Here is a 144,179-nt window from a genome sequence, read left to right as displayed (position 1 = left end):
TTTCTCTGGATTCTGGGAAAATGTGACCGTATGCCAGCACTGCCTGCTGCCACTGACAGTGTGCGTGAGAGGTTGGATGGGGCGGAGAGTGTGCAGCATGCTCCTGCTTCCATTGACAGAGCAGGGAGGTTGGGGTAAAAGGGGAAGGTGGTTCAGGGGAAGCACAGCAAAGGCAGCATTGGCGGTGCATGGCATCTCTGTTGTCTTCTTTGATATAATATGGTATGAAATTATATGATATGGCATTTATACCATGCCTGTACACGAGTATTTCTAGGCGTGACAAGACAAGGAGGGGGGACAGAGGGAGGACAAAACACTGATCTTACTAGGCCTTGTGTCATACAGATCACGCAAGCGCAGGGAAGTGGAAGGGGAGAAGTGCCGAGGGGGGGTGGGGAGAAGTGCAGGTAACTCAAATGTGCAGCCATTGGGTGGCTCAGTGCAGGTAATCAGAAGTGCAGCCAATGGGTAGCTCATAAGTGCAGAGAGAAGGGACTGTAGGGTTGCAGATACAGACCACAAGTGCTGGGGGAGCCAAAAGGCAGTGAGACAGACCACAAGTTCAGAGGGTGGCCATGTGACCAGTGCTTGGAGCAGTGGGGACATCAGCAGGGGAGAGGAAGAGAGAAAGCAGGAGTGAAAAGGAAAGTCCTGAGTTGCTTCCGGAACCGGAGGTGGTTATGCTCAAGTTTGAAAGAGGCAGGGAGGCTGTTCCAGAAGGAGGCCCTAGCCGAAGATAGAGATCTTCCCCCAACTTGGAGGTGGATGAGCAGAGAGCTCGATAAGGGGGATTTTTAGGAAGAGAAAGTTGGAGGTAGTGCATTCCCAGGCCCAAGAAAGCCTTGTGGGCGATGCAAAGGGTCTTTAACTTGATCAGGGGTTGAAGCCAAGGCCAAGTCTTGCAGTCCTGATCAGGATAAGTTGTAGAGGACGGAGAGTAGAGGCAGGAAGATTTAGGAAGAGGCTGTTGCAGTAGTCCAGCCTAGAGAAGACCATAGCTCTGGAGACAGTGAGGAAAGGAAGAATACCTCTGAGGAGGTGCAGCTGATAGTTTGACTTCTTAGGGATGTCAGAGATGTGAGGAGAGAAGGAAAAGGTGGAGTTGAAGATGACCCCAAGGTTCTTAGCCTCACAGGTAGGAGCAGGAAAAGTGCCCAGAGTGGGAGGCCAGAGAGAGAGAGAGAGGAAAGGAGGGATATGGTGTTCCGATGAGGAGGATCTCAGTCTTACTGGCATTAAGGCAGAGATCATTGGTGGCACACCATTCCTGAATTGCAGCCAGGCAGTCTGGAATGAGAGAAGGAGAAGAGGCAGCCGAGGGGAGCCTGAAAGAGTGCTATGGTTGTCTTCCGTATAACACTGAAAGTTGGAGAAGAAAGAAGCGATGCAGTGGGCAAGAGGTGCCAGGTATTAGTTGAACAGCCAGGGAGAAAGGTTAGACCACTGGGGAACACTACAAGTAGAGAGAGAGATAGAAGAGAGGAAAGACCCTAGTTGTACCTGAGAGGGTTGATCAGTGAGAAACGAGTTCAGCCAGGCCAATGCCTAATCAGTGATACCCAGGTTATCACAGAGGCGATTGAGCAGGATGGCATGGTTGACTGTGTCAAATGCAGAAGAAAGATCAAGGAGAATGAGGACAGAAGGTAGGTTAGCATCAATGTTGGAGAGAAGGTGTTCACAGGTTTTCAGGAGAGCAGCTTCCATGTTTCTGGCAGCTCTGAAGCCAGACTGGTGGTTGTGGAGACAACCAACAGATTCAGTTTGCAGATTAAGCTGGATGATGGCCAGCTTTTACAAGAGTTTGCCCAGGAAAGGAGTGCTGGAGATCGGGTGATAGTTAGCCGCTGAGAAAGGATCGGCAGAAGGCTTCTTCAGGAGGGGGTGCAAAAGGGAGTTCTTAACGGGGAGTGGAAGTTTCCAGTGGAAAAGGAGTGATTGCAGAAGTTGGCCAAGGCTGGAGCAAATATGTCAATGTGGTCCTTGATGGTTGTAGATGAACAGGGGTGAACCTGTTTTGACTAGACTTTCATAGATCAGACTTGTCTAGAAACATCGTCTTAGGTGAACAAGCGACAGGAAGAGAAGGGAGGAGGAGAGACAGCCACAGGTGGCCCAGGAGTGGAGGGGAAGGAGTAAGAGGAAGGGGAAGAGAGGGTAGACAGGATGTCCTGAGTTTTAGAGGTCAAACGAGAGGCCACAGCCGTACAGAGGGCCTGGGGGGAACAGGAGAGGTAGTGACTGCAGCAGGATTGGCCAGCTGCTTGCAGATTTGAAGAATGGGGCGGATTTGTTAGATGCCACAGGGACACGGCCTTGGATGTCGGTTCTCTTCTTGGTGAGGACAGAGAGTCTGTATTGCCTTTGGAGGAGGTAGCAGGCCAGTTTGTCAGACGGTGCCCCTGATGCCCCCCACTTCCTCTCAGCCACCCTGCACTTGCGTTTGAGGGTGACGAGGTCAGAGTCATACCAAGCGTTGCACTTGGATTTGGGCTTCAAGCGGATCCTCATGACAGGACAAGTACATCAACAGTGTTAGAGATAGAAAGATGAAGGTTAGATAGGGCTGTGTCGGGATGTGAGTCAACCAAAGGTGCAGAAGGAGGAGAGAAAATAGGTGCGAAAGCCTCAACTGACACACGCTTCATGGGTTGAATGACCTAGTAGTTAGGTGGCAGTGCTGGAGTTGGCTTTGCAATGAGGGGTAGAGAGAGGGAGGTGGGAGGTAATGAGAAAGGGATCACTCCAGGAGTGATCATACGCCCATTTCCCCACAGGTCAGAAAGGTTGTCGGAAAAGGGGAACCGAACAATACAGACACCAAGTGTCCGTGCCAGTGTGGGGCCTTGAAAACCATGTAAGCCACCCTTGAGTGAGACGCGGGCAATGGGATTACATTGGCTTGATCTCCTGATGGCAACCTGTGTGGTCTTTCATGCTTTCGCTGCTCAGAGTGCTGTTGTGTAGTTGGCACAAGGCGAATGCACTTCACTGTTGGTGCGTGATCTGTGGGATTGTAGACAACCACAAAACATAAAGTGTGCTTTGCTTTTGGATCTGTGTCACTTTGCTGGCATAACAAATATGGCTCCACTTCATGCCTTCATCTTTATGCCAGTCACTCTCCTGCTGCCTTCTGATTTCACCCCCAAAGCCCAGGATATTACACCGGAAGTTCTATGTATCCCTGTTGCTGTTCTTCACTTTTTATCTTTTCCGGGTGTAACTTCTAATCCCCTGCTTCTCACTCCGTTCTGCTCAGATCCCCTGTGACTCATCCTTTCAATACCCTGTGCCCCTTCGTGTCCACACGCACTTGAGTATGAGCAGTACGTTTTCACACACTACATTGTTTATTGCATTCCACACATGCAGGTTTTCTACGCAAATTACCTATTTTTCCTTCTATGTGGCACTAAACATGTTTGAGCAGAGAGTGTGTGACTGGAATTCAGCTAGGACGAAAAGGGGACAACACAATATTATTTCAAGATGATTTTCCAGGAAAAAAAGAACAACACGCCTAATACACAAGCATTCACGTGGTCGCACCGCACTGACCAGTCCTGTCCTCACCTGAAATCAATGTCAAGCAACAAAATCAATGGTTTGGCACTAACAGCGCAGACTCAAGCGCTGGACTGAGCTTGCTTTGCTGCCTTCCTGCTCCACTTGCCTCCGCAACGCACAGTGTCACCCAGCTCAACACACTCGTCACCCCCCCCCATTCCCCAGGCTGTACTGTAGTGCACTCTGCATCATATGATGTGAGAACAGGGGATGAGGCATGCAGTCACTCAGCAGAGGGCATGTGCGGTTTACTTCCCATCCCGGTTGGTGCTGGGTGTGCCCCACAAATGCATACATGCAGAAAAGAAATATCACTGTTTGGCAGCGCCAACCACAAGCGAAGCCTTCACTTTAGTTGGAAAAATAACACCTGCCTTTCCCTCGCCTCGCTTCTGATTGTGGAGATTGTGGGGGGGATAAATGACATTATATCACCCCTGCTTAAAATTGTGAAAGGGATTTGTCCCCTCTGTCCCATTCATTTCCTACACCCATAGCAAGAAGGCTGTGGTAAATTAGACAAAATAGTATTACAATCCTCCCATTTTCTGTCTCTCTGCTTCCTTTACCCCTCTCTTCTCTCTCTTAATTTCTATCTCCTTTCTCACTTGCCCCAATCCTTCTCCCTACCTCGCCTCCCTCTTCCGTGTTAACTGTAAGTGATTTCAACCCGGAACTTCACCTAAGTCAATGCCTAGCGTGTGATGCACAGCTGAAACCCTTCATTATTTATTTGTGTCTATAAATTGTTTTATTCTGAACGATGTACCACTAATATCACACCCCTCTCTTTTAACCCACCCCCCCCAGTCACACTGAACCAGGAATCAGGCTGGTTTGCAAAGTTACAAATATTTATTTATGTACTGCACAATATATCACACTATTTTAATGGGTATACAATGATCACCAATGGGGTGATGTCACACTAGACAATCTCTGTAATCACGAGGAGTAATGATGGGAAAAATAATGCAGCACAATACTTTTGTGGGTTTGTTCAAATCAATAGCAATGTGGTTACTCTTTCCCCCTGCCCACCCCTCAATTGCCTCAAGATGCAATATAAAGAGATAGAAGGAGAGATAACAGGTTTCAGGAATACAGAATTCAATACAATATATCAATCCCAATTTCCCCCAGCAAACACAAGAGAGAAACAGGAGTGATTTCACATTTGTCAAAAATGGTTTTAAAGTTGGCTTTGAATGAATGGGTAAAACACAGAATCTGGATTTAATTCACTGAAATGGTTTAAATACTAATGGGAGCCACTTTGTATGGTTTCAGACACACACTAGCAATGAGTTGGGAGTAATAAGCAATGATAAAACTGAATTTTGAGGACGGGTGCAATAATAAGATATTTTACACGTTATAGATTTTGGCCAAACAAAACATTTGTGTCAAAATTTTCCGCGTGCGGGAATTGCGATCGCGGAAAAACTATAAGGAGTTGAGATGTTTGAAGAAGTTATGGACGTTTCGTTGAGGTTGTTTCTTTCAGATAGAGGCAAATTGTAAAACAAGGATGCGCTTTTAAAATACAAACAAGTTTTCTTTACACTAGGGATGGACTATGAAGAAACAAACTACACGACAGCACAGCCACCAGACCAGGACGTCGCCGATCAGGGTTCTGCCCGCCGAGACGCTTGCCTTCGTCAGATGAAATATATCAGCGCAAAGATGATTTTAGCAATATTATTACAGAAGGACTATAGGATAAGAGAGAGAGTTCAGGCAAGACAAAAAGGATTTCTAACAATACAGTTCTGGATATAAGATAGATTTGATTTGGATAGGGATGACTATGGACAGTACATAGGCTAGTGACAATCCTATACTATGGATACTCACTACCAATGTTTGAATGGAATCGTCAGGGATTCTGGTCAAAGATTTCTGGGAGAGACTGCTGGGCACACCGGACTGGACGGGTCAGCGATGAGCAAGGCCCTCTTGACACCGCACGGCAGGACTGGACAGCAAGGCGCTCTGGTCTACCCTGCACAGCACGATTGGACTGGATATGCAATGGCTGTCTGGTCTGCACAGCACGGCAGGGCACCAGATTGGGATTTAATCTGCCCTCCTGGTTATGAAGATCATTCTTTGGCAGGCAAGCAGTGACAGCACAGCCTGGCTGCTTCTTTTTGGTTTCCCCTTTAAGTTTAAGGGATGGGTTCTGGAAGATAAGCCCAGGTGAAAGTGGTGCAGCTATGCTCTGAGCCTTTCTGCTTGCAGAGTTTCTGTAGTCTGGAACAGTATGAATGGAGTGCTTTGCCAAATTCAGGATGGTGGGTGGATCAGTGTGTTGATGGTGGGTGGACTGTCCTCAGCTGTCTCTATTTATGTGTTTGCTAAAGGGGTGGGTATGCTGAATTATCCTAGGTGCACCCCCTAGGTAGTCTATTGGCTAGAGTCTGTTCTCTCCCTTGATTGGAGGGGAAAACCGAGTGTCATCAAGATGAAGTGGTTTATGAGGCAGGGAACACCTCCCCTTTGCTTTTTACACATAAAATCTATTTTTGATATAATACATCTTTACATGTGTACAATCTTTATACCAATGACATACATAGATCACATATGTTGTGGAACACACCCTCTTCCAAGCCTCATTGCTGTGAGATCTTGGGTCTGGATTTGGCAAAATGTCACACTTTTTGTCCGGGAAACAATGTCTAATTTGTCCACAATTTTATACATATGTGTGCATTGTATATGGGCATAATGGTATGATGTTTCATGCTTCGGACATGAATACAATTGCTACAAAACCAGAATTTTCACTACGCCTTCTCAGAACATCGGACAGAGTTCTGGGTCCTTTTAAAAAGTGCTAAAAAAAAAAAAAATTAACAATACTGTAATTTTACAATTTTTACAAATTTGCACAGTCATTTGTCAGTCTTTTTCAAAAATGTGTTTTCTGTGCTATGTGAATCCACAAATGGTCGTATGACCCCGCCTCCAACGTTTCTGGCAGGTCTGAAGCAAACCGCCCCTTCCTTCTGGGAGAGGCCTCTTTTGACACTTAAAATCTGCATATGCTTTCAGCCAAGGAAGGTCCTTTGTCTCTCCCAGGAGCAGCAGCCCAAATCTCCTCACCTCTTCATCAACACCTGAATGTGAGTTCCTGGCCTTTGGTGGGAAGCAGGAGAGATGCCTTTTGTTGGGGAAAGCTGGGGAAAACTGGTTTGGTGACTCTGAATTCAGCTAAATTCACTGTCACTGTATAACCTTTTCTTAATTTAAAATAAAACTTGCAATTTTTAATCACAGTTAGAACTCTGATTCCAGTCTCTAAATCGTGGAGATTAAATAGTTACAACCTATATTACTTTTGATAACAGGTTGCTTAATTCCAACGATTTGATTTCAATTGCACAAGTTTAAGCTCCTGATGCCACTAATGACAGCTGTCAAACAGGCGGCCGATGGTACTGTGTCCATGTTTTGACACATTTTCACAGGCAAGCACACTTTCTACTGTGGATATTTTCATGACAGAGTCTGCTTTTCCTGACATTGTGTGTTCATAATGATTCCTTAAATGAAGTGGCTGGTAACACCCAGTAATATTGGATGTTTTGCAGTGTTTTGGTCTGGTATTTTGTATTATAAGCAACCAAGAAAAAGGGTTTTAAGAGCAATTTGTGGGTTTCTTGCAATAAAGCACTGCCTTTCCTGCAGTGTTCATTTTTACTTGGTGGGCAGCCCAGTAACATGTTTTAGCAGTGAGATCTCCTTTCCACTACTGACAACAGGCAAAGTAGATTTGGCAGCCATCTTTCCATATTTCAAAGCACAATTTTCATAGGTTATGGCGCGCATGGGGTTTTCGCGGCCATTTTTTAGGATTCTTTCAGCAGCACACAGGGATGTCGCAGGGCAGAGCCTAGTTGGTTAAAACATGCCACATAACCTTGGTCCTCTCCTCTCTCCCTCTGCATCACTAACCTGTCTCCCATTCACTACCCTCATCTCCTGTTCATCTCTTCCTTCTTGCACCCTCCTCCCTCTGCCTAACCTCCACTCTTCCTCACTTTCTGCTCTCTATAGCCCTCTTTCCTCCATATATATATCTTTCTCCCCTTCCTTACCCTCCTCTGCGTCTCTGTCCCTGCCTCTCTGTACCGTTTTTTGTTTCTCTTTTTCTACCTCACACTCTATCTCCCCTCTTCACCAGTGAGCCCTTCCTATTTCTTTCTTTACTCCCCTCTCTCTATTCCTCTGACTTTCTCTCCCTCCTCCCTCTTCAACCCTTTCTTCAGCCACTATCTCTAATCCATGTCACCTCCTGGCTACCACACTGCCCGTTCCCCTAGACCCCTAGACCCCTCTCTCGTTCCCTCGACCCCATATTCAATGGAAAATGATTTTAGTGCATTGGTAAAATCTAGCAATAGTTGGATATCTGGCAAATTAATTTCCAAAAATGACTTTAGAAAAGCCCACATTATCGTCTTTGTCAATGTTTGCTTTAACCATAGTATTAAAATGTGAGAGAGCTGACATTCACAACTAGATTTTCCGGATCCTCTATCACTAAAACCCAGCATCTCGTGGCAAGTGTTCTGTTGCAGTGGCTGCCCGTTACTGATGACTACATAACCTGTAAAAGTCCAACAGGTGCAGGTCGTCATACTGTACAAACTGTTTTTTTTTTTGGTCAAAGAACAAGAACACTTGCGCACCTGCTTACCTTCCTGGGGTGAGCAGCTCCTTTATCTGTATCAATCAAGCCAGGTTTGTCAGGTGCGTGTGTTGTTCCGAGTTCTTTTTGCACAGCTCAGCAAAGGACATTGTGTACTAAACAGCTGTAAACATGCCGCTAAATTGCAGCCTCTAAATAGGAGAATTTATATGTGTATTTTAAATATATGGTACCTCAGGACGTCTTTTTGCAGCTGTGGCCTAGTAACTGATTGTTTTATTCGTCATTTCTGCAGGATAAGGACTCTGCCCTGTACCTTGAGATGCAAGGATCACAGTGGAAGGCACTAGGACCCGGGAGGTGGATTGAGTGGAAGAATGTATGCAGATAGAGGGTGGACTGTACTGCTGCATGCCCTCCATTGAACTTAATTCAAGCTTGCATTTCTGAAATAACAACTTGTTTAAAGCCTTTAGACTGATGACGAGAGACCTGTAAGGTGAATGTGGAGAACATCCCTCCACTCGATCAGAATGCAGATACCGAGTGGCAAAGATATGCTCTGTGCAAATGGTGTGTCTTCCAAACCATTTCTGCTGTACAACCTCAATAGATTGTGTTTATTTCTACATATAGGTTGGGTTTTTTTTCTAAGCGCTAGACGTCTTCTGGGGAGTTTCTGCCAGGTGAATGAGGACAAGCTGGAAGCCGGGCTCTCCTGTTCATTAGCTGCCCTGATGTTCTGATCAGCCAGAGGGTTTCTAAGAGCGCGAGCAGTGTGCAATAATCTCAAATTCCGGGGCTGACGATTCATCAGGGTCGGGATTCGGGGCTCATGGGTCAGGGAGGGAAGTTTATGCGCAAGTTCCCCTGTTTGTAAAATCTAGGGGCACTTAAGCGATAGGACATCTTCCAGTGTTATGGCGGCATATCTTTCCGTAGCCATGTCTAACGTTATGCTATCTTATTTGTATATTTATTTATTAAGATTAATTTATATCGGCCATTTATTCCAAAGCACTGCACATGAGCCAGACAGCGATCCAATTCAAAGTTTGCATCGATCATTTGAACAAATTACATGTCAATCAACATGTTTGGTATTTACATTAGCGGGCACTAGTGATTTGGATAGGGTAAATTCAGTAGTTGTTTGTTTTTTAGACATTTTTAACAGTATAAGAGTAGCCCAGGAGCATATATCTAAAGGTAAGGCGCAATGAGCTTAAATGGCAGGAAGTGAGAGGATGCGCAAGGGGGTTGCTGAGAAGATAGCAAAAACTCAGTAGAAGGACACAACTGCATAGACGCAGGGGTCTGCAACCTGCGGCTCCCCAGATGTGTTTGACTACAGCTCCCATGATCCCTCAGAATTGACTAAACTGGCCTGTGCTGATGGGTGTTGTAGTCCAAAAACATCTGGGGAGCCAAGTGTTGCAGACCTCTGGCCTAGAAGGTTGATATAGTAACACAAGATGTGCGAGATAGGAAGGGGCAAGGCCATGAGTACATTTAAATGTGATGCATAGCAAATGAAAGTGAAATCTGAGAATGATAGGAAGGCAATTTAAACAGGTGAAATAAGGAGACACATGAGCAGAATAATCTCAAGAAGAAGGATATGAACTGATGAGTGTGGTATAGTTTAGAATCACAAATTTGGAAAGGACAGCATTGAAGGAACAACAATTTAAGCGAGAAAGAACTATGGAGTGAATCATCAATAATTTAGAAGATAAGAAAGTAAACAACTAACACATTTTACGAATATTTAACAACTGATATTAGCAGACAAGTGCAGCCAGTAAAATGTGTTATATAAAAAAGGTTACGATTTTAGCTGCGATGCGTTGGTGTTGGCAGCCATCTTGGGAGTGTACATTCACACCAGTGATCTGTGGATCTTATTTACCAGATATATTAAGTATCTCTAAAAATAAAACCCCAAAATAACAGGTTTTATATCAAATGTAAACAGAAACTCATGAAGAGTACAGAGGTGCGACTACCTCTCGTCTTGTTTCGTGAAATCATCTGAATTTTGAGAAAACATGAGAAGAATGGTCCTGTCCTAAAGTAACAAACAGTAAGTTAGCCTTATATGCGCAGCTCACATGAACAATGTAGGAATAACTGTAATCAGAATAACATCCTCTTGAAAAGGCGGGAGGCACTATACTAGAATGAAAGAAGGTGAGAATACTTTCACTCAATTATTTGTCTGTGAATGATGCTGGGTGCATATTACAAGCCACTAGACGATGCCAATTAATACAGTCTGCCAATTCAATGTGAACAACAGCCAAAACATTAGAGAAAACAGTTGCAGTCTTGATCTCAATTCAACCCCTTAGGCATAAGGGCATGTATTTTGTAGATCTAAAAGGATTTTCTTGGAGCGTAAATAACCCTGACGCTGTCACCTAAACTCTTGAAGTGTTACATTTTCCCTAAAGCACTAGGTAAATTAGTTTAGTAAAATCTTTCATACAAATTAAAGAAGGGTTCTCTGTAGAAGGCGTGTTACATGCTTACAAAATCAACATTGTACCTGGTATTATTTATGGGTTAGAGATTGGGCTTGTGTCAAAATAAAAAGTAGGATGTTGTTACTAAAAATACACAGACATATTAGCCATGAGAATGGTGAATCCATTTTGCGCTGCTTGGTGAGGTTAAGTTAAATCTATGTGCCTTGTCTACCTCATGGGAGGCATGGAGGGCCTGTGAGAAGCTTTCACAGACAGATTAGCTGGAATTGTGAAGAACTTCCCAATATGAATTTAGCCAAAATGATATTGATACAAAAGCATATAACTGGAATAGAGTCAATAATGTTGAATGTTTGTCGGGTAAAAGTTCCTTGAATGAATATGCTAAACAGGCCTTTCCTGACCTGGTGCCTAAGGGGTATATAATCCAAACTATAGACTAGAACTTGCAACGATGTATGATGCTGCTTTGTTTCAATTTGCTACCGACTCATGGGGTGATGGGTGCAAGAGCTGCAATCCCTAAGGATAATTGAATCTACAGACTATGTACGTGTTCTCTTGAAATGGCAAGGTACTTTCTCACTCAATGCCCTAGCACGGTCTATACCTATGCCCTACATTATCAATAGTATGAAGGTCATTTGCAGGATATTCCTGATGATCATTTCTAGGCTTCAGTGATCTGGGCAGAGTCTAGAGTTATTTTAAATGCAGTGAATCTAGTATGGAAGTATTCTGAGAAAATAATAAATGAATATGCATATGATGAATAATGTTATTTGAGGAGTTGTATAACCTTTTATTGTACATAGTTCATTTATTATGCAACTTAAATCTTTAATCCTAAACTAATACCCGAATTGATGAAGAATATTTATTTATTAGGCACAAAGAAATTCAATAATTAGTCTTTGTATCTCGTTTTAATATTTTGTAATTGAATGTAGTGTGAAGGTTTATTTTCATGAAACCAAAGCACTTTTGATCAAAAATAACACATTAAAAAAATATTATCTTTTGGACCCGTTGTCTGTTCAGGTTGCATACTCTCCATGCACATTTCCTTTGTGCTTTTTGTGCAACAAAATGAGTAGCTACTGGAGATTTAAGATTTTTTGGTCTGACAATTCATTTGTGTTCTGTCCAATGGTTTTTTGCCTTCCGTGTAGTCATGCCCATGTAGAAAATAACACAGGGGCATTGTTCAAAATGTTGGATGAGTCACACAAGCATAATTCTTTAAGGCAATTTGTTGGCCTGTGTATGGATGTTGAAAAGTCACTCCTTTCATGGGATTATTGCAGTGCTTGCAATTTAGGCAGAGGTAAGTTCCTTTTCTATGAGGTCTAGTCGCAACACACTTGTGAGAATCTGCTTTTATTAACCATTTCCTTAATGAGTTGTTGATGCGATACGCAAACATACATGGATTATGGAATAGTTGAGCTGATAAAACGCCAATTTATTCTAATGATTTTCCTAACATTATAGCTCTGCTGTGAATAGGTTTAAACCACTCCTTATATTTCAAATAATGCTTAACTTTACAAAAGCAATTCCACCTTGAAATGGCACCAACATGTATACAATTTTAAATTTCATTTTTCAATGCAAATTGAATTCAGATTTAAAGGACAATCTCTTACTTTGTATTCCATATAGAGGTGAGAAACGCAGAACATGCATTTATCAACACCTGTGTTCCGGTTTTCAAACTGCACTTCCCTGATCTTTGTCCTCCCAGATTTACCCTGATTAATTTGGACAATTCAGACTAAAGTGGGGTTAATTTACCTTTCCAGGTGTCATTTCTGGTTTTGGAAGTACCATCAATAGACCATGTCAGCCGGACCACATTTCTTCAGTAAAACCTCAGTTCAGGTGGCTCATTTGGAAATCAATTACCAAGCATAGACTGTTCTTCCTTCTATGAGCTGTTCACCTCTCTGCTTAGGTCACTAGTCTCTTATGGTGTCAAATCCTCAAGTTCCACAATCATCTCCTTTTTCTCCCTTCTCTTTCCTTCTAATTATTTTACTACTCTATCTCCAGTGTGTATGCAAATTGTATAGCCCATATTTTTCACCCCTGCCTTGTCACAAAAGTGTAGTTTATTAGCCAAATGGTGGGAGGGAAAAACATCTCGTAATGAAGTGATGCTCATTTAGTTTTTGGGCATGAATATTTACTAACATGTGGCAGAATAATAAAACATATATTTTCAGATTTCAAATGTACACATGTTTACCATGTATGGGCAATTTAAAATATGGTGACACCTATTTCTTATTGCATAATCTGATAGAGATTACTCTTATCTACAAACAGTCCATAAATGCATTTAATCAGAGTTACCATTTTGATGCACTCCAATCAAATCAGTGATTACAAGTTTTAAAGTGAGTTTTTCTCACGTACATTCATTCAATTTTCCATCATACAATTCTGGACATTTTCCATTATGTGGCAGGAGTGGTACATATCCTAAATGTTCCAGCTCGTATGCCATCCATGTTTCCTCCCAAGCAGATTCTTCTGTCTGCATATAGAAATTGCATATATTTACTTTTAGGTTTTGTTCAAAGCAATATCTGTGTGCCATGCATCTGGTTTTCAGTCAATTTTTCACTTAATTCTTGGATGCTGATGCAACTGTATAAGCCTATGGTAACTGAATTATGTGAAAAGTTTACTTTGAAGCGAAATCGTCTTTTCATTATTGATTCAGTAAGTCTGTAGGGCTTATCTCATTTAGAAACTAGCCTTCAATACAACAGATCAACACTTTGGAGTGGACACAAGACCATCTGGCCTGGCTATTAAATGCTCTAATCTTCTAAACAGGTCCCAACTGACTGAAGTCTGTTGTACTCTTTATGTGTTGTGATTCTGAATTCCAGAGCAAAGCTTGGAAGTATAAAGATACAATTAGCTTGAGTTCCCTGTTCAACATCCCAGACAAAGCAGAAATTAAACCTATATGCTTCTTTAGTTTTGTTCATGTAATTCAGATTCTGTGCACTTTTAATAGGAGAAATTCTAAATAAGTTTTCCCACATTTTTATAAATTCGTTTTACACTCTAATTGAAGACAGTCAATTGAAGCATATGCAGGTTTCTATACTTAAAGCTGCATAAGGCTTTGGATGTTCTTACCATTTCATTAAACTCAAAATACATAACAAAAACAAATCTTTAAAATTACTACAAAGTTGCAAACATAGATCATGGTAACTTCAATACATTCTGGCCTGCTGTATTCCTTGGGCATGAATAGACTCCAGTAGAGTTGGCATAGTTCTTAGTTGAACATAACTTTATAATAATAATTTACCATTTATGTAGCGCTACAAACCCTCAGGTATCTGAGCGCTGCTTATCATTACCCAAGGTGTGTGGTGTTCATTTATCGATCTCGGAAGGATGAAAGGCTGAGTTTACCCTGCTGGGATTCGAACCTTCGTCAGCAGGCTCTGCACAGATGTCAAAGCAAGAGCTCTACTCGCTTGTCTATTGTACCGTGAAATGTATTCGTTTGGATTCTCACACGGCCTGAACAAAAATATATATATATATAAGCATAGTAGCATTCATGTGAAGTCCGGCTTCAAAAATAAAGGGAGTCCAAAAGTCACTTTCTTATATTTACAAAATTCAGGGGCTCTCAGATTTCTTATTACTTTTTAAAGACGTTCTATCTAAATATGGCAACAAGCAAAATGAACAGTCTGACAGGCATCCCTTTAATTGTGACAAAGCAAGAGGTAGAAATAAATGAGAGCATCGATGCATGATCCTCCTCTTGTTCAGCCAGGAAAGCCTTTCTCATTTTCTTTATTCTAGGCCTCATTTGTGCTATAATATCTTACACATCACTGACAAGGTAAACATCAGCTTTGAACTTACTGCCAAATGCATACACATGTCCAGATCGCTTGTTCCCTTTTCAAAGACTATGAAAATTCCCTATTTTGAGGAGAGATTACCTCTAATGAGAAATGCAAACCATCTGTTAAATTAGTAATACTACTACAACTTATGGTTTTTAAAATGTAAATCGTGGGTATAACAAAACCACTTACTCTTACAACGTGTTTGTCTATCCTCATATTACAGTTCCAAGGAAAGTTTTCCATGTATATTCATTAATGCGTATTAAACAATTCAAGTTTTGTAACACACTAATCACCAGAGACGGGTCTCTAAAGAGCGGGAGCGGGATTCAAAACTGTGTTGTGATGCATTGAGCCTCATTACGACCCTGGAGGTAACCATGCCGCTTTTTACGGCATGGCTACCCCCATTCCGGTTACCGGGTCCGGGTTCCCTGAATGGGGAAATAGCGGGCCATTCCGACCTTGGAGGGCGCTGTATTTCCCCATTCAGGGAACCCAGACCCGGTACATCCCCATTCCCATTTGAGCCCTCATAGGGCACAATGGGAATGGGGAGCATGCTAACAACGGGCCCGTTAATGACGGGCCCGTAGTTAGCATGCTGGGCCGATCGCGGGACCCGCTAAGGACGTCTGGTAAAACCAGGCATCCTTAGCGGGTCCCGAGAGTGGACCTCGTAATGAGGCAGTAGGGGGTTACCGGGGCCAGCATCTCTACCGGCCCCATTAACCCCCTACCGCCTTCCGTGTAATGAGGCCCATTTACGTGTTTACAAGCCAAACGTGTTGCCCCTGAGCTATCTTCCCGGCCCTAATGTGTGATGTTAAAGAACTAATGGTGACACCTTTCATTATAAAACTTGTATTCTTTTCAAAAATATTTCCCAGAGAGTTAATCAAATTATTTCTGAATACTAAACACGCCAGTAATTTTGTGAATGACCTAATGTTCATGTGATTAAATGCTTTTAAATAATTTCATTATTGAAAAGACATTCCAGCTCCTCTAGGAAAAGTTGCTGCAAATTTCTTTCAACACTGATCTTATAAACACTTATTATGATGCATTAATTCCAGTATTGTGTACATGAATGTTGCCAAGATGCCAAAAAGAATGATAACATTATGCACTTGAGACTGTCAAAAGATGGAGCAAATAATAAATAAACTGCATCTCTTATGACGTGAGATACAGAAGATTAAACATACATACATTATTGAAAGACATTCCAGCTCCTTTAGGAAAATGTCCCGGAAATGACTTGCAACACTGATCTTGTACACTTGTTATTACGATGCATTGTTTACAGTATTAAGAACATGTATGTTGCCAACATCCCAAGAAGAATGAAAACATTATGCCCTGGAGACTGTCCAGAGATGGAGCAGACAATAAACCACATCTCTTCCAACGTGAGTAGTAGATGGGTCCTCCTTTTTAAAGCAATGACATTTTGACAAATGGGAACGCCTCATGCGTCCGCTATTAATCCTGCCCTTTTGATAGGATTTTAACATGAGTTTGATATAAATTTAATATAAATGTGATATTAAAGTTGATATCAATGTATATCAAATGGATTTTTTCTTTTATATAAAGTGTTTGTGTACTTTGATATGATGTTGAGATGATTTGCTATAAAGTTTATATAAACTTTATATTAAATCTATATAAAAATGAGAGCAGCATGGGTGTGCTGTTGCCTGGTGGAGAGTGAAGTGAGCTGTGAGGAGATAGAAGCAAGTGTTAGGTGGTGATGCTTTGATGACACAGGAGTGGGTTGGGTTTTTAAGGCTTGATAGTAGATTTAATAGAGCTGTAATATAAAACTGGGTGACGTCATCATTTTATAAAGCTTTTATAGAAAATTGGAGTACATTTGATAAGAACTTTAATTATTTTATATACATTTTCAATATATTTTATATTATTTTTATATAAAGCTTGCAGACATTTAATAAGAATTTTGAATAATGTTTCTATGAACTTTATATTATTTTTATATAAAGTTGGCAGACATTTGATAAGACCTTGAATACATTTTATCATGTTGATCTAAATTTGATTGAAAGGCCCGGGTTAAGACTGAGACGGCATCGGGGTGGGCTTTACAACCCGGATATAGACAGGCCGATTCATGGAATTAATGTGCGCTGAAAATTTCGGCGCAAGCGTGCAAAAAGGTGCGATTCGCAGTGAAAGTGCGAAAATCGCAGTGCAAGTGCGAATATCACAGGGAAACCAGCGCACATCTATTCATGGAAGTCCGTGCGCGAGTAAAATCTGGGATGTGCGCTGAAAAAGTGCACGGCGCACGCCGGCGCACAGGTCATCTAACGGCATGCGCTAAAGCCACAGCGAAAGCGCACATAGCGCAGCGCACATAACAAATGTAGGCGGAACACGGGGCGTGACACGCGGAATGGGGAACAACTCATGAAAATGTGGGCGTCACGGGGGAAGCACAGGAGGCAAGTGCGCGAACGCCCACACGCTCGCCTACAACACGTATTCATGGAATCGAATAGGGCAAAACAGCGCACGGGCAAAGTCGAGCACGGGCCTAAACACGTCTGCCACACGAAGGCAGGCGGTTGCGTCCCTGCACATAAAAAAAATGTGCGCCCACAAAAAGCAGGTATATACAGCTATGTAGAATGTCCCATACTGTGGGCCTCTAGGACAAATGACGTGCAAAGGGGTACGCGACAAACTCGGACACCCGCTGTGTGAAAAATAGCATGTGCGTGTATTTCGGGGGTGCACGGGAAGTTCTACACGCTATTTGCCCTGGGGGAGCGGGGCACGTGTATTACAGGGGTTCGCGTGCAGGGGTTCGCGTGAAGTTTCACACGCAATAGGCCTTGGTCGAGCGGGGTACGTGTAAATCTGGGGTTCGTGTGAAGTCTCACATGCGATTGGTCTAGTTACGTGTATTTCAGGGGTGCGCGTGAAGTTTCACACGCGATTGTCCTGGGTACGTGTATTTCAGGGGTGTGCGTGAAGTTTCACATGCGATTGGTCTGGGTACGTGTATTTCAGGGGTGCGTGTGAAGTTTCACACGCGATTGGCCTGGGTACGTGTATTTCAGGGTTGCGCGTGAAGTTTCACACGCAATTGTTCTGGGTACGTGTATTTCAGGGGTGCACGTGAAGTTTCGCACACGATTGGTCTGGGTACGTGTATTTCAGGGGTGCGCGTGAAGTTTCACACACGATTGGCCTGGGTACGTGTATTTCAGGGGTGCGCGTGAAGTTTCACACGCGATAGGCTTTGGTCGAGCGGGGAACGTGTAAATCTGGGGTTCGCGTGAAGTCTCACACGCGATTGGTCTGGGTACGTGTATTTCAGGGGTGCGCGTGAAGTTTCACATGCGATAGTCCTGGGTACGTGTATTTCAGGGGTGTGCGTGAAGTTTCACACGCAATATGCCTTGGTCGAGCAGGGTACGTGTAAATCTGGGGTTCACGTGAAGTCTCACACGCGATTGGTCTGGGTACGTGTATTTCTGGGTTGCGCAATGAAGTTTCACACGCGATTGTCCTGGGTACGTGTATTTCAGGGGTGCACGTGAAGTTTCACACGTGATTGGTCTGGGTACGTGTATTTCAGGGGTGCGCGTGAAGTTTCACACACGATTGGCCTGGGTACGTGTATTTCAGGGGTGCGCGTGAAGTTTCACACGCGATAGGCCTTGGTCGAGCGGGGTATGTGTAAATCTGGGGTTCGAGTGAAGTCTCACACACGATTGGTCTGGGTACATGTATTTCAGGGGTGCGCATGAAGTTTCACACGTGATTGTCCTGGGTACGTGTATTTCAGGGGTGCGCGTGAATTTTCACACGCGATTGGTCTGGGTACGTGTATTTCAGGGGTGCGCGTGAAGTTTCACACGCGATAGGCCTAAGTCGAGCGGGGTACGTGTAAATCTGGGGTTCGCGTGAAGTCTCACACGCAATTGGTCTGGGTACGTGTATTTCAGGGGTGCGGGTGAAGTTTCACACGCAATTGTCTTGGGTACGTGTATTTCAGGGGTGCTCATGAAGTTTCACACGCGATTGGTCTGGGTACGTGTATTTCAGGGGTGCGCGTGAAGTTTCACACGCGATTGGGCCTGGGCGAGCGGGGTACCACTCACCGTCTGCCTTGCGTGTAGAAGAACGCGTAACCAACACCCACCCGCTGTGAAGTAATAGCGTGTGAACCTCAACGCCTGAAAAACACACGCACCACACCCCACGAAAAGCACGTACAGGCCCGTGCGCGATACATCACAGATGCGCTTACGCGTTGAGGGCCTTTGGTCCAATGAAATCACGTATGCGTGCTGACGCACTTACGCGCTAAGGGCCTTTCCTCGAATTACACGCTGACGTGCAAGAATTTCACGTGCCAAATCACTCCATATCAAGCTGGCCACGCGAAAACCCACGGAAGACCACGCTCCTGCCCAAAAGGCCGAATTACTGCCCCCCCAGAGCCCCGAGCAGCCTCCCACGAGCCATCTGCTGCTGCCTGCCTGCCTGCTGCCATCGTGCCCTGCCATTTTGTGCCTGCACATCTGCCATCTGCAGGGGTCCAGTTGTTGTGTCCACCCCTGCTGGAACAGAAGAATCCCGACTGGTATACCATCGCTCCACAGCCCAGCCCCAGGACCCAGTTGCCCAACCACGCCTGCCTCGGGGGTCGCCATGTCGGGGCAAACACCATCTGAACCACTGGCGACCCCCAGCCAGAGGGGCAGATGGCCACCATCTTCAGTCAGAAGGAAGTTGGTGTCCTGGTGGAGCTTGTCCTGGGGCATTATGATGCCCTCTTCGGATCATCACGCGCCAACAAGGAAGGACGGGACAGGATCTGGGACGACTTTGTGGTTGCCATCAATGCGGAGGGGGTGGCAACCCGCAACATCAAGCAAGTCAAGAAGCGCTGGGAGGACTTGAGGTCCAGGACCCTCTTAAAGGCCCGGCGCCTCGTGGAGGGGGGCCGGGGCCGCTTGAGTACCATCCAGCTGAGGGTCCTGGAACGCGTATGCCCAGCGCTCCACGCCCAGATCCTTGAGAGGCAGACCCGTCTGGAGTTGAGCGGTAAGTGGCCAAGCATTGCTGTGTGAGACAGGGCATGTTGCAGTGTGCTGGTTGTCTGATACTTGCCTGGATGTGTGACATAGGCCATGTACGTATGTGTGTGTGCAGGGACATCATGGTCATGCATGTGAGACCAGTAATGTGTGAACCACATGGTTGGTGCATGTGTTTAAATGCAACATGGGGAGCTCTATGCGGAATGGACACAGGAGAGCATGCCAGTCTCTGTTCCTGGACATGGGTGGAGGTGAGGGATGGGTGCTGATGCCATGTGCATGTATGGTATCCATGTCTGTGTGTCTGACCTGCGTGCCTGTGACTTATGAATGCCATGGATGCATGACACATGTCTGACAATGTTCAGATTCACTGATGCAGCCTAGTCATCCTTGTATCCACTGTGTCTGGGGTGTACGAGGCCAGATGGATGAAACTACAGTGAAGTGTGTGCATGTCATAGGCATGACCCATGATGCACGTGAGTCTCAAACCAACATTGGATGTTTCAAGAGTCCCTTGGACATGTTTGCTAATGTCCATAGCATGTGCCATGCCTGTTACTGCATGTGTTTTGCCTGCACTGACCCATGTGTTGTGGAGGGACATGATGAAAGTGATGTTTGACAGTGCCACTCATCTGCTATTACTTCCTGCCTAGGGGACCATTGTACAGTACCCTGATGCTTGTGTTCTATGTCTCCCTCTACACAGTGGCAAGTGAAGAAGAGGGCGTAGACGGCTCTGTGGAGCAAAGCGGCGGGGATGCCCCCATGGCTGCAGCGGAAGGGGTGGGTGAGCCCCCACAGGGGCTTGCAACTGCGGGAGATGGTGTGGAGCCATCCAGGTTGGTGGTTTCCACAGAGGAGGAGGAGGCCGCTACTGAGCTGCACATGGGGCCTGGTGGGGGTGGTACCACTGGTGCAAGTGGTGCAGTCCGGGGGCAGGAGGCAGCACAGTTCACTGTGGAGGGGCCTGTGCATGTCACTGTCCCTGACACTGTGACTGCACCACCATGCACCAGCAGGGATGCCCCATCCCAGGCCCGTCCGCAGGTAGGGGGGATGTCCATCATCGGTCAGGGCACGTACACGACGGCGTCGGTGGATTCCATCAGCCTGGATGCCGTCGTGCTGGCAGAGCAGTTGCGTCGGAGGCAGCGGCAGGCTCGACGTGGGAGGTATCATGGCTCGGGGCCATCTACATCAGAGGGGCAGGCATCGGCCGGAGGGCAGGAGAACTCTGGAATGGGAGTGTCTTCCGTATGGCAGCGGTTGGGCCAGCAGATAGGTGCGGAGCGGCGGCGGGCGGAGGAGGAACGGCTCACAATGGTCAGGGCAGAGAACTCCATGCGCAGGGCGCTGAGGCGGGCTGAGTGCCTCGAGGGTATTCGCAGGGAGTTGGAGCTGGACACCGCATTATCCCTGCGAGACCTCAGGGCCAGTGAACATGCCCGCCTCCAAGCCATTGAACAGGAGTTCGATGATGCCCTGGCCCATGACATCAACCAGTGATCCGTTGGACTTGCCCGCCGCCATTGTATATAGTTCATTAGTGTTAAGTTTCCTTTCTTTTTTTCTTTCCTTTGGGGCGCATGGACTATGCCCCACATTTTTGTATATAGTTGTTTATTCTGTAGGCTTTTTGGAGGTTTCCTTTGGACAGTTGGGCTCATGGACCCAGGATTTCATCCTTGTAAATAGTTGGAGAGTGCATTTGTCGGCTTTTTCTTTTTTGATTGTTCCATGGAGCAATGGATTTAACTTTTTCATTTCTGTTTGGATTTGCTTTGTTGGAAGGAGACTTTGGAGACATTTTTTATTTCATATATTTTGGATTCTGGTTTCCTTTTTTTATCATTATGTGACATTCTGCATTGTTTTCCTTATGTCCATTGTTTGCTATTTGATTTTCTTTCACCACATTTTTTGTTCAATACATTTGTTCCCGTACTTCAATGTGTGGTATTCTCTCATTGGTTTCATGCATGTCACGATGTGGGTGTTCACATTCACTGGCACCCATTGTGTTTTTGTGACAGACATGTGCTGATGTACATACATGCCATTTGGGTTGTTTCATGTAATGGCCATGTCAATGTGGGGTGTATGTTATGCTTGGTTGGTTATTTGGGCAGGGGTGGCATGCCGTGGGCTTTTGGTGGACATGAGGACCATGATTGTGGGTCATGTTGACATGTTGGGGGGGGACATGAGTGGGACATGAGTGGGGGCCTGCTGGCAGGTGTCGCTCACTGCTGGCTGGGGGGTGGGGGTGCTGGGGTACATGAGTGGGACATGAGTGGGGGCCTGCTGGCAGGTGCCCCGCACTGCTGGGGGGTGGGGGTGCTGGGGGACATGAGTGGGACATGAGTGGGGGCCTGCTGGCAGGTGCCCCGCACTGCTGGGGGGTGGGGGTGCTGGGGGACATGAGTGGGACATGAGTGGGGGCCTGCTGGCAGGTGCCCCTGACTGCTGGGGGGTGGGGGTGCTGGGGGACATGAGTGGGACATGAGTGGGGGCCTGCTAGCATGTGCCCCGCACTGCTGGGGGGTGGGGGTGCAGGGGACATGTGTGGCTGCCTGCTGGCAGGTGCCCCGCACTGCTGGGGGGTGGGGGTGCAAGGGGACATGAGTGGGGGCCTGCTGGCAGGTTCCCCTGACTGCTGGGGGGTGGGGGTGCTGGGGGACATGAGTGGGACATGAGTGGGGGCCTGCAGGCAGGTGCCCTGCACTGCTGGGGGGTGGGGATGCAAGGGGGTAATACGTTGGTGATCACTAGTGCAAGGTGACATGTGGCTTGGCTGGGGGGGCATGCCCATGGTGGATGGGCTGCCTGCGGGACATGACCAGGGGTGCAGGGTAGTCCCCTGTGGTGTGGTCTGCCTGCAGGGACCGTGGAGGGTGTAGAGGGAACACCTGGGAGGAACCACACTGCCAATTCACGTGTAGGACTCCCCTGCACCCCTGAAATACACGTACCCAGGCGAATCGTGTGTGAAACTTCCCGCGCACCCCTGAAATCCACGTACCCAGCCCATTCGCGTGTGAAACTACCCGCGCACCCCTGAAATACACGTACCCAGGCCAATCGTGTGTGAAACTTCCCGCGCACCCCTGAAATACACTTACCCAGCCCATTCGCGTGTGAAACTTTCCGTGCACCCCTGAAATACACATACACAGCCCATTCGCGTGTGAAACTTCCCGGGCACCCCTGAAATACATGTACCCAGCCCATTCACGTGTGGAACTTCCCGCGCACCCCAGAAATACATGTAAACAGGCCGATCGCGTGTGAAACTTCCTGCGCACCCCTGAAATACACTCACCCAGGCCAATCGCGTGTGAAACTTCCCGCGCACCCCTGAAATACACGTACCCAGCCCATTCGCGTGTGGAACTTCCCGCGCACCCCTGAAATACACGTACCCAGCCCATTCGCGTGTGAAACTTCCCGCGCACCCCTGAAATACACGTACCCAGCCCATTCGCGTGTGAAACTACCTGCGCACCCCTGAAATACACATACCCAGGCCAATCGCGTGTGAAACTTCCCACGCACCCCTGATATACACGTACCCAGGCCAATCGCGTGTGAAACTTCCTGTGCACCCATGAAATACACGTACCCAGCCCATTCGCGTGTGGAACTTCCCGCGCACCCCTGAAATACACGTACCCAGCCCATTCGCGTGTAAAACTTCCTGCGCACCCCTGAAATACACGTACCAGCCCATTCGAGTGTGGAACTTCCCGCGCACCTCTGAAATACACATACACAGGCCGATCGCGTGTGAAACTTCCCGCGAACAACAGTTATACACGTACCCCACTCGCACAGGCCCTTTCGCACGTGGAAGTTACCGCGAAACCCGTAATACACGTTCCCCGCTTGGCATTTGCTGTTTGGCAGTCTGGTAAGGTGGTGCAGGGTTGGCGCAGCCCTTTGCGCTGGAACGGCGATTTTGATGGCTTTTCCTTGCGCGAAGGTGTTCTTGGGGGTGTAACTGGCGCTGCTGCAGGGTCGCTGCACCACTCTGCGCCACGGCTGCTTTTGGAGGCTAACATCCATGAATATGCTGTGCGCGGAAATCGATTTTAGCGCACGCGGCTGGCGCAGACATTCGCACGGGGACACTGTGCGCCAGTCGCGTGCGCCACTTTTGTGCGAATTTCTATGAATTACCCTGATAGCTTTTTGCGGTGAGCTGGAAAACAGCACTTTTTTTTAGCTTTACAGGGGCTTTTCAGGAAACAGCTATTATGCACAGCTACAGTTACAATGAGGAAAAAACACCCCAAGGAAGCCCTGTGGATTTTATGGTGTGTGATGGGATGGAAGATGCTCAGGATTTATTGGCTGACTATGAACCTGAAGAGTTTTGGGACAATGACGAGGCGGATGTGGAGCCGCCATCTGTGGCCGATGCGTGCGCTGAAGATAAGGACTGTGAAGCTATGCAGAGACTGATTCCACCACCCATAGCCTTGATAAAAAACAGGTGCATGTGTGCAGGAGTGAGGAGAACCAGCCTGCTGCAGAGACTATTAATACTTACTGTGCTTGATGTTCCAACCAACTTGAAAACCCTTGGCATTTTGAAAGTAGCCTAAGTAAGTCCTGCCATTCGCTGATGGAGATCGATAGCCTTAAAGACAAGGCTATTATGTACTGTGTGTGTTGTTCAAAAAAATTGTTTGTGTAAGGAATGCGTTGCGCTAATGGAGAACGATATGGACACGACAGCTCCTGTTCGCGCCAATATATTTGCCACCCAGGGGATTACGGCCATCGTGACTGGGGTGTGTCTAAAACTTTTACAGATGGTGCTACGGACAAAAAATGCATGATCCCCGTCAGGATGCTCATGAATGTTTGGAAATATCCTACGCGGATAATTCCGTGCGTAAAATATATTTCATGTTGAGCCCTAAGCTCATTGTAGAAATTATGTGTCTGACACAGCTAAGGATTGGTGCAGGAACTGACAAATGTGTAGCTAAAACATTATGGGCAATAGAACCAGCAATTAACCCACTTTTGAAAAGGAAGCAGTTTAGACACGTGTCCAATTGGTGTTAGAACATCATTGAAAAACAGTTCCAAAAAGGGTGGGTATAAAGTATATATAAATGAGCATCTAATGGAGTGTAACATGCTTGCTTAACGAAGCGGCGGCATGCAATGTGTTTGTGCGGTATTCGCATGTATTATGAAATATATAACAGGACCAATTGTTATAGTGTTTTAATGTGAATATATTTTTAATACAAAATCTAATTTTTTATGTGAGGAAAAAAATCTGTTGTTTATAAACACCGCCTGTGTCTTTATGTTGAGCTGTATGGGAAAACATGTCTGACCTGAAGCTTTCAAAAATATATTATGATGCAGGAGGTGTTGGTAGTTATGGAGGGCTTCACAGCCTGTACTGTAAACTGCCAAGCAATTAGAATGTGTCACGGGGAGCCGTTAAGATGTGGCTTGATGGGGGGGAGGCTTATATGCTGAATAAGCCGGCCCATAAACATTTTAAACTGTGAATGATCGTAGTAAGTGACATCGATCAACAATGGCAGGGAGCTATCGATCAACAATGGCAGGCAGATATTCTCGATTTGAGTCCGTTTAATGAAGAAAATTATGGTGTTGCTATATTCTAGCCGTATCCCTGTTCTATCAAAATGCGCCTATGTTGAGGCTTTAAAGAACAAGGTGGGCCATAGCGTGGCGACAGCCTTTAAGCGCATATTTAACAAAGGCAAAGTTCCTGCTAAACTACAGACGGAAGCTGGTAAAGAGTTTTTAAGCCGATGCAGAATCCTCTAAAGCAATACGAGTTGCATCACTTAGTTACACACTCTGAAGTTAAAGCCTCTATTGTAGAGTGTTTTATACACACCTTTAAAACACAACTATGGTGATTTAATACAGCTAAAAACACCTACAGATATGTGGTGGTGCTACCATCATTTACAAAAAATGTGTATAACAACAAGCATCACAGATCTATTAAAACCATCCCATCCACTGTAACGCCGCTGAATTCTCTGAAGGTCTGAAAACAACTGTACAGTGAAAGACTTTTTAAAAAGACAACATTTATACCCCTTAAAAAGGGGGATCATGTGTGGATTTCCAAACACAAGGCCGTCTTTACAAAGGGGGATGAGCAGAACTACAGCAACAAGATCTTTATTATAGATGGAGTGGCTCATCAGAAGGGTCTTTATATATACAGACTAATGTATTGTTCCGGGGAAGATGTTCAAGGTGTTTTTTACAGGGAGGAGATCCAGAAAGTCAGTAAAGACCAGCAGCGTATTTACAGAATTGAAAAAGTCGTAAAAAGTAAAGGGTGTGGATCCAGAAAACAATATTTAGTTAAATGGCACGGGTCGTCTGACGAATTCAACTGTTGGGTGTTCGCTGGATCCCTAGAGACCACCGGTGTGTAACAGTGTTTTTAAATGCAGTCTGCATCTTTTTATATTATACTAACCAGCAACGCTTTAGCCCAGACATTTCCAGGTAACATAATATCCAACTTTATTGTGAAGCTGGCCAAACTCGTGAATCTGGAGGGTCAGTGGCACTCACTGAGGTTCAGTATGTCCGATCGTGGTCACTCTATTCCCAGGGAAAGTTACGTTTATCATAAAACAAACAAACTCTCTGAGGCTCTGGCCGGGTGGATTTCCCGAGGGGCATTATTCAAATATACAGGAACTTGTTAGAGTCATCAACAAGGCTTTATCAACAAGGTTTTATCAAATATACTAGAATATGAGGACACACCTCTACATCTAGAGCCCCACAGCATAACGTTTAGGCCCAGACCCATCCGTTAGCATTTCAACAGCAGGGAGACTATGCAACACATTGGAAACTGTGCAACACATTGGAAGTAAAGAACCGTGGGACAATACCTGCATCGACATTAGCTGAGTTTTTTTTTTATAGCTTATTGCTTTATATCGATATTGTGGAATATCAATGGGTGGGGATAGCTATGCCCCGCTGCTTAGAACCATGGAGATTAAATGGAAAAATAATGATATTTTGAACATTCAATAAAACAGACCTGATTAACTCTGTGTTTGCAAAAACCACTTTGACACCATCAACATACAGATAAGGGACAGTTTGTATCATTTAAATATGGAAAAATCTGGCTGCGGTTGTACTTCAGACCGCTCCGGCTAAAAGACTAATACAAGCATCATTATAATGGCAGTGGTGAAGAACTATGGAGACTCAGGCGCTTACATGGAATATTACATGAATCAGGCCGGTTACAGCTATCAGCCATATTTCAGAAGAACCTTAGTAATGTATAGGGTGGGCCTCGGGGGTATCTTTAAAAGTCTTTTTAGACGCGCTATGTCCTATTTACATCATGGCTTCGAATGAGCTAATCCACATGTGAAACAGCAGCCAGCAATATTGCAAAATATGTCCTAGTAACTGTTGTTACTAAGCAGCTCGCCAAACAGAAAAAGAAGGGTCAGGACAGATTGGGCCTCATTTATAAACCATGTAGGAGCGTTAAGAGGAAGATGTCAGCATCCCTGCTTTGTGGTTCCCCAAAACCCACCAGGAAAAGCAGATCAAAACCTTGTCACACACAGGCGAACAGGAAGAAGAAGCGTGTTATTTCTAAAAGATACAAGGGCAGTGAAATATTTTAAAGAACAATGGGCCTCATTACAAGTTTGGCGGTAGCCTTGCCGGTAATACAGGCATGCTGCCGCCACACTTGCAAATTTTACCCGCGTCTGGCAATGGGGAAATACAGGGCTATTACAGCCTTGGTGAACCCTATATTTCCCCCTTGCCAGGCACCGGTATTTTTTACTCCCCATTCCCTTTTGAGTCCCATGGGACTCAATGGGAATGGGGAGGCCAGTAGCACCGGCACCATTCATAACGGTGCCTGTGCTACAAGCAAGATCTGTGAGCGAGTGCCTTTCAGTCCGCCAGGTCAGACCTGGTGGACTGAAAGGCAACCACTTGCAGAACTCATAGTTTGCCGGTCTGGTAACAACGGTACCGGCAAGCTTACCGGTACCGTTGTTACCGGACCGGCAAACTTGTAATGAGGCCCAATGGCTTTCTTACATGGAGCCTCGGGGGAATGTGTGAAATTGGAGCTCAATCTCTTTACCATACCCATGACCCAGACCAGCATCGATAACAGTTTCTTTTTGAAACTAGAATTTTTTGTATCCGGCTCGACCGACATGTATCTGGATTTGAATGATACATTGCTAAATCTAACTTGTAAAATAACAAAGGTGGATGGAAATGACATTGGGCCTGATCACGACTTTGGCGGTAACCCTTAAATCCGGCGGTAGCGCTATTACCGCCGGATTTAAGGGTCCGCCAAATCAGGACTTCGGCGGATTTCACCCCAGCTCTGAGCTGGGGGGAAATCCGCCGAAAATTCGCACTATTACCGCCAGTGCTATTACCGCCGGTGGTAAGAACGCAAATTTTCCCCATTGAGCCCAATGGGGAATGGGGCATTCCCGAATGGGCTCAATGGGGAATTGCATTACCACCAAACTTGTGATCCGGCGCTATTAGCGCCGGGGAGTTCAGCGGTAGGGCTAATACCGCCAGCGGAAATACCACCGGCGTTACCGCCAAAGTCGTGATCAGGCCCTTTGTGTCCACAGCCTGAGTGGGCAACATCACTTACCCGATCGCTTCCATGTTTAACCAGGTGGACGTGATGCTAGGCAATAAAATGATAATGCTGAGCGATAATATGTCCGACTACAGGACCTATATAGAGAGCTTGTTAAATTTATGGCCAAAATGTCCTTGATAAGCAGCTCTTGGCGGGTCTCTTTTATCGCGATAAGGCAGGACATTTTAACAACGCTGCTCTGGATAGCGTTATCAAGGGGTTCGCAAAGAGTGCCCTTCATGCCAGAACCAGTAGAGTACTCGATTTTCTAGGCCACCTACACGCTGACCTTTTCTTTCAGGATAAACGTCTGATCGACAGCGTTGATCTTAAAGTGAAACTATCAAGAAACACTGATGCTTTTTGCCTCTTGAGCGGGGATGCCGAGCAATACAAACTAGTCATCATATTGGCCAGTTTATTCGTTATGCAAGTAAGCATCTCTCCGACTATTAGATTGGCGCATACAGAGTTGCTGCAGCTATCTAACGTAAAATGTCCTGTGGAGAGGGTGGCTCTAAAAGTCTTACGCATTCATACCAGTAGCAGTGCTACCATTCAAGACAACCTACGATAAAAACCCATTTGAGGTTAAACTATGCAACGCTGCTCAAGGTCAGTGTTCTGATTCCTGCCAAAGCATTTACGCCAAATTTTGGACTTCCGAACATAATCAGAGAATGTTTGGGGGTGGTGGCTGTCAAGGGAAAACACATGCCTGATTTACCAGTTTCATTCACATGCAACGAGTATGCTCTCGGTTATACGCTACTGGCCTTTGATATAAGACCCAAACTCTTGAGGACCAGAAACGTACGCGATGTAATAAAGTTTGAAAGAAACCCAACAGCTACACACTCCCTGCACTCCCTGCTAGTATGGAGCGTTTTCAATGGCGTTCTCGAGATCAGGGCACAAAGAAACATACTTTTTGATATTTAATGGATACTCTATAGATAAATGGATCTCTGTGCATAGGAACGTTCGAAAAACATTTTACTGTGTGTATGCCAGCGATACATGTTCCAGACGACTACCCAGAAATCACCTGATTAGCCTGATGGTGAACACTGATCCGCAGGTCAGGGTGGGAACCCATTGGATTGCTCTGTGGCTGGAGGGAGATGTGCTGACAGTGTTTTGACAGTTTGGCGCAGTGACCGCAGCACCCCATATATACCAGACTTCTAACAAACTATGTAAGAAGCATAGCAAGTATTTACGCTATATTACTGTACCAGTTCAAGACTCTAAAGCCATGACCTGTGGTCAACACTTTATATTATTTATCAGTCAAATGTATGAATGGAAATCGCTGTAGGCTGATTTGAAAATGTATTCAAGCAATCACATGCAAAATGAACAAATGGTAACCAGGTTTGTTAACAAGACTTTACACAATGTGCATAGATCTCGCAAAATGTTTACAGTTTGCCAAACATTTAAATGTGGAGTGTCTATACAGTGATACTTGTATTAAGAAAATAGTTTTTTTTTAAACAAGCATTGTGCATTATTATGCATACTAAATAATATAACCTAATAAGCAACCAGTCAGTTTTATGAATTGAAAACATTTATTATTAAAAAAACATATTTAATACAAAAAGAACATGTTTTATATCACAATATAGCAAAGAAGAAACATATACATAAAAAATGGGCACATGTGCATAACTCTGATAATCATGTAGGCCTGTCGTATCTTTGCCATGGCCTAGACGTTTCAGAGTCATGCATGAGGGGGTTGGATAACCAATCCTTGATCCAGCTGATATTCCATTCCTTTTCTGGGCTCTGGGAGTGGGCACTGTTTATAGGGGTGATTAGAGGCTGGGTTGTTGGCAAGGAGTTGAGGGAACCCCAGATTTAAGCTGCTCCAGATGGCGTCATTGGGCGACATTACCCAAAACTGAAGTCGGAATATTTAAATCAGTGACTGCCTGCATAAACTCGTTTGAGCTGATGGGGCATTTATTGTAGCAGTGGGGTGTCAGTTTGTAACACTCGGTACTAGATTGTGCAGGTTCGAATCCCTTAAAACCCTGCCTTTGTAAATAAACTCTCTCCTTTCGGGCCAAGTGGCCACATCCTTTGCAAGTTTCATCTTATGTAGCAATAGTTCCGCATTAGGTTTATAGCACTGGCTGAGCGTGTTTACCACATCGGCCATAACCGGATCTGTCGCAGGTAGCGCATTCACACTGCTAGATTCTTCAGGCGACATGTATACTGATCTTGTACACTCTTATTACGATGCATTAATTCCAGTAGTGTGTGCATGCATGTTGCCAACATCCCAAGAAGGATGTAAACAACCTGTTATGGAGACTGTCCAAAGAAGGAGCAGACAAATAATGAATAAACCACAAACCACAGAAGACGAAACATACATGTATTGAATGAAAGAATGATAGGGGTACTACATAAGCATTCAAATGTCTGAATCAAGTTAGAATTGCACACAATTGGGATTTCTAATAAAGTTGCCTCGGGACTAGCAGTAAAGGTTGTAAGGAACGGGAAGAATAACTGATCTTTAAGCAGGTGCATGGGTTAGACAAATCAGAGCAGCAGTAACAGAAACCAGGTGATGGGCTGTAGACCAACTGGACGAGTTGTGGTGGCACACATTCATGGATAGACCCCTGGAGCAATAGACAATTTCTCTTTGTTAATTTTAGCACTAAGAAAATCTGTTGTTTGCTTTAAGAATCATCCAGCCATTACTCGCTGACAAGGGATGCATGTGCCTTTATTGTTTTTGTTTCGCTTTTAAAAATAAAATTAAAAATGTGCTTGTTTAATGCAGACACACACTCGCTCTAGTCACTCATGAACACTCTTGGTTAAGTGAATATTGGGAGCTGCAGGTGTGGTGATTGTCGGTTACCTAAGCAGGGGGAATGGCAAGGCATGTTGTTTGTTTCATATCAATGGAATGGCACCTCCTGGTTACTTAGAGCTCACCCAAGGAAAGGGTGCAGCAGCAGTTAAGTGTCCCTCCATGTGCCTATACAAAGATAGTGCTGTGATATTGTACCCTCCTTCAGATCAGTCAGGGAGATCCCACAATAGAGTACTACCATGCATGAACAATGATCCACAATGCTATGTTTACGGCAGAGGGAGGAGGTTGGGTGTTTCTCTGCTTTTTTTAGGAGCGGAGCATTTTTAGGAGGGATAGGACCATTGCCGGTTCCCTGCGATGGACTGAGAGCCTCATAAATGTTAATAGTAAAAGACTCACAATCCAACATTGCCACCATTATGAAAATGCTGCCTAAGTAAAATTGTCTGCAGCTCATTAGAGCCACTACAGGCTAGGAACCTTGGCATATGCTTTCACCACATGAACAGTGCTCATCAGAGACAACAATAATATGAATAACAAAAACAAACACAATATAATGCTGCACAAAAGTGTTACATGTGTATGTGTAGAAAATAGCATGGAAACAACAGTTGTTAAAAGCAATATTTAAAAAATCTCTCCCAAAATTAAATCATCCCTCTTGCTCCTACAAAATGGCTGATACTATAACAGAGATTTCATTTTGATATTCTTTTTTTCAGCATCATGGAGCAGATGATTGACATAAGGGTCGCGTCCTGCTAATATGTATCTTCAAGCGCTCTGGCAGAGAGCAAAATATCTCTATATTTATTTATTTTGTATTTATTTTGTTGATTATATAGCGCGCCATGCCCAGAGGCATCTAGGTGCTTTTCTTACAGAATAAAGGTTGCAGATAACGTTACATAAGTTTACAATTTGCAAAAATACAGTCGTTCTCAACAGTGCTCTACAGTTTGTTAAGGAGGTTGGACATTTGCGAAGATTCAATTTGTTACAAAGCCATGTGTGAGGTAAGTTAGTTACTCAGGCTTTGTGTGAAGAGGTAAGTTTTCAATTGTTTGAGGAAAATCCAAAAGGACTCTTGAGCTCTGAGCTGGACAGGTAGGGTGTTCCATTGATTACTAGCGATTGTCGGAAAGCTGCTTCCGCCCACTTTCTGGCGCTTGTATCTCGGCGTCGCGAGGAGGTGCAGATAGGCTGCTCTTGTAGGTCTAGTGGAATGAGGTTTTAAAATGTTATCTGCCAGGTATGCAGTGGATGCCCGGTGGGGTGATTGTTTTGAATGTGATCCGTTCTTGTACTGGAAGCCAATGAAGGTTTTGTCTGGTTGAGGAGATATGTGTGGATCTGGGGATGTCAAGTGCCTCTCTGAGGGCATTGCAGAACCTGAAGTTTTTGGATTGTGGTACCGGCATATCAAGTTGGTTTAGGGCTAGGGCACTGGCCAGCGTAATGCAGCTGTCCGGTGACAAGAATGGTCTACAGGCATTGATCAGTTTGTAGGTGTAGGTTGTAGCTGAGGTAGTCGCATTTACTTGTTTAGTCAGTGTTTGTGACGAACCCAGGTAGAAACTAAGGCTTTTGAACTCGTTAGATACTTTGATGGTGTTGCCATCGATGTTGAAGGATTTGAAGGCATCATTTAGTTTGGCTAGCTTGAGTTGCGAACCTATGAGTAGCAACTCTGTCTATTCATTGCTCAAGCACAACCCATGATGCGCCATCCATGCTTGAATGGTTAGGTAGATGGCAATGAGTGTGGCAGTGTCCCTGACATTGTTTCCAGTGATAGTTATGAGGATTTGGGTGTCATCGCAGTAATTCATGCAGGTGACACCCAAATTATCAAGACGGTCAAAAACGGGCTTTGTAAAGATGTTGTACAATGCTGGAGATACACACGATCCTTGTGGTACTCCACATGAGACAATGGTAGGTGGTGATTCGGCCCTAGGGGAGAAGACCCTCATTTTTCTATTGGTTAATAATGATTTCATCCATTGAGTGACTTTGGGGGAGAAGTGTGCTGCTGAAGCAAAGCGTTTACACAAGATATTGTGGTCCATGAGATCAAATGCAGCCGATAGGTCGAGGAGGAGAAGTAAGGCTATCTGCCCTCTATCTTTTAAGTCAACCATTTGGATTTTTAAATCCCGGAGTGCTGTTTTCATCCCATGTCTTGGGCGGAAACCTGACTGTTCGTAGGCAAAGGATATTATTTGCTTTCGAGATATCTCTGTATTTGGAGGTAGGCTACCCTGTCTAGAATTTTCAGAAGAAAGGGTACTGTTGGTATTGGGAGGTAATTGGTGAGTATGTTAGGGTCGATGGTAGGTTTTTTTAGAAGTGGTAATACCCATGCGTTCTTTAGGTCCGTAGGAACGCAGTTGTTTTTAAATGAGTTATTGATCAGATTTGTGATGAAAGTGAAGAGTTGAGGAGTGCAGTCCTCAATGACTGCTGCTGGGCAAGTGCCACCCTGGCATTTTGAGTGCTTTAGATTTGGAAGACTTCTGAGTTAGAGACCTGTTTAAATTTAAATTGTGGCACTTCTTTGTTAGTTCGGATGTTCGTATGGTTGCGGAATGGTCAGTTAAGTTTTTTTTTTGCTTCAGTTTAAGACTGTAGCAGTGGGATTCTGTCTTGGAGAGCATTCTGGATGTTCAGGAACCAGTTTGCATCCTTGTTGCAACTTTCCACTGGAGGAACCGGAGATTCTAATTCTCTAAGGATTGCGAATAGTTTCTTAGTTTTTGAATTAGCCTTAGTGATTCTGTCATTGTTCAGGGAACTTTTGTTAAGGAGGATGTGTTGCTTGTATTCACGAGCAGCTCTGTCAAATTCTCATTTGTTTAGTTCAGTAGGTGATTTTTTTCCAATTGGATTCTGCTTTTCTCTTAGTATTTCTTAGTACTTTTAAGGTGGGAGTGAACCATCCATTTATGTGGGCAGGTTGTTTGGCTTTGCGTATGGCAAGGGGGGCTAATTTGTCTATGGCTGCCAATATAGTTTTGTTGTATTGTTTAGTCATTTTTGTCAGATCAGAGTTGTCCGGGATTTGTAGTGTTATAATAGGTTGCATCAAAGGAAGCAGGCTAGTCACTGTTATATTGCGTTTGTTCCTTGACGATACAGCCGGGGCTTGTTGTAGGCGGTTAGTGCGGCTGATCGTAGCATTGATATTGAAAGTTATAAGATGGTGGTCAGACCATGGGCAAGGAGTGTTTGAGATGATGGTCGAGTTGCAATTGATATCCGCTAGCCAGTCAAGGATGCAGCCTTTGACATGTGTGGGATTGTCGATCCGGTGCGAGAGTTGGAGTGCAAACATACTGTTGGCCCAGGGATAGAGCATTTTTGTCTAGTGGGTCATTAAGACCTAAATTGAAATCACCCATCGTGATGGTTTGTGATTTTGGTTTGGTGTTGGACGATGGGATTTGAGTTACATCATTCTCAAAGGTGAGTACTGGTCCTGGAGGTCTATGGATGAGGTGGATATTCAGTGTGTTAGTGGCAGACAGTACCATTTTTACTGAGAGTAGTGCTTCTGCTGTGATAGGAGTAATAGGTGTTTCTCTCATCTTTAGGGAGTTTTTGGCAATGATGGCCATGCCTCTGCCTTTGACTGAAGGTCTGTCCCTCCTGCAGATGGTGTAGTTATCAGGCACAGCAAAGGCAAGAGCTGGGTCTGCTGCTGTATGGAGCCAAGATTATGTGATGCCTAAAAAGTCAAGAATATGTGTTGTAATGATGTCAGCGATGTTTAGTGAGTGGGGTGATAGAAATCTAGCGTTAATTAGGGCACCTAGAATGCTGTTGATCATTTGGTGGTTATTTGGTTGGTGAGAGCAAATGCGGACAGTTCTGAGAGTAAGGAGTGAATTTCTTTTTGAGATAGTAGGGGCAATGGTGAAAGTGATAGGTACTGGGTCGGAGCAACGGCGGGCAGATTTTCAGAATATTAGGCGAGCTAGGGCAGTGTACTTTCAGGATGATTAGCTATGAGCAACTGGCGACACAGTATAAGGATCCTGACCGAAGAATAGACGGACACTTTTTTTTAACAAAATACTGGCTAAGGCAACTGCAGGCACCTTTAAGAGGACTGCACAGCATTTAAGGCGTTGTAATTTTCAGAATGTACGCTATGACCAGCTGCTGACACTTATGAAAAATACTGGCTGATGCAGATACGGTCACCTTTTTTAAGAAATAGTGGCTACAACAATCACAGCCACATTTTAAGTATACACAGCAATCAAGGCGGTGTGAGTTTGGCGCTGCTGGCTATGACCCGCTGCTGACACGTTTAAAGATTTTGGCTGATGCAGCTACAGGCACCTTTAAAAAATAATGGCTAAAACAATAATAACATAACATAAATCATTAACTGAGAGGTTAAAAACTGTTTCTGATGGATACTCCCTGTTTCAGACCTCTACACTACCAATGCTGTGCTTATGTAGTACATACTGGCACATATAAGCTTGAGCTCAGCTACATGCATCACTAATCCACCGTCCCCATCTTGGGGATGGGATTTAGAGCCCACACTGGTATGTAGATAATGTGATATTTTGGGTATGAGTACAACCTTATTCATGGGCAGTGGAGTTGGTGTCAAGCCGCACACTAGAGTAAAAGAGGAGAGATGTAGTTAGCTTGCCTATGGGTCAATCAACGATGGAAAAGAAGGGATACATGTATGGGTGGCTGCTTGCGAAGATATAGAGTAGGGTATTGCATCACAGTTAAGGATGAATTGCATGTCAGTTGATATAACACATTTTGGTGGCAAGTACTTGTTACACTGGATGTGTGATCTGAAACAATTTCTCAACTTCTGGAACTGACTCCGAAATTGTCTGGCTAAGTGAAACAAGAGCATGCAAAGTGAGGTGTGGGATCCACAGACTACAAAAAACTAAATCTGGTGTGACCTCATTCATTGTTCATGGCTTTATCTGGTCTAAACATAAGTCAAAGGCAGAATATACTTTTTTAATTATGCAGTCGTCTTCCACTACAGACATTCCTGGTGCCATCTGGTAGCCATAAAAACCCCTGACTAACACATTTTAACATGCAGCTTTTAAATCCAGCACGACCTATCAAGCATATTGAACTAATTGGTGGAGGGAGAAGGTATGCAAGCTAAATGCATTGCCCACAGACATTGTACTGCCCTATATCCAACTCTACATTGAAAGTGAATTGCGGTGTCTGATCCAGCCCTTTAGGATGAGGTAGCAATATTTTGAGATGGACGGAGATGCACAATATACTCAAACATCAATAGTCAAACGAACCCCGGAAGTTGGAAAAGTGTAACTGTTTTAATATCAATTATCTAAAACAGTGAGTTACAATGAACATCAACGAATTTGCTCGATCTTCAAACTCAATGCATGTCATGAAAAAAAAAACTTTTATACTAAAAACTTGTCATCATTGATGTCAACCTACATTGCAAACTACAACAACCTATTTGTGTTAAGGATTTCAATCAGGCAACGCACACCTTTGTCTGGCATAGTATGCAGCGTGTGATTGAAATGCTTATGTTTTTATATTAGATTCAATATTTAGATGGTGCACCACTCATATCAGCCCCCCTTTTCAAATACCCCGGGTCACAATGGACCATGAACCAGGCTGGTTGATAAAATGTAATATTTATTTATTTATTTTAAAATTCAAAACAAATCATACAATTTTTAATATAGGTCCGCAATCACCAATGGGGTGATAAGAACAATAGGCATGTAAGCAATGCACTTAGTGTAGCCTTCTATTGACACATCTAAAAAACACCAGGAAATAGGAGCCCTTTTTGATTTTAGGTAAGATAGCACTTGAGTTAGAATTTCCCCCTGCAATGTTCTCTCAATCCACAGATAATCAATTTTGGATAAACAGAAGCAGCAGGTAATCAGGAATGACAAATGGAAAACAGAATTGAAATCCGACCTTCCCTCCCCAAACAAGAGAGAAAAACGGATTTTAAACCCTGACAATGCTAAAAATGACACTCAGAAATGGATGACTGAATTAATGAATGTGTGTAAAAACCTAGAAACAAATATTATTCTTCACTACAGCAACAATGTACAAGTACTAACAATCACAGGCAATGGATAACCAAGAGCATACAGTTGAAATTGAGTGTCAGGTTTAAAACAGATTGCAGCAAATGACACGTTGGAAATTTAGCAAACTTTGCAATTCCCGCCTGAAATTATCCATGTGGTTTTTAATAAGGTGAAATACACTGGTTTAGAGTGCAGTTTTTGTGTTGGGGTTTAGCTATAGATCATAGGTACAATATGGAAGTGATATTAAGTCTCTAGCAGAGACTAGTTACCGGGTAGCACTTCTGGACTGGAAATTCTGGTCACTGGATAATATAGGTCATCAGGGTAACAGGATAGCAGGATGGCAGCATTCAGTGAGTGGTAGCAAGCCAAACTGGATCAGGATGGCAAAAGTACCACAGTTTTCTCCTTGTTAATGGGAGATTAGTGTTTTTTTTAATATTGGAGGCCTTGCTGGAATGGGGTCAGCACTGCTTGGGTACTGCAGTGGACCCTGGAGTAGGATCAGCAATGCTTGGCCTTGTAGTTGGGATCTGGAGTCTGGAAGATGAAACAGGAACAGGAACGTAGCGCAGGCAATTAGGAAGAGTGTGTTTCCAGGGTCTTGTCAGGGACCCTTATTTATAATGCCTAGTAACACCATCCAAGTATATGACTGGGGCAAGCTTCACTAAACACACCATTAACAAAGGGATAGGACAAGGGTGCTAGACTCCGCCTCGCTCTCAATGGTTGGATTTCCAAGGGAATGATGTCAAGTTTATGAGGTGAGTTTTACAATGTCCAAAAACTCCCACATTTACTTTACAGAAAATCTAATTTTGCCAAAAACATACATTTCTACAATTGCAATCTCTTGGCAAATTATACACACAGGTTACATATTATGTGCAGCACAGATCAGTTCAATCCTCAGGTCGGTGGGACCTTGTTTCGCCTTTCGGATACATTTTGGTAATTTTACACATGAAAGATTAGGCCTAAAATTCCGTAACTTTATACACAGATGCACTTTATCCCCAGGGATGTGTGTACAAAATGTTATGTTCGTACTATTAATACGTTAATTGTAATCTGTCCTATTTTGTAACTTCTGTTCCCCATGTGGCAATGAGTTTAACCAAGACTTAAAAGAAAGCTCATGAAATTAGATTTGAAACTGCAAACATTTTACATTTTTACTAATTCTTGCTGCAAAAATAAAAGTCTTTAAAGTTTCTTTATAAAATAGTCTTTGGCACCAAAAGGCAGTTCCTTTGTTGGGTCATTTATTTTTGTCTTTCCTCCCACTGCTGCCAACTGTCATTTCCTTCAAGGCAAAGTGGGGCTTTCTAGTTTTATTGAAGGTTGTATTGCCCCTTCACACTTGACAGGTGAGTGTGCCAGGACTGCTATTGTCCCGGCCTGGAGCACAGACGAATGTCTGACGAGCATGTGAACTTTCTTTGTCCTGTCCCAATCAAAGTTTTTCAAGCTGCCAATTTTCACATACGTGTTTCTGGATTTATGGTTTGACTGGACCTGTCACTCAGGAACTATGCCTGGTTTTGGTGAAGCACAGTGAAATATCCTGGGCATGACAGGGCCCTTTTAATCACAGTGGTTTCAAAATGAACAGATGGAATTAGCATCAAAGCAGCATTTTTAAAGGGAGACAAGGTTTCATTTTGAAAGGGATTTTTGGCTTTTGCAACAAAGCAGTGCTACCTTTCCACTTGATTCCATATATGTGTCTCAGAACACACTGGCATACTTTTTCAGTGTATCCTCGTGTTCCATTTTGCCTGAAGTGTGCTAGGCAGGATGGTGCAGCCATCTTTTGTTGCTGCCAAAATGCAGTTTTTTTGGTCCTAGTGCGCACAGGAGCATGCGCAGCCAGTTTGCTGTTTCTTGCACAAATGCAGCTTGGTGAGGTGGTGAAATGCCGTTGAGTGGATCAATATATCCGACCACCCCCCCACGACATCTCCTAGGCTCCCAAGTCGAGAGAGAGAGTCAGGCAAGTGGGATTTCTCCATGGGCCTCCACAGGATCAGGCAGGTATGAGTCCTTCCATCAGAGAGTGGTGCATCCTGCTCCTCTTGTTGTCTCTGGCCAGAACGTAGAATGACACCCCCTGCTTTTTCTTGGCTCTTCCTTTCATAGTGTGGAGTGACACATCTGGATCCCCTTTGGTTTCTACCTTCCAGGTTGCCAGGCGATCCTCCTTGGTTGTTAGATAGGGACAACCAGTACGAATCTATGAAAGAGAACACAGACCGGTTACGACAATTTCCCACTAACTGCCCCCCAATTGGGTTGACAGCAGTGGGATACACATACATTCAATAATAACAATTGAGAACGAAGAAAATACCCCCTGTTACATAATCATATTTATAATTCCTAATAATTTCCCTTCTGGTTCTTCTTTTCCTTATTCTCAGGTTTCCAATGTCTCCTCTGTTTGATTCTCTCTGGACACCTCCATTTGTTGCAAACTATGCCTAGGGTGACAACTCTTTAGCTGATTAATAGGGACCCATTTCTCTTCTGTCAGTTCGCCTTTGGGGATGGGGATGCGGATTCTGTAGGCGACAGGTGAGATTGTGTCTACAGTTTCAAAAGGTCCTCGCAAGCTGGCCAAAAATATGCACTCTTTGGTCTGGTTCCTTTGCAAATTGTACAAGTAGACCCTGTCTCCTACGTGGTATTCCTTTTTGGTTGTTTTTAAATCATACTGAGTCTTCATCCCCTCTGCCGATCTTTCTAGGTTTCTCGTGAGCGTACGCAAAAGCATGTTGAAGGTGTTTTCTTAGGTTCTCAACATACTCATGAGTTGTGGAGGCGTTAATCAGTGTCTGCTCCTGTGTTCTATAGAGCAGATGCTGAGGTAGCACCATCCTTTCTCGAGTCATCAGCTCAAATGGAGACATATTAGTTTCAGAAGAAGGGGTAGATCTGATGGCCATCAGGAAAAGCGGTAATCGGATGTCTCAACTTGGCCCAGAATCTGCCACAATCTTTTTTTAAATGCTCGCAATGGTTTTATTGTACCTCTCAACTCCACCACTAGAGGACTGGCGGTATGTAATGTGAAGTTTCCTTTTAACCCCAAGTATCTCCCACATCTTTGTCATCACTTCGCTGGTGAAGTGGCTACCTCGGTCTGACTCAATCCTTTGGGGTAGGCCAAAATGCGATAAGATGTGATTGATCATCAGGGAAGCTGCTGTTTCTGCCTTGCAATTTGGGGACGGGAGACATTCCACCCATATGGTAAACAAGCATGTTACGGTTAACATGTACTTGTTCCCCTTAGAGGAGCGAATCATGGGCCCAATGAAATCTACTTGTAAATCTGACCAAGGCAGTGTCATCTGCCTCTTCTGGAGGGGAGCTTGGTGTGTGAGGGAAGTTGGCTGAAATTGTGCGAACACAAGACACCCCTTCAAGTATTGGTCGAGATACTGCCCCATGTGTGGCCAGTACGCAACCTCTCGCAAGATTTCTCAAGTAGTGTGACACACCCGATGACTGGCTGTGGCCGCATCATGGGCATGACTTAGCATCAGGCTTTAGAATGAGGTTGGGACCATCCACTGGTCACAGCCAGATATGGATCTCCTTACCAACAAACAGTCTTGGATTCAGAACATTTTTGGAGATTTCATCAAAACCCTGAGGTCCTCTTTCTCAATGTAATTGGTATCCATCAAGGGAAAGTTCTAAGGGTCCTCAATGTGTTGATAAAACTTACCAATAATCGGATCCCCTTTTTATGCCGTAATTAAATCAGCATCTGGGGTCTCCTTAATCCATTGGGCAGTTGAGAGTTAACTGTGAGCATTTGTCTGGGACCTAGTGATGGAAGTGACCTGCATTTCCCTAAACAGGGACTCGATCTCGAGGAGCTCTCCCTGGGTGGCTCCGCTTTTGGCCAGCTGATCAGCTAGGTCGTTTCCAGTTTTGTCTGGCCCCTCTATTCTGGAATGACCCTTGATCTTCTTCCAATAGATGGTCATCCCACTAAAAGTGACCAGATCATCAATATTTTGAATGAGTTTGCCATGTTTGAGTGGTTTATTATTCACACATAGCATGCCTCTGGTTTTCCAATTAACCAGGTGCTCCACAAACCTGTTCCGGGCATAATCTGAATCAGTAATTATGACCAGTCGTGGAGTTGGTGTTGGACGGCAATTAGGATGGCCTGATGAACAGCCATCAACTCTGCCATCTGACTACTGCGGGAACCGAATTTGTACCCAGCGGAAGGTTCCGGGGCATCATTCACCCAGGCATTCCCAACGCCGGCCACCAGTTCCTTTTCCCCCTTGTTGTCAGCATGGTTGGAGCACCCATCCACATAAACGGTGGGCATTCCGTCAAACTTGTCTTCTTCATAGACTTTGTGTGGGGAATTCAGGTACACCTCCATGTTGTCCTGGATTTTAAGACCTTCGTCCTCGAGACAATTTTCTCTGGCACAATCATGCAAGTCAGCCAGACCTTGCATGAGGGGACTCTTCTTGTTTTTGCCATATCCGACCTCCACAGGAAAGTCTTGCATTGACAGAATTCAGGAAGTAATTATGGAATTACTCACATTTACGGCCCGGACTATGTCACTTTGGAGATATTGTAAAGGCTGGTGGGGAGTCTCCACTATGATGTGTTACTCCTGGATGAATCGGCAGTAATTTATAAATGCCCACACCATTGCCAGGAGTGCCTTCTCACAATCGTTGAATTTTTCCTCCACAGAGGATAAAGTCTTGCTTGCATAGGAGATTACTTTATTGACCTTGTCATGCTTTTGATATAATACTGGTGTCAAGCATGTATTTGAGAACCCTGTCTCCAAGAAGAACTCCTTGTTTTTGACAGGGTAAGCTAGACAAGGCACTTGTGAGAGGCTTCTTTTGAGTTGCTTTACTGCCTCGGCTTGTTCTGGACCCCACTCCCACTTGACCCCCCCTTCAACAGATGGATCAGGGGTCTTGTGATCTCTGCGTAATCCTCGATGAACTTCCTACTGTAGTTAGTCAGTCCATGGAGGCTTCTTAGCTCACGCAGAGTTGTGGGGTCTTTCAGTTTTAGAAGTGCTTCCACTTTGTTTTTCTGGGGACAAAGACCTTCCGGAGTTATCTCATGCCCCAAGAACTTGACACGGGTCCTGCACCACTGCGCCTTTTGGAAGGAGAGATTTGCTCCGGCAACCCTCAACTGTGTCAGAACATAACGGATTTCCGCTATGCGTTTCTCCACAGATGAGCTTTTTATCAAGACATCATCCACAAAGGCCAAGTTATCCCTTTCACCCAAGTTGGGCATGGCCCTATGTAGGAAGATGTTGAATTTTGAAGGTAAAGGCCAGCTTGTATTGGTCCTCCCTATTGACAGACACAGTCCAGTACCCATTGTTCAGGTCAATGGCAGTGTATACCTTTGACCCCTGCATCTGGGCCAGCCCCTGGTCAATGTAGTGGAGAGGCCATCAGGACACGTGGACCCGTTTATTCAACTCCCTAAGGTCAGCACAGAGTCTCCACTGGCCGTTCGGTTTTCAAATTCCCAGCACCAGATTATTAAAGGTGCTGTGGACTGAACAAATTATCCCACGGGACTCAAGGTTTTTGATTATTTCTGTGAGGGACTCCATGAATGCGAGAGGCAAGTGGTATTGCTTCACAAAGAATGGAGTCATTCCAGGGTCTGTGGGAATTGTCGTTGTATGGATTTCGGTGCGACAACAGTCATACGAGTCCACTGCAAAGAGATCTTGAAAATCTAAGAAAACTTGTTTCAATTTTTGCTTTTGCTCCTGAATCTCACAGGCATCAGCTAGGTTGACTCGCTCTTCAACCATTTGCCTGAAGCCTGGAAAGACCTCCGGTTTTGCTATCTCAGCGGCCTCCTCCAGCTGGGTGGAGAGGTCCTTGGTGAGAGTATTGACCTGGACAGAGGGTTTCAGGTAGGCAAGGCTGTCATTGGGGACCTGGAAAATCACCTCATCCTTCCTGATGTCACAAGCCACCTCGCCATAAGGGCAGAAAGAGTACACTAGGAAATTCCCCCCTTGCCGGGTGAAGATCCTGTCTGGTGGTAAGTCATTGTCATTATCGTAGTCCAAACTGTCTTTGGGGATTGGTCATATCAGTTCATTACCTAGATCCATGGAAAAATGTCGGTCATCAACCGCCATTCCAATAATGGTGCCTGCACCCAGAGTGATACTCCTAAGGTCGCTGTTCCATCAATATTGGAATGGTGTTGTGTTCTACATTGACTAATGGTGTTGGGTTTAACCCAACCCCTGCTGTTGAAGATGGGCATTGAGGTGTAGATATGTGTCCGCATTTTGCAGTTTCTGTTCTTTTAATTTTTAATTCAAGTGAGAATAGTCGGGTATGTCCTGGGATGGTGACCTCCTCTCCAATTGGAACTTCAACTGCATACGGCAGCAATTGGACTGACCAAAATGCTTTTTCTGAATCATCAAAGTACATGGGATTTCCCCATAGTCGGGAACAGGCTTTGTAATTGATCAGGTCCAAATTAATGCAGCAGGGACATCTCTCACGACCCAACAATTATGTACTATGCTTTTGTTTCCGATAGAAATTTTGTTCATACATCTGCTAGGCAGGAGATGTCTGGAATTGGGAGTTTCCAGGCCCATTTCACACTTATTGACCAATTTAAATGTGGGAATGGCTGGATCTTTTGGGAGCTTTGGAACGTGGTTTCGCTGATGAATCTCTTACCGTTGTTCACGCACACTTGGCCAAGAACCGATTCCTTCCCCTGATTGAACTGAATAGGGATCAATAATTGTTTTCTGAATGTCAGCTAAACTTTGAGCTGGTTTCTCATCACTTTTAGCTATGGACTTGGGATTTTCAGATTGTGAATTGGTATAAAATGTCAAAGTATTCCCTTCCAGTGTGGAATGCCACTTGAGACTGGAATGAAGGTTGATTTTCAGGAATAGAATGGAGTTCCCATCACCAGTTTGTTGTCCTACAGCAATTACTATCACGTCAGGTATTTGGTTATTCTGAAGATGAAACTTAATTTGATCTGGTTTTTGTTCAACCATGTGGCATGTGCCATTTAGACCAACATGGCTGACACTCTATTTTAATTTTATTGGCCTGTGAGTCTGGGTCCAGAGTACCTTATTCACACAGTATATTAGGGGAGACAACCTCCGAAGGATGTCATTCCCTAATAGACAGGGGCTTCCCTCTGGAGCCACGACTATGACCAGGTGCTTCATCTTGTGTCATCCTATTTTTATTTCCAGCTCTGCAGACCCCTCGACAGGAATTTCCTTCCCGTCAAAGTTCTGGAGTTGTCCAGGAAGAGAGGTGAGAGGGATCCCCCCTTGCTGAATTTATCTGCTCAAAGGTCCTTTTTGACAGAAGAGTGGTTTGGGATCCAGTGTCCACCAGTGCTGGAATTGCACATTGCCTCGGCACCTGGACGGATGCGTAGAACCTACCTTCCTTCTCCTCCAATGGGCAAAGGTAATGGGCATTCTGGGCAAGCTGGGTAGTCAATTTCTTTATTTTGGACTTCGACACAGGGGTAGTCTGGACATAATTCTGTGTTGGAGTTTGGGGATCTGAAAGAAAATGTTTACACTCTGCTATTTGGGGAGTTGGTTGGTGAGGTTTGAGGTTCCTTTTGTGCTGGTTCTGGGCTGCCCCCCCCCTTGTAGGAGGCAGTTTCCAGAATGGAGTTGGGTAGTTTGGGAATCGTCTTTTAATATTATGTCTCCTTGATGCTCATTCTGGCGTTCTAGGATGGGCGATTCAGAGTCAGTCCCCACCCCCACCCAGTCTTCATTTCAATCACTTGGGACCCATTTTTCTTTGGGAGGTGTCCCCCCTTCCCTGAAGGAGAAGATCTTTTTCTCAGGATCCTCTAAGGATTCATCTCCTTCAAATTGGAGGACACTAGCTTCCTCCACAAAATGGGTCTTTTTGGGTTCTTTATTTCTCCTATCTACCCTCTGTACCTTGGGTGGCAGGTTTTCAGGGGAAGGAGATTTTGGTTCTGGTTGCTGGGTGTTCAGGGCCTTTTCACGAGTGAGGAAGGAAGCTTTCTCTAGGGCTTTACAACATCCTTGCCCCCGTGCCTCCTCCTCTGGAACAGGTGAGTTGTCAGGGTTCTCGCGCCGCCATTGTTCTGGGGTGCCAGCTCCTTGCTTTGTGGGGTTCTGAGCGGCCATGTTTCTCTGAGAGTTCTGTTGAGCCCTCAACATGCAACCCAGATGCTGGGTTAGGTTCTGGACCTGGCGCTCCAGTTGTGATACCCGTTCCGGCTGGTATGGGGGTCTCTGGTCAACCCTAGGTGGATCACGGGAAGGGTAACTATCCCTTCTCCCATAGTACCCTGGATATGGCGAATTTTGGTAACCCTCCAACCTTGGCCTCCCCTCTCCCGGATTGGGTTGTCTGGGTTCCTGAAAGCAGGGAATGAAGGGAGGGTTGTCCTGCAGGTTGGGGTTTTGTGGGTTTCAGGGAAAGAAGCTTAACCCAGCATTTGGGGAATTCCTGTCCTCCTGAGGGAAGTTAGGAGGGAAGTTTCCCGGGGCAGCACTTACCTGGTTGGAACCCCCCCCCCTTTGAGCCAGTGGAGTCCAGGCATACCACAGGATTGGTCTGTTGCCCTTGTATCGGGGGCTGATATAATCAGGGGACTTAGGGGTCCCATTAGTGGGATTACCTCCCTGATCGTCACCTGTTTGTGACTGGCCAGAATGCCTTATGGATCTTTCATTATGCTGACTTTGTGCAGGTGTATTTTTAGGCTCCCACATCTCTAGGTCTAAAATGGGGGCAACCTTCACCTCCGCCACCTTAGCAGCAGTAGGGGTGTTGGCTGGTTTTGGGGTTTTTATTCTGATTTTTATTTTCTGCAGTTTTTTGGACCTCATAAATGCAGGTCGCCTGCACTATGACCCAGTCCAGAGTTCTTTTCTCATGGAAATCCCTCACCAGCTGGGTCACAATCTACTTGGGGAGGGCATGAGAAAAGGTGGTTACAGACTCCCTGCTATCTGTGCGCACCCACCTAGTTGTCTGGGCAAAGGAGCGTTTCAGCTCCTGCACAAACTCTCATGGGGCCTGCTTTTCTCCGCACTGCAGATTGTATGGCGCTTTGCGAGCCTCCTGGGGGTTCTGGCGGGCGGAGAAGTGTTTCAAGATGGCCGCCCTATAGGTGAACCATCTTGAATGGTTCTGGTCCTCCAGTCCCATAAAGAAACTGGAGTATTCAGGGGAGAATGTCCACTTTACATACTTGATACAGTTTTGGTTGTCTTTCATATGAAAAGTGTCCATCATCTGATCATAGAGCTCCAGGTGTTCCCAAACAGAATATTTCGCATTTCTATGGTAGGGGGTTATGACACTCCTAAGGGCCTTAATCTGCCTGATGGGGTCTTTAGTCATAACTCACTTGAGTTTGTTTGCCTTCTTTGGCTTAGTCACCCGAGTCCACTCGCTCTCAGACGCAGAGGTGCTACTAGCTCAGGTCCCCTCATGATCATCTAGGCCCTCCCGGATTCTGCGAGCTTGAGAGGGGCTCGCAGAATGGTGGGTCTAGTTTCTCCACTCCTGTGGGGCACAGGAGAGTAGTCTTCTGACTCCTCCCTACTCCCAGGGTTGGCAGAGTATTCACCCCAATGCCCTAATTGGGTAGAGGTCTTCAGGATACACTTTTTGGGTCTCATCTCATTGGGTTTTTCATTAAATTGGACCAACGGGTCCCTCGGAAAGTAATATTTTGGTGGATCTAATTCCCTGTCAGAGACATCAGCCTGAATGTTTGGGTATCTATACAGGGTCGCCCTTCCATCATTTTCTGTGGGGCGCTGACCTGTTATTTCCATAGTGTTGTCTCTATTGAATTCTGCCGGCCTCATGGTTTCGGGCTCACGTGACCCGGTAGACATGAAGCTGGCAGTGTTAACAGTATTAAATGAGTTGGAGTCCCTTAGGATAGAGGTCCTTATACTATGATCTGTGGTGACCCTGACCCTCTCTACCTGTTCAGGGTCTCTCCAGTTAAGATTAAATCTATCAACCTCTTTCTCAAATCTTGCTAGCTTCTCCTTTTAAGCCCATGCTTATAGATAAGAAGCAAAGATCGGAGCATTTTGTTCAGCTATCAAGGCCTTACTGGCCTCTATGACCCGCTCTTGCATTGCCACTTGTTTGTTGAGCCCATCATTCTTTTCACAGAGAGCCTCATTGTCTCTCTGCTCTTCCTCTGTGGTCTGGGAATTCTGAGACAATTTCTGCTGCAGGAGACTCACCTCCTGAGTTTTAACATCTTTGGTCAGGGTGTTCTCTTCCGGAGCACCCTCTACCCATCTGGCATGTTCCAGCAGCTTCCCATACTCCGTTGTCAGTTCATTTAGCTCCTGGAGGGCTAATTCACTCCCCTGCAACTCGGTTTTTAACTTGCTTATTTCCTGGCCTAGGCCGTCTTTCTCTTGATTTAGGGAGCCCCTCTCTTCAGCCAGGTCATCCCTTTGTTTTTTGATGGCATTGGATTTCTGGCACTCCTGATCAAATTCTGCTTGAGAGTGGAGGTCTCTCATGATTAATTTATTATTTTCCTCTTTCAATTTGTCTATCTGGTCTTGTAGGGTAACCATCGGCTCTGTGCAGGCTCTATTCAAATGTATTTGTTGATTTAATTTCTGTTGACTCTCTTGCAGAGAGTCAACCTTTTCCTTACACTCCTCTTTCAATGCCTCTAATTGGGTATCTTGATCTGCATTATTGTGCATTAGTGTGCTGTTGGAGAGCCAGATCCTCTTTTAATTTTATGCACTCCTGATCAAATTCTGCTTGAGAGTGGAGGTCTCTCATGATTAATTTATTATTTTCCTCTTTCAATTTGTCTATCTGGTCTTGTAGGGTAACCATCGGCTCTGTGCAGGCTCTATTCAAATGTATTTGTTGATTTAATTTCTGTTGACTCTCTTGCAGAGAGTCAACCTTTTCCTTACACTCCTCTTTCAATGCCTCTAATTGGGTATCTTGATCTGCATTATTGTGCATTAGTGTGCTGTTGGAGAGCCAGATCCTCTTTTAATTTTATGCTGTAGTTTGCAAATACTACCTCCAGGTAGGCCATGATTCTGGCAATTTTGCTTTGCTCCTCTTTGATTTTTGGGGTCATATATAGCTCACTCAGAGCTTGGTGTAGTAGGCCACCATCCTGCCATGTATCCAGTTCCATGATGGTGACCTGTTGCGTTATGTCTTGTAGCCAGACTTTCTTATCCTGTTCTGGCCACTCACCTCTGACAAACAGCTTGTGCAGAAGGTGCTCCCCAGCCATATTTATCTGTACTGGAACAGCCATTTTGGAAATGTTCTTTCTTTATTAATTATTTCGGGGGTTGATTTTATTTTACTTTTATAGACACAGGCCTGGTGCTTAGAGTATTTGTTTTGGGGGCGGGGGTGCTTGTACAGTGTAAAACAATATTCACACCACGCAAAGTATTACTACCCTGCAGGTTAGTCTACTGTTTTAGACTGTCACGGGTGGCAACCAAATCAATCCCCGGACCCAAGCCCCCAAATTTGTTAAGGATTTCAATCAGGCGACGCACACCTTAGTCTCAGCCTAGTAGGAAGCGTGCAATTGAAATGCTTATGTTTTTATATTAGATTCAATATTGAGATGGTACACCACTCATATCACACCCCCTTTTCAAATACCCCGGGTCACAATGGACCATGAACCAGGCTGGTTGATAAAATGTAATATTTATTTATTTATTTTGAAATTCAAAAGAAATCATGCAATTTTTGATATGGGGCACCAATGGGGTGATAAGAACTAGAGGAATGTAAGCAATGCACTCAGTGTAGCCTTCTATTGACACATATACAAAACACCAGGAAATAGAAGCCCTTTTTGATTTTAGGTAAGATAATACTTGAGTTAGAATTTCCCCCTGCAATGTTCCCTCAACCTACAAATAATCAATTTTGTATAAACAGAAGCAGCAGGTAATCAGGAATGACAAATGGAATACAGAATTGAAATCTGACCTTCCCTCCCCAAACAAGAGATAAAAACGGATTTTAACCCTGGCAATGCTAAAAATTACACACATAAATGGATGAATGAATTAATTAATGTATGTAAAAAAACCTGGAAACAAATATTATTCTTCACTACAGCAACAATGTACAAGTACTAACAATCACAGGCAATGGATAACCAAGTTTGCATCAAATGACACATTGGAAATTTAGCAAACTTTGCAATTCCGGCCTGAAATTACCCATGCGGTTTTTAATATAAATGGGTGAAATACACTGATTTAGAATTTTTTGTTGGGGTGTAGCTATAGACCATAGGTACAATATGGACGTGAAATTAGGTCTCTAGCTGGTAAATTGAAAGAGCTATGTAAGATCTAAGAAGATGCACTTGGAGAAAATAAAGGCGCAAAAAAGGAAAAGAAATCAGTTTTGACAAGAACAGTTTTACTCTACACTAGACTGACCACAAAAGTGATGGGTGGAAGGTTTCAAATGAATCTAAACCACTGGCAATTGCTCTGGGCAACCTTCCACACCACCGTTTTTTAGCCTGTCTGTGCCGTTGCAAAAGGGCACCAGCCATGTGCAAATCAGTCAGCAGCTGCCGCCACCGAAGGTAGCAGCCCAGCCCGAACTGCTAGGCCAGGTCCCCTCTGCACAGAAAACCAAGCAATCCCAGACATGTTTCAGCCTTGTTGGACCTCCTCAGTGAGGTGCAGCCTGGTTCCCTGTGGCGCAGCAAGCAAGGGACCCACGTCTGGGCATACCCTCTCTCACAAGGAGAAACAAACTGACCACAAAAGTGATGGGTGGAAAGTTTCAAATGAACTAAACCACTGGCAATTGCTCTGGGCATCCTTCCACACCACTGTTTTTTAGCCCGTCTGCGCCATTGCAAAAGGGGATCAGCCATGTGCAAATCAGTCAGCAGCTGCCGCCACCGAAGGTAGCAGCCCAGCGCGAACTGCTAGGCCAGGTCTCCTCTGCACAGAAAACCAAGCAACCCCAGACATGTTTTGGCCTTGTTGGACCTCCTCAGTGAGGTGCAGCTGGTTCCCTGTGGCGCAGCAAGAAAGGGACCCACGTCTGGGCATACCCTCTCTCACAAGGAGAAACCAACTGACCACAAAAGTGATGGGTGGAAGGTTTCAAATGAATCTAAACCACTGGCAATTGCTCTGGGCAACCTTCCACACCACTGTTTTTTAGCCCGTCTGCACAGTTGCAAAAGGGCACCAGCCATGTGCAAATCAGTCAGCAGCTACCGCCACCGAAGGTAGCAGCCCTGACCGAGCTGCTAGGCCAGGTCCCCTCTGCACAGAAAACCAAGCAACCCCAGACATGTTTCGGCCTTGTTGGACCTCCTCAGTGAGGTGAAGCCTGGTTCCCTGCGGCGCAGCGAGCAAGGGACCCACGTCTGGGCATACCCTCTCTCACAAGGAGAAACAAACTGACCACAAAAGTGATGGGTGGAAGGTTTCGAATGAATCTAAACCACTGATAATTGCTCTGGGCAACCTTCCACACCACCGTTTTTTAGCCCGTCTGCGCCGTTGCAAAAGGGGACCAGCCATGTGCAAATCAGTCAGCAGCTGCCACCACCGAAGGTAGCAGCCAAGCGCGAACTGCTAGGCCAGGTCTCCTCTGCACAGAAAACCAAGCAACCCCAGACATGTTTCGGCCTTGTTGGACACCCTCAGTGAGGTGCAGCCTGGTTCCCTGTGGCGCAGCGAGAAAGGGACCCACGTCTGGGCATACCCTCTCTCACAAGGAGAAACAAACTGACCACAAAAGTGATGGGTGGAAGGTTTCGAATGAATCTAAACCACTGGCAATTGCTCTGGGCAACCTTCCACATCACCGTTTTTTAGCCCGTCTGCGCCGTTGCAAAAGGGGACCAGCCATGTGCAAATCAGTCAGCAGCTGCCGCCACCGAAGGTAGCAGCCCAGCCCGAAATGCTAGGCCAGGTCCCCTCTGCACAGAAAACCAAGCAACCCCAGACATGTTTCGGCCTTGTTGGACCTCCTCAGTGAGGTACAGCCTGGTTCCCTGTGGCGCAGCGAGCAAGGGACCCACGTCTGGGCATACCCTCTCTCACAAGGTGAAACAAACTGACCACAAAAGTGATGGGTGGAAGGTTTCGAATGAATCTAAACCTCTGGCAATTGCTCTGGGCAACCTTCCACACCACCGTTTTTCAGCCCGTCTGTGCCATTGCAAAAGGGGACCAGCCATGTGCAAATCAGTCAGCAGCTGCCGCCACCGAAGGTAGCAGCCCAGCCCGAACTGCTAGGCCAGGTCCCCTCTGCACAGAAAACCAAGCAACCCCAGACATGTTTCGGCCTTGTTGGACCTCCTCAGTGAGGTGCAGCCTGGTTCCCTGTGGCGCAGCGAGCAAGGGACCCACGTCTGGGCATACCCTCTCTCACAAGGAGAAACAAACTGACCACAAAAGTGATGGGTGGAAAGTTTTGAATGAATCTAAACCACTGGCAATTGCTCTGGGTAACCTTCCACACCACCGTTTTTTATCCCGTCTGTGCCGTTGCAAAAGGGGACCAGCCATGTGCAAATCAGTCAGCAGCCCGCCACCGAAGGTAGCAGCCCAGCCCGAACTGCTAGGCCAGGTCCCCTCTGCACAGAAAACCAAGCAACCCCAGACATGTTTCGGCCTTGTTGGACCTCCTCAGTGAGGTGCAGCCTGGTCCCCTGTGGCGCAGCGAGCAAGGGACCCACGTCTGGGCATACCCTCTCTCACAAGGAGAAACAAACTGACCACAAAAGTGATGGGTGGAAGGTTTCGAATGAATCTAAACCACTGGCAATTGCTCTGGGCAACCTTCCACAACACCGTTTTTTAGCCCGTCTGCGCCGTTGCAAAAGGGGACCAGCCATGTGCAAATCAGTCAGCAGCTGCCGCCACCGAAGGTAGCAGCCCAGCCCGAACTGCTAGGCCAGGTCCCCTCTGCACAGAAAACCAAGCAACCCCAGACATGTTTCGGCCTTGTTGGACCTCCTCAGTGAGGTGCAGCCTGGTTCCCTGTGGCGCAGCGAGCAAGGGACCCACGTCTGGGCATACCCTCTCTCACAAGGAGAAACAAACTGACCACAAAAGGGATGGGTGGAAGGTTTCGAATGAATCGAAACCACTGGCAGTTGCTCTGGGCACCCTTCCACAACACCGTTTTTTAGCCCGTCTGCGCCGTTGCTAAACGGGACCAGCCATGTGCAAATCAGTCAGCAGCTGCCGCCACCGAAGGTAGCAGCCCAGCGCGAACTGCTAGGCCAGGTCTCCTCTGCACAGAAAACCAAGCAACCCCAGACATGTTTCGGCCTTGTTGTCCTCCTCAGTGAGGTGCAGCCTGGTTCCCTGTGGCGCAGCGAGCAAGGGACCCACGTCTGGGCATACCCTCTCTCACAAGGAGAAACAAACTGACCACAAAAGTGATGGGTGGAAGGTTTCGAATGAATCTAAACCACTGGCAATTGCTCTGGGCAATCTTCCACACCACCGTTTTTTAGCCCGTCTGCGCCGTTGCAAAAGGAGACCAGCCATGTGCAAATCAGTAAGCAGCTGCCACCACCGAAGGTAGCAGCCCAGCCCGAACTGCTAGGCCAGGTCCCCTCTGCACAGAAAACCAAGCAACCCCAGACATGTTTCGGCCTTGTTGGACCTCCTCAGTGAGGTGCAGCCTGGTTCCCTGTGGCGCAGCGAGCAAGGGACCCACGTCTGGGTATACCCTCTCTCACAAGGAGAAACAAACTGACCACAAAAGTGATGGGTGGAAGGTTTCAAATGAATCTAAACCAGTGGCAATTTCTCTGGGCAACCTTCCACACCACCGTTTTTTAGTCATCTGCGCCGTTGCAAAAGGGGACCAGCCATGTGCAAATCAGTCAGCAGCTGCTGCCACCGAAGATAGCAGCCCAGCCCGAACTGCTAGGCCAGGTCCCCTCTGCACAGAAAACCAAGCAACCCCAGACATGTTTCGGCCTTGTTGGACCTCCTCAGTGAGGTGCAGCCTGGTTCCCTGCGGCGCAGCGAGCAAGGGACCCACGTCTGGGCATACCCTCTCTCACAAGGAGAAACAAACTGACCACAAAAGTGATGGGTGGAAGGTTTCGAATGAATCTAAACCACTGATAATTGCTCTGGGCAACCTTCCGCACCACCGTTTTTTAGCCCGTCTGCGCCATTGCAAAAGGGGACCAGCCATGTGCAAATCAGTCAGCAGCTGCCGCCACCGAAGGTAGCAGCCCAGCCCGCACTGCTAGGCCAGGTCCCCTCTGCACAGAAAACCAAGCAACCCCAGACATGTTTCGGCCTTGTTGGACCTCCTCAGTGAGGTGCAGCCTGGTTCACTGTGGCGCAGCGAGCAAAGGACCCACGTCTGGGCATACCCTCTCTCACAAGGTGAAACAAACTGACCACAAAAGTGATGGGTGGAAGGTTTCGAATGAATCTAGACCACTGGCATTTGCTCTGGGCAACCTTCCACACCACCGTTTTTTAGCAAGTCTGCGCCGTTGCAAAAGGGGACCAGCCATGTGCAAATCAGTCAGCAGCTGCCGCCACCGAAGGTAACAGCCCAGCCCGAACTGCTAGGCCAGGTCCCCTCTGCACAGAAAACTAAGCAATCCCAGACATGTTTCGGCCTTGTTGGACCTCCTCAGTGAGGTGCAGCCTGGTTCACTGTGGCGCATCGAGCAAGGGACCCACGTCTGGGCATACCCTCTCTCACAAGGAGAAACAAACTGACCACAAAAGTGATGGGTGGAAGGTATCGAATGAATCTAAACCACTAGATATTGCTCTGGGCAATCTTCCACACCACCGTTTTTTAGCCCGTCTGCGCCGTTGCAAAAGGGGACCAGCCATGTGCAAATCAGTCAGCAGCTGCCACCACCGAAGGTAGCAGCCAAGCGCGAACTGCTAGGCCAGGTCTCCTCTGCACAGAAAACCAAGCAACCCCAGACATGTTTCGGCCTTGTTGGACACCCTCAGTGAGGTGCAGCCTGGTTCCCTGTGGCGCAGCGAGAAAGGGACCCACGTCTGGGCATACCCTCTCTCACAAGGAGAAACAAACTGACCACAAAAGTGATGGGTGGAAGGTTTCGAATGAATCTAAACCACTGGCAATTGCTCTGGGCAACCTTCCACATCACCGTTTTTTAGCCCGTCTGCGCCGTTGCAAAAGGGGACCAGCCATGTGCAAATCAGTCAGCAGCTGCCGCCACCGAAGGTAGCAGCCCAGCCCGAAATGCTAGGCCAGGTCCCCTCTGCACAGAAAACCAAGCAACCCCAGACATGTTTCGGCCTTGTTGGACCTCCTCAGTGAGGTACAGCCTGGTTCCCTGTGGCGCAGCGAGCAAGGGACCCACGTCTGGGCATACCCTCTCTCACAAGGTGAAACAAACTGACCACAAAAGTGATGGGTGGAAGGTTTCGAATGAATCTAAACCTCTGGCAATTGCTCTGGGCAACCTTCCACACCACCGTTTTTCAGCCCGTCTGTGCCATTGCAAAAGGGGACCAGCCATGTGCAAATCAGTCAGCAGCTGCCGCCACCGAAGGTAGCAGCCCAGCCCGAACTGCTAGGTCAGGTCCCCTCTGCACAGAAAACCAAGCAACCCCAGACATGTTTCGGCCTTGTTGGACCTCCTCAGTGAGGTGCAGCCTGGTTCCCTGTGGCGCAGCGAGCAAGGGACCCACGTCTGGGCATACCCTCTCTCACAAGGAGAAACAAACTGACCACAAAAGTGATGGGTGGAAAGTTTTGAATGAATCTAAACCACTGGCAATTGCTCTGGGTAACCTTCCACACCACTGTTTTTTATCCCGTCTGTGCCGTTGCAAAAGGGGACCAGCCATGTGCAAATCAGTCAGCAGCCCGCCACCGAAGGTAGCAGCCCAGCCCGAACTGCTAGGCCAGGTCCCCTCTGCACAGAAAACCAAGCAACCCCAGACATGTTTCGGCCTTGTTGGACCTCCTCAGTGAGGTGCAGCCTGGTCCCCTGTGGCGCAGCGAGCAAGGGACCCACGTCTGGGCATACCCTCTCTCACAAGGAGAAACAAACTGACCACAAAAGTGATGGGTGGAAGGTTTTGAATTAATCTAAACCACTGGCAATTGCTCTGGGCAACCTTCCACAACACCGTTTTTTAGCCCGTCTGCGCCGTTGCAAAAGGGGACCAGCCATGTGCAAATCAGTCAGCAGCTGCCGCCACCGAAGGTAGCAGCCCAGCCCGAACTGCTAGGCCAGGTCCCCTCTGCACAGAAAACCAAGCAACCCCAGACATGTTTCGGCCTTGTTGGACCTCCTCAGTGAGGTGCAGCCTGGTTCCCTGTGGCGCAGCGAGCAAGGGACCCACGTCTGGGCATACCCTCTCTCACAAGGAGAAACAAACTGACCACAAAAGTGATGGGTGGAAGGTTTCGAATGAATCGAAACCACTGGCAGTTGCTCTGGGCACCCTTCCACAACACCGTTTTTTAGCCCGTCTGCGCCGTTGCTAAACGGGACCAGCCATGTGCAAATCAGTCAGCAGCTGCCGCCACCGAAGGTAGCAGCCCAGCGCGAACTGCTAGGCCAGGTCTCCTCTGCACAGAAAACCAAGCAACCCCAGACATGTTTCGGCCTTGTTGTCCTCCTCAGTGAGGTGCAGCCTGGTTCCCTGTGGCGCAGCGAGCAAGGGACCCACGTCTGGGCATACCCTCTCTCACAAGGAGAAACAAACTGACCACAAAAGTGATGGGTGGAAGGTTTCGAATGAATCTAAACCACTGGCAATTGCTCTGGGCAATCTTCCACACCACCGTTTTTTAGCCCGTCTGCGCCGTTACAAAAGGAGACCAGCCATGTGCAAATCAGTAAGCAGCTGCCACCACCGAAGGTAGCAGCCCAGCCGGAACTGCTAGGCCAGGTCCCCTCTGCACAGAAAACCAAGCAACCCCAGACATGTTTCGGCCTTGTTGGACCTCCTCAGTGAGGTGCAGCCTGGTTCCCTGTGGCGCAGCGAGCAAGGGACCCACGTCTGGGTATACCCTCTCTCACAAGGAGAAACAAACTGACCACAAAAGTGATGGGTGGAAGGTTTCGAATGAATCTAAACCAGTGGCAATTTCTCTGGGCAACCTTCCACACCACCGTTTTTTAGTCATCTGCGCCGTTGCAAAAGGGGACCAGCCATGTGCAAATCAGTCAGCAGCTGCTGCCACCGAAGATAGCAGCCCAGCCCGAACTGCTAGGCCAGGTCCCCTCTGCACAGAAAACCAAGCAACCCCAGACATGTTTCGGCCTTGTTGGACCTCCTCAGTAAGGTGCAGCCTGGTTCCCTGTGGCGCAGCGAGCAAGGGACCCACGTCTGGGCATACCCTCTCTCACAAGGAGAAACAAACTGACCACAAAAGTGATGGGTGGAAGGTTTCGAATGAATCGAAACCACTGGCAGTTGCTCTGGGCACCCTTCCACAACACCGTTTTTTAGCCCCTCTGCGCCGTTGCTAAAGGGGACCAGCCATGTGCAAATCAGTCAGCAGCTGCCGCCACCGAAGGTAGCAGCCCAGCGCGAACTGCTAGGCCAGGTCTCCTCTGCACAGAAAACCAAGCAACCCCAGACATGTTTCGGCCTTGTTGTCCTCCTCAGTGAGGTGCAGCCTGGTTCCCTGTGGCGCAGCGAGCAAGGGACCCACGTCTGGGCATGCCCTCTCTCACAAGGAGAAACAAACTGACCACAAAAGTGATGGGTGGAAGGTTTCGAATGAATCTAAACCACTGGCAATTGCTCTGGGCAATCTTCCACACCACCGTTTTTTAGCCCGTCTGCGCCGTTGCAAAAGGAGACCAGCCATGTGCAAATCAGTAAGCAGCTGCCACCACCGAAGGTAGCAGCCCAGCCCGAACTGCTAGGCCAGGTCCCCTCTGCACAGAAAACCAAGCAACCCCAGACATGTTTCGGCCTTGTTGGACCTCCTCAGTGAGGTGCAGCCTGGTTCCCTGTGGCGCAGCGAGCAAGGGACCCACGTCTGGGTATACCCTCTCTCACAAGGAGAAACAAACTGACCACAAAAGTGATGGGTGGAAGGTTTCGAATGAATCTAAACCAGTGGCAATTTCTCTGGGCAACCTTCCACACCACCGTTTTTTAGACCATCTGCGCCGTTGCAAAAGGGGACCAGCCATGTGCAAATCAGTCAGCAGCTGCTGCCACCGAAGATAGCAGCCCAGCCCGAACTGCTAGGCCAGGTCCCCTCTGCACAGAAAACCAAGCAACCCCAGACATGTTTCGGCCTTGTTGGACCTCCTCAGTGAGGTGCAGCCTGGTTCCCTGTGGCGCAGCGAGCAAGGGACCCACGTCTGGGCATACCCTCTCTCACAAGGAGAAACAAACTGACCACAAACGTGATGGGTAGAAGGTTTCGAATGAATCTAAACCACTGGCAATTGCTCTGGGCAATCTTCCACAACACCGTTTTTTAGCCCGTCTGCGCCGTTGCAAAAGGGGACCAGCCATGTGCAAATCAGTCAGCAGCTGCCGCCACCGAAGGTAGCAGCCCAGCCCGAACTGCTAGGCCAGGTCCCCTCTGCACAGAAAACCAAGCAACCCCAGACATGTTTCGGCCTTGTTGGACCTCCTCAGTGAGGTGCAGCCTGGTTCCCTGTGGCGCAGCGAGCAAGGGACCCACGTCTGGGCATACCCTCTCTCACAAGGAGAAACAAACTGACCACAAAAGTGATGGGTGGAAGGTTTTGAATGAATCTAAACCACTGGCAATTGCTCTGGGCAACCTTCCACACCACCGTTTTTTAGCCCGTCTGCGCCGTTGCAAAAGGGGACCAGCCATGTGCAAATCAGTCAGCAGCTTCCGCCACCGAAGGTAGCAGCCCAGCCCGAACTGCTAGGCCAGGTCCCCTCTGCACAGAAAACCAAGCAACCCCAGAAATGTTTCAGCCTTGTTGGACCTCCTCAGTGAGGTGCAGCCTGGTTCCATGTGGCGCAGCGAGCAAGGGACCCACGTCTGGGCATACCCTCTCTCCCAAGGAGAAACAAACTGACCACAAAAGTGATGGGTGGAAGGTTTCGAATGAATGTAAGCCTCTGGCAATTGCTCTGGGCAACCTTCCGCACCACCGTTTTTTAGCCCGTCTGCGCCATTGCAAAAGGGGACCAGCCATGTGCAAATTTGTCAGCAGCTGCCGCCACCGAAGGTAGCAGCCCAGCCCAAACTGATAGGCCAGGTCCCCTCTGCACAGAAAACCAAGCAACCCCAGACATGTTTCGGCCTTGTTGGACCACCTCAGTGAGGTGCAGCCTGGTTCCCTGTGGCGCAGCGAGCAAGGGACCCACGTCTGGGCATACCCTCTCTCACAAGGAGAAACAAACTGACCACAAAAGTGATGGGTAGAAGGTTTCGAATTAATCTAAACCACTGGCAATTGCTCTGGGCAATCTTCCACAACACCGTTTTTTAGCCCGTCTGCGCCGTTGCAAAAGGGGACCAGCCATGTGCAAATCAGTCAGCAGCTGCCGCCACCGAAGGTAGCAGCCCAGCCCGAACTGCTAGGCCAGGTCCCCTCTGCACAGAAAACCAAGCAACCCCAGACATGTTTCGGCCTTGTTGGACCTCCTCAGTGAGGTGCAGCCTGGTTCCCTGTGGCGCAGCGAGCAAGGGTCCCACGTCTGGGCATACCCTCTCTCACAAGGAGAAACAAACTGACCACAAAAGTGATGGGTGGAAGGTTTTGAATGAATCTAAACCACTGGCAATTGCTCTGGGCAACCTTCCACACCACCGTTTTTTAGCCCGTCTGCGCCGTTGCAAAAGGGGACCAGCCATGTGCAAATCAGTCAGCAGCTTCCGCCACCGAAGGTAGCAGCCCAGCCCGAACTGCTAGGCCAGGTCCCCTCTGCACAGAAAACCAAGCAACCCCAGATATGTTTCAGCCTTGTTGGACCTCCTCAGTGAGGTGCAGCCTGGTTCCATGTGGTGCAGCGAGCAAGGGACCCACGTCTGGGCATACCCTCTCTCCCAAGGAGAAACAAACTGACCACAAAAGTGATGGGTGGAAGGTTTCGAATGAATGTAAGCCTCTGGCAATTGCTCTGGGCAACCTTCCGCACCACCGTTTTTTAGCCCGTCTGCGCCATTGCAAAAGGGGACCAGCCATGTGCAAATTTGTCAGCAGCTGCCGCCACCGAAGGTAGCAGCCCAGCCCAAACTGCTAGGCCAGGTCCCCTCTGCACAGAAAACCAAGCAACCCCAGACATGTTTCGGCCTTGTTGGACCTCCTCAGTGAGGTGCAGCCTGGTTCCCTGTGGCGCAGCGAGCAAGGGACCCACGTCTGGGCATACCCTCTCTCACAAGGAGAAACAAACTGACCACAAAAGTGATGGGTAGAAGGTTTCGAATTAATCTAAACCACTGGCAATTGCTCTGGGCAATCTTCCACAACACCGTTTTTTAGCCCGTCTGCGCCGTTGCAAAAGGGGACCAGCCATGTGCAAATCAGTCAGCAGCTGCCGCCACCGAAGGTAGCAGCCCAGCCCGAACTGCTAGGCCAGGTCCCCTCTGCACAGAAAACCAAGCAACCCCAGACATGTTTCGGCCTTGTTGGACCTCCTCAGTGAGGTGCAGCCTGGTTCCCTGTGGCGCAGCGAGCAAGGGACCCACGTCTGGGCATACCCTCTCTCACAAGGAGAAACAAACTGACCACAAAAGTGATGGGTGGAAGGTTTTGAATGAATCTAAACCACTGGCAATTGCTCTGGGCAACCTTCCACACCACCGTTTTTTAGCCCGTCTGCGCCGTTGCAAAAGGGGACCAGCCATGTGCAAATCAGTCAGCAGCTTCCGCCACCGAAGGTAGCAGCCCAGCCCGAACTGCTAGGCCAGGTCCCCTCTGCACAGAAAACCAAGCAACCCCAGATATGTTTCAGCCTTGTTGGACCTCCTCAGTGAGGTGCAGCCTGGTTCCATGTGGTGCAGCGAGCAAGGGACCCACGTCTGGGCATACCCTCTCTCCCAAGGAGAAACAAACTGACCACAAAAGTGATGGGTGGAAGGTTTCGAATGAATGTAAGCCTCTGGCAATTGCTCTGGGCAACCTTCCGCACCACCGTTTTTTAGCCCGTCTGCGCCATTGCAAAAGGGGACCAGCCATGTGCAAATTTGTCAGCAGCTGCCGCCACCGAAGGTAGCAGCCCAGCCCAAACTGCTAGGCCAGGTCCCCTCTGCACAGAAAACCAAGCAACCCCAGACATGTTTCGGCCTTGTTGGACCTCCTCAGTGAGGTGCAGCCTGGTTCCCTGTGGCGCAGCGAGCAAGGGACCCACGTCTGGGCATACCCTCTCTCACAAGGAGAAACAAACTGATCACAAATGTGATGGGTGGAAGGTTTCGAATGAATCTAAACCACTGGCAATTGCTCTGGGCAACCTTCCACACCACCGTTTTTTAGCTCGTCTGTGCCGTTGCAAAGGGGGACCAGCCATGTGCAAATCAGTCAGCAGCTGCCGCCACCGAAGGTAGCAGCCCAGCCTGAACTTCTAGGCCAGGTCCCCTCTGCACAGAAAACCAAGCAACCCCAGACATGTTTCGGCCTTGTTGGACCTCCTCAGTGAGGTGCAGCCTGGTTCCCTGTGGCGCAGCGAGCAAGGGTCCCACGTCTGGGCATACCCTCTCTCACAAGGAGAAACAAACTGACCACAAAAGTGATGGGTGGAAGGTTTCGAATGAATCTAATCCACTGGCAATTGCTCTGGGCAACCTTCCACACCACCGTTTTTTAGCCCATCTGCCCCGTTGCAAAAGGGGACCAGCCATGTGCAAATCAGTCAGCAGCTGCCGCCACCGAAGGTAGCAGCCCTGCCCGAACTGCTAGGCCAGGTCCCCTCTGCACAGAAAACCAAGCAACCCCAGACATGTTTCGGCCTTGTTGGACCTCCTCAGTGAGGTGCAGCCTGGTTCCCTGTGGCGCAGCGAGCAAGGGACCCACGTCTGGGCATACCCTCTCTCACAAGGAGAAACAAACTGACCACAAAAGTGATGGGTGGAAGGTTTCGAATGAATCTAAACCACTGGCAATTGCTCTGGGCAACCTTCCACACCACCGTTTTTTAGCCCATCTGCGCCGTTGCAAAAGGGGACCAGCCATGTGCAAATCAGTCAGCAGCTGCCGCCACACTAGAGTATTCAGGCTAGTACACCATAGAGGGACACAGTAAGCTCCACGGTTGATTTGCGAATTCAACCCTAGCTTTCCAGCACCCACCCTGGCGGAACCAGTCCGATCACTCGAAATAGTATTAATAGTTTAGGATTTACAAAACAAACTACTAAAGAGATGGCACTAGCTCTAGAAATCAATGGCAGGGTTGCAAGAATGATTCTGACAATATTACAAGTTATCAGGATATTGATAGGGTGAATTAGAGAGGGGAACTAAGGACAAGGCAAGGTATACTATGGTTTTCTATGGTTCCCATTGATAGTCACAGTCCACTTTAGTTTAGGATTTTGGACAGTCAGCGTTCTGTCACCACGAGGATCTGGTCTAACAAAGGACAGCTGGACAAAATCAGTGGGACAGGATCAGCTGGGCAGGGACTGGTTACCGGGTAGCACTTCTGGAATGGCAGTTCTGGTCGCTGGATAATATAGGTCATCAGGGTAGCAGGATAACAGCATGCAGTGAGTGGTAGCAAGCCATATGGCCTTGCTGGGAATGGGGTCCTCACTGCTTGGGTACTGCAGTGGACCCTCGAGTAGGATCAGCAATGCTTTGCCTTGAAGTTGGGATCTGGAGTCTGGAAGATGAAAAAGGAACAGAAACGCAGCACAGGAAATCAGGAAGAATGTGTGTCCAGAGTCTTGTCAGGGACCCTTATTTATAATGCCTAGTGACCTCATCCAAGTATATGACTGGGGCAGGCTTCACTAAACACACCCCTAACAATTTGATTGGACAAGGGTGCTAGTCTCTGCCTCGCTCTCAGTTGGTTGGATTTCCAAGGGAACAATGTCAGGTTTATGAGGTGAGTTTTACAATGTCCAAAAACTCCCACATTTACTTTACTGAAAATAAGATTTTGCCAAAAACATACATTTCTACAATTGCAATCTCTTGGCAAATTATACACACAGGTTACATTTTATGTGCAGCACTGATCAGTCCAATCCTCAGGTCTGTGGGACCTTGTTTCGCCTTTCTGATACATTTTGGTAATTTTACACATGAAAGATTTGGCCTAAAATTCCCTAACTTTATGCACAGATGAGCATTATCCCCAGGGATGTCTGTACAAAATGTTATGTTCTCACCTTTAATACTTTCCTTGTAATATGTCCTATTTTGTAACTTCTGTTCCCCATGCGGCAATGAGCTCTACCAGGTTTTAAAAGAAAGTCCATAAAATTAGATTTGAAACTGCACATTTTGAACATTTTTACTAATTCTTGCTGCAAAAATAAAATAAAAGTCTTTAAAGTTTCTTTATAAAATAGTCTTTGCCATCAAAAAGGAAGTTTCTTTGTTGAGTCATTTTTTTTTGTTTCCTCCCACTACTTTCAACTGTCATTTCCTTCAAGGCAAAGTGGGGGTTTACAGTTTAATTCAAGGTTTTATTGCCGCTTCACACTTGACAGGTTGGTGTCCCAGGACTGCTATTATCCAGGCCTGGAGCACAGACGAATGTTTGGTGAGCATGTGAACTTTCTTTGTCCTGTCCCATTCAAGGTTTTTCAAGCTGGCAATTTTCACTTACGTGTCCTGGATCCTGGGGATGTTCCATGGCTGGCAACTGGTATGACTGTTTTTTTGAGAGCTTGCAAATCCAGCCCATGTGTTTTAAACTCTTTCATTTCTTATTTTGGGTCCTGAATTAAACAAACATGTGGAAGAAGATAGCCTATGTCCGTATTACCACCACTAACATAATCCCTTTACATTGCTAAGTAAGCAGGCTTTCATTAACAATTTATTTTCAAACAGGCCATTTTTTTCCTTCAGTCAGCAAAGCCTATTTTTCCACATGTGTTAAAAACTGCTAGCATTTCTTTCTTTAAATTCGGTTTGGCAGCTCCCTCAGATGCCCATACTGTCCTTGCAGCTGTAGTCATTTCCTTGCATGCAGGAGTTTTATCTAAAGAATAGATACACTTGACCTGGCTCAGAGAGTTAGATTCTCTTTGAACTGCTGAGCCTGGATACTTTTTGTCAAGAAATAAATGCGTGTTCCCATGCGAGTGAAGTAAAGTTGCTTATTGATTTCTCTCAGAGTTGGTTTGACTGGGCCTGTCATTCAGGAATTATGCCTGGTTTTGGTGAAGCACAGTGAAATATCCTGGGCATGACAGGGCCTTTTTAATCACAGTGGTTTCAAAATGAACAGATGGAATTAGCATCAAAGCAGCATTTTTAAAGGGAGAACATTTTTCATTTCGAAGGGGATTTTTGGCTTTTGCAACAAAGCATTGCTGCCTTTCTACTTGATTCCATATGTATATGTCTCAGAACACACTGGCATACTTTTTCACTGTATCCCCTTGTTCCATTTTGCCTGAAGTGTGCTAGGTAGGATGGTGCAGCCATCTTTTGTTGCTGCCAAAATGCAGTTTTGAGGTCCTGGTGTGCACAGGAGCCTGCTCAGCCATGTTGCTGTTTCTTGCGCAAATGCAGCTTGGTGATGTGGTAAAATGCTGTTGAGTGGGTCAATATATCCCACATTTGGGAAGGTGATAGGATTACAGGGAACATCTAGGTATACGTTCCATACTTGTTGGGAAGGTGATTGTGTCTCTAACATCAAGTGGGGTAACTAAGCCCTTGTCTAGTGCAAGTTTCTACAAACGTCATCTAATACACAATGGGCCTCATTACGAGCATGGCGGTCCGGGAAGTACGGTACTGGTAAGCATGCTGATACTGTAGTTCCTGGACCACCATACTACAAGCTCTGCTTCCGGGTGCCGTTTCACCCGCCAAGTTTTTCCTGGCGGGTGTAACTGAGCACGTTGGATGCACCGGCACAACCCTGAATGTCCCGGTGCATCCGATGTCCCCATCTCCATTCAGCCCTATTGGGCAGAATGGGGATTTGGAGACCCTTGATTCTGGCACCCGAAAATGGGCAATTACCGGGTCTGCAGAACTCGGCATGACCCGGTTCTTGCCCATTCATGGGTGCCAGAAAAATTACAATTCCAACGGCAGCCGCTACTGCCAGAGTTGTAATGAGGGCCAATGTCCCATTGGTTATACAAACTATAGGGCTCTCTATTATGTGGCCCTCTATAATTGGTTGGCACTCTTGTACCCCTTTGTAATATTCCAACTACGTAAGCAGCATGCAGGCTAACATTGAATTTAGCCTTGGAAATGTTCTCTGAGCTCGAGAATATCAGGCAGTATAGGCATACTCTGTCTTCTCGGTTTGGATACAACTCGTCCTAGTGTCTATTTTCATCCAACCACATGACTGCAGACCATGTTTTCAAGTCTTATGTGCATTTAAAATACTATTATATTTGAACCTCTGATATCTTCAATGTTCTCACTCCTCACCTAAGACAGAAGGTTTGTTATTTTCATATGTTCTGTAACCACTGTGCGAACATTCAGGCCCAAGGTGGCCTTGACTTCTTGGTGGTGAGCCAGCCAAGCCCAGTTCACCACCATGGTTAGGTTTTCCAATTTCTAACTGCGACATACTGAAAACCTTCCTTTTCACTGAATCTAGCTCTGCTAAAGTGTGTTGTGGAATCATCCATAGTTCATACGTTCATAGGTTTCCTATGCATATATGTTGGCGCATCACCGCAAGCTATTCCAGCCTTTAAGAATACTTTGTCTACTTGTGTTGCTTCATCTGTACAATTGTAAAATGACTTGATATCTTCTTCATTATTTCTGCAGGATGAACATCATCATCTCAAGCTCAAAATGTTGTTCATCTTTGGCACCTCCTCCTTAGAGTGCCTACAGAGTGTTTATATTCTCTCATCTATGCATCTCTTCTGGGTGCATCAGCTCTGTTCTTCATGATGCCACCAATCTTCTCTGTTGCTCAGTTTCACACTTATTCTGGGATTTCAATCAAATGGCCATCTTAGTGTCGTGAATGCATATATGGCTTTCTCAATGGGAATCTTACTTCCAGGATTCTCTTTGGTATAGGTATTCTCACTGGCATTGCACGTGTCTCACACTCTGGCTCTGAACATGTAGGCAACATGGGGGAGTAGCTTTGGGTGGGGTAACTTGGCTCCACCTCTACAAAAGTAATTGGGTAAATATAACTTCTGGCAGATTTGTTTGTTTGTTTGTTTGTTTGTTTAGTACTTATTATGCGCACCGGACCCTGGGGTATAAGGGCGCAGGGATAAGAAAACGTACAGCTTGGTGCAAGGTTACAGGTTACAGAATGTCATACATGTGAAGGGTTACCAGGTTAATAATTTGAAAAAAACAGCAGTCAGGAGATAACAGATATTTCAGGCATATAGATAAACAGGCGGGAGCAGGTTCATTCATTCATTTAACATTTGTCGCTATCAACCAGCTGATCACATTTTGCCTGAATTTGGTAAAGGATTGTTCTGTTCTCAATGTGATGGGTAACTTGTTCCACAATTGAGCAGCTTTTACTGGGAAGCTAGTTCCGCCTATGGTGGTGAGTTTAAATCGCGGTACTTGGAGGTGATTGGTGTTAGCTAGTCTTGTTTGTTTTATAGAGTACATTCGGAGAATCTGTCGCCTAAGTATTGAGAGGCTTTGTTGTTTAGGGATTTGTGTGTGAGGGATGCAGTCTTAAGTCTAATTTTCTCATAGTGGTAAGCCATTTATTTTTCCTTCTTGTTTCCGAGATATGTTCTCTCTTAGGAATGTTCAGTGCAGCTCGAAGCGCATTGTTTTGCTATATCTGAATTTTGTTGATGGTGGATTTAGTAGCTCCAATGTACAGGGCATTAAAATAGTCTATTTTAGTGATTATTAAAGCTCTGGCTAAAGTTAGGCAGCTGTTCTGAGATAGGAATTATTTCCCCACTCTAATTAGTTTACATGTGTAAGCTGTTGATGAGGCTAGTGTATTTACCTGTTTCGTAAATGATAGGGTAGAGTCAAGGTATATGCCTAATGTTTTTACTTCCTTAGCTACTTGGATGCAATTCTCATCGTTGATGAAGGAAGAGTAATTCATACTTAATTTGTTGATGAGGGAGGTGGTGCCCAGGATGAGAAGCTCTGTTTTGTCATCGTTCAGGCAAAGGGCATGGGTGGCCATCCATGCCTGAACGATGCTGTAGATTCTGTTCTCCATTGCTAGGTCCTCATCATAGTCCCCGGTGAGTGGGAGGAGGATCTGGGTATCGTCTGCATAATTGGTGTAGGTGATACCCAGATGGTCCAAGTCATCAAATATTGGCTTAGTGAAGATGTTATATAATGTTGGTGAAACTCATGAGCCCTGAGGCACGCCGCATGTGATAGGGATGGGGTCCGCTGCTGCTGTTGGTGAGAAGACCCTCATGGTGCGGTCACTAAGGAATGATTGGATCCACACTATTGCCTCAGTAGAGAAGTGTGCTGCTGTAGCTAAGTGGTTACAGAGCACCTTGTGATCCACTAAGTGGAATGCGGCAGATAGGTCTAAGAGAAGGAGTAGTGCTGGTTTTACAATGTCTCGTAGTTTATCAATTTGGGCTTTAAGATCGATAAGTGCGGTTTCTGTGCTGTGTAATGGTCGGAAACCGGATTGACAAGAGCCTAGTAACTGGTTCAGTTCAAGGAAGTTCTGGATTCGGGTGTATGCCACCTTGTCCAGGATCTTCAGGAGGTATGGCACAGTTGTGATCATTCTATAATTGGTAGGTATAGCCGGGTCTAAGGTTTGCTTTTTGAGGAGTGGGAGCACCCATGATTCCTTGAGGTTGCTCGGGATGGTGCCGGTGGTAAAGGATGCATTAATCAGCTTCTTTGATCAGTTGTGCTGGGCAAAGATCTCCTTTGCAGTTTGAAGGTTTCAGTCCAAGTATTACTTTCTCCATCTCTTTAGAGAAGTAGGAAGTGGCTAGTGCCTCTCTCTTTAATTCTATTTTCTTTTGGAGGTTAAGGACTTTGTTGGATAATGCATATTGGATTTCAGAGCACCATTTTTTATCTTTAAGACAGTTGTCTTGAGGAGTTATGGGATTTTCTAGTTCTCTAAGTATAGAGAACAAATCTTTCATGCTTGAATTATCTTGTGTAATTCTGTTATTGTAAGTCTCTTGCTTTGCTTAGAGGATCCCTTTTTTATATTGGGATGAAATGTTGATTAGTTTCAATTTGTTTTCCGGAGTAGGGTGAAGTTCCCAAGTGTTTTTGCATTTTCTTTTTTCTAGTCTAAGGCTTTTTAGGAGAGAGGTGAACCAATTGTTCAGATGGCTATGTGGTTTGCTATTTCTAAGCTTTAGCGGGGCAATATTATAAAGGGTTTTGATTATGATTTTGTTGAATTCTTCAACTAGGACATTCTCTGGTAGAGCATTTAAAGTAGGCAGGATACCAGGGAGTAGTTTGTCTAACGTCATATTTTTTTTAATTCCTGGTGAGTGCGGGTGGTGCACAGAGTTGTTGTGGTTTAGGTCTTTTTGTATCTAATGTGAATGATATCAGATGGTGTTCTGTCCATATTTGAGGTTAGATAGTTAGGGTAGAGTTGTTGCAGGTATGGTCAGCAACCCAGTCTAGGATTCTCCCTTTAATGTGAGTGGGCTCATTCACTCTTTGGGAGAAGCCCAGTTCTGTCAGGATGTTAGATGCTGCTGTTGCTTGTGGTTCATTAATGTAATTAAAACCTATATTAAGGTTACCAAGTAGTAATGTTTGGGTAGTGTCTTTTAAGTTTTCTGAGAGGATGGTAGATAAGTCTTCTATGAATGTCTTGATGGGACCAGGAAGTCTGTATATCAAGTGGATGTTGAGTGTTTGAGAGTTGGCTGTGGGTATTTTAGTAGACATTATTTCACAAGATTCAGTGGCAGGTGAAGGAGAAAGTCTCATGCCAAGCTTAGTTTTGACAACGATGGCTAGACCGCCGCCTCAAGCTTCGCATCTATCCATTCTAAGGATAGTGTAGTTGTTTGGAACTGCTAGGGACAGTGCTGGGCCTGATGCCTCATGGAACCATGTTTCAGTGATGGCTAGAAAGTCATAGCCGTCAGTGGAGATAATTTCAGATATTTCTATAGCATGGGCAACTAGAGATCTGGCATTTATTAGGGCGCCTTTGAGTTTAGGTATAGATTTGGTTGGAGGGAGTGAGATGAAACTTGTTGGCACTGTAGGGCTAGTACTTTTGTCTCTATTTATTTGAGGGTTATTATTCCTTTTATAGTTGTAAGAGTTAGATTTGGGAGTAGTTTCTAATGGAATTTTAGTTCGGCGGGTGTTAGTTTCATATTTGATAAGAGGATCAAAGATTCTAGGTAGTCGTGCGCGTAGTCTAGCATTTCTCAAGGCTATATTGCATTGAGTAGTCAGCTGTTGTGGATTATGCTGATGGCTAGCTAGTGTAGGAGGCGATAGGAGGTTATTGAAGGTGTCTATTGTAACTCCTGCAGGGGACGACATAGTGTGCAATAACTCTAGTGTGAGTAAGGTGCCCAGGTATGCTAGGTTGGACATTATTAGGTACATTGTATGATGTGGGAAGTATACTAGGTCTGGGTGATTGGACTGACTAGTCAATTAGTGTAAGGCAGATAACGTAGCAGGTCGCAGGTACAGGGCGATAGGTTCAAGTAAGACAGTTATTGGACTCAGGGCTATAGGAATGGTACTTATGTAGGAAAGTCTGGGCTAAAACAATAGTTTAAGTTATTTGTAGTCTTTGTAGTAATTTGAGTCATTACCTAATATACACATTCTATAGTATGAGATTTTAAAAGATGTCAAATTGGGATACGCCCTCCAAAGCACCATTTGCTCTATGGAGAAATTATAGGAAGTACCAGTGGAATGCCACTGAAAAACATCATTCTGTATTTTGCATAACAAGATTTCTATTCACTGCCAAATCCCAATTTTTGAAATGTGTTTGATCTTATTATCCTCTTGGAGTTTTAAAAACATGTATAGAACTGGCAGCACCTTGACTCTGTTATATAAACATGGACAACTGTTATTAGTAAAGGCCTCTTAACATAGGCAAGTTATGGGTCCAAAATCTGCTGTAAAGATATAAATAGATGTTGTGTTAAATATTCTTGAACAAGAGCCAGCACAAAGGACAGGGGGACTGTTTCTCAAAACTGGGATATGTGAACTCATCAAGAAACACCTTAAAAAATGGGCCATCTTACTCATGTACAGGGCTGTTCATGGACATGGTCCTCTGGTCTGGGAAACTGGACAGAATGTAGACTCGATTCGTTTGATTGGGTTCCACTGGGAGGTGTGTTTTTCAGCAGCTGGTCTATGCCCATTAAAAATCGCCCAGGTGATTTCCGTCTCTCCGGTGGCCATCAACATGAAATGAGCACATCTTTATTGAAACCCTGAGGTGTTCTTAGAGTTCTTTGACCCCTTTCCTGCCCTGAGTTCCCACAGATTCATTTTTGTCACGTCATCCCTTTTTCTGCTACGTTATGTTTTCTTTCTAATCCGTGCACATCTGTGCACAGGTGTTATGTTTGATTTTCATAGAGGAAGAAGGGGGTCATCATTCAGCAGTCATATGATCAGTGCTTAGTGACTCCCTTAACTTGTACTAAGTCCACTAAAAATGTTAACTTTTATCCACTCTGAGGGCATCTGTTGACTGTTTGGTAAACCACAGCCAAAGACATCTATGTAATCCTTTGGTGCAAGTTTTGCATACTCTGCACAAGTCAGCTGGAGAATAACTGTTGAAAGTTATCATTCTAAGGCGGTGTCTTTGAGAAATACTGTTTTAAATGAATGTTATGGATTTGGACCATAGGTATTTTATTATCAAACCCAATTATAATGCAGCACACAAGTGAAAAACATCAGTGTACAAACAACATGGAAATTCAACTTGCTCTTGTATCTATGCATGTGGGATATGTGATCGTTATTATCAAAGGGTACATCATATAGCAGTCATATGGCTACCATTTATTGAAATTAAGTACACAAAAATATAGCAAAGGTAACCGTATGCATCTTGAGGACCTCAGTGGGCTCTTTGGAGAACTGCAGCCCACGTCAAAATGTACCTGGTAAACTTAACTCAGAGTTATTCCTAGTGAGGAAATCTGTTGCCTGTTTAGTAAACTGCAATGTCAAATATCCATTTAATACTTGTACGCAAGTTACGCAAACAGAATATGCTAATTCTTCAGTAGAGACAGTGCCACCCACTCCTACACAATGGCTGTTGCTTTTATATAGCTTGTATATACGTGTTCTGCATCAAAGAATAGCTGACATTTCCATGAGCTTTGGCAACAAGCTAAGGCTCTCGCCATACAGACCTATACATAATAATAATAATAATAATAATAATAATAATAATAATAATAATAATAATAATAATAATAATAATAATAATAATAATAAATGTATTGTGACATAGTTCAAATTTGAACTTAAGACACAAAATACAAGTACATAAAATGACTTAATCCAAACATATTACAATCAATACATTAAATATAAAATTTTAAAAAGAAATTATTATACATATATGCATAATCAAACACAGTACAATACAAAATGAATACAATACAATATAAAGGTAGAATATAAAAGGTAAGTATGACACGGTCCCAAACATACCATATACAACACTACACACGGGATGCCTGGCACGGAAGGAAACATACAACTAAGTACCGGGGATCAATCATAATCATAATAATCCGACCTCAAACTTCTGAGTTTGAACATAGGGACTGATTCCTAAGGTTCCATCGGTTCCAAAGCAGCCCAGCACGATTCTACTGATACCGGATGGTTCGGTAATAAACTTTTGACTTTAACACATACCCTCTATAGTGCCAATTGAGTCCTAATTGAATCGGAATTTAAAAAATAATCCCAAAAGGAGTCTCCCTTAATGGCCTCATAGTTGTTTACCAGCTTTCCAAGCATGCACATATACAGTGAGCCCAAACGAGGGCACATAATCAGGACATGCCTAGTAGTTTCTACATTTTCTCCCTTCTCACAAAAGCGACAACTCCTGTCCTTCGGTAGAATACATAATCGTGGCCCAATAACTGCTAATACCTGTAACTGATTCGTCCGCAATTTTAACATAAAATGTCGTACCTCCGGATCTGGGCATAGTAACAGGTATTGTTGGGGCTTCTGTATCTATGGATTACATGAGATACAGCTTCGTACCCCTTCGAAGTTGACAGGTGTATGTAGTTTTAGGTCCAGTCCCATCTATTGATTTTTTGCATAAAAGATTTTTTTTAATGGATAAATGGCATTAGCCGCTTCATATTATGGGACCAGTCTATGTCAACAAAGAGAGATTCATTTAACTGTTTATAGCTTATTCCTTGAGGTGACCTTTCGTTATCAAAGTTGGCACCGGCCAGACTAAGCAGTTTGCAGGATAAGGAGGAAATAGCTTTCAAGTAGAACACGCCACAAGCTCTCAATGCCATGCCTTTCAAGGATGTCAAGCCCAATTCCAACCTAAGATACTGGACAGAACAAGCTGGGCCCAAACCCAAGAATGCTCGCCAATACTGGCCCTCAAGTATATTAAGCCAGTTCATATCTTGTATAGCTAAGGCCTCAAAGCCATACAAGATAGCGGGGACAAAGCACTGTTGGTAGACTCTAATAATCCCTGCAATACTAAACCCAGCTGTTCCTTTGGAAAATTTACAAGCCTGCAGTGTAAGGAGTTTCGCCTGCCTCTTTTTTTGCGAGATGATCAGATTATAGCTGGGTTGGGTGTCGAATTCAAGTCCCAAATATGGATATGATTGATCAATACTTATACTCCCTAGGCTTGTCACAACTTCTGACCGACAAGGGCCACTTTTGGCGATTACCATTATCTTAGTTTTCCTTAGATTAATGGTAAGTCCCAACTCCGCTGAATAAAGAGACAGCTTCTCCAGCATGCTCCTTAGTCCAGTCAGTGTTCGGTCGAACAGTATTAGATCAGCTGCATATAACATCCCTACAATAGGGGTGTACCCCAATTTTGGGGGGCAATTTGCTTTAGCTGCCATCCGGGGTAACAGGTCAGCTATATACAAATTATAGCACATAGGTGCGCCGACACAACCCTGTTTTACTCCCATGTTGATACTAATGGGGTTGGTGGCTTCTCCCTCATTGTTGAGCCTGACTCTGGCACTGTTGTCATTATGTAAGCTCATCAAAGCATGAAGTATCCAACCAGGGCACTTCAAGTTCCTTAATTTGCCCCACTGGGTCTCCCTCTTAACTTGGTCAAATGCACTACAAAAATCAACAAAAAGCATGTACAAGGTAGCGTTTTTATTGCTCAGGGTATTGTTAATCAATAGGTCCAGAACCCTGATATTGTGGGCTGTCCCAGAACCAGGTGTAAACCCTGTCTGAGCATAATTCAAGATGTTATTACTAGTGACCCAAGATTCAAGTTCCTTAAGGACAAGTGTCATGAAGACTTTACTAGTTACATCCAACATGGAGAGAAGTCGGTAATTGCCAGCATTGCCTCGATCTCCCTTTTTATGCACTGGTATAAACACCAACCTTTTCCATGAGGATGGTATTAAAGCCGATCTACAAATACGTGCGAAGAGTGTTAGAAGTACATGTGCCCAATTGTCCAGATCATGTTTTAATACCACATTTGCCAGCCCATTCGGGCCAGGGGCTTTGGAGGATTTGAGGGCTAAAATAACCTGCTTTATTGCCTTGTGGCTTAAAGGCAAGGGCCAAGGGGATGTATTTAATACCATGGTAGAAGCGGGTATGTTTGCATTAAAGAACTTATGTTTAATATGTGCTACCCACTGTTCCTCACCAATAGGATTAACTATTCTTAATCCCTGGGCCCCTCCTGCCTCACCTAATAATTGCCAAATGCGGCGAGTATTTCTGCTCATTAAGGTCTGAATGAAGCCCTCCCATTTTTCACGTTTTTGTAACTTACGGTAATGTTAGAGCCATATACAATACTGCCGCTTTATATGCTTAATCACAGTCCGCCTCTCCAGCGAATTCCTGGTGTTAATAGTGGAGAGTCTACAAGCTCGAATTTCTCATCTCATTAACCTTTTACGATCTCGAATCTTGATATCAAACTTACCCCTTTCAACAGCTTTCCATTTCATTTAGGTACCTGGGTATACTTGAACAGGGACTGAGTGAGAGATTGTATCCATACCTCTATCCCCTCCGGGGATTTCCCCCTTACTTCACTCTTCACACAACAGCCCTCAGGGAAAGTCAAGGACCTCATTCTATTAATATTAGTCTGGGACCAGCAGATCCGATTGCCTTGATTTGTTGTAGTCACATCGCTACACACATTCCCAAAGCTCTTTCCCCCACCACCACTTAAGGTCAAGACAACTGGTGCATGGTCACTATAAGTGTTGGGGGCAATGTGAATACCCGCGACAGTACCCAAGACACCTTCGGAAACCACCATGTAGTCCAAGACTGCCCTCTTTGTGCCCATATGCCAGGTAGATTGGCCGGGAATATCACCGGTTGTGCGACCATTCAAGATTGAACACCTCCATTCATTTAAGTAATCAACCCATGCCTTGCCTTTGGAATTGGAGGTTGCTTGTGGGATTTGGCTAAAATCAGATACATTGTCATATTTACCACAACCTTCTAAGTCCACACATCTCGCATTCAGATCCCCACATAAAATATCGGGTTACTTTCATAATCGGCATCCCAATTCATTAATATGGTATCCAGTTGCTCGAGGATAGACTCAGTCTTCGAAGTACCCGGAGGGTCGTAAATATCAATAATTAACAGATCATTCTACCTTATAGTCACAGCCACAGCTAAAACATTACTACCGGGTATAGGGTCATTTACCAGTCTTGGACTATATGTTGACTTTATACCTATTAACAGGCTGCCCTTAGGGCGACCACTCTCCCCCTTAGTAGCCTCTGCTTGGAAATTCACATATCCATCAAATTCCACCACAAATGTGATCCAGGTCTCTTGTAGTACAAACATTTCATGAGAAAACAATACTTCCCTTGCGCTGCCCCCAATAAGCCAGTGGTTAAATACCCTAGTATTCCAGCTCACCACTGACCAATTTCATTCTGAGCAACTTTTAGTAGCCATCATATTCTTTAACCATTCCCAGCCTTGTTTGTCATTGCATTTAGCTAATGACTTTGGTCCAGCTTTAGAGACTATTGTTTGTGTCTTTTTACAATTACAATTAGTACATCCTTCCTCAGGCACATCCATTTTTGGCAATATATCTAAGGCATATCCCAAATATCCCAAGGATGCTGAGTGTAATCTGATTAGGGCAGTGGTTTCCGGTAGGCTACAGTGTACTTTAGTAATCATAGTATTCAAAGGTCTTAGTGGCTCCACTAAATCAAAGTCTCCAAAATTAAGTATCCTTAGAGAAGGGACCTTGTTAAGCAATGACAAAAGTGTAGCACGATTCAACGACTGCCCATTTACAGCTGTTTTAGGTGCAATGGTTAAAGTTCTCTGAGGTAACATCACAGGTATAATAGGGTTGGACACACAGCAGGGGGATCGAGGGAAGGGGCAGCAGTGTTACTAGGGGCTATATTGGTGACAGTCGGAAGAATCTGGGTCTCATGCAAAGGTACATTAGATCTGACTACTGAATTGAGGTCTACATGGACCTGTTTTGGGGCTATATCCTCCTCCTGGAAAGACGTGGCACAGGCCGGGTCTTCCTCTATAAGCCAGCTAGTAAGATTACCCACGGTTTGCGCCGAACGTCTTTTGCATCTTGCAGCTCTTTTTCGTTGCTTTTTTGGCATGTTGGCACTACAGGGCTTTATTGTGGAGTTTAATACAGAGCGGTTCACATCCTGATTATCCAGCAGTTCAACATTAATCTTCTTTTTTATCATCTGGGTTTTCTGTTTTATCTGCTTCCCCTGCTGTTTCGTAACAGACCCCAGGCCAGATGTATCCCTTATTAGGTCTGCCAGAGACGGTGATAGGGTCGTATCCAGATTTACTGCACTCGGTTCCACAATGGTGCAATCCTGTGACGGGCCTTTTCCAGCAGAAGATTTCTGACTGATGATCTCCCGCCGATCGTTACATGACCTTTCTTTAAATTCGGTGTGAGTTGATAAATGTTCGGATATACTTGCAATTGCGACCCCCTGAAGCTTCAGATCTTCGTGTATAGTGCCACAAAGTTTTAAGAGTATTTTTATTGCAAAATTCAAAATACTCTTATTGTGATTTATAGAAGTCTCTTGGGAACTATACTCCTCCTCAGTAAGTGTTCTTGAGGGTAAAGCAGTGCCATAAAACATGTTGGGGCTGGCAGATAGTCTAGCTGCCCCCCTGTGTTAGACTGTACAGGCAGGAGAGTTTCCTTATCTCCATAACCACTGGAGGGCCCGCTGCCGCCCCCTTAGGGGGCGCGGGACCCAGTGTAATCTCCTCCCTTGATGGTAACGGGACTTTAGACTCCTCTGCTGATGGAGGATCCGGCAAGGAGGCCTGCAGCTGTGAGGAAACTATTACTGCAGCCTCTACTCTCCTGCCCCTTACTGCAGGGGAGGTACGATCTTGTAAAGCGTAACATAACTGGAGTAAGGAATCATTATCCAATTCCAGCGGTAGGTAGCTGCCATCTACCTCAACTAGAGGAAGGATCACGTCTGATGCTGGTCGAGAGGTTATCTGGGCAGAGGTTTTAACAGGGAAATAGCATCCAGTGGGCCTTTTTTTTTGTTAAATTCCTCAGCAGGTACTTTCGGTCCTGTATCCCCATCCTTGCCGCTTTTCTGCAGCTCAGTGCAAACTTCATCAGTCTGTTTAGTGGAGCGTAGTGCATAGGTTTTTTTTCCCCTAGAAGCTTTTCCTGCCATTACCAGTTGTGAAATAAGGGGAGAGGTAGGTAAGCGGGGCTGTATAAGGGGAAGTAGGTGACAGCACCAAAGCAAATGGGTATTACCCAAATGGGCTTGTGCACTCTCCTTGCTCACCTCGCTACCACAACACAAAAATTCAAAGATAAGGCCCCGAGGTTACCAAAGCCCAGGGCACTGCACTGGGCTAACCACGGACCCAACTGGATTGGCAGACCCAGTCCACCCAAGGGCAGTACACCTGCCTAGGACTCACCAAAAGGCACGGAGTATACAGACCTATACAGATAAACCGGTCAGATAGCACAGTGAGTAGAGAGTGACATCCATACAGAGCCAGGCCACGTGGGTTTGAATACTGGTAGGGCCAAACTCAGCCTTTCATCCTTGCGAGGTCGAGAAATGGGTAATAATAAGCAGCGCTCATGGCGTTATATAAAAGTGCAATTATTATTATTATACAAGCACACGTCTTTAAGGTTGATATTTCACAAGTGCTCTATGATGTGTCCTCTTTCAATTGATCACAGGTGAAACTTGCTTACATACTGTTATGAAAACAAAAGAACTGATTTGTCATTTTGTTCAAATGGTCACCCAGGTGTATTCATAAATATAGGTTAAACAGATTACACTCTATAATTGTTGACCTGAAACATAGAGATCAGAGGCGCGTGAAGAGAACATGCCATGTCTATAAGAGTGTCAGCAATACAAAAAAATGAAATTGGGTTGTTACACAACGCTTCATTCCGGAGTCCAGCCTTGAAGCGAGGAACCGCATATATACCCCATGATGTTTAGCACCGGTACATAGCCCCTGAGCTATCCCCTCTTCCCCGTTAGGTAGGACTATTACTACCAACATATAAAGAATGTGTATAACGTATTCCTAGCTGTCTAGATAAAGTTTATGACAGAGGAGAAGATAAGGAGACAGAATAAGGAGGACATTTAGGTTATCGCATTAAAGTTGCATGCTTTGTCTTCTTCCAGAAGGGACTTTAAATACTCAGATTATATGTTTAAAGAGAACATTTTTGTGAGGGCACCCAGTGTAAATAACATTGCAATGCTTTTTCATGTTTGTTTTTCTATCTTCTTCCCAAATGTGCTGCTAAGTGAAGATAAGAAGTTGCAAAGCGTGCCCTTTTTTTTACCTACCCCAGTGGCAAGAGTTTTTGCCCATGCCATTCATGTAGCAGATAAAAACTAACACAAATGTTGTTTGCGGCTAAAATCATTTCACTGTTGTATGTGCGTGAAGTGTGTCAAAATAGTACAGTTGTGCTGAAGAATCGAGAAGCACAACCCTATTTTAGAATTTCATTAGCTTCACTGAAAGTATCACCTGTATGAAGGAAATGTGAGGATCACACTACAAACCAAAGGATATAGCCAGATACTCCAGGTGATGGATATGTAGTCAATCTCACTCCCAGGACAGCAGCCAGAATGCAACAGTACGTGAAAGTAGCGCAGGCTGCAGTCTGTGCTGATTGTTGCCTGAAATAGCTGAGCAGGCTCACATCGGCCATCTTTATTTGACCTGGAAGACATTGGTTTGTGAGAATTAATTTCAGCATAAAGGGTTTTTTGGACTTTTCCCCTGCACTCACTTCCTTGATCATGCAGGTGAAGTTGGTGACGTCTGTCTTTGGTTACAGCTGTTTGTGGAACGGGATAAAGGCAACACCTCTAGATCACCATGTACCGTGCAATTAGTCACACATGCGTATTAATATGTCCACAAAATCTAGTTTTGCATCTGCAGGTGAAAGCTTTGCAAGTTTATGAAGTTTGAGCAGTTCTGCATCCAGCATCATGAAGTGTGCAGAAGTAAAGGCCTTTAACTTCCCACGGTCCTACAAAATTGAAACATTTGCAAGAGGTAAAAGAACACATCTACTATTATCATGAATTACCATATTTCACTCCCTAATAATATTAGTAAAACCATATGTTTTCTTTGATGAACACTATCATTTGGGGTTGAATCCTAATTAAATGTCACATTACCATATTACTTTATGCACAATCCACTTCTAACCACTTTTAAAATGTGTTATTAGCACACAGGGTGGGTGCATCCACATTCAGGTTGCTCAAAACCTAGACTGAATCAACTTATCTAATGCCGGCTTATGGACAAGCTATACCCTGTTTATACCTGCCGACTACCTCATGCCACTGCTCCACATCATGGCCAGCTAAAGAAATACAAGAGGGGTTCTGCATGGTGTCGAAGCCTCCATTTCTATGGCAGCCATCTTAGAGAAGTCTTTGTGTGGGCATACCAGTTTATTACTTTACACAAAAACATTGCTCCTAGTAACCCTGGCACACATCTCCAGCATCCTAACAGTATTAATACCTGTGATGAAAGACTGCACCAGGTGATAACAGTCAGGGCTTCTTAGCAGTCCTCGCTGTGCTCAAGCTTATTGGCCTGGTCCCCAGGGCTTTACCACCTGGTACAGTCCTTCAAACTGGGTATTATCTCTTACTTCTTATTCAGTTTGATGATACACAATATATCTACCTCAGAGGGATGATGTATATGAGTAGACCCTGTGCTGAAAACCATACATTGGATTGGAATCAAGTCACACATTTATCTCTGAAGCAAATATTTAGCTCATTATGCTAAATTAACTGCTCAGAGGGTATTTATAACTTTAAAACACCAAGGGGGTCATTACAAGGTGGGTGGTAAGGGATACCGGGCACCGGTAAGGAGACTGGTGCCGGTAATCCCTTACCGCCCTATTCTAAGGTCCCTTGGCGGGGACTGTAAGGAACGTGTGGTCTGACCACACGTCCCTTACAGGTCCCGCTAAGGGACCAGGGCGCTAATAACGGGCTTGCAAGTCACCAGCCCGTTATTAGCACCCTCCCCATTCCCTATGGGGGCTCAAATGGGAATAAGGAATGGTTTGTTCAATGGGGAATTACCGGTCCCGCCAGGGTCGGGCTGCACCGGTAAGTCCACATTGAACAACACCGGTGCTGGACCCGTTATTGGAGGCAGTCATGGCGCAAATAGCGCCATGACTACCACCAATCTCGGAATGAGGCCCCAAGTCCCCTTTTACAAAAACAACGTGATCTTTTTGAAACTTTTGGAAGTATATCTATAACAATTGTGTACATGGCTGATGAGAAAGCAGATCCTAATTTACTGGTGAGAATACGGTATCCACCAGTAGATTACAATCTGTTTGAATGCTTCTGTAGTTCATACAAGGATCTGGGTGACAAAGTGCAAAGACTGCGTCCATCTGCCCTATCTGCTCTATGCAAGGAATATGCATTCTCCTCTGTCCGTGGGAGGAAATGGAAAAGTCCCTATGGATTCCATCTATTTTTTGACCTTTTAAATACTAGGCGGAATCTCTAGGGATTCATGTAAATGCTATTTACCATGTAAAGGCATGGTGGGTAGTACTTAGGAGAATATCCATGATTGGGTGTAAAACAGCATTAAACCCTGCATCCGCCTAAGTTTCATGGACTGCATATACACCCATAAAGAGAAAATCAAAATACCACAGAGAGGACTGGAGAGACATGTCTGACTTGGGTTGATAAAGCTTGATATAAAGTAATACCTCCCTTGTAAGACAAAGGCAATTTCCTGGAACAAAAGGATTACATTCGGGCTAATGTTCACACCCACAATGCCTTGGTGATGTGACTCTGAACTAGAGATGAACTTCCAGTGATGGCCACTAGGTGGCGTGGTGACATGTGCAACTTGCCTCAAATGGATTATCCTTTCAGGTCACAGATTTTTTTTCCGAGCCTTTTTAAACCCACCAAAGCTGTTTGGGTGTTCTTTTAAAAAGTGGAAAAATATATAACATTATTTTAGGATATCTGTTCATTGAGAACTGAGCATGCGCACAGCCATTCTTACCTTGAGGCACCACTATAATTCTGTGAAGTGAAAGGAACCATTCTCACCCTATGGACTCTGTCTCCCACTGGGCTGACTGCGGTCCCAGCCATTGGATACTCACATCCATACTCTGAGGCAATATGTATGATTAAATGGTACAAACATGTTACTGTTACGGTGAGCATTCTGAAACAAGAAATGGGCACCATGTGAATTATGTGCTTAGTTATACAAGCAAACAAACTTTTTTTCACAGACATATTTCTTAAGCATAAAGATCTGGGGACATTCTTATATCCCCTAAATGCTCTTTAATTATATTGAGAGCAGGCTTGACCCCTCGTTGGCCTTAAAAGCAGGCTAGTAATCTCACTGGTATCAAATGTCCCCTCCCCTTTTCTCACAAGGGTATTTTCGAAAGAGTGGAATAGAAATACAGAACAATGGGCCTCATTACGAGTTTAGCGGTAGCGGTGCCAGTAAAACCTCGAGAAATTACTGGCACCCGGCAATGAGGACGTACGGGGGCATTCTGACCCCGGCAGATCCGGTCCGTCCCCATTGCCGGGTGCCGGTATTCATTACTCCACATTCCCATTGGAATGGGAAGGTCGGATGCACCGGCACCATTTACGAATGGTGCCGGTGCATCCAACGAGTTGTGTTTGCGGGTGCGGCTCTGCCCGCCAGGTCAGACCTCGCGGGCAGAAAGGCATCCGCGAGCACAACTCATAGTTTGCCGGTCCGGTAATAACAGTGCCAGTAGCTTACCAGAGCCATTACTACGGGACCAGCAAACTTAAAATGAGGCCCAATGCCTTTATTAGAATGATAGCTTCCTAACACTAAATATTTGTATATGAATATGTTTCATAATGAGCCTTTTTATGACTAGAGTGCACAATTTTAAAACATACCAATGTACAATGTTAATGCAACTGAACTATGGGCCTCATTACGACCCAGGCGGTAAGTTACCGCCTGGGCCGTGACTTTACCACCATGGCGTAAACTACGTTTACGCCATGGTGGTTGGCGGATTTACCGCCCCATTCCGAGGTTGGTGGGGCGGTAAGTCCCCAATCCCCATTTACCCTTCCCCATTCCCATTTTTGCCCCATAGGGCATAATGGGAGTGGGGAAGGCGTTAATTACGCCACCGTAAATTACGGTGGCGTAATTAACTCCATGGTCCCTTAGCGCCATGGATTTTAACACCTGCTAAAAGCAGGTGTTAAATCCGCCATGGCGCTAAGGGACCTCGTACTCAGGCGGTAAGGGTCGGCGCTGTTTACGCCGTCGTAAAACCCTTACTGCCTGAGTCGTAATGAGGCCCTATGTCTTATTTGTTTTAACTACCGGGTTTTGCAACAAAAATACACAGCCCCACAACATCAATCCCTAAAGGTTTTTTTTCTTATTTCTTCTGGACTAACAGCTGCCAACAACTGCTGAGGTGTCATCAGCAAACATGAGCCTGCCAACATGACTTTCAACCAAATAGAAAGAGACATTGTGAGGTAGAAAGAAAGAGCGCACAGACAGAGAGAGACAGAGAGAGAGAGAGAGAGGGAGAGAGAGAGAGAGAGAGTATGTGTGTGTGTGTGTGTGTGTATGTGAGAGAGAGAGAGAGAGAGAGAGAGAGAGATAGAGAGAGAGAGAGAGGAAGATCACTAGATTGGTATATGATTGGCCATGTACAACTAGTACAATTATACATCATGAATCATGTTTGGCAGATATCACATGATTGTAACACCCAACTAATGGTACGCAATTCAACAGAATGCAGTCTTGGCAGGATTGTTACCTGAGTTTGGTGAGCAAAGGTCAGTGAGTGCAAATTCTCCTCCATTGTTCATAAACGTAAAATCTATTTTAGTGGTGTTTGGCGATAACAGAGGTAGGAATGGGGTTGGAGCAGATGACGAATTCTACATTCTTCACTGAGAAAAACAGGTCGGGAACCAAGAAGGTGCCGATATCCACAGGCAAAGCAAAGGTAACACTAGGCAGAACCAAGACACATGAAGCGACTGCACCATCTCTTGCTTGGGGGCATTCATCTAAAGGCCTACCAATGGTGAATGGCTGAGAGGCAGTTGGTGATGTCTTCTCCGAGAGCATAATAGGGAAGAGCAAGCCATGGGTAGCACTTGCTGAATTACACATATTATTTTTAAACATTTTTGGGGAAAAGATGAGTCCTTTAAGGGAAAGTGCATTTGACCTTTTACTGAGGGGGGAGAAGAATGGAGGAATTAGCACTTCTTGCTCTATGTTTCTTGAGCGTGGACTCCGGAGGTCTATGAAACGTGTAAAAGGCATTTCTGCTTTTATGGGATATTCTCATATCAACGATCACATTAACCAATGGACAAATGCCAACTTCAGCAGACGTGTACATCGATATGGAAATAGACAACAGACTGTATCTCAGTCAACCAGGAACCATTAAAGAGCAAACTACTAGGAACATTACATACAAGCCTCTGGGTCTTAGATGTAGAGGCCTTGCTAAAAGCCCTACTCTAAAAACCCAACATAAAACTGTTTAAAATGTCAAGCATTGAGACTGGAGCATGAACATCAGAGACCTAAAGACCATGGACAGAGCATTGCTGCTGATATGAGATCAGTGCTGCTGCTTCTATAGTCACATGACCCAAATGCTAAAGGTCAGCCCAAGGCAAGATGGCGCACACTGGCTCACTCAAGACAAACAGATGACAGACTACAGAAAAGTCGACTGGTAATGGACTAAAGAGTGCAGTGCACAGACATACAAATAAATCTGTGCCCTGAATTGACAGTGTATGTTCCAAGCCACTATCTAAAACCTAAGTCATGACATTAACTGCCTCATCATCAATTTGGCGGTAACCCTTAAATGCGGCAGCTACGCTATTACCGCCGCATTTAAGGGTCCGCCAAATCACGGCTTTGGCAGGATTTACCAGCTGGGTGTAAATCCACCGCAAATTTGTTGATTTTCGGTACTATTACGGCACGCTAATATCGCCGACAGTAGTAGCTCTGAAAATTCCCCATTGGGCTCAATGGGGAATGGGGAATTACTGTTCCGCCAAACCCGTGATCTGCCGTATACCACCGGGGGGAATATTTCAAATATTGCAGATGCTGCGACTCAATCTCATGGGATCATGCTAAGTGGGGCTTTGGGAGGGGGGGCTGGCGAGGTGGCGGAAGACATTGGTTTGTATGTTTGCTTGCCCCTATGACTTAACTTACGTCAATGATGATTAGTCAGTATCCTGTTGTGGCATAGTGGAAGAGCTAATGATTCTGTCCAACTGTTTGCCTGGAAATATATGCATGCTTGTGATCTGCAAACAAATGGCACATTTTCTTTACTTAACAACATAAGCTGGAAAAGAAGGCGTACTACAGACCTTTTGCATCAGTGCAAGTGCAATTAACACTAGGACAAAAATCTAGCAACACACTATTCTTCCAAAGCATGTTTTCACCAGGGGAAAGGACTAAGACTAGGGCAAGCATAATCCTGATGTGAAAATGCATTGATTAAATATGTGTTGTGCACTGTCGCAAGTTTTGCTTTAGTGTTAAATGAACTTGCACTGATGCATACAAGTGCAAAGAGCACGTGTGCATCTAGTGCCCTAATGTAAAAAACATTTTCTACCAATGCATTTCTGCAAGCAGGCAATATTTAGCTTAGTCCCGGTCTATCACCCTAGTGCACAAACCCATTGATGTGTTTTTTTTTAAATTATTGTGATAAAGAGCAACGTGTCATTTGTAAGAGGAAATAAAAGCAGACTTCGAGAATCCAATAGAATGTGTCTGTTGATCTCCATTCCACGCCCCAGACTTACCAGTACACTGGCACGCACAGTACTCTAGCTGTAAACAAATATTTGCGTTGGAAAGCAAAGGGATCTTTGATTTATGATAGCAGCAGCCATGGAAGAACCAGTTCGATGCTGCCAGCCACGCCCGGGCGGCGTCTTGCCTCAGATCTGCAAGAGAACTTCCAGGAGAACAGCTAAGTCTGCAGAAAACACCGAGGTGGATTAATAAGTGACAAGCACCCTTATCACCCATCACACCAGCGCCAGGTTCAAGATTGTGTATCAGCTCTTAATAAGTAACCAATCGAGAAATGAAGGTTAAGGTTGATCACACTAAACCCAAACTATCCGCTTGTTTTCAAAGGTGCTCGATCTGTCATGATAAATGCCGAATCAATTGTTTATTAACTCTGCCGACAGTTAATTTCTACTAGATCAAATCACATGACTATGTGATGTGGGCCCATCGCATGCAACTCAATCAATCCTGATAGGAGTAATATTAATACAAATGGGGCAGAAACATATTAACTTTTGTACATAATTAGCAGTTGTCACCTGGTAAACTGATTATGACACTTTGCTTTACTTTACTTTACTTTACTTTACTTTAATTCATTTATTCCTGCACAACGAAAAGGCCCGGAGGCATATGGGCACATGGAACTGGAATCCCAGCAAAGATGGTAATAGACAAAATCAATCAGCCCTACAAGTAGACATATGGGCTAAATAGCGGCCTACCTGAATAAGTGAGTTTTTAGTTTTTTGCTTACAGCTTTCGAATGACTCACAGCTTCTGAGGTCCATGGTCAGGGCATTCCGGCTCTGCGGTGCAGCTACCCAGAATGCACTTCTCCGGACTAGGGTTAGATTGGATCTGGAAACTTCTACCACTGGCTCACTTATACCTTAAGATGTGGTATGGTCCAACCCTGATCAGATGTGTACCTGCGCAAAGGTGGCTTGTGCGGAACACCTTTTCACAGGTGCAAATGTGCACTTGTGCAAACTGAACACAACAAGAATTCATGAAGGGCATCTATGGGAAGGCGCCTGAAGATGTGCACTGTTTATCAAGTGTGCACCTTCAAGGTGAAAGAGAGTGATCCTGATTGCGATAGTCGGATTGAGTGGCACCTGACCTCACTGCACCCATACATCTTGTGACGAAATGACTTCTGCCCTGCACGAGTACAAGGATGAGTTGCTAAACTGTCTACTCAGCCTTCACACGTCAACAAAACAAGAGTGATCCCAATCATAAACGTTGAAAAGGCACGGTTAAGATGTTGACCTTTAGTGTGAACGTGGGCCCGGGGGAAGGTGTTGTGAATGCGATCCAGTAACAACCTAAATGCAAAGGATAACAGTCCAAAGTAAAGGGCAAGTCCCAGCAATGTTCTATAAAAATATACATACTTTAATTAAACACCCCATGTGCAATAATAACTAACTAGCAAAGCATTGTAAAAAAAAATAAAAAACTGTGGAAAGAACAGAGTATATGCACAGAGAGAAAGATGCAGGACTCTGGGTAACGAAGCAGGGTGAGAAAAGGCAATGGTTAACCACAATGAGTTCAAAAAGGATATGTTCTGGTATGAAAAGGGATGAATGGTGACCTAGTCAGTCTCTAAGATGGACCAAGGGGGAAGTGATCTGTGAATGCTTCCTTTCGTGGGTTTTGACAGTTCAACAACAGTGAACAGGGCTTCTAGGTGCTGCCTGTGCAGTTCAAAGCAGCTCAGATGCAGCGGTCACATTGTTCCATATATTGAGCGGTGTCAAGCAGTGGTTGAGCTGAGGTTCATTGCTTCTCAAAACAATGTTTGAAGAAAGGTGGATTGTGAGGGCCAGTAGGGTCAGTTTGACAGTTGGTTTGACTGCAATGATATTGGAGACTGAATGTGCTGTTCTATGCAGTTGGTTCCACAATGGTCTTTTCAACTATTGGTTCGATGGCAAAGATGCCAGTGGCTGGATCGCAGTTTGAGTTAGGCGGCTCAAGGCAGCATTGGAGGCCACCAGGGTAGAGACTCTCACATTTATGTGGTTTGGGAAGAGGGGTGCATGTGGTGAATGCAGCCCCTGTGCTGAAGTGATTTGGCTGTCATTGCAGCTGTCAAATGGGTGCCTTTGACCCCTGAGCCTGCTCTGTGACGCTGGAGTGAATGGGTGTAAACTATGCTTTTGGTATGGAGCTTATGAAAGGGGATCTGGTGAGCCAATCATTGTTTCTGAAATGGAATTACCTGCATCATTTTATAAATTAATGAAAATAAAAATAAATCCAAGGCTACTATTCCTCAAACTCCTCTGTCGATAAGGCTTACTGGGTGGAAGGGAACGTGCAAGTGACCCGGAAACTAACGACCGTCACTGGTTCCTGAATTTCACTTGTGGAAGCAATTGCACAGAGAATCTGACCCCCACAAAATGTGCAGGACCATATTGTACAGCAGACTCCACTGCTTTATGCATGATATGTGCACGCCCTGTCAACATATATCTGTAATGAATGCATCTGGGCATTTCTTTATGGGCTGACTCATTACACTCTAGAATAAAGGGAGGTTCAACCAGCAACACCTAAGTGAGCTTCAACCTTGGTGTTTTGAACGTTAGATAGAGGGCACGGTTCTGCAACATACGACTCTCCAGATGCTTTGCACTCCAATTCCTGGAGCAACACTAATGGCAAGACATGTTAACAACTGTCATCATGCATCCATACCAAAGCTTTGCATTTTAGTCTCACAGGATTTGTTTAAGCACATACCTTTAACATTAACATATTGTATGCATGTGTACTGTATGCTTGTCTGGAGCTGCACCGCACTAACATTCCAATCATACATAGGCAGACCTTAAGTCCATTCCAAACTTGCATCTGAATTTGTGCACACATCAAAATGACCTTTTTCCCAGCTGTGTGAACTTGTGTGAACCATAGTTTTGTAGAAGGTGATGTTTACTTGCATTTCAAAAAAACATTGTAAATGAGCGTCAGGGGCACTCTTAGCAGTTACCCCTATTACTAGCAACTTGGTACTTGGGCGCCAACAAAATCCCGCCGCAAGAACGGAAGACCCAACCATAGGGCAACACTTACTGTCTTTATCAAACACAGTGACAGGGATCCTCCAAACGTGTGTCACACTGTTTTAACAGGGATGGGGATTGGTCAGTTTAGGAAAACTATATATGTAATACATAGGTGTTAGTTTGGTTATTGGATCGCCATATCTGGTGGCTCCTCCTAGGACCACCTCTAAATGTTACAATTACAAAGTTGCAGGTTACCAGGGAAATTATTGGCCACTGCAACATAGTGTGATTAACGTGAAAGGTAGCTAAGTATTGGATAGAACGTGTCTTCCCAGCCTTGGGGCCCTGGACAGCTACCGGGGTAGGTGAGACTGTTCAAGGCAATGGGAACAATCACAAAGGGCAAGGGGACCACAGGGCTGGGTCGGAACATCCTGACGTTGAAGCCATAGATTTTCTGGAAGTAGCCAAACTCCAACATAATCGTCTCCTCCAGGTTGAGCATATATTGATCAAACTGGCTGCAAAGTCTCAACCCTTGGATGATCTTGCCTACCTATCTGGAGGAATGGAGACTGCCAATAGGGCTGAGCCCACACCTGATAGCCCTTCTGCATTGACAGCTATCATCGATAGTCAGATTACCTCTAAACCTGTTGGTCCCTTAGTGCCACGTGAGCTAGTGGTGACTGACTCAGAACAAGAGGGAAAGTATTTCCCGTCTCGCAATGCAAAGAAGTCATTCCTGAGAGCCCAAAAACACCTAAATCTCACAAAGGCCACACAGAAGAAAGTGGCAAAGAAAGTGCTCAGTGCTCCGGGTACTTAAACTGGTAAAACAATCTCTCCTGAACTGAGTTCCGGGAATAGTCATGACGACCAGGCCTTAGATCTTCGCGAATTGAACGAGGAAAGTAAAAAACACCTCCAGATCAATGCCATAAAATGTGGCAATGTGCAGGTGCCTGCCTCCAACCCCCAAGGACTCCAGCTGCCAAGTCTCAACCGCAACTTCACTGCTTTTTTCCTAATATTGAAAGCAAAAAAGTGGTTATGCGGTCCACGGGCAAATCAAAATCTGCAACCAATCCAAAACTGGATATTGAGATGCCGCCCGTGGGAGCAAATCTTGTGGACCAGCCCTCCGATCTTATAGGCCAGGACCAGGCCATCCAGGGGAGTCAAGAGGAAGTTGCTCTGAGTCGAGAGGACGGGCAGGCATCCTTGGTTCTGCCACGAATTATGCCCTGTGACGAGGAGCTGGCACGCGAGACTCACCTGGGTGAGCCAACTGCAAATACCCTGTCCTTTTCGGAAACCCCCAAGGTTAACAAAGTCATACTTGGCTGGGTTAGCAACCCGGACATAAACGGTCTCGCTAGGATTAACAGGTCCTTTTTGATGAACTCATTCTTTTCAGTTTCAATCATTAAGAAATTTACCATCAAAGGACCTGGATTGGGTCAAGTTTGCCTCCCATAACAAGTACAGAGTGTTGTGTAGAGTCCAATCACAGATTATAACGAAATTGATTTTGGACTTCACCGACGACTTGAATTATTGGGTCTCACTCCTTGCCTGTTTAGGGATATGGAGTGTGCTTGGGCTTTTCTGGAATTTGTCATGCCAGTACCCATTGTACCCATTGTAAGAACAGAGGGTTCTATAGTGGCCCCGCTTGAGTCCAATGCCAATCAACTATCTCTTCAACTTGCCTCACTTATGCAAGCGCTAAGTGGTTTGTCATGGCTTGAGCCACTGATCAAAGTGGCAGCATCTATGAAACCTCCACCTTTGGAATCACAACAACAGGGGATTGCAATTGCATCCTGGAATTGCTGTGGTGTGACTAACCTGAAGACATGGCATCGGCAGGTAGACTCACAGCAAAGGATCGAAAATTTAATGTTACAAGAAACGATGGCGCTAGAGGCTCTCGTGCTGGACAGGTATATATGTTTTAGTGCCCCCGCACGACGTTCCTGCTTTGGACGTCCATCTGGAGGTACTGCCATACTTTTCTACAACGCCCTTAAGGTGGCCTCATGCATTTTGGAAAAAACAGATTCATGCATTCTGGTGGAGTTAACCTTTGAGGACTGTAAAATCCACTCCCTATTCCTGATGTCAATATATTGCCTCCTTGGACTTGACCTTAGAGGAGCTGAATCGAATCCTGGGCCACGTAGCGCTTTATTGCCCTAATCACGATTTAAACTCGTACTTGGAATTAGAAGGCGCCTCTCGACCTTCTGACGACTCCTCCCCTTATGTACTGCAAGCTTTTAGTAGAGGCAAGCGATGGGCCAGCTTCTTTGAAGCGTGGGGCATTTATCCCATTCAACTTGCCCCTGATGCCACCAATATTTCTTGGAAACGTGGGACCTCTTCGTCTCTTATCGACTATGTGCTTGCATCAGTGGCATGCTCTGGTCAGCTTGACCCCATTACAGTTTTGAGTGTGGGACTGAGTGATCATCGGATGTTGATCACTTATCTACACGAGGTTTGAAGCATACGAACATTTGGAATCTGCCGTTCTAGTGGAAAGCGACAGGCACACCTTGTCTGTAAGATGGAATCCCACTATCTGTCGCAAAATGGTGTTTCGTGTAAATCGAGATCTTGTTGTGTCTCATGACAAGCACCTAGCGCCGTGGCACAGGGAAAGAATCATTGAGATAAATCTGAAGATGATTCGCTCGCATTTGGCGTGCCTATCTAAAGAATGTAGTGAAAATAGCCGCCTAAAAGCTGCACGCCCTTATTTGGCAGAGGTGGCTAATTTAAAAACTCAAAGAAACAGCGAGTTGCGGAACTTAAAACATCTTTTTTTGAGCTTAGAAGACTTGAAAAGAGAAAAAAAACGTTATTGTTGCTTGTTTCAAGTCAAAGCTGAATTTCCTGCGCTACGCTGCCTACAACCTTGCCAATCAACAAATGATTGAACTGCTATGTTAGAAAAATATGAAGGAGCAATGGTCTATTCTACAAAACCCTTTGGGTAATGCGGACAACCGCATGGTGGCATCCATTTCGGGCACTGAATGGTGGTCTTTCTTTTTTAAGCAATACAATCTACCGGAAAAACATTGAAGGCTTGAGTCTTTGAACTTACAGTTGGAATTCCCTTCCGTTTGTCCGTGGGAACTCAAGGACATCGTTTGGGCAATTTCAGCCTTGAAGTTTTCTAAAGTGGCTGGGCCAGATGGGCTGCCGCCCTGCGCATATAAGGACGACCTCCAGTTTTGGGCCAGGTATTTGCTCTATTGGTATCAGTCAATATACCAATCTGGGAAAATTCCTCCCTCCTGGCTTATGGCAATTGTAATCCCAATTCACAAAAAGGGTGCTCTAAATGTCCCGTCAAACTTCAGGCCAATAGCCTTAATTGACACTTCCGCAAAAAACTTTGCACGGTTGGTCCTGTGTGAATTGGAGTCTTACGTTAACACTGCCAAGATTCTTTCAAAAGTCCAGGTCGATTTCCACAGAGAAATGGGCACGCAGCTTAATGCATCAATTCTCGCCCACCTATTGTCAGCAACACGCGCTCAGCCAAATGGGACGATTTACATGGCATCTGTAGATTTATCAGCAGCGTTCGATAGTGTTTTCAAAATCGTCTTTGGCAGAAGATGCTGTCCTATGGCATCCCTTCTGAGCTGGTTGCGATCATAGCGGCTCTTCACCAAAACACCTCTTATAGGGTGCGCATCAATGCAGAGGGTCTGCTCTCTGAAAGCATCCCGACAAGAATTGGCATGAAGCAAGGTTGCAACTTGGCTGCGATACTTTTTAATCTATATCTGGCTGACATAGAGCAGCTATGGGAGGGAACAAATACATTTCCGGTAAACCTAGGCAAGTTGCGTCTTCACTGGTTGGCATTCGCCGATGATGTCATTCTATTTGACAAAGTCCCCTTCGGGCTACAAAACAAACTCAACATCTTTTATGACTATTGTACTCAGAACAACTTAACTATTAACTCAGATAAATCTCATATAATAGCTTTTTCACCTAAGAAGAAAAAACTTGAGATTTATGTATGTTGTCAATTCCCATCCTATTATGATGAGGTAAGAGATCACGTACCTGGGGTACTATATGTCAAATGGCATGTCTGTCGGCAAGTGGCATCTTGTGTTGGCGACAAAGCTTGACCAGTTGTCTGCACAAATGAGGATCCTCTTCTCTAGGTACTGCAGATACTCGTTATTGCCTCTGCTTCACTATTATACCATAAAAGTAGAGCCCATTTTACTTTACTCCTTGAATGCTTGCTTAGAAAATCTGGGCCCTTCATTAAATCTCCTCCAAGGTAGGATTTGGAAAAGGGTATTAGGCCCTCCTGGTTACTTGCCGAATCCAATTCTTATCCATGAATTGGGACTATATTCTCTAGCAGACAAACAAGACTGGTCTATGTTAAATTCCTTTAGTAAAATGACCTTGCCCCCAGTTAACTCCCTGTATGAGGACTTTAGCTCAATGCTAATTGAAGAACATCCTGCCTCTATCCTGGAATTTAAGCTACACATGCTGGCGATTTTAAGATCTGTGAATATGACGCAACATGACCTTATTGACTCTCTGCGGAAAGTCAAAGCTAGATTTTTTAGGAATGCATGGGAACGCAATGCAGATTTAATTTCAGGTTATTCATCATTTCACACCTACGCAAAATTCAGGCAGGCTGTCTTGCCCCGTTTGCCCTACCTTCTGTGTTTTCCTGACCATCACGCAAGAAGGACATACATGAGATTTCGGATGGATCTTATCCACACGGGTTCTCGTATTGGCAATTGGACAGGATACAAAGAGTTGGGGCAGCGGTACTGTTGTAGGTTTTGCTCTAGGGGAGGGGAATGTGAAACCTTGGAACACCTGTTCATGTATTGTACCCACTTCGATCTTAATAGGCTCTGTTGTTTGGGACCTTTTTTTGTCTCGAATTCTAGTAATGAGCGTCAGCTGGTTTGGTTGCGTTGTATGTGGGGCAGTCTAATTCCATCATGTTAGCAACAGTGAGACTTGTGAACATGATTGAGAAAGTTCTTATGCCATTAAATAAATCAATGTATATGATGAAGGCCACAGAAGCCACTCCGGTGCATATATAGAATTTACTCACACCAACAAATGTTCCATAATCGGCTCTAATGAGAGCTATCACTAGAAAAGGAGAAGCAATCTAGTCTTGTCTGATGATTCCAATTGACGTACATGGATGTCACCCTTTTGTAATATAAATAGGCTTTCCCTCTCATGTTGACGAGTAATCAACATCAAAGGTAATGAGTATTGTGAGTGGTGCTTTAATTTGCAAGGACAATGTGAAATATGATCTGGAAATAGATACTCTTTTATTGATCTTATTCTACTATGTGTTTGATGTTTTGTGGATTACAAGCTTTGATGGATCTATAGCTTGTGTTGTTTAGATTTGTATTTTGTGATTTGTGTACAGTAGCATATTGTGATTTTTACATTGTGATTTTCAAATGTCGCTTATGAATTATGTTATGTATTTAGTGACAACATTTTTGTAAAGGTGTAAAATTAATTTTTTGCTACCAAAAACAAATAAATAAAAATTTAAAAAAAGGTGCTGTGTGTTCCCAGTAAGTTGCCATCTCTGATCGCCTAAGCCCTGAGAGCATACATCCTGCTTTGAACCTGTGTAGTCATTGTATCTTTTCACCTATGGTTTGATGGGAACATCTTTCCTCTATCTACCGTGAATGAATAGGCACTGTCCTAGTCTTCCAGTCCATGTGTGTAAGGACCACAAAATGAAGCTCTCCTTTCTGTAACTATGGGGATTTTAGCTAGGTTCCCTGCAGGTGCCTTATGGCCTTGATAAACTGGAAACTTTCCATCTCTACTCGTCCTTGACAAGCCTGTGCACGGTATCTGTGTTGGAAGCTCTGTCTGTCTGCCTTTAGCTGAATCAGGCTGCCAGCTTCTCCATGTATTCAAAATTCATCTTGCTTTCCCCATTCACTTCAATGTGCCGATGGCTTCCACCTTTGTTCGCATGGCCGTCCATTTTGGTCGCAATTAAGAACGTGCAAGCTGATTGTATGTATTATTTGCGTCTTGCTGTTTACGCTTAGCAAAGGATATATGTATGTAGGTGTATGTGTCAGTCCTCTATCTGCATGCCTCATAAACATGTTTTACATGTCTAGCAGCAATAAACTAGAGTGTCATTGTAGCTTCATGCATGGATGCCTGTGTGCTTCATGACTAAATGCATGTACATCGTGATGTCGGTAGTGATGTCATAAGCTTTTCAAGGTTATTATAGTCAGTCGACTTGTTCGTTCAATGATAACCCTATTGCTTGCATGTTGTCAGTCGGGTATGGTCTGAATGGCTGTCTGAGCGAATAACGTTTCTCACATCTGCAATACCACGACGATGGAATTGAAAAGCCCAGAAGTGATGTACATCTCTCATTTCTCTGCCTTCGGGCAGCGAGTCGGGTGGGGGTTAGGAGAGCCACATTTGGACCTCTGTCTTCAGAATCCAGATTCACAAAGAGGATACCTTGTGAAATGCAAGAAAACAGTAAGCTTTCCACTGTGGATGATAGGAACGGGTGCAAGGAAATGACCACCATATAGAGGAATCATTTCAGACCCTTTTTTGTATAATTGTATACTTTTTTAAGAACAGGGCAGCAGTGATATGAACTGCTTCGAACTGCTTCGAACTCAGATTCGTTTTCGTCCCACAGAGATAGAAATGCTATTTAAAGATCTGTGCTGGATTAAATGCAGAACTGCCACTCAAAGTTTTAAGGGTGCCAGCCAGTACCTCATTTGCTCTGGTGATGTTTTTGACTTGCATTATTCATTGTGAATCGGGCCTGACATATGCACGCATACCGGGGTGCACTCAAATGTCATTAATCTGGTCTTTTTGGCAACCACCATCTCTCATATGGTTAATAAAGCCTGGACAAACGTTAACACTGGAACCTCGATTGACCATAATCTCAGGTGTTCCTAACCAATCAAACTCGGATGGACTTTTAAATGAGAGCACCCCAAGTACGGCCACATGGCTTAAAGGAGGATTAATGGTTGGAGCTACTTTTGAATCTTTGACAGCTTTCAGGGAGGAGTACTTTGCTTGAGGCAAGCTTTGGAAATGGAGGAAAGGGGGACTAAACTGGGCTGGAGTTGTTGAAGAGGAAGAAGGGAGTACAGAGCATAGATGCCAACATTATACCTTCCATTCAGGAGACGGTAGCACAGTTCTTGTTGTAACTTTGTATTATGGGACTTGTAGTCATTGGTTAATAATGGGGGATCTGGGACTACAGGTGCCAGAATACAAAGTTAAAACTAGTACTGGGCTAACCAAATTGAATGGATACTGTTGGCATATGTGGGCACATATGGAAGGGTTCATGAGTAACTGGGCACTCAGATTAAGATTTTGTGTGGGCTTTGCTTATGCAGCTCTGTGTGACATATGCAGTGATTTGAAGTGTGTGAACATCTGGTGTGAAGTGAGGAGGAGGGAATCTCTGTGGTGTAGTTTGGGTCACTATGAGAGACACAAGCACGTGCCTCTTGATATCCTGGGGGCAGCTTGTGGAAGTGCCATTTTTGCGGGATATCAGTGGTCGGAAGAGCAGCGATTTGAAATAGCAGGTGGCATGCAAGTCAGTGTCTGTCTCTTGTCATGATTGGACAATTCATGAGCCATTGGTTAATGCCTGAGAGGAGGAGCAGGACGATTTGGGAATCCCTGGGATCAGTTGGTGGGGGAGTTGCACTCACATCATTTTCATAGGAGACGCAGTAGAGATTCATGGAGGCAGTTGATACACCAGTGAGTGTCTGTTTCTTGAAACCTGTGGATGGGATTTGCTATTGGGTGACAACTGGGAGCAGGAGCAGCAGGAGCTAGGAATCCTTGCAGGCTGCTTGGGGGAGAGTCACGCTTACACATCTTTTGTAGGAGGAAGCAGCTATGTTTCAAGGAAGTAGATGATACACCACTCAGTTTCCAACTTGTGGATTAAGTGGACGAGACACCTCCATGTATCGATGCCAAGGAGGAAAAGCACAGAATGCCTGAGGGCAGTGTTGGCTCTATCCTCTTGTTTCCCCCTCAGCGCCTTGATGCCCTCACTGGTCTTGTTTGTGCTTTATCAAATGTCCTTACATTACATTACATTACATTACAGTCAGTGGGAGAGTCAGGAATGATCACTTGATTTTTATTGGAAGAAGTAGAAGCAATTCATGTAGGAGGGTAAGACACCAGTCAGTCAGTAAACAACACATTGGTGCAACATGTCCGGATTACCCAGAGGTAGGAGATGACATGCTGCGTCAGTTCAAGTTATCACCCAACTCACATTCCTCACCTACTGCCGCAGGTCTCTCAGGACTTGTACATGTACAAGTACAAGAACTTGAATGGGTTTTTCAGCCTAGTACTTTGACCCATAGAGGAGTTTGAACTTTCAGTTCCTGACCCCAACTCAGGGGCAGAAGGAGAAGATATCCAGACCGTAGTTACTGAAGATCTGTGAAGAAAAACACACAGGATAGGTGAACAGCAGGAGGAGATTGAAATGACTAGGTTTCTATCACCACTCCACCCAGCCCATGATAAGTTAGATTATGATGATGAGGATGATGATAAGAACACGTATTGCAATCCATCAGTGTCTAGACAGGATGGAACATGTGTTGCCTTCGGAAATCAGGGATATTGAGGAGGAGAATGACACCACAGATACATAAACGTCCATAGTACTAAATGCTTAGTACAAAACACTGTGTATATTCTCCTCATGAAGCAAACTTCTTCAAATAGATCATACAAGATGTCCCATCATAACAGGGCATACAGAACACCGCCACCAACACCATAACACCCAGATGAGCCCAGCCTATGTTGTTAGCCCACAATGAAAGTCAAAAGTGTAGTGGGATTTCACATGGAACAGCTAAATCTGGCCACTTGCAGACACACACTCTTCTGGAAAGCAATATGCAGAGGGAATGAAGAGACCAACTTGGCACCCCATCTATATGGCCCCATGTACAGCCGCACCATCCTCAGACATGGAAAGAAGTCAAAAGATCGCAAGGGCATCCCTTACCATTCCATCAGAAAAACAGCATACCCCCAACAGTCCACACAATTATCGCTGAAAATATTGCCGCTGTTTCATTGCTTATCCTGCTTAATGCCAGTGAGACAGCTCAGCGGGTTGAGCACTCGCTGCTACAATGTGTGTATGATCTTCAGGTCTCAGGTTAAAATCTCGTCAAGGCCAAGTCAGTCTTTCATCTTTCTGAGGTTGATAAATGAGTCCTAACTTCAGTTGTTTGATAATTGTATGTAAATGTTCTAAGTACATCGATTTGGCAAAAGTACTATATAACTAACAAGCCATTATCATTATGCCCAATGCATCAGCAATACATTACAGTGATCCCTCATTGTGTCAGGCTAGTTTTGTGGACTCACTCGAGTGTGGCCAAAAATATCACAAGTCACATGACCAAGAGCACCTGCTTGATGCTAATCCCCCTATAATGTTGGTCATGAACCTATTGTCATACTCTTTTTTAAAAATAATTCTGGATACTGGTGGCTTATGGGAAAAGTCATTCACTGCTGGATAGTTCTCACCAGCTTTTTTCCTCCTAGAAGGAGTTACAGGAATTGTAGGACAAGTCTATATGATATGATATTTTATTTGTATCGCACCCATACACAAGTGTTTCAGGGTGCGACGAGGCATGGGAGGGGAGCAAGGGAGGACAAAACAACAATCTTACTAGGCCCAGTTACATTAAGAATGTGCAAGTGCAGGGGGGAGGGAAGGGGGAAATTGCAAGGAGCAGGGGAGGAGTGGAAAGTGAGGAACACGTGAAAGAACAATGACAGGTAGTGTGGCCAGCAGGTGGCAAGTGCAAGAATAAGGTGTAGACAACAGGTGCCAATAAGTGCAGGAAGGGGACTGTAGGGTAGCAGATACAGACCCAAGTGCAAGGGTTGTCAGGAGGCAGTGAGGGTGTGTGGCTGTGTGGGTAGGGATCTGGCCCCAAATCAGATTGGAAACCAGGTGCCCTCTCCAGAAACAGACAGATCAGCAGGGAAAAGGAAGAGCAAAGAGGAGGGTCTTGAGGTGCTTCCGTAACCGAAGATGGATCTCCGCAGGTTTCAGAGAGCCAGGGAGGCTGTTACAGAGGGATGCCCCAGCTAAGGAAAGAGATCTACCCGCAACTCGTTGCTTGGAGAAGCGACTGACCCTGAGGGATTTGGAGGTGGAGAAGCGAAGCGCTCGAGTAGGAAGGTATTTACAGAGGGAGAGTTGGAGGTATTGAGGCCCCAGGCCCCAGAAGGCCTTGTGGACAATGCAGAGGGTCTTGAACGTAATCCTTGCAACCACTGGGAGCCAATGCAGAGATTTCAGGGCTGGAGAGATACAATCCCAGGGCTTGAGGCAAAGGACAAATCTCGCAGTCCTGTTCTGGATGAGCTGCAGAGGGAGGAGAGTGGTTGCAGGAGTATTTAGAAAGAGGCTGTTGCAGTAGTCCCGTGTAAGGAGATCCAGAGCTCTAGAGACAATGAGCTTCTGGGAGAAGGAGAGGAAAGGAAGAATACCTCTGAGGAGGTGCACTTGGTAGTTTGACTTTTTTGAGACTTCAGAGATGTGGGGAGCAAAGGAAAGTGTGGAGTCGAAAATTACCTTGAGGTTCTTAGCCTCGCAAGTGGGAGCAGGGAGAGGGACGAAGGAGGCCAGCTATAGAGTGACAGGAAAGGAAGGTCCAGGTTTGCCGATGAGGAGGATCTCTGTCTAAGTGGCCTTAAGGCAGATTTCATTGGCGGCGCACCACTCCTGGATTGCAGACAGACTTTCAGAGATGAGAGAGGGAGAAGAGGTGGCAGAGGGGAAGCTGAGACTAGTTGGGTGTCATCCGCATAGCACTGAAAGTTTGAGCAGAGAACATCAATGCAGTGGGCGAGCGGTGCCAGGTATTGCTTAAAAAGCCAGGAAGAGAGGTTAGACCCCTGGGGAACACCATATGTATAAAGTGAGATAGAGGAATGGAAAGACCCAAGTTGGACCTGGGAGGGTCGGTTGGAACGGAAAGAGGTCAGCCAGGCCAGGGCCTGATCAGTGATAACCAGGTTGTCACTGAGGAGATTGAACAAGATGACACGTTTGACCATGTCGAAGGCAGAAAAAGATCGAGTAGGATGAGGACAGATGGGATATTAGAATCAAGGTTGGAGAGAAGGTCTTCATGGATGTTCAGGAGAGCAGTTTCCATGCTTCTGCAAACTGATGGTCATGGAGACAACCAACAGAATTGGCGTGAAGATTAAGCTGGGAGATGGCCAGTTTTTCTAGGAGTTTGCCCAAGAAAAGAGTGATAGAGATCGGGCAATAGTTAGCCGGGCAGGAGAGGTTGGATGTGGGTTTCTTGAGAAGAAAGTGCTTCAGAGGGGAGGGGAAGGCTCCAGAGGCGAAGGAGTGGTCGCAGAAGTCCGCCAGAGCAGGAACAAGGGTGTCAATGTGTTCCTTGATGTCTTTGGATGAACAGGGAGGAACCTGTTTTGACGAGACTTTCATTAATCAGACTTGTCTGGAAATCTCGTCATGGGAGAACAGAGGACAAGATGAGAAAGAGGGAGGAGAGACGGCTGCAGGGGGCCAAGAGGTAGTGGAGAGAGAAGGGGGAAGAGGAGAGGATGAGAGGGTGGACAGGCAGTCCTGTTTTTTTTAGATGAAATGAGAGACAAGGGCCGTGCAGAGGGCCAGGGATGGGACAGGAGAGGTAGAGACTGCAGTAGGGTTGTCATATAGTTATAGTGGGCATGGACAACACCCGCCAGTAGGACAAAAACACATTTGAACATAGACAGGGCATTGAGTACATGGCCATAACAGCATGTTGGATGTAATTTTCTCCTTTATCTATCGGCTCAGAGTGGATCTGGATTAATGCTAGCAGACAGCAGCTAAATGCAGTTCGCTACCAGCCATGATTTTCAGGGCAGAAGCCACACAGTAATTGACATCGGGAGGAGATGGAGGAGGAGTGGGCACAGTGACTAACAGCTTGTACTTTGCATATGGGATTTGTTACTGCTGACAATGGATGTTAGATCAGGCTTACCGATTTGCAAGACAATGCACATCTCCTGCCTTGCTAATGTCCTTCACCTCACAGGCACACACTGTATTGGCAATTGTTATCTTGTTAAGCAAATGTTTGCTGTGGACCAAAAGACCTGATTAATTTCAGCAGGACTTACCATAATAAAAATGCATTTGGCCACATGAAGGTGCACCTCAATTTGCTACTGCACAACCTGAAGACTCCAGGGGCCATCCTTTGGAACTCTACTTTGCACATGTTTGACAGTTTATGTCATCAGTGAAATGCCAACACAGATTACCACAAAACTCCTAGCAAAGCTCTGGATGGGGCATTTATGACACCCATGTCAGTGTTATTTTCTGTCTCATGTATGCTCTGCACTGCCACATTATAAGAAGGCCACCAAGCGGGTCAGCCATCACAATACATCCCTAACAGAAGTTTTCTGTTTGGTGCACATGCTTTAGCTCAACCTGACCAAAATATTGAGGGCATGTACCTTGGCAGGTGATGTGATCCGCCACAGATGGTGAGGCCCCTGCTTTCAACTTTGTGTGGTAATCCAGAGGTACTTAGATCTTAAGGTAACAATAAATGCCTACGGCTTACATTATGCGGTGGGACATGCTCCTCAGTGACTCAGGCATCTTGAATAGATACAGGTGATCAATAAAAATAGACTGTGGACCATCAGCTGCACAGATGCTTGATTCCTATTTACTGCACTCTTAAAATGATATTATAGGTTATTTATAACATACTTAATACCCAGAGGTTTCTAAGCGCGGGGATCAAACCTGTGTTGCTCCATGTCATCTTGCTTCTTGCTTCCAAGGCAAGCATGTTGCCCCTGAGCTATCCTCCCGAGACAAAACACACTTCAAGAGGGAGCTATCCTCCGTCTTTGCGCCAGTGGTAAAGGGCATTGACTCAGTGCAGTACTGTTACAGCAAGCACCTCAGCTCGCAGAGTTACAACTGAATCCCTCCGCAGCCTGCCCTCCAGTGTGCAGTCTTAGAGACTTTTAGTGCATCCAGGGACAATGTATGACTGCATATGAAACAACATCTAGCCTAAGCCAACAACCTGATGATGACAATGATTTGTTACCCGGTACATGTCACACACCTAAAAGTGGAGAGGAGTTGTTTCATGTTATGTTTGTGTTATTGAGAAATGGATAGATATAGGTATGGCTGAGAGTCTCTGACCAGTTTCTGAATTAGCACACACCATTATCTATTGTGTAAGTACTTTGTGAGACCTAGTATTGCCTCACAATAACAAACACCACTAACAAAATGTTGTCTGGTTCTCCCACCAGGTGCTGTCACCGACTAAAGTTCTCAGTGTTCCCGCTATTGTTAATAAAGTTTGTCCAGAACACAGCCGTTTTTAAAGTTCTTTAGCACTTCTCACAGAATGCACCCACCCATAAGGTTCTTGGGTTCTCTCCTAGACACCCACAACAATTCTTGGGTCCTTTCACCGGCTGCACCCACCTACCAAAGTTCTTGGGTTCTCTCACAAGGTGCAGCCAACCCTTAAGGATCTCAGGTTCTCTTACAGGGTCCAATCACCCACTAAGATGTGATGAAAATACTACTGCTCTGCAGGAGTATAGGAATGAGTAGTGGCTAAGCTGCCCACTCATAACGCATACTTCTACTTAACCAGCAGTGATCCCAATCATAAAGCAGGCAGGCCTGACAGCTATAACTCCTTCACCTCTTTGGGCGATGTGGGCCAATGGCAGGCTATGATCTTCAGGAGGTGTGTAAGCTGAAAGCAGTAGCAGTCCAAACCACGTTAGTACAATGGTTCCAAAATAAAACAATGTCCACTAAATGTTCTATAAAAATAGGGACTTTAATTAAAAAAATCACTACAAACAGCTAATAGAAAACACAAGTCCAACCCCTGTAAGAGAAACGCAGATGTTCAGGCAAAATGATATCAGTAACATTGTCAGCGTTCAAGTAGGCATCTTTAAAATACAAATGAGGTCTTAAATGTTACTATGGTCCCTTAAAGTGGAACAGGGACTCTTCAAAAAACCATTTGTTTTTTGTCCTATTAGCTCGACAGAATCAAGCCAGGCTTGTAGACGCATTGATTGTGATTGAGCAGCTGTTGAGATGTTCAAGTCATGCAGTCCCGCTGATGAGTCAACCGCCAATCGGTGTGATGTGTGGTCTCCCGTTGTGGCGAGTCAGTGTTGGGAACAGTTGCATCAATGGTTTCCAACTGTTTGACACAGCAGTTGAATGCTTCTTGCTGGGTTTCATTAATTCCCTCCAGCATGTCAAGTTGGCTTTCAAATCAGTTGCTTTTACAGAACCGAGCTGACGATTTGTTGGGCTCAGTGCCATCTGCTGTGATGGGTCGTGTACGTATCTGGGTGGCTCAAAAGACAGATTAGCAGTTTGAAGATGAGTTGAGTGTCAAAAGCATCTACACGGGTCCTACAGGGGCCCAGAGTGCTTCGATCATGGTCAAACTAGCTCCAAGGGTTGCTGCCCCTTCTGATGCTGGGAGGCCCAATAAAGGGTCTCCAGAAACAAGATGAGTTATTAGTTCTGCACATCCAGTCCAGGACTTTGTCTAGCACCTACAGGGAGTCCTTCACCTCCAGTAGTGTGAACCTGGTTCCAGAGCATAGGCAGCAGGAGGGTCTTGGTCGACAGCAGTGTCACCCCTACAGTTTCCTGGGGATTGAAAGAGATCAGAGCCTGCTTTTGCCTTAGATGCCTTCTGCTTTCACCCCATAGCAGAGGACATTGGCATAGGAATATTTCCAACAGAGTTTCAGTGAATCTTTCTACTTCTTGAAAGGTCCAACGATACAACAGTAGAGGGTTTCTCTTGTTTATGAAGACAAAGGGTCACAGGAGATTGGTCCAAGGAAAGCCTGCAATAGAGGGCACAAATTCTCTCACAAGGCGCATCCACCCACTACACCACACATAAAAGAATCGGGCACTGCTAGGCTAGCTAGGCTTGGTGGATGTTGGTGTTGCCTGGTAATTACACATATTATAATTATAATCATTGACAAAGGTTTCAGTACATGAGAATTGGATGGCAATGGTGAAAATGCTTAGATTGTGATGGCAATGGCATGAGTCCTTGTCATATCCAATCTGAATTAGCACACACCATTGTCTAATCTGTAAGTACTTTGTGAATCCTAGTATTGCCTCACAATCATAAACATCACTTACAACATGCTCTCTGACTCTTAAATGTTGTGAATACCAGGCCTTTGATACCATTGCCTGGAATATTGCACCAATACCTGACATACGAGAATGGGTGCCAAATACAAGGGGGGAAAGGGGACAACTGCCCCCATCGCTCTAGAGCAAAAGGGCAGTAATGTCACTTGAAGGTTCTGGCAAGGTATCCCGAACAGGCTCGAGTTGACACTGAGGAGAGACGTGCCCTTTGGCCCTTTTGCAGACATGCGTGGGGCATTGTTTTCCAGGTGCTGCTTCAGGGAAACCCATCAGGAAGGCTCTGCACGTGTTAGAAAGCTCCCAGTCACTCATGCATCAAGCCCCTTGTGTAGCAAACCATTTCTTATTCACAGCATTTTTTAAAGAAATGCCCCGCTATTGAACAGCAGTTTAATTAATGGCTGCAGAAAACAGTCTGAACAGCTTCATAGTTGCATTTACCTTTAAAAAAAAAATCATAGTTCTTGCATCCGGGCAATAATTACTTAGGCTTCATTACCAATGATTTTCAGTCATAATGTATGTCATGTCTGCTTATATTTTCTCTTGTTGTGCTGCCGGTTTAAAATAAACTTGTTAAAAACAAAAATATCGCAGCTCGTCTTAAATGTGGGATCATGCAATTACTATGCAAAGTTTACTGCGCCTGCCGAAAATGAAGATTTTTTTTTACCGCCCTTTCTCGGCATTTATATGGGGTACAGTAAATAATTAAGGTCGGGGAGTGTATGGGGAGTTATGGGGGTCTCCCCCCATATATTTATGCTGTTAAAAGGGGGTCGGAAAAAAAAGTTAGCATTTTCGGCCGGCGCTGTAAACTCGGTTTAGCAGTCACATGGAGCCTGAAATGTTGCAGTAGATTGTTTGCTGTGTAAATGTTGTGCATGCTCTACACAACTAGATGCCTTGATCAAACTGTGAATATAAGCAGCTTGGATGATCATAAGGACTCTTCAGGGAGTGTATCTCAGTCTTCAACTTAGTGAGACAGAAGTGAGAACTCACTACCACCAGTCCCGAGAGCAAAGAAATCCTACTGGGCCTTCCATAGACGATTGAAAACTCTGCTCTTCACATAGTGTGACCTGGTCTGCTCCCAATATACTTACAACTAATTGACTTGAATGCACTGTTTATGTACTTGATAATGCAACTAGCCCCTGGATGCCCAAGGGCTGAAATCGCTGCAACAAATGTGAACATTCATAAATACATTGGTGCAGCCAGTCTGGACATGTATTCTTTTAACTGTATGACATGTTTTACTGGCAAAGCCAACAGAAGTATGTTCTTATGTGGGGCAACAAGCATCCAGCAGTGATATGTATAGGCATAGCCAGTTTGAAAATGATTTTTTTATACTGATATATATTTTAGGCAAATGTATCATGAAGATGGTCCTCTGCACTGTTTTGAACTGTGCATCTATTGGATTATGTCATGCGTTACCCTACAAAACCGATTGCAAACTTTGTGACTTTTTGACCAATTTTTCAGATAACGTGTGCTGTAAAATGCTCAATTTGAACCCACATCTTTTCAAATAAAATTCAGGTGGAGAAAGCACCTGTTGATTGGTTTGGGGGCTCTCGCTATGCTCAGTCGCTCATGAAACATTTACAGAAACTGACCAGTCGCCGTTTTATGTTTAGATCACTAATGTGCAGTTGATGTGACAATATTTTGGTCTCCTAAGCAAGCTGGTCAATTGCAGGGCTGTCAGGTACACCTATATGTCGATCTCCAGGAGCCTGCGCAACGTGTACGTATGTTAGAATTCTGAAGGGGCAGACTTTTGTGATGGCGACACCGTGCTACAAAACAATGTACCTGCGTGCTCCTTTAGACACCTTACAAACTAATCACATGTTTTAGCTGCTTTAAGGGTTTACTAAATTGTGTTGCAATTGTGTTTTACCACATTAGCGTTTAGGATTTAGTAAGTGCACAATTAAAAATCCTCTCTGGTAGTGAAAATGAAAATAGCAAAACAAAAGAGGTGATGGCTGGAAGGTTTAGAATGAATCTTAACCTCTGGCATCGCTCTGGGCAACCCTCCAGACCATCGTTCTTTGCCTGCCAAGCCATTATGAAAGGGGAAAGACCATATGCAAAACAGGCTTGGTCCCGCCCCCAAAGGGGTAGTCTAGCCTGAACTGCTAGGTCACATCCCTTCTGCACAAGACCACAAGCATCCCCAGACATGTTTCAGCCTTGTTGGGCGTCATCAGTGAGGAGTAGCTTGGGTCTCTAGGCCCAGCAGGCACGGGACCCACGTCTGGGCATACCCGTCCCACTCGGGGTGACAATAGCAAAACAAAAGAGGTGATGTCTGGAAGGTTTAGAATGAATCTAAACCTCTGGCATCGCTCTGGGCAACCCTCCAGACCATCGTTCTTTGCCTGCCAAGCCATTACAAAAGGGGAAAGACCATATGCAAATCAGGCTTGGTCCCGCCCCCAAAGGGGTAGTCCAGCCTGAACTGCTAGGTCACATCCCTTCTGCACAAGGCCACAAGCATCCCCAGACATGTTTCAGCATTGTTGGGCATCATCAGTGAGGAGTAGCTTGGGTCTCTAGGCCTAGCAGGCACGGGACCCACGTCTGGGCATACCCGTCCCACTGGGGTGACAATAGCAAAACAAAAGAGGTGATGGCTGGAAGGTTTAGAATGAATCTTAACCTCTGGCATCGCTCTGGGCAACCCTCCAGACCATCGTTCTTTGCCTGCCAAGCCATTATGAAAGGGGAAAGACCATATGCAAAACAGGCTTGGTCCCGCCCCCAAAGGGGTAGTCCAGCCTGAACTGCTAGGTCACATCCCTTCTGCACAAGACCACAAGCATCCCCAGACATGTTTCAGCCTTGTTGGGCGTCATCAGTGAGGAGTAGCTTGGGTCTCTAGGCCCAGCAGGCACGGGACCCACGTCTGGGCATACCCGTCCCACTCGGGGTGACAATAGCAAAACAAAAGAGGTGATGTCTGGAAGGTTTAGAATGAATCTAAACCTCTGGCATCGCTCTGGGCAACCCTCCAGACCATCGTTCTTTGCCTGCCAAGCCATTACAAAAGGGGAAAGACCATATGCAAATCAGGCTTGGTCCCGCCCACAAAGGGGTAGTCCAGCCTGAACTGCTAGGTCACATCCCTTCTGCACAAGGCCACAAGCATCCCCAGACATGTTTCAGCCTTGTTGGGCATCATCAGTGAGGAGTAGCTTGGGTCTCTAGGCCTAGCAGGCACGGGACCCACGTCTGGGCATACCCGTCCCACTGGGGTGACAATAGCAAAACAAAAGAGGTGATGGCTGGAAGGTTTAGAATGAATCTTAACTTCTGGCATCGCTCTGGGCAACCCTCCAGACCATCGTTCTTTGCCTGCCAAGCCATTACAAAAGGGGAAAGACCTTATGTGAGAGAGGGTATGCCCAGACGTGGGTCCCTTGCTCGCTGCGCCATAGGGAATCAAGCTGCACCTCACTGAGGAGGCCCAACAAGGCCGAAACATGTCTGGGGTAGCTTGTGTTTCCGTGCAGAGGGGACCTGGCCTAGCAGTTCGGGCTGGGCTGCTACCATTGGTGGCAGTACCAGACTGATTTGCATATGGCTGGACCCCTTTTGCAATGGCACAGACGGGCTAAAAAACGGTGGTGTGGAAGGTTGCCCAGAGCAACGCCAGTGGTACAGATTCATTCAAAACCTTCCACCCATCACTTTTGTGGTTACAGTTTGTCTCACTATGTGAGAGAAGGTTTGCCCAGACGTGGGACCCTTGCTCGCTGCGCCATAGGGAACCAAGCTGCACCTCACTGAGGAGGCCCAACAAGGCCGAAACATGTCTGGGGTTTCTTGTGTTTCCGTGCAGAGGAGACCTGGCCTAGCAGTTCGGGCTGGGCTGCTACCATTGGTGGCAGTACCAGACTGATTTGCATATGGCTGGACCCCTTTTGCAATGGCGCAGACAGGCTAAAAAACGTTGGTGTGGAAGGTTGCCCAGAGCAACGCCAGTGGTACAGATTCATTCAAACCCTTCCACCCATCACTTTTGTGGTCACAGTGAAAATGAAAAGTCAGCACCCATGCATGTGAGGACCATAGCATACATGTCACCAGCTGACCAATAGCGGAACTACTTGGGGATATCAGGGCGAATGGCATGAAAGAAATGACATGAATGCCGTATAGAAGGAGAGGAAGGATAGCTCAGGGGCAATGAGTTTGTCTTGAAAACAAAACAACGCAGCCCAACACAGGTTCGAATCCCGTTCTTGCTTACAAGCCACTTACTGGTATTAAGTGCGTTATAAGTGAAAAATAAAAAGCCCAAATTATTGGCTTCAACACTTCAACAATGATTGTTTTTTCTACGCAATCGATATACTCTGACCCACAAGCTAGATTTGCATTTGTTGATAGTAGTCTTATTGCGTTTGCTAAAATGACATTTCAACCGAGGTGTTTTGAATAGAAAATCAGAAGTTACATTCGGAATATTTCACATCAGAATTGTAAAGCACGTGTATCTTCATAACTCTAGCTTATTTTTAGCAAACATCGACGCTCATATGATTATATTGGCTATTTCCCTGGCACACCGCAGCGTCTGTGTTTTTCCATGCACCTGTGTACATTTCAGTGCTATTAAAGGTATTTCTTTATCCGGCTACAGCGTCGCAGCCTCTGCTCAAGCTAACAAGGAATGTTAAATATGCTCTCCAGGGTGGAATGTGACATTACTCGCGGGGGTGCTCTTGACAGACGACATTTTATTATTAGGAAATCGCCCGAAGGGAACCACCCATCAGATAAAACTCTTGCTGCACGTGGGAAACGTAGGAAGATAGCAGAGCAAGTGTAGCAATACCAGGCAGCCCGGAAGGACTTCACCTGAGCGTGCAAACCCATGTGAACATAGCCACAAAGACAACACACTATTATAAAGATGCAGACATCGTACACGTGTATGTATGTTATGTTGATATGTACCGTGCGCCGCTGCCGTTTGCATGCTCTCCAGGCGTATACAAGTTACGCCTATCTTATGAGGAAGATAGCATTTTGCACTTCCGTCGAAACACAGAAATAAAAGAGCATGCTGCTAATGATTGTCGATTTGCCTTCCTTTAACAAGAAGAAAAACAAGCATTGGCACTGCCAATAGTTTGGGCTTTTGTGTAGGCATGGAAAAGGCATTTGCCGGGCACAGGCGTAGTGGTTGTAACTGTCCATTGATGGTAGCATGCGCAAAATGGGGAGAGTACCTGGGCATCTAATAGCAGTGCCTGGCACATGCCGAAAACGTATACACAAGCAAAACTGTTGGCTTTGACAATGCTTGCTATTAGCCAGACTTCTTTGAAGGACACGCATAGTGCTTATAAATCGAGTAGCCGAAGGCAGACCTGGTTTAGACATTTTTATTACCTTACCCCTCAGAAGGCTGCTTTGAAAAAACACTTGTAGGCACTTCCAATGTTTGATAGTAATTCTTGATTAAAGCGAGGTCAAAGATTTCCGACGAGGAAGTGTTTTGGGTGGGGAGGCCAGGAGCTGGTTGGGAATGGCCATAGGAATTAGCATGGCCATGGGTGGGCAAATAACCAAACAACACTTAGAAGCTGTGTGTCCCTACTCATAGGCTATTACTCCTTGTCTGTACTCCAATGCAATAGTTGCGGCTTATAGCTGGCTCTGCCACCCAATAGCCAAAACTAAAAAAGGTACTACGCAGATTCCACAAACTTCAATCATACTGGGATTGGCAGCAGCCCTGGTTGTGCCCAGTACATGGAGTGCTCCTTTGCTCCCCGCTATACTACCAGTTATTCGCATGTGATATATGGGCTGGCGCACGGTGCACCATTTTCCCCGGTGCGATATCCATTCTCGTGGGGAGTAACCACTTGTTAATGTATTTCTAGTTCCCCATTGCCAATAGGTCTAAGGATAAAGGGCCCTCTCTGCTTTCTCCACAGTGTTGCCCAAGGCTTTGCAAGAGTGCATGGTAATGCATAAGTGTGTGCTGATGCCCGTCTATGGTTCTATGTGCCTCATGCACACTGGTGGCTGGTGGCATGTTACAGTGGATGAGTGCAGATATTTCCTAGAAATGTATATGAGTCACCAAGCATGTCAAGGGAGCCCAAACCAATCTGAGACAAATGTTCACATAACAGGTCGAAATGGCGCACTTCTAAAGCACTTTCTTTGCAGAAAATTGGGCAAAGTACCATACAATTTACAGTCAGTTCTGTAGGGTGACACATGAACAAATCCAATAGATGCTAGGTAACCAACAGCACACGGGAACATGTACAACACATTTTCAAGATGCCTGTGAACACAAAATGTGTCAGCACATATACCAAGCAAATGGCAGCTGTGCAGGTACAGATCCTAATAGCATAACCTAACCTGTGGTTTAAATGACTGTGCCCAGGATGTACGTCATCATGCCTTCTGTAAATAACTTTCCTAGAGCTAGCATCCACAATGCATGTCATAACTGCTACTGTAAAACACTTTCATGATACTTTCACATCTTTGAGCCTGATGTTGCCCTGAGGAAGGACTGTGTGCATGAAATGCATTGGCCAATATTTAATAAGCCTCTTTTAAGTATATGTGTGAAGAAAAAAACATCTTTTTGCATTAAAAGGACTTTGTTTTACTTTGGCACATTGTATTCATTTAAATGTATGTACATAACTGATGTACCTTTGTGCTACCTGGGTGCACCTGTTACGGGGGATTTCTTCCTCAGTCCTGCTTTTCTGTGATTTATACCGACCTAGTGCAATGTGGCTTTCCAGCGTGTTCCACATATTTAGAGCATTAACTCAGTATTACTTTATTTACCTTATATTTCTATGAGAGTCGGTGCCTGCTTTCATAATTTCTCTTCAACAAAATGGCAAAAACACAACATTTTGAGAAGCCCTCACGTGGTCAAGCAGTTTAAACAAGTTATACTTTATTGAATACATCCTAATGATCAAATCTGTCTCATGAGAAAACACTGATCATAATTGTGGGGTGAATGGGGGTGAGAGTTAGACACCCAATGCTTTTTCCTAGCTCCCCAGAGTTTCCTGAGTAGTGCATATTGTTCAATTTAAAATATATGATTACTTCCTGTTACTGTCATGTGACCAATCAATGCAAGCGCAGCAGCCATCTTAGAATGGTGTTAGATTATTTCTATATCATTATTTACCAGAGCCTTTTCTGTTCCCTTTGGCCTCAGTCATACAAGGTTCAATCATTTATATAAAGTTATTTTCAAAATACAAAACAATCTATACTATATGCATTCTCTGACGAATCTGTATAAACATGTGACTACTTCATGCTATGATGGCCATGCAATAAAATCTAGAAAAATTGAAATTCCATGATTACAAGTAATTACAATTAAAATGTAAAATTAAAAAGTCGTTTTAGAAATGTCTGTCAATGTAATCATCATCAGAGTTCTACTCCTGTCCCTAGAGCTGAGTAGAGGGCTAGGGTCTCTACAAAGACATGCAGCCAAATAGCTTAACTCAGTCTTATATTATTGGTAGATTGAATCTGGTATCCTGGATTGGCGCTGGTCACACCACACAAGTAATCAGGCTAATTGCCTAAATTCTGCTTTGAATGAAACAACTCACGTAGTGTGTTCAGAAAAGTCCATTTAATCATCAATGTGCCCAAAGTGTGGGCTTTGAGCACCGAAAATCGGCAATTTTGCCACAGATTTCCGTCCAGCTCCGAGACTCGTCATGAGAGACACTTACCTGATGAAAGCAGGGACATTGTGGAAACAAGTGGGGACACAAAGGCTGCCAGGGTTGTGCATGGATAATTCCCAATAATGTGTTTGTTATTACCTGTAATCCGCTGGTTGTGTTCCTCTTTGGAGCAGAAGAAGAGGCAGAGGTACTTTCTTGCTGAACCAGACAAGCAGAATTTCTTTTTTCAAATTTGAAATCGTTCAAATGACACATGTATTTCAACAGTATCCATACAATGTCACCTGGGGAATGCCTGCAAATGCTGACAGTGATTGGAAGTAATTCATTTTTAATATCGTTTTCTTTTCATAGTTTAATTATCTGATTATTTTATGTTTGTTGTCACGAAAAACTCATTACGTTGAAAGTCTAAATAAAAATCACATCCGTTCATTATCCCTTTCTAATAAATGGTGGACTGGAACATGGGAAAGGGAGAGATGAAATGAAGTAGTGGATCAGTGAAGTTGATTTAGCCCCTCTTAATTAATGTGCAAGCTACGATCAGGGAAGTTGATTTAGCCCCTCTTAATTAATGTGCAAGCTACGATCAGTGAAGTTGATTTAGCCCCTCTTAATTAATGTGCAAGCTACGATCAGGGAAGTTGATTTAGCCCCTCTTAATTAATGTGCAAGCTACGATCAGTGAAGTTGATTTAGCCCCTCTTAATTAATGTGCAAGCTACGATCAGTGAAGTTGATTTAGCCCCTCTTAATTAATGTGCAAGCTACGATCAGTGAAGTTGATTTAGCCCCTCTTAATTAATGTGCAAGCTACGATCAGGGAAGTTGATTTAGCCCCTCTTAATTAATGTGCAAGCTACGATCAGTGAAGTTGATTTAGCCCCTCTTAATTAATGTGCAAGCTACGATCAGGGAAGTTGATTTAGCCCCTCTTAATTAATGTGCAAGCTACGATCAGGGAAGTTGATTTAGCCCCTCTTAATTAATGTGCAAGCTACGATCAGGGAAGTTGATTTAGCCCCTCTTAATTAATGTGCAAGCTACGATCAGTGAAGTTGATTTAGCCCCTCTTAATTAATGTGCAAGCTACGATCAGTGAAGTTGATTTAGCCCCTCTTAATTAATGTGCAAGCTACGATCAGTGAAGTTGATTTAGCCCCTCTTAATTAATGTGCAAGCTACGCTCAGTGAAGTTGATTTAGCCCCTCTTAATTAATGTGCAAGCTACGCTCAGGGAAGTTGATTTAGCCCCTCTTAATTAATGTGCAAGCTACGATCAGGGAAGTTGATTTAGCCCCTCTTAATTAATGTGCAAGCTACGATCAGTGAAGTTGATTTAGCCCCTCTTAATTAATGTGCAAGCTACGATCAGTGAAGTTGATTTAGCCCCTCTTAATTAATGTGCAAGCTACGATCAGGGAAGCTGATTTAGCCCCTCTTAATTAATGTGCAAGCTACGATCAGGGAAGTTGATTTAGCCCCTCTTAATTAATGTGCAAGCTACGATCAGGGAAGTTGATTTAGCCCCTCTTCATTAATGTGCAAGCTACGATCAGGGAAGTTGATTTAGCCCCTCTTCATTAATGTGCAAGCTACGATCAGTGAAGTTGATTTAGCCCCTCTTCATTAATGTGCAAGCTACGATCAGTGAAGTTGATTTAGCCCCTCTTAATTAATGTGCAAGCTACGATCAGGGAAGTTGATTTAGCCCCTCTTAATTAATGTGCAAGCTACGATCAGGGAAGTTGATTTAGCCCCTCTTAATTAATGTGCAAGCTACGATCAGGGAAGTTGATTTAGCCCCTCTTAATTAATGTGCAAGCTACGATCAGGGAAGTTGATTTAGCCCCTCTTAATTACTGCGCAACAGTGCTTAATTTGAAAAAAAATAAGTGCCAGTGCCCAAAATATATTGGCCCCATAATGCTTGGCGCGGCGCCGCTGCCCTCAGCATGGGCGCGCCGGCCACGCCAGTTCAGTGCTAGACCTACCTAGATCGGCCCAACACCAGCCCATCACACTGCTGCTTCCCCATGTCACATGTTTGGCACTGCAGCAACTGCTGGCACAGGCTAGTAGTAAATACGCAACTAAGACGTGCTCCTCCTGTAACTGTGTCTCGATGCCCCCGGGCTGTGTGAGCGCTTTAAAAATGCAAATAAATAAAAAAGCATTCTGTTTCAGTCACTGTTGCACTGTATTTGTCTCTACCCCTTCTGCCCCATCTGACAGTCTGTTAAAGTACACCAAGTATTGTTAATCGGTTACCTCCAGGAAGAGCACCCTCCCCTCAGCCCGTTCTTCAGTCACCTCATCCAGGTGTTTCGTGTAATCAATTTACTCTCAAGCCGTTATCAGTCATCACATCTCATTAATGCATCCCCCTTCATCCTTCCTTCAAGCACGAGCATGGTGTTGTATAACTTGGAAAAAGTCATTTCTGCAAGACATTGTTGTGAAATCAGCGGCCTGTGCTACTTCTGCTTTAGGGCCTCTTTCCACCTTAACACATATTAAAAAAACTAATTATTTTTTGTCACCCAATATTCAGGAGCCAGAGGAGAATGCATATTCGGATATCTCCTTCCACTGACATGTTCTTCACTAAACTGCGGGATGTAACAGACACCCACCTCCCTATCTGAGGATTCCTATCTGAGGATTGCATGTGCTCTCATTTGGAGCACATGCTCGGAGCGTACTGTACCCAGGTTAAGGGGCCACATCAGGTGTATAAACCACACATCAGGATAGAAAACATGTTCTGGAATTATGTAAAAAAATGACTGCATAAGACAGTTGAGAATTATACACGAATACTCAACTAGTGCTTTTATTTATGACGACAGATTAGTGGGCACGTGCACCATGTTTATCCCCATCTAGTTTCCATGTGTGTATCTTTAAGGCTGAAATGACATTTCAGAAGTTTGTCTTTGCATAGGCTTTTCTCGCGAAGTGCAGCTGCCCCAATACGTGCACCGTTCCGGGTCCCCTCGCTGAAGCTCGTTTATGAACTAATGAGGCCGATAACATTAAAAGGAAGAATGGAAACACCCAGGCAAAAATTCACAGTTCATGTTTTGCTTAGATGAATGCCATCCAGGGTCGGACTGGGGCATTCAATTGTCTCGAGTTAGGCTCGGCACCAATGAAAAAGTGGGCAAAGTTGCAAATGACAATTCATTCCTTTTGTGACAGACACAAGTGGGACCACGCTGCCGGCCGTGCCCCGCATGGTCCCGGGCTTTGCCCTGGCTTGCCTCAATCACTTAGGTTACCTTCCGTGGGGCCACCACCGCCACGGCCATGCTGAGCCTGATGATAACAAAAATAAGTGCGCAGCCCCACGGAAGGTAAGATTTTAAAAGAAAAAATGTATATTTGGGTGGGTGTGGACCATCACTTTCGAAGTGATGGGCCACAGCCGGCACTCAAAATAAGTTATTTCTTTTAAAATCTACCTTCGGTGGGGTGGGGCCCCGGCCACCGGCCCCACGGAATGTCCGGTTTTCAAAGAAAAAAGTAAAAAACATACTTTTGGGCAAAATCCACAGCTCGGCGGCCCGGGGCAGAGTTATCCGACTCAGTCTGTGGCAGCCGGCAGACCCTTGTCACCGAAATTGGCATGGGCCTGGCACTGACTGCAGTCAGCAGCACACTGCACACAGGTCACACAGACAGAAGCCCGGGTGCGGACGGGCCCCTGGTGGGGTCCTGACTCCTGGACAGTCAAGACACCACCAGGGGACCGTGCCGCCACCCGGGCCACGACCTGGGCCTTCCTTGCCTGATCACTTGACTGTGACAAGCTCAGGATGCACCGCACGCAACAACAAGTGACTTGACTTACCTGCTTTGCCGGCTGGGACTTGGTCTCCTGTCGGGGCCTCAGGGTGGGGGGGCAGGTGCGCACATGGCACCCGCACAAATGAAAAAGCAGGCAGAGGGGGCCCCAGGAAGCAACTAGGCTGCAACACGCAGCGCAGCAGGGCAAGCTCTCTTTCTCACAAGTCGGGACCGACGACACCACGCCTCGACACCTTCACTTCACAGTAACTCGTGAAATGAAGGTGGCGCCGCGCTGCCTCCTGTGGTAACAACAACACATCACCATGTAATTTCACTGGCTCAGAAGAACAGCCAATGAAAACTGCAGAATGTATCAAATACTGCATAGTAACAACAGAATGGTAGTTTTCATTGGCTGTTTGTAACAGTTTGTTGTTCATTGCTATTGCTGGCACCTCCCAGGCCCAGCCAGCGATGGCCTGCAACCTGCAGGCACGAGAGAGATCGAGATCAGAATGACAAATCCTAATGATTTATAATCGAAGCAAAGCAAAGTGGAAGAACAAAATAAGCAATGGCACGTGCGCTGGCCCCGCATGAGTTCCGGTGCCCAAAAAAGAGTGCCGGTGTTGGGCACTGGCAACCACCACCACAAATTAAGCACTGCTGCGCAAGATACAAGGACACCTGATTGGCTTGTGATGTTACCTTTTTTAGATAGCTCTTAACATGCTCTATGTGGATGTATTATCATCTGTACATGTTTAAAGATTATTGCATTTACTGGCTTCATCTATTGTTGGCGAGCAATGCATTCCTTTGTTGAAAGTTAGGCAGGGAGAGGCTACGCACTTGCCTTGGGAACAAGACCATGCCGTTCACCATGTGTTCAATCCCTGGTCTGGCGCTTAGAAGCTCGCAGAGTCTGGCATTAAGCGTGATGTACATCACCAATACATTAGTTTTAAAAACGTGCTTGTCTGACATGGGCTGGAATCTGCCACATGGCAGGTAACACGAATCCAGCATATTCCTCCCATTTGATGTGTATCTACTACCCAGCCTGATGGCACAAGTAAAAAATAGGCAGGGTTCCCCACATGGACCAGTTCATTTCAGACCAAGGTCAGAGCAGAGATGAGCTATTTGTGTCTGCTTGACTCCTCGCTGAGCCCTGCAGTTCTAATGTTAAGCACTCTGGATTAGAGACCACCATCCCTAATGACGGATCCTCTCAGGGTATCGGAGGCGCGCCCCCATTTAATACCTGCACTCAAAGACATGTCACAGGAAAGCCAAGCAATCCCAGGAAAAATGTGAGTTGGCTCAGCTGCTTGAGCTGCAGCTTTATTTAAAATAGCATGGGTTTAATGTGCTGCTTTGTGTGAGGCAATATTCAGAGGGAGTACAGCAAAACACAAGCACATTTCCAACAAATCACTGCACGCCAACCTCCCAGCGAGCGCCATTTATATAACACTACTAATATGTAAACATTCACAATCAGCGGTAAATTCCTCTTGTACAGCATTACAACAATTCTCTCATTAAGAGTGTAGCAATACCAATTGCAGTAATACTGCCACATGCAATTACTGTTACAGCGCAGGGTTGAACTAGAGTCAGGAGGACCCTTCTGTTATTCTCCAATGTGCACACCCATTAGGGATCCCCTTTTACTGCATGCAATAATTACCACATGTGGTAACGGATCATGCACCAATGGTTTTGTGTGGCGGACAGAACCGTGTGCATTATAGTGGATTTCTGCACAAATTCTTAATTTGGTGGTGCAGTAAAGGTTTGGATCGAATTAATTGACCTTTTCTTTGGTCTAAAATGCAGGTGGAGACCCCCTACAGCACCCTCCCACACTTCCCCTCAACCTAATTTATACCTTTACCCAGCCCATATAGATATACATTTAATTAAATTTGACTGAACAAAAGATAAAAAAATTCGATCAAATGCGTTAGGTCAAATGTTTTTAGGTCAACTATGCTAATGCCACAGTTAAAGTGTCTGTAATCCCGTTACGCAAGAGGCGAGCGGGAAGACACTGCACATCCAAAGATCTCTAGGGGCTCACTCTGCACTCCCCAGGTTCCACCTGCTGCAGCACTCAGAGGCTGAGCCACGCACACAGTAGAGAGGCGGTGCACCACCTGCTCTGTTAAATATTCTGCATTTGTGAGCCATCCTGCTACTGGCATTGTGGCTCAGTCATTGTGTGCTGTCACTGATATCGTGGGAGCACACAGTCCTTGTTTGGCAGGGGGCAAACCTTTATGCATGGGACTGCATGGGGAATCCCCTGTGGAAGGGCACCCCGCGATGGCCCCCTAGGATTGCCCTTTGCTCCACCCAAAGATCACCAAATGCGTGTGTCCTCTGTGCTTTGAATGTGCAGGTGGCAGAAACACATTTCAGACATCCATGTTCCGATTACCTGTGTGCATGCTTTCTTACTACAAAACATGCCCGCAGGCAGTAGGGATTCCATCATTTGCACGAGGCATGCACCAGGGCAAGTAAGGAAATGCACCCATGTCACTCGTGCCTGCTATGTTCCCAGGCCCATATGCCTTGTTGCACATGGTACCTTTGAGTCCCTTTCTGCGCCACCAACGTGAGGCCGCTAGAGAGGCCAGTGTTCTGCAATATTGGGAGTTATTTGGCGACCCTGAAAAACATGACCAACAATGAGTTTGATATCTGTTTTCTTGCCTGTGAAATCCCACCTGGGATGGGCAGGCAGTCACGGACACTACGTTGGTGAATCCCACTCTGGCACAGATGTCTACCTTCATTGCGTTGCCACAGTGTATATATTGGTTGGCCTGCAGTAATATTGAATACAGCACCTGAATTAGTACCATGGGAAGGCTACCTGCACCGTGCTATCCTTGAAATCTAGTTGGCTGGATAATCCCTCAATAATATGCAAAGGAAGAATAAAGAAGACATTGTAGGCACATCAACATATCCAACAAGTGGAACGAAACATGTATTAGCACATGGGGATCATTATTGGGGTCCTGACAGCCAATCAGAATGTTCAGAATGCAGTCAATAACTACTGGTGTTGACTGCGTTCTGAACATTCAGTGTCCAAAAGCAGAAAGGGGAACAACAATGCAATATCCAGGGACATTTTCTTTCAACAAGACACTTCCGTATTCAACCGTACCTTTTATATACTGCAGAAACCTATTTACCATACTGCTCCAAGTTTGGTTTAGGAGTCCATGTGTTCGCGTATTTGCTCTGCTGAGCAACAAGGCCATTTAGTTCTGTTATGTAGTTATTGGTTTTATCATGCTCTCATTCCTCTTAATAATTTTTACAATTCACAAAGTATGTTGTGTTCATAAACCAAGCACATATTGATAAGAAGCAGTCATTCACAATCACAGGTCATGTATAGCCAATGCATTTCTGACTCCTCTGGATTCAGGGCTCCACCCTTTATGTAACATTGGACCTCATTATAGGTTTGCTGGTCCGGGAACTACGGTACCAGTAAGCATGCCGGTACCATAGTTCCTGGCCCGGCAAACTACGAGTTGTGCTCGCGGGTGCCTTTCTGCCTGCCGGGAGCACAGCATATCGGATGCACCGGCACCGTTATAGACGGTGCCGGTGCATCCAATCTCACCACTCCCATTCAGGACTATGGGGCTGAATGGGAATGGGGAGCATCTTTTTTCCGGCGTTCGCAAATGGGCAATTACCGGATCCGGTAGGGCCGTAATGACCCGGTAATTGCCCATTTGCGGGTGCCGGAAAAATTTGCAAGTTTAGCGACAGCCTGCCGGTTTTACTGGCAAGGCTACCGCCAAACTTGTAATGAGGCCCATTATCAAAAACAACTGAAAATTAAGGGGCCAATTCATAGAACAAATGTGCGCTGAAAATCAAGCCGGCGCAAGTGTGAAAAAGCAAGCGCACCCGCACGCGTGCGATTCATGGAAGGGCCTGCGTGTGTTTACAGCAGGATGTGTACCAAATCCAAGTGTGGCGCGCACAGGCGCACACGTCACAGCAACATCCCGAACGCTGTGCGCGACGTGCACAGCGAAAGCGCTCAACGTCGGCGCACACACCAAAAATGGGGTGGGACACGGGGCGTAACACGTGGAATGGGAAACAATGCGTGAAAAAGAAGGCGTAACTAGGGAAGTACTGCAGGGAAATACACGGAACGCCCACTCGCACGCAAACAACACGTATTCATGGAATCGAATACGGGAAACCTGCGCACGCTAAAGACGCGCACAGGCATCAACATGTCCGCCACACGAAGGCAGGCAGAAGCATCCCCGCGCACAGTATAAAAGTGTGCGCAATAACAAACACGTATACACAGCTACGATGAATGCCCCATTTGTCGCAGCACTGATCGTGGGACACCGCAGGAGGAGGAGAATAGCCAGGCCCGGCATTTTTTTGCCCCAGACCAGCCTTTTTGGGATGCCTGACGACCGGGTCTATGGCGGGTATAGGTTCCCACCTCATATCATCCTAGACCTGGTCAGGGAGTGGGAAGATGAACTTACATCACCCACCCTGTGCTCCCAAGCATTGAGCCCCTTGGAGAAGGTGCTCAATGTCCTGCATTTTTTGCCCACTGGGTCATTTCAGCGAACAACTGCCATGGTGGAGGGGGTCTCACAGCCCACGCAGTCACGCTGCCTACACCAGGTGTTGGCAATCATGACTGCGCGCCCCTCAGTCCGCAGGCACATATACATGCCCAGAACACCCGCAAAAAGGCAGGCCATGGTCCTGGACTTCTACAGGGTGGCACACTTCCCCAAAGTGCTTGGTGCCATAGATTGCACCCATGTGGCCCTACGTCCACCTAGGGCCACTGAGCATATCTATTGAAACAGCAAGCACTGGCATTCCATCAACGTGCAGGTTCTATGCAATTCAAAGGGAATCATCACCTCTGTCTATGCAAACTACCCTGGCTCAACCCATGACAGTTTCATATACACAATGTCCACGCTGAGCCGGGCCCTGGAAGCTGGGAAGCATGGCAACACATGGCTCCTAGGAGAGTACAAATGCCTGTGCACATGCATGCATGTCACACACAGACAAATACACAAACCCAACTAATCACAACCATTATCACCTCCCCATTGGACAGTGCCTACCCTCTAAGCAACCACATGATGACGCCAATCCGGAACCCCATCACACCACCCCAGGTAAGATACAACGCTGCCCATATTGCAACCAGGGGCATAGTGGAGCGCACATTTGGAGTGCTCAAGTCACGCTTCCGCTCCCTTGACCGCTCTGGTGGCCAGCTACTATATGCATACCCAGTAGTGTGCAGGATCATTGTGGCAGCATGTGTCCTGCACAATATTGCAACATGGCAGGGCGTACCGGTGGACATGGTGGTGCCCCCACATCCCCAACCACACACACAAGCACTGCCCATGGGAGGGGAAAGGGCAAGTGGCGAGGCAGCCCAGACCTAGCTTGTGGCCACATTTTTTACCTAAACTCCCACCCCTGCGGAGTGCACACATGCCTGGCACATACCAGGTCACAACCGATGATGACAAAGAGACAGTCAACTGTCACAACCTTACCACCCTGAGAATGTTTCCATGGAAGTGCTACATTGAGTGCATCCCTAGCCACTTAAACATAACCAATCCTGTGTGATAAAAAGGAACCCATGCAAGGTTTGCATCACACCCCCACCCCACAAAACAGGCCATGACAATCCCTGGTATGTCACCCAAACCCTTCCAAACCACATCACCCGTGTCTGCCACACCATGACATGGCATGCAACAGCAAAAGCCAAACACATGACCAACAAGATACGGAGTGACATGTGAGAAATGGAAAGTGGCCCGAGACAATGACGCCTTACACGGAATCAGATGAAATGACTGACCAACAACCTCCCACACATACCAAGTCATTCACAAATGCCTTCCACCAGTGGTAGCTCCAACACAGCACTGAATGCCTGTTCACATGCACATTAGGCAAGGCAAAATCGCTACTCCCCAACCTGTGTGCTGTGTGTCTCTCCTGCTACACACTGCTCAGCACACAGCACAGCGAGCATCCATTGTGTTGGGGATACACCTTGAGCATCACATGAAAAGGACAAAGAAAATAAATAACCTATTGACGCATGTACAGGATCCTCAAATGGTAATTGATCATGCACTGCAGGGACAAAGCGTGCCCGAGAAGGCAATATGTGTGCACCCGTGGGCATGGAAGGGTGGTTGTACGTGTGGTCGAGCATTGTGCAACTGTGTGTCAGTAGGGATATGCACTCAATATATGCATGTGAAATCAAGTGACCCTCAGTGTCCTGTACACATCACATGTAAACACTGCCCATGTGTACACCCCAGCATGTCAAAGCACAACAATCCCCTGACACCTGAAAAGTAAATACAACACAGGAACAGCCATTGACCAGCACAACACATCATGTACATTGTACCCCACAATGACATTGTCAGAGAGTACCCAAACACCGTAGGCCATGCTTACTGTCCAACAACAAAAGGCCCTCCCTCATTTACACATCACCATGACCTTCTGAACAACTGTGTCTGGGGTATGTAGCCTTCTCCCTTTTAGTCTACCTGGCTACAGGATCCCCCTACCCCTTGGTCTTCATGTCACACCTTGCGTGTAAATAGGGTATAGCCCCCTCAGAGGCCTCCTTGACTGGTAAAAATACCAAATCGCAGAGAACTCAAATGACCCAAACCCCAAAACAACGGAAAAAGGCCATAGGCACCAAAAAACCCTCGAAGAGTCTCCAGATTACTCGAAGTGGAAAAATAAGAACAGGCACATGTACAAGCAGAATGATACAACTACCAAGGTAGCACAGTTGAACAATGGTTCAACAGGATGGGTACCTTTTTCTGGAAAAAACATACAATGAGGATGCAACAACTGATGGGTAGTGTCACAGCTCCGGTCTCCTGGCGCAGGAGTGGCACAAACCAACCACTCCCTCCGTGGTCTGGGTGCCTGCAAGGTAAAACTTACACAGGCCTCCGAGACCCTGGCGGAGAAAGAGGGTCAGGGATCCGTTGCTTGGACAGGCATTGGTATTCAGGATACCGGAAAGAGGGGCAGGAGAGGGGAGTAGGATTGGCAAGGGAAAGTAGGCAAAATACAAAATAAAACTATTGACAATAACACATACTCAAACAGAGAAACCATGTTCTACATGCACATTGTACTAAATGAGTCAAATGCAGGACAAATAGAGACTTATCTCTGGGGTGAGTGCTGGCCTCCTGCCTGCGCACTCTCAGGTCCGGTAACAGGAGCCGTTCCATGCTGCAAAGAGAGCGTGAGTCACTAATCTGTGTGCGTTTACAACACACACACACAATACCATTAATGCCCCCAAGTGAGTGACTTCTACACAAACAAACACTCTTGTCTGGTGCTATGTATGTATATGTTAGCTTGCCACCTTGATGGTTCATACACTGTCAATGCAGTAAGGCCGGCGCACGTGGGCACGCGGTAAGACCAATGGAAGACCAATGCCTCAATAATCACACATGATAGAATGGTCCCTGGGTGAGCTGCTAGACGTGTATAGCGAGGTGCGACTTCAGTACAAGTCGTGTTCTGCTAGCCGTGGATTACAATATGCAGTGCAAGTGGCAATTAGCACATGCAAATGATATGCACTGCACACAAGTCTGTGCCTCGCTGGGTGTCCCTGTGCGCTGTAAAAGTATCTGGCTAGGAACGCTACTGCGCTAATAACTCAGCTTCTATGGAGCCGTGGGGACCGGAGGATATGTGCGACTGCCCCTGCGTGTGCCCCTGACAACTTGTAAAGCAACTTGCCATTTGTCCCCCAACACATCTTAGCTGTACTGTGAGCTTCTGCAACAATATCTGTCCAAGCTCCCCATCAGTGGCGCTACTTAGCATGCATGTGCAAGTGGCCTGGTGGAAGTTTGGTTGCGGTGTGGCCCCCTTGTGCTGCTCACCTTGCTTGGAGCTCCTGGAAACACGTCTGCTTCTGTTGGTCGTCTGAGCACAAGCCCTGTGCTACTGCTTGCGCACACATGCGCATGTCTGCACCACCGAACGTGGCCAGGTTTCTGTAGTACTACGCCCTATGGCTGCTGGCAAAGATGGTCTGGAGGCTCATTCTCCTGCAGAAAGGGCACAAAACATACAATTAACGGTGGAAAGTTCCCTGTGTGTGTGTCTTCATGCTGGTTGTCACTGGGCCATGTTGGAGACCTACATCAGAACTCCTCCCACCATCATTGTGACTTTGACAGGCAAAGGGTGCAGGATACTGTCCACAGCATGAATTGCATCAAGCACATATACAGCAAAGAAAAAAAAAACATACATCACAATCTAGATCAATTAATGGACACAACAATCATGAACCCACCCAAATTGATTACAGACATGCCATCGATAAAACTCCCACAATCCCCGCTAGGGGTGTTAACACAAGTAGTACAGCAGCAGACAGGCCACAGATATGACAGTCCAAAGCCCTTGTGTAAATGTTTGTGACACCGAACCATCCTTGCAAGCCCGGTAAAAATGACCTATGTGAGTCAGGACCCCAAGCTGCAAACACATACACGAGACAAGCTTGAAGGGCCCAGCTGGAACAGGCAGTGGATGCTTTCAAAAGCCACAAAGCACCACACCGTCACATGAATGCACAATAGACAAGCAATTTTAAACTATATTAACTAATTAAACTAACTATAAAAAACCTACATTACCTAATTAAACTAACTATCAAAAACCATATTAACTAACTAAACTAAGAAGAAAAATCAAAAATGGCCACATACGACCCAGGGGGAGGTAGCCAAGAGTGGGGAGGTACAGGGTGCACCTAAACACCCACATGCGATGATGTTGAGACAAAAATAAAATTCTCCATGGGCTCAACGCCTGCACAGCTCGACCTGTGTGGGAAATATCTCGTCGTCCGAATCAACCTTTGACTGAAAAGGTTGACGTGGCACAGTACCCTGACCATGCCTAGGTGCAGCTTGCCCCTCATCAGCAGCAAGTCTGCGGGTCGGGTGAGCCTGGTTCTGTGCGGCGATGACACATAGGTCAGCATGAAGACCCTCGCGTGATAAGCGTGCTTCCTCTTGCAAGGTAGCACGTGTAACACAGAGTTCTTCCTCCATGTCCTGGCTGGACAACTGGTATACCTCCCGGCAAGCATGTAGCTCAGCCGAGATGGTACTCTCTAGCTGCTCCAACCTCTCCTCTGACTGCTTCCTCTGGAACATCAAGAACACACCCCGAGTAGATCTGAGGGAATCATACTCAACCCTCATGGCCTCCATGTGTGCCTGTGCATGAGCAGAAATTGCTTGATGCAAAGACACCATTTCTGCCTGGTATGCCCTGTCTGAGGCCGCCATGCCCAGCCTGAGCGAGCGGGCCGTGGACTGTGCCGCCCGCTGCTGGAGTTCCACCTGCCTAGCAGGGGGTAGCATGGATTGGGCCATATGCTCCATGCTCTCAGCGATGTTATCAATTGCTGCCCCCTGGTGTTATGAATTGGCAACCATGGCTTGCTCCCACTCAGTATACCCCAGTGGCGCACCTCCACCGCGTTGCTGGGCTTGACACCTGAGGGGCCCAAGGAGCCGACCTCCTTGTTGGGTTGACACTGCCCGCGGCTGCAGGACTACATTCCTCTTTTGACCTGATGCCCCAGGCACATCAGCAACTTGAGTGGAGGGTGACCCTACGTCCTGATCCACCACAGGCGGAGGTCCCACCACCGTCTGCCCCCTCAGTGCAGGTGTTGTGGACAGAGGAGTGTCCACATCAGAATCACTCACCTCTGACGAATGGACCCGATGCACATCCAACTCAACATTGTCGTCAGAGTGATCATCCGAGCTAGACTCATTGCCAGCCCTAGACAAGATGGTCTGGAACACAAGTGGGTTCTCGTGGCCTACCACCCCATAACCCCCACTTGTGCTGGATTGCTGGTGTGATAGCAACCCTGTGTCTGGCATGACAACACCATCTCTGGCTCCATTGCGACCTCATCTGGAAAGGGGAGAAAGATGAACATTAGTACACATGTCAGTAGCACATGAAACACACACACATAGACATCACATACACAGCCAACACATGAAGCAGACATGTCACACACAAATGAGAACCTGGCATGCATCCAGTGGGCTTGATATGCAAACACATCCCAAAAGCAGAAATGGATGTGTGTAAATAGCAAAGCCTACACTATTACAAAATGTACTATATGAACTCCATCAGACATCACCTCTGTCAGGCACATGTCACAGGCAGAAAAGACAGATGGCAATTAAGAGATGCAACACTCCATAAGCATGCCTGAACTGCAAATTGACCACTGCTGCAAGCGAATCCAAACGCACAATGACACAGGTAACATGCATGTAGCCATGCATCAATGAAGCATCATCATCAATACATCTAAGTCCATCTGCAGCTCGCCCCGTACCAGGTGGCATGGGCCATGTAGAAATAGTGAATGTCACAAGCAAAGCAAGGGCATGCAACCACACATGAGGGACAATAACGCCCTGTAAAGTCCGAGCTGCAGGACATGAGGCCTCCACAACATCCCTCAGGGCATGATTGTCCACATTGGGCTATGAATGTGCCCTATTACATCATTCCCTGTGGAGATGTACATGCCCAGGACCCACCATAGTAGCTAAATGGGCCTGGGCATAAACATACTGCACAACAGTGAACCTTTGGGATCATGCCAATTCCACATACCGTGCGCAATGCCGAAATGTCACCAGCATAAACGTCTATCAACTACATATTAGTCAGTCAACAATAAAGCTGCGGAAGACACATGTATAAATGGACACTTTCACAAACACATAAGTGAGTACTCGCAATGTTGCACCACACAACGTTGAAGCTGCTTGCATATGTACACGTGGAAGCGTTCAGAAACACACATTTCCCCATACACCTGTTTTGTGAACATGACCAGCATCCAATACACCAAAGCAAGCAGCTATAACTCTGCTTGCTTAGATGTATGTGGAAGTGCACACATACACACATGAAGGATGCTCCACAGTCATCACAACCCAATTGGCAGGCTACCTCCAATCAGTGCCCTATGCCAGTTGGTATAAACCGCCCATTGACCAATAAACTAATATAAACAACCACCAGGTAGTCCTAACACTGAGTACATGTGTCACAGGATGCACCTGTGCCCGTCGCATACATGACAGAGAAGGGATGAAAAACAGTCCATACATGCCAGGTGACTTTGACATAGCATCAGTGAGTAGTCATGTAGAAGGGTGTAACCTGGCTCAGAAGTCGGTTGATGCAGTGCAGAAAATGTGTACGTGCCTCACTATCTACATGAACAAGTACATTATGAAGTCTACCAATACATGTGTAGACAGTGCAAGTTCAGGCATCACGTGCAATGTGCATGCAATTGGTTGCATGGTTACAGGCAAACCCCCCCCACCCACCTAAGTGAAAATGCAGGGAGGCATTGCATGGCAGCGAAAGGGTGACCAGAGACCTTTGTATTGCCAGACAGTGTTGACTAGCGTCAATTGCATCATCAGAGTCAACTGACAACAAAGCAGATGATGATGGGACAGTAAGCAGGACACACGATGAACCCTCAGTAGTACACCCATATCTGTAGAAGCCACTACACCAGTTGAACAGAGTCAGTGGGCCAGAAACAGGGTGAGGCCTGTGCCCCACACAGACTGTGACACGCTAAACATGTGTGTGATGCTGGCCTGAGCCAGAGTGGGCATGGAATTGTTGATCAAATGCCATGAAATGTAGGTCACCCTGGGCACGTACTACTATGATAATCCTGTCAAGGACACATAGGGGCATGCATGGAGCATGAATGGATACTCATGTCCCTGCGGAGCATCTGCCACCTGCACAGTACAAGTGAGACACCCTGCATCAAGGACAGAGGATGTACCCCACTGCATGTGTCGGGCAGGTTGGCTGGTGAAAGTTTGCATGTACACCGGAGCCTTGAACAGGCCATTGCAGTACGCTGACATGATGCACACCAGTGCCATGGTGAAATGGTGGTGGAGGGGCAAGGGAGCATGCCTACATGAAGTACCCGCATGCAGGCCGAACACCCATGCACATCAGTCATGCAATGACATAGGCCCAGTGCTGAGAGGAAAGACACCCCTGGCTACATGCAGAAGCAGTCTGCTCTACATGTCCACTATCCTGCACAGCAGGCACACATCAGTGAAGCATTGCATGACTTGCACATGAGAACCATGTACACATGACATGTAGTGGCAGTCAAGCACAACACATCACACAAGCAAAACACACATGGCCTCGACAAACATTCGACAACACTCACTGGATGGGGCATCAAAGTCCAGCATCCCTCCCACTCCGACCATTCCTGTCGGTATGAACTCCGCAACGACTGCCTCGTGCGGAGTGAGGTCTTCCTCCTCAGGTGGTGCCCACTGCCAGTCACCAGAGTCATGTTGTAACTAGAGGCACGCTTCACCTCAGTGCTGCGTTTGAGGTCATCCCAATGCTTTTTGCACTCTTGAGCTGTGCGCACCTCATTGCCGAATGCACTCACATGATCCGCAACTTGCTTCCAGTGGGTATTACGATGGGCAGCCATAGTTTGACAATTCGGCCCCACTAGCATGTCACGGTTGCGTTCCCGCACGTAGTCCACAAGGAAGTCCAGTTCCTGCATGCAGAAAGGCTTCTTCCTCGACGTGCCGGAGGCCATAGCTGTGTCTGGGGTCCCAGCCTGTACTGCAGGTGCAACCTTCCTCCTCTTGGATGCTGGTCCAGACTCTGGCTGGCAAATGCCACCCTGATCAGGATGGGCAGTGGTGCTGGTGGAATGAGCCGAGGGAGTGGCAGGTGGAACATAGACGGAAGCCCTGACTTGCGTCAGTGGCTGCTGGGTGCCATGGAATGGACCCTGCGCAGCAACATCCGCTGTCCTGGTTGGTAGACTCACAACCGGGGTGGTGTTGGCTGCATCTTCCCATGCACTTGCCAACACCCGGCTGGTCGGGGCAGCAGATGACATTACTGCCCCAGGGACATGTGCCTCGGTCAGGGCAGCCGTGCGTGCACCTACGGTGTGCCTCCTGACCTCCTGGAAATCTTCCATGGACTCTTCAAGTGCCAACGCTGCCTGCGCTGGCAGACCCTGAGCCTGGGTGGTGGTGTCCACAGCTGCACCTGCAGCTACCACTACCCTTGGGCCCATGGCAGTCGATGAAACGGATTGCCGGGTCACATGGGCACCAATGCCAGATGCAAGAACTGCATCTCCCGCAGCCGCAGGGGGTGGTGGCATGATTGTACCAACGCGTGGCACAACATCGTGCCGAGCTGGTGCACCACTGCCTCTTCCCCCTCTGCAGCCACCTTGGACACCCTGGAGTCCCCCTACTCCCTGGACACCCCAGCCACATCCCTGACCACGCCCGCCAAGTGAGGTACACCCAGCTGAGGGACCCGTCACCTTTCGTGGCCTCCCAGCCATGGCACAGATGGAGTAGGGCCGGCACAGATGTAGTAGTGCCAATGGGAGGTGTCCATGACAATTGCCCTGGGCAATTCGGGTGAAGGGGGTGGGATACAAGATGTTAACAGAAACCCTGCACCTGCAAGGCTGTATGTGACCCTGGTGATAAAGTGACGGGTCACGCAACGCTCAGGCACCCCAAAACTGCAGTAAAACCGTGCACGCAACCCCTGGTAGCCCACGTGTGTGGAATGAACCTCCCGCAGTACACGGTGGCACCCAGGGACACGAAAAACATGTACGCATGGGACATGCAGGCTACTATGACCTCGAAAATGGGTACGACGCAATACAAAGGGGCACCCGCAGTGGTAAAAATTGCATGCGCGACTCACCATCAGACTAACGTGATAATGAAAAACACACGTAGCCAATACCCCCGCCAAAAGAAGAGATACCTCCATGATCCGCTGTGAAGTTGTGATGGCGCGCAAAACAACTCAAAGTAGCAACACACACATCGGTCTCCATGAAAGGCACGTACAGCACACTGCTGGCCCTGCTCACCCTTAACCCGTGCTGAGGGAAACACCCGTGGGCGTCACGTCACTTACGCGCTTAGGCCCTTTCCTCGGATTACACACATTAACATGCGAACGTGCTGTTTTTTCACATGCTGAATCACTATGCACCCGTCACGAGGGAAACGCCTGCGCGTGTATCTTCACAGACGCGCTTACACGGTAAGGGCCTTTCCTCGAATTATACGCTGACGTGCAGTTTTTTCACGTGCCAAATCACTCCGTATCAAGCTGGCCACGCGACAACACACGGAAGACTACGCTCCTGCCCAGAAGGCCATTTTCCTGTCCCCTAGAGCCCCGAGCCCGCTCCCACCTGCCATCTGGTGCTGCCTGCCTGCCTGCAGGCCACATGCCCTGCTGTTTGGTGCCTGCACGTCAGCCATCTGCAGGGGTCCAGTTGCTGTGACCACCCCTGCTGGAACAGAAGACTCCCGACTGGGATTCCATCGCTCCACAGCCCAGCCTCAGGAACCAGTTGCCCACCCACACCTGCCTCGGGGGTTGCCATGTCCGACACAACACCATCTGGCACCAGTGGCAACCCCCCAGCAGAGAGGCAGAGGGCTGCCAGCTTCAGTGCCAATAAAGTTGGCATCCTGGTGGAGCAAGTCCTGGGGCATTATGATGCCCTCTTTGGAAGTTCACGCGCCGACAATGAAGGACGGAAGAGGATCTGGATGGACATTGTGGCTGCCATCAACGTGGAGGGGGTGGCAGCCCGCGACATTCAACACGTCCGGAACTGCTGGGAGGACTTCAGGTCCAGGACCCTCAACAAGACCCGGCGCCTCTTGAAGGCAGCGGATGCTGAGGGGTGCCGGGTCTGCCTTACCAACAACCAGATGAGGGTCCTGGAACATATACGCCCAGCACTCCACCTCCAGGTCCTTGAGAGGCAGGCCCGTCTGTAGTCGAGCGGTAAGTGTACATGCATACTGATTGGATGCTGTGCATGTTGAGGTGTGCCAGGAGTGTGCAGGTTGGATATATGTCTTTGTAGGCCCATGTATGGATGTGTATGTACAGGGACATTGTACAGGGACATGAGCCTGCCGCATGTGAGTCCTGTCATGTGTGAGGCACATCAATGGTGTATGTGTTCAAATGCATGGTGGCTGAATGCATGTGTGGGTGCACACATGTTTAGATTTCTGTGTATGTACTGTGGCATGGTTGTGGTGTCACACATGGATGCTGGTTCCACCTTCATGTATCTGCACTATGTACATGTGCATGTATTTGACAAGTGTGCGACTGTGATACACCATGGATGCATGTGACACTGACATGTAGTAGGCTGATTGGCAGATGTGACATGGATGGTGATGATATCACTGCGACAGGTGGTGGAGATGTACAGATGCATGTATGTCTGATGGCGTGTGTGCATGTGTTCTGCACTCCCCGTGTTGCATGTGACGTCAGGCTCACCTTCGGATGGTCATGCTGTTGTATGTGTATGGATGGTGCTGCCTGCTGCAACATTCCTGTTGATTTGCGCATGTGTGTGTGTTCAAATGATATGTGTGTTGGGGAGTGTGATGCCATGTGGGAAATTTGACACTGCCACTCATGTGCAACTGTCATGTGTGTATCAGACCATTGTACAGTGCCCTGATGCCTGTGTTCTATCTCTCCCTGTCTGCAGCGTCAACTGATGAAGAGGGCAGAGACGGTACTGTGGAGCACAGCCGCAGGGATCGCACCGCCAGCCAGAGATGCAAGGCCCAGCTCCCATCCCGGGTTGTCATCTCGTCTGGGAGTGAGGAGTCTGGTGCCGCGTCTGTGGCCGCAGCTGCCGAGGATAGGTCCAAGAGGCTGATGTCAGAGGTGGACTCCTCGGCAGCAGAAGGGGCAGCTGAGACCCCACAAGGTCTGATGGAGGAAGATGACACAGAGTCATCCAGGTTGGTGGTGGGTTTGGTTGAGGAGGAGGCTGTGGCAGGGCCACACACAGGGTCTGGAGGGGGGATTCCACTGGTGCTAGTGGTGCAGTCCAGGAGCAGGGACAGGAGGCAGCACAGGCGGCCGCGGAGGTGCCTGTGTGTAATCCTGTCCCCGATCCTGTGACTGCATCATCCCGCACCAGCAGGGATTCCTTCGTCCAGACCCGTTCGCAGGGAGGGGATGCGCAAACAACACCTGGCCTTCCTCTCCCTGCGGATGTGGCAATCCACAACTGTGTTGAGCCTGTCCTGGATGGGGTGGCATTGAGTCAATGGGGCATCCGGGATGACGTGCAGGGTTTTCGTGAGGACTGCGCGTTATTTGGGATGCCTCATTGACCGCATCGACCTACTAGGACGGGCCACCAGTGCTGGGTTCCTCCGTCTGCTGGACCTTGTACCGACCCCCTCCTCAACTGAACCCCCTATGTGCCAGTCGTCCTCCGTGCCATCTTCTGGCCCAAGTATCACCTGGGTACCCTGTGGAGCTGCCTCTGACCCAGCGGCCAAGCTGGTGGAGGACACATCCCTGCCACAGTCGGGAGTCAGAGGTCCAGCAGGGGTGGCCACCCCAACAACTGGACCGCAGCAGGAGGAGGACGTGTAGGCATCAGGAGGCAGGGCACATGCACGGCAGCAGCAGGCTCAAGGTGGGAGGGATGATGGCTCGGGGCCATCAACATCAGAGGGGCAGGCATCAGCGGTTGGGCTAGCAAATAGATGTGGAGCAGCGGCGGGTGGAAGAAGCACGGCTCACTATGGTCAGGGCGGAGAACTCCATGCGCAGGCCGCTGAGGCAGGCTGAGTGCCTCGAGGAAATTCGCAGAGAGTTTGAGGTGGACATGGCATTATCCCTGCGAAACCTCGGGCCATGGAACAGGCCCGCCTCCAGGACGTAGAATAGGAGTTTGATGATGCCATGGCCCGGGAAATCAACAAGTGAGCCGTAGGACTTGCCCGCCGCCATTGTATATAGTTAATTAGTGTTAGGTTTCCTTTATATTTTTATTTCATTTGGGGCGCATGGACTATGCCCCACCTTTTTGTATATAGTTGTTTATTAGGTAGGGTTTTTTGGAGGTTTCATTTGGATTCTTGGGTTCATGGACCCTGGATTTGGAAATTGTATATAGTTGAAGACTGGATTAGACTTCATTTTTTTCATTTTTTACCATGGAGCAATGGATTTATTTTTTCATTTGGATTTTGTTTGACGGACGAACACTTTGGAGACATTTTCATTTGGATTTATTTTGATGCAGCATTCATATATTTTATTTAATTTATTTTGGACATGCAGCCTTTTGTTATTATTTCTATTATTGTGTGATTTTCTTTCATTGCCTTGGTTTTATTTTTAATACATTTTACTGTCATACTTCATTTGTGTGGTATTCTCTCATTGGTTTCATGCATGTCACGATGTGGGTTTTCTTATTCACTTGCACCCATTGTGTGTGTGTGACGGACATGTATTGATGTGCATACTTGCCATTTGGGATGTATGATGTAATGGGGATTTCAATGTGGGGTGGATGGAATACTTCGTTGGGTGTTTGGACTGGGGTGGCGTGGGGTGGGATTTGGTTGGCCATAAGGGCCATGCGTGTGGATCGTGATGACGTGTTGGGGGGGACATGCGTCAGGGCCTGCTGGCAAGTGCCCGTCAATGCTGGGTGGGTGGAGGTGCAGGGGGACATGAGTCGGGGCCTGCTAGCAGGTGCCCATCACTGGAGGGAGGTGGGTGGATGGGTGGGGGACGTGAGTCGGGGCTCACACGTGTGCTCACAAGTGCATGGTGAGGGTTGTAGGGTAGTCCCCTGTGGTGTGGGCTGCCAGTAGGGCATGGGGAGGAGGGAAACCGCACACCCGGGAGGGCACATCGCGTGTAAAACTCCCCGCGCACCACTCAGAATACACATACCTCTCTTGCGCTAGCGAAATTGCATGTAAAACTCCCCGCACACCCCTCTGAATACACGTACCCCTCTTGCGCTAGCGAAATCACGTGTAGGACTCCCCGCGCACCCCTCAGTATACACGTACCCCTCTCGCGCTAGTGAAATCACGTGTAAAACTCCCCGTGCACCCCTCAATATACACGTACCATTCTCGCGCTAGTGTAATTGCGTGTAAAACTCCCTGCGCACCCCTCAGAATACATGTACCCCGCTCGCACATGGCCTATCGCGTGTGAAACTCCCCGCGTACCCCTCAAATACACGTACCCCGCTCGCACAGGGCCTATCGCGTGTGAAACTCCCCGCATACCCCAAAAATACACGTAGCCCACTCGCACAGGGCCTATCGCGTGTGAAACTCCACACATAACCCACAAATACACGTACCCCGCTCGCACAGGGCCTATCACGTGTAAAACTCCCTGTGTAACCCACAAATACACGTACCCTGCTCGCACAGGGCCTATCGCATGTGAAACTCCCCGCGTACCCCACAAATGCACGTACCACGCTCGCACAGGGCGTATTGCATGTGAAACTCCCCACGTACCCCACAAATACACGTACCCCACTCGCACAGGGCCTATCACGTGTAAAACTCCCCACGCACCCCTCAGAATACACATACCCCTCTTGTGCTACCGTAATCGCGTGGGAATAGTCCCCCCTGTGGTGTGGGCTGCCTGTGGGGCATGCACTGGGGTGATGGGCTGCCTTTCGGGCATGGACTGGGGGGATGGGCTGCCTGTGGGGCATGCGGAGGGTGGATGGGCTGCATGCGTGTATTCTGAGGGGTGTGCGTGGAGTTTTACATGCGATTTAGCTAGCGTGAGAGGGGTACGTGTATTCTAAGGGGTGCGCGGGTAGTTTTATATGCGATTTCACTAGCGCGAGAGAGGTACGTGTATTCTGAGGGGTCCGCGGGGAGTTTTACACGCGTTTTATGTGGTTGGGGGGCTGTATGCTGGTCCACTGGCCTTTGCGCCATGTACTGGATTTGTGCGCTGTTCATGGTGCATGGGGCGGGGTTGGGGGTGTAACTGGTGCTGCTGCAAGTTCGCTGCACCACTCTGCACCACGGCTGGTTATGGATGTTAAAATCCATGAATACCATGTGCGCTGAAATGAGTTTTGGCGCACACGGCTGGTGCAGACTGCCGCATGCGCACACTGTGCGCCAGCCGCGTGCGCCACTTGTGTGCCGAATTCTATGAATTACCCCCTAAATGTGACCAAATATGTCATCAAAATATGGAAAATGAGACATAAATATGAAGAAAAAGAAAAAGAAACAGGAGCACAAAAAACCTAATTAGGCTCTCAATTTAGGTTACAGATATACTTTTACATATTAATACATGATTAAAAAAAATAACACCTTTGTGAACGTATTTGAGACCTGACGTGGAAAAAAATATACATATGCACTTATCAACTTGTGTTACCTTTCTTAATACTTCATTTGCGCTTATTTCTTACAAATGCATGCTCCTATTTAGAAAAATGATGTATTTACTAAATATGTTGTCCAAATATTCATTAAGAGAGCTATACAGCTGTAAAACTGTGGGTAAACCGCTGTTCTTATCTCACTATTAATCAAAATGTGTCCACAGCGAGTTGCGTGACCGGTGAGCTCTGCAAGAACATGGCTACACTTTCTGTCCACGGCAAGCCGCCTCTACTGTTAAAGCTATTCTTTGAAACCTTTTTTCGTCACTTTTCAGAGCACGGAGAAATCCCACAGCAAGTGCTTCCCCACTCTGAAGGAGCCTCTGCCGCTCTGCATATTAGCACAGCGCCTTTAAGGTATATCTTCGCAATGAGGTCTCCCCCAGTGCTTAATTTGTGGGAGTGGTTGCCAGTGCCCAACACCGGCACTCTTTTTTGGGCACCGGAACTCATGCGGGGCCAGCGCACGTGCCATTGCTTATTTTGTTCTTCCACTTCGCTTTGCTTAGATTATAAATCATTAGGATTTGTCTTTCTGATCTCGATCTCTCTCGTGCCTGCAGGTTGCAGGCCATCGCTGGCTGGGCCTGGGAGGGGCCAGCAATAGCAATGAACAACAAACTGTTACAAACAGCCAATGAAAACTACCATTCTGTTGTTACTATGCAGTATTTGATACATTCTGCAGTTTTCATTGGCTGTTCTTCTGAGCCAGTGAAATTACATGGTGATGTGTTGTTGTTACCACAGGAGGCAGCGCGGCGCCACCTTCATTTCACGAGTTACTGTGAAGTGAAGGTGTCGAGACGTGGTGTCGTCGGTCCCGACTTGTGAGAGAGAGAGCTTGCCCTGCTGCGCTGCGTGTTGCAGCCTAGTTGCTTCCTGGGGCCCCCTCTGCCTGCTTTTTCATTTGTGCGGGTGCCATGTGCGCACCTGCCCCCCCACCCTGAGGCCCCGACAGGAGACCAAGTCCCAGCCGGCAAAGCAGGTAAGTCAAGTCACTTGTTGTTGCGTGCGGTGCATCCTGAGCTTGTCACAGTCAAGTGATCAGGCAAGGAAGGCCCAGGTCGTGGCCCGGGTGGCGGCACGGTCCCCTGGTGGTGTCTTGACTGTCCAGGAGTCAGGACCCCACCAGGGGCCCGTCCGCACCCGGGCTTCTGTCTGTGTGACCTGTGTGCAGTGTGCTGCTGACTGCAGTCAGTGCCAGGCCCATGCCAATTTCGGTGACAAGGGTCTGCCGGCTGCCACAGACTGAGTCGGATAACTCTGCCGCGGGCCGCCGAGCCAGTGGATTTTGCCCAAAAGTATGTTTTTTACTTTTTTCTTTGAAAACCGGACCTTCCGTGGGGCCGGTGGCCGGGGCCCCACCCCACCGAAGGTAGATTTTAAAAGAAATAACTTATTTTGAGTGCCGGCTGTGGCCCATCACTTCGAAAGTGATGGTCCCCACCCACCCAAATATACATTTTTTCTTTTAAAATCTTACCTTCCGTGGGGCCGCGCACTTATTTTTGTCATCATCAGGCTCAGCATGGCCGTGGCAGTGGTGGCCCCACGGAAGGTAACCTAAGTGATTGAGGCAAGCCAGGGCAAAGCCCGGGACCGTGCGGGGCACGGCCGGCAGCGTGGTCCCACTTGTGTCTGTCACAAAAGGAATGAATTGTCATTTGCAACTTTGCCCACTTTTTCATTGGTGCCGAGCCTAACTCGAGACAAGTGAATGCCCCAGTCCGACCCTGGATGGCTTTCATCTAAGCAAAACATGAACTGTGAATTTTTGCCTGGGTGTTTCCTTTCTTCCTTTTAATGTTATCGGCCTCATTAGTTCACAAACGAGCTTCAGCGAGGGGACCCGGAACGGTGCACATATTGGGCCAGCTGCACTTTGCGAGAAAAGCCTATGCAAAGACAAACTTCTGAAATGTCATTTCAGCCTTAAAGATACACACATGGAAACTAGATGGGGATAAACATGGTGCACGTGCCCACTAATCTGTCGTCATAAATAAAAGCACTAGTTGAGTATTCGTGTATAATTCTCAACTGTCTTTTGCAGTCATTTTTTTACATAATTCCAGCGCATGTTTTCTATCCTGATGTGTGGTTTATACACCTGATGTGGCCCCTTAACCTGGGTACAGTACGCTCTGAGCATGTGCTCCAAATGAGAGCACATGCAATCCTCAGATAGGAATCCTCAGATAGGGAGGTGGGTGTCTGTTACAATCTGCAGTTTAGTGAAGAACATGTCAGTGGAAGGAGATATCCGAATATGCATTCTCCTCTGGCTCCTGAATATTGGGTGACAAAACATATTTAGTTTTTTTAATATGTGTTAAGGTGGAAAGAGGCCCTAAAGCAGAAGTAGCACAGGCCGCTGATTTCACAACAATGTCTTGCAGAAATGACTTTTTCCAAGTTATACAACACCATGCTCGTGCTTGAAGGAAGGATGAAGGGGGATGCATTTATGAGATGTGATGACTGATAACGGCTTGAGAGTAAATTGATTACACGAAACACCTAGATGAGGTGACTGAAGAACGGGCTGAGGGGAGGGTGCTCTTCCTGGAGGTAACCGATTAACAATACTTGGTGTATTTTAACAGACTATCAGATGGGGCAGAAGGGGTAGAGACAAATACAATGCAACAGTGACTGAAACAGAATGCTTTTTTATTTATTTGGATTTTTAAAGCGCTCATACTGCATAGTAACAACAGAATGGTAGTTTTCATTGGCTGTTTGTAACAGTTTGTTGTTCATTGCTATTGCTGGCCCCTCCCAGGCCCAGCCAGCGATGGCCTGCAACCTGCAGGCATGAGAGAGATCGAGATCAGAATGACAAATCCTAATGATTTATAATCAAAGCAAAGCGAAGTGGAAGAACAAAATAAGCAATGGCACGTGCGGTGGCCCCGCATGAGTTCCGGTGCCCAAAAAGGGTGCCGGTGTTGGGCACTGGCAACCACCCCCACAAATTAAGCACTGGGGGAGACCTCATTGCGAAGATATACCTTAAAGGCGCTGTGCTAATATGCAGAGCGGCAGAGGCTCCTTCAGAGTGGGGAAGCACTTGCTGTGGGATTTCTCCGTGCTCTGAAAAGTGACGAAAAAAGGTTTCAAAGAATAGCTTTAACAGTAGAGGCGGCTTGCCCTGGACAGAAAGTGTAGCCATGTTCTTGCAGAGCTCACCGGTCACGCAACTCGCTGTGGACACATTTTGATTAATAGTGAGATAAGAACAGCGGTTTACCCGCAGTTTTACAGCTGTATAGCTCTCTTAATGAATATTTGGACAACAGATTTAGTAAATACATCATTTTTCTAAATAGGAGCATGCATTTGTAAGAAATAAGCGCAAATGAAGTATTAAGAAAAGTAACACAAGTTGATAAGTGCATATGTATATTTTTTTCCGCGTCAGGTCTCAAATACGTTCACAAAGGTGTTATTTTTTTGAATCATGTATTTATATGTAAAAGTATATCTGTAACCTAAATTGAGAGCCTAATTAGGTTTTTTGTGCTCCTGTTTCTTTTTCTTTTTCTTCATATTTATGTCTCATTTTCCATATTTTGATGACATATTTGGTCACACTTAGGGGGTAATTCATAGAATTCGGCACACAAGTGGCGCACGCGGCTGGCACACAAGTGGCGCACGCGGCTGGCGCACAGTGTGCGCATGCGGCAGTCTGCACCAGCCGCGTGCGCCAAAACTCATTTCAGCGCACATGGTATTCCATCAAATAATATATAATATCATTATACAGTGTATAACTTGTATAGCAATTAGCTCTATGCATTTCGGGACTGGATTCCCTTAATCAGGAGCATAAATTCCATTGGGTTTTCGTAAATCAACATTCAATCTGATCTATATTGCAAGGCAAAGAAATACAAATAAAGGTTATTAGCTCATTTGTACTTCTTTTTACATAACAAGTTCAAAATAATTATGTTAACTCTAATGTGTGCATCTTGGCCACTCACCAGTCGGAGATCTGTTGATTAGTGAAGGGGGGGCTGCGTGTCTGGGTAGGTTACATACGATGAGAGTCTTTCTTGTATAACACAACCGAGAATAGGTATGTGAAAACATGAATTAGAAAGGAGCTGCTGAATGTGCATGAGGAAAGGAAGCTAAAAACAGATCAGTCCCTACCTGGAGATCCAATTTTATGGGTTTGGGCTGTCAGGTCTACCACCCGTGTAGCTTGAAGTGGAAACTGGTCAGTAATAGAAGGACATGGCTATGTTGATAGACTGTTAGTCCAAAGGTAGACAGAGGGGAGACCAGTGCTTAATTTGAAAAAAAATAAGTGCCAGTGCCCAAAATATATTGGCCCCATAATGCTCGGCGCAGCGCCGCTGCCCTCAGCATGGGCGCGCCGGCCACGCCAGTTCAGTGCTAGACCTACCTAGATCGGCCCAACACCAGCCCATCACACTGCTGCTTCCCCATGTCACATGTTTGGCACTGCAGCAACTGCTCGCACAGGCTAGTAGAAATACGCAACTAAGACGTGCTCCTCCTGTAACTGCGTCTCGATGCCCCCGGGCTGTGTGAGCGCTTTAAAAATGCAAATAATAAAAAAGCATTCTGTTTCAGTCACTCTTGCACTGTATTGAAACATTTGTTATGATTGAAAGAATACCTATAATCCATTATATGTTATGCTCATCCTCTTAATAACATTACTTTGGATTCCAAAAGTCTATGCTTGAATTATCTTTTCTTGAAACATTGTTCCTAAAACTGTTTGCTCTAAAAACGTATTTTACCCAAACTATTGTTTGTCTTTACAAACGGATTTGGTGTGCAGAGGGCGACTCTGTACTGTTGTTGTCAACCCACTTTGCTGGTTATCACAGTAGAGAATTTGCAGCAAAGTCAAGCAGGTTGATTGGAGAAATGTCTCGGACATGGCCAACTTCAGTGCCCAACATTGTCACTTTCTAACTCATTGTTATTTATGAAAATGGATAAATAGCCATGCCATGACATCCTGGGTTATCAAGTACAACATTGAGCAAGCCCACGATGAAGAGACCCAGGTCAGTGCACACTGTTGTTTTTATATTATTACTATCAAAAAGTACCCATACTCCTTTTGGTACTGTAGACAGGCATAATAACACTCTCATCAATTGTTGAAAATCAATCATGCTGTCAGTCACAGTTCTGAGTCGATTATCGCTTAATGAGCTTTGCACTCTGAAGTAGCCTGCACAGATATGGGTGCTTGTGGCTGCCTTGCATACCCCCGAGCAGACAAGGAGGGTTGGTGAGAGTTGGCGTGCTGCAGCATAGTGGGACCTTCTGTGCATTCTCCCCATCTGTCGCTTCACCCCAGCGCAGGGCAGTGTGTTGTGATGCATTGCAAATATCTCGTAACCGGTGCAGCCTAGGACCTTCAAACATCGTTTTAAGGTTCCTCGCATCGAGACGCTTAAAATTAGCTTTGGCCAGTCTTTCTATGGCCGCATTGATGTTTTGCCGATTTAAGGCAACCGCCTCATGTCTGAAGGGACTGAAACCCGGGTAAATGGGTGGGGTGTCCAAATGCCATGTAGCCAGTAATGTCTGGAGAGTCCTAACAGGTAACTATGCAAACTTGGTGTAGATTGGTGAACGGTGTGGAATTGTATAAGGAGCAAACTGATTTTCTACTTATATATAGAGAAGAGATAACTGACAGTTAAAAAAATAAAGTTGCCAAAACACCACAACATAATCAAGCTCGTGTCAGAAACAAGTGCCGGGGCCCTGGCAAGCCCATTAACAAATTAAGCACTGCATGAAAGTAGAGGGTAAGTCCTGATCACAAGACAACAAAACAGAAATAGGGTTTTTGGGGCCTCAAAATGAGGGACAGTGCAACAAGCCAAGGGCCTGATTTACAAAAGCGTTTTTGAATGGGAAAGTCCCAAGTGTTCGCCGAACGGTGCTTTTCAAGCAGGTGAAGAATACATGAAAACACTGTGCAGCCTGTAGAAAGCAGCCTTTCCCCACTGTGACTCGCAAGATATTCCAGGGACTGGAGAATGCAGAATGCCTCCTCGATGCTAGGGAGAGCCAGCCTGGGAGAATGCGCTTGCAACAGTGCAGGATTGCAGCTGAACCAGTCTGCTCAGATCAGGTTTCTCAGGACAAGTTGGCCTCTAGCACTCAGCATTAGGTGGCCAATTGGAGACAGGTGGTTTATAGCTGTGTCAATTCTTAAAACATCTGTTCTTGGACATGAATGGATCTTTTTGGATTCAAATGGTTGTTTGCACCAGGGGTCTGCTACAGCCGGCAGCAGGGTTGTGATGTCTGATCATTCACTTTGGACAGAGTCCATCCTGCTGACCTTGTTTCCTATTTACTAAGCACGTGCCTTCCCAGAAAGCACAGAGCGCTGCTCTCTCAAAGGCTGTCACAGTCCTCTTAACCCATTGAAGATTCACTAACTCCAAATATCCTAACCCTTTTTTATTGCTTTATATTTTCCCCACAAACATCATATCAATGTAAACATACATGTAAGACACACCAAAACAACTACAAAACGAAATCCATGCTGATACAGTAAACACTGCAGACATATAATGTGCTATAGTGAACTATCTACTAATGCTGCTGATTAGCTGAGGAAACAGAGATTCCATCCCAGACCCGAGCGAGCACTGGCCTAGATAACGTCTTTGTAGAAACTATGAACAGGGCGTCAATCACTACTAGATTTCAATCATGATCGATTATAACCTGACGTGATGTTGATATTCTTTGATGTTCCCTTGTTTCCACAACATGTTATTTATTTGATTTCCGCGTTGTACCAAAGCAGAGAAAGTACATAGGGTGTGTGTCATGTTTACTTTTTGAGAGCGTGATCTAATACATTTTGATGATGAGGTTGATCATCAATTAAAAAGTTGATACACAGTATAGTATGCTATAAACAATCGGTCTCATGACAAGTATGGCGGAGCGGGAAAGAATTGGTGGTAACGGAATTACCGCCAATGTTAGTGCTCGCCTGTAAAATCAGAAAAATCGGTATAATTACCCCAGCAGAATTACTGCTGCAGTAATTCCTCCCAAAAGCCCAACTGAGTCCCACGGACTGAAGAAAAATGGAGACTTACACCGCCACCGCCACTTTTAATACACCGGACCAAGTGGCGGTAATGGTAATTCAGTTTGGTGGTATCAGGGTGGGTTTACCTCGCAGATATCACCAAACTCGTAATGAGGCCCATTTAATGTGCTGTATGGTTGCACTTTTAAATTAGATGGAAGTAAATATTTATGTTGGTCTTTCAAAGAAGCGTTTATGTCTTCTATGGTCAGAAAGTCTGCAAGTTACTAGCTAGGAATCACAACAGGATGAGAGAGTTGGCGGCGAGCACATGTCATTTCCAGGTCTTCCTGTGATCAATCCTTGACACCTACCGTAATACTGTATTGGCTGCAACACCTCCCAAATTCATGGAATCAGTGCGGGGCTGTTCCATTTATCCATCCATGTGGCTCCTTGCAATGAAGCTATCAGTCTGCTTTGGCAGCAGAGTTGGGGATTGACAGACTCCTTATGCACTGAGTGCTGCCTATTCTAGCGGCAAAGACATGAAGACACTGGGGGGCCATTTTGTAAAGGGTGGAACTAGGAAATAATGCATTTTTAAACCTCCATTTCCAGCTCCAGCCAAGGCAGAGGAGGGGCACCGAGCATAGCGGTGTCAGCCCCCATTGGCGCCCCCCCCTGTTGTGTACAGATGACATATCTTGGTAACCAAACCTGAGCAGGCAGTGAATAACAGTCCAACAACCTTTTACATTTTGGAAACACAGATCACAGTTTATTGGAGCATACAACAAAATTGGGGGGCAGTCCCAGCCCTAAAGCACCATGGTTCATGACCATCCATACACGTACACCTCTCGCGCTAGCGAAATCACGTGTCGGACTCCCCGCGCACCCCTCAGTATACACGTACACCTCTCGCGCTAGTGAAATCACGTGTAAAACTCCCTGCGCACCCCTCAATATACACGTACCATTCTCGCGCTAGCGAAATCGCGTGTAAAACTCCCTGTGCACCCCTCAGAATATACGTACCCCGCTCGCACAGAACTCCCCGCGTACCCCACAAATACACATACCCATACCCTGCTCGCACAGTGCCTATCGCGTGTGAAACTCCCTGCATACCCCACAAATACACGGATCCCGCTCGCACAGGGCCTATCGCGTGTGACACTCCCCGCGTACCCCAAAAATACACGTACCCCACTCGCACAGGGCCTATCGCGTGTGAAACTCCACACGTAACCCACAAATACACATAGCCCGCTCGCACAGGGCCTATCACGTGTAAAACTCCCTGTGTAAGCCACAAATACACGTACCCCTCTCGCACTGGGCCTATCGCGTGTGAAACTCCCTGCGTAACCCACAAATACACCTACCCCGCTCGCACAGGGCCTATCGCGTGTAAAACTCCCTGCGTAACCCACAAATACACGTACCCCGCTCGCACAGGGACTATCGTGTGTAAAACTCCCCGCGTAACCCATAAATACACGTACCCTGCTCACACAGGGCCTATCGCATGTGAAACTCCCTGCGTACCCCACAAATACACGTACCACGCTCACACAGGGCCTATCACGTGTGAAACTCCCCACGTACCCCACAAATACACGTACCCCGCTCGCACAGGGCCTATCACGTGTAAAACTCCCCGTGCACCCCTCAGAATACACATACCCCTCTCGCTTCCGAAATCGCGTGGGAATAGTCCCCCCTGTGGTTCGGGCTGCCTGTGGGGCATGCACTGGGGTGATGGGCTGCCTGTCGGGCATGCACTGGGGGGTTGGGCTGCCTGTTGGGCATGCGGAGGGTGGATGGGCTGCATGCGTGTATTCTGAGGGGTGCGTGTGGAGTTTTACATGCGATTTCGCTAGCGTGAGAGGGGTACGTGTATTCTAAGGGGTGCGCTGGGAGTTTTATATGCGATTTCGCTACCGCGAGAGGGGTATGTGTATTCTGAGGGGTCCGCGGGGAGTTTTACACGCGTTTTCATGGTTGAAGGGCTGTATGCTGGTCCACTGGCCTTTGCGCCATGTACTGGATTTGTGCGCTGTTCATGGCGCACGGGGCGGGGTTGGGGGCGTAACTGGCACTGCTGCAGGTTCGCTGCACCACTCTGCGCTACGGCTGTTTATGGATGTTAAAATCCATAAATACCATGTGCGCTGAAATGGGTTTTGGCGCACGCGGCTGGTGCAGACTTCCGCATGCGCACACTGTGCACCAGCCGCGTGCGCCACTTGTGTGCCGAATTCTATGAATTACCCCCTAAATGTGACCAAATATGTCATCAAAATATGGAAAATGAGACATAAATATGAAGAAAAAGAAAAAGAAACAGGAGCACAAAAAACCTAATTAGGCTCTCAATTTACGTTACAGATATACTTTTACATATTAATACATGATTAAAAAAAATAACACCTTTGTGAACGTATTTGAGACCTGACGTGGAAAAAAATATACATATGCACTTATCGACTTGTGTTACCTTTCCTAATACTTCATTTGCGCTTATTTCTTACAAATGCATGCTCCTATTTAGAAACATTATGTATTTACTAAATCTGTTGTCCAAATATTCATTAAGAGAGCTATACAGCTTTAAAACTGCGGGTAAACAGCTGTTCTTATCTCACTATTAATCAAAATGTGTCCACAGCGAGTTGCATGACCGGTGAGCTCTGCAAGAACATGGCTATACTTTCTGTCCACAGCAAGCCGCCTCTACTGTTAAAGCTATTCTTTGAAACCTTTTTTCATCACTTTTCAGAGCACTGAGAAATCCCACAGCAAGTGCTTCCCCACTCTGAAGGAGCCTCTGCCGCTCTGCATATTAGCACAGCGTCTTTAAGGTATATCTTCACAATGAGGTCTCCCCCAGTGCTTAATTTGTGGGGGTGGTTGCCAGTGCCCAACACCGGCACTCTTTTTTGGGCACCGGAACTCATGCGGGGCCAGCGCACGTGCCATTGCTTATTTTGTTCTTCCACTTCGCTTTGCTTTGATTATAAATCATTAGGATTTGTCATTCTGATCTCGATCTCTCTCGTGCCTGCAGGTTGCAGGCCATCGCTGGCTGGGCCTGGGAGGGGCCAGCAATAGCAATGAACAACAAACTGTTACAAACAGCCAATAAAAACTACCATTCTGTTGTTACTATGCAGTATTTGATACATTCTGCAGTTTTCATTGGCTGTTCTTCTGAGCCAGTGAAATTACATGGTGTGTGTTGTTGTTACCACAGGATGCAGCGCGGCGCCACCTTCATTTCACGACTTACTGTGAAGTGAAGGTGTCGAGGCGTGGTGTCGTCGGTCCCGACTTGTGAGAGAGAGCTTGCCCTGCTGCGCTGCGTGTTGCAGCCTAGTTGC

This window comes from Ambystoma mexicanum, chromosome 5q (genome assembly GCF_040938575.1).
Source record: "Ambystoma mexicanum isolate Mex_15411 chromosome 5q, UKY_AmexF1_1, whole genome shotgun sequence".
Lineage (NCBI taxonomy): Eukaryota > Metazoa > Chordata > Amphibia > Caudata > Ambystomatidae > Ambystoma > Ambystoma mexicanum.
This window is presented reverse-complemented; position numbering follows the sequence as displayed.